At 40.9% G+C, this 138679-nt stretch overlaps 4 protein-coding genes and 2 pseudogenes across 4 annotated transcripts; 4 read left to right on the forward strand and 2 right to left on the reverse strand.

Moving 5' to 3' along the window:
- Positions 1–7386: 7386 nt before the first annotated feature.
- LOC139445902 (Fanconi anemia group A protein homolog) lies at positions 7387–72269 on the reverse strand. The gene is made up of 39 exons (XM_071227161.1): positions 72161–72269; positions 69778–69890; positions 67429–67504; positions 66527–66672; positions 64786–64881; positions 63554–63627; positions 60794–60912; positions 59833–59900; positions 59519–59552; positions 56656–56802; positions 56463–56539; positions 54345–54486; positions 51710–51843; positions 51023–51133; positions 50602–50697; positions 48999–49076; positions 47913–47998; positions 46635–46695; positions 45727–45853; positions 44609–44749; positions 43854–43990; positions 42871–43035; positions 39933–40126; positions 39251–39359; positions 38931–39056; positions 38631–38704; positions 37382–37498; positions 36057–36153; positions 34936–35060; positions 32943–33048; positions 30474–30533; positions 27608–27694; positions 26173–26273; positions 23219–23360; positions 16838–16912; positions 11894–12036; positions 11061–11187; positions 8425–8517; positions 7387–7467 (listed from the first exon to the last, which is right to left on the reverse strand). The coding sequence occupies exons 1-39, from the start codon at positions 72240–72242 to the stop codon at positions 7399–7401; spliced, it is 4155 nt and encodes a 1384-aa protein (XP_071083262.1). The 5' UTR covers positions 72243–72269; the 3' UTR covers positions 7387–7398.
- Positions 72270–74418: 2149 nt separating this feature from the next.
- Positions 74419–81763, forward strand: LOC139445911 (NADH dehydrogenase [ubiquinone] 1 beta subcomplex subunit 9-like). Its single transcript, XM_071227170.1, has 4 exons — positions 74419–74534; positions 80330–80472; positions 80910–80965; positions 81364–81763. Exons 1-4 carry the CDS (start codon positions 74437–74439, stop codon positions 81493–81495), a joined length of 429 nt encoding a protein of 142 aa, XP_071083271.1. The 5' UTR covers positions 74419–74436; the 3' UTR covers positions 81496–81763.
- Positions 81764–86100: 4337 nt separating this feature from the next.
- LOC139445921 (uncharacterized) lies at positions 86101–95788 on the forward strand (annotated as a pseudogene).
- Positions 95789–100746: 4958 nt separating this feature from the next.
- On the forward strand, positions 100747–103329 carry LOC139445933 (protein wech-like). Its single transcript, XM_071227186.1, has 2 exons — positions 100747–101038; positions 101596–103329. The coding sequence occupies exons 1-2, from the start codon at positions 100747–100749 to the stop codon at positions 103284–103286; spliced, it is 1983 nt and encodes a 660-aa protein (XP_071083287.1). The 3' UTR covers positions 103287–103329.
- Positions 103330–108773: 5444 nt separating this feature from the next.
- Positions 108774–118439, forward strand: LOC139454012 (uncharacterized). Its single transcript, XM_071235486.1, has 4 exons — positions 108774–109066; positions 109531–111097; positions 115743–116034; positions 116513–118439. The coding sequence occupies exons 1-4, from the start codon at positions 108774–108776 to the stop codon at positions 118153–118155; spliced, it is 3795 nt and encodes a 1264-aa protein (XP_071091587.1). The 3' UTR covers positions 118156–118439.
- An 8069-nt stretch (positions 118440–126508) lies between these two features.
- Positions 126509–138164, reverse strand: LOC139445942 (sodium- and chloride-dependent glycine transporter 2-like; annotated as a pseudogene).
- Between the last annotated feature and the right edge of the window lie 515 nt (positions 138165–138679).

Here is a 138679-nt window from a genome sequence, read left to right on the forward strand (position 1 = left end):
CAAAGCTGTCTGTATATATTAGCTTTATAATCCCAACTTGCTTGGCGTATGCAGTGCGGGGACAGGTGGCCCTTGTCACGTGCTGCGACAGTAAACTCTGCTATAGGAAAACCAGCTTGTTTTTTTGTTTCCCAGCAAAAATAATCAGTAATGTCAGAACACCCAATTAGGTGTACGTCCGGGCCTCTTTCTGAATGAATCATTACCCGAATTTAGACAAGATGTTATCGTTTCAGAGGAACACATGCCAGCTAACGGTCACTCATCAACATGGAGGTTTGTGTTAAAATGGTAGATGTCTCGCAGATAAGGGCTTTAATATGTATGTAAAAGCTCGAAATGTCACAAAATACTCCTGAAATGTAATTCTTAATGGGCAGGAGACAAAAGTTGTGCATGGTTTTTATACTGACTGAATCAAGTGACAATGCTGAACGAGTTACATCACATGACGGTCTTAAACTCGGATGCTCAAGGTCAGAATGTGTGTGAAAATCACGTATATAAGTACAATATGTATAATTTCAATAGACTTGTCATTAGCATTAAGTAGAATTTTATTTTGTCACTGTCAAAAGAATATTGTTCTTGAATGTGATTCAGTCCCACAATAATTTGGCTCATGGTACGGAGATATCAGGAAATGACCTTCATGTGTAGCTGTTAAAGTCAAGTGGAAAGATAAGTAATATATCTATAACATTTAGGCAGAAGTGAACTCCAAACGTGCGTGGAATTCCACACTCAGTCTGGGAGACAGGATAACACAGGGGTTGGAATTTGTTGTCATAAATCACTGAAAAAATAATGAATACTTTCATACAAATACTTGCACTTGTGGCAGACCCATGAAGGTCCGGAGGGAATAGATCTTCAGCAACCCATGCTTGCCGTAACAGGCGACTATGCTTGTCGTAGGAGGCGACTAACGGGATCGGGTGGTCAGGCTCGCTGACTTGGTTGATGCATGTCATCGATCCCAATTGCGTAGATCGATGCTCATGATATTAATCACTAGATTAGCAATATCACGGCGGGGGACACCAGACATTGGCGTCACACATTGTACCCATGTCGGGAATTGAACCCGGGTCTTCGGCGTGACGAGTGAACGCTTTAACCACTGGGCTACCCGACCGCCCCCATGAATACCTAACCCAGACACAGTATACTGACTCCGAACGACCAGTCTTTGTTTTAGCCCCTTAATCCTGAGGGCAACAAGTACCACCTTTTAACGTGTTTTGGATTGACACGGTCCGGGGATCAAACTACCGACCTTTCGCAAGCCGGGCAAACGCTCTATCCAATAGACCACGAAGGCAGTCTTATGTTAGGTGACTGTATAAAATGCACAATTATTTCATTAGCACATGACTTGCCTTATTTGGGATGTGTTAAAAGTTCAATACTTTACAATAAGTATTGCTCTAAAAAAAAAGACGCAATGTCAGCTAGAATAAATAACTGTCTTTCCGTCAGGGTTCTGCGTGCGTGAGGTCAGTGCGTCTATACGTGCGCACACTCATGTGTGCAGTGGTCTTCAAAGGAATCATCCGCTTGTTTGTTACTCGTGTATTAAAAAGCATCCAACAATCCATTTCCTCTACTGAAAAGTCGATTGCCTTAATTCGTACATGCGTTGTATATGTACATGGCATTTATCAATTATAAATCATATATATGTAGACATGATCATATGTTACGATCTTTTTCTCTCGTTCATACATATTGTAGGAAGAGATCGTGGTCATCAATAGCTGATGTATGTCTCGAGAAAGCAATGTTTTAAGTAAATCACAGTCGTCTTCAAACATTTTAAAATTAAGTGTTTCCATTCGTTCCAAATGCTGTTGTCTATTGGTACTTGTTAAGAATGCATCATCTATCTTACAAAATACATTCTGATGTAGCTGTGTAAAATCCCCCGCCTAAGCTATCCCACAGCACTGCTCTGCCCTTAGTCCTGCGCCACAACTGTGGAATTTATATACTAGTATATAAATATTTTTACTAAATGCCGAAGCAAATCTAGATCAAACTAAACCAAGTCTAGTTTCTCCATTCCACATGAAAACAGCAGAAGAGGAAAGGTTCTTTTGAAATACAATTATTTTAAAGAAATGTTTTCATAGACTAAGTGTTAGTCTACTCCTGTCCATTAGACAGCAGGTCAACATCTAGTCTCTGAAATGAAACTAGTTTACAGAAAGAAACAGTTGTTATATTGTGTGAAGGTCAGCAGTGGATGAGGAGCCCTGGAATGGCTGCTGACCACACGTGACTGACCCGCTGACAGTCTTATTACAAAACAACATCCTTCCAGATAGGGCACTTTTCTGCTGATTGCAGTGGACTGTGTCACTTTAAGTGACGGGTAACCATGCGGGAGGCAGATGGACCGTAAGTCCCCATGCTGCCTAGTATGGTGGCCTAACTATGGTCGCTGGTGATCTATAGCCCATTTTAATAATGTATCGTTATGAAGTCAAATTGTTACGGTTACGTACTATGTTTGTTTGTTTGTGTTTTTTTAACGCCGCACTCAGCAATATTCCAGCTATAAGACGGCGGTCTGTAAATAATCGAGTCCGGACCAGATAATCCAGTGACTGACGTCATGAGCATCGACCTACTCAACTGGGATACGATGACATGCATCAACCAAGTCAGCGAGCATGACCAACCGATCCCGTTAGTCGCCTCTTACGGCAAGCATGGGTTGCTGAAGACCTATTCTACCCCGGATCTCCATGAAGAGGTAACATACTGTTTTAAGATTTATGTGTGATAATTTAGTGCTTTAACTGCCCTTTTTCGAAAGGTTTTATTATCTATTTCATGTATTATTACTGTACAACTTGATTTGGTGACGGTATGGCTGAAATAATGCCGATGTGACTCTAAATCGTGACTCAACCACTCAGTGACGCTGCCCACATTTAGAGATCTGATTATGTATTTTCATAATGTAGTTTCCATCGTAACATATAATGTAGTTGTACTATACTTGACATACGCGTGGTTGGTTGTTGCCTCGCGCTGCACCGCAATGGTCTGTGGTGGAATATTCACCTGTCAAACTAGTGGTTGATAGCACGATCAACGCCGGGTGCTGGTGACAGTGAGGTCACACATTGTAACCATTTGAGCCCAATGAGCTCTTTAGTGGGCACTGTCCCAAGAACTGGGGACATTGGTACCCTGATCCCCCAGCTCATCTTCCTGAGGCAAGGGAGTTAACAGACTATAAAAGTCCAGTTTCCACCCTTGCCGAACTAGGCTGCAATTATGGAGTGACCTTTTGGCTGGACTAACGAGTCTATGCGTAGATCAATCAGAATCGTTGAACAAGCAAGACATCCGGTTCCTAAACAACATAGATTTCAAGGGAAGATTTCGGTCGACTGCAGGATTTTCATGTTTTTAATCAAGTCGCTCACTTTTATAACAATACAGATCTTGATTATTGAGTTGAGCGTCTTGACTGGGCGCCGTCATATCGTTTGAAGCAAATGCAAGTGATATGAGAGATGGAATCTGATAGGTCAATAGGAGGAACATAAAAGGGACATAACTCGTAATAGCCACTGGTGGGGCTACGATCGAGCCTGGAAATTTCAGCCGAGTTCGGCAAGGGTGGAAAGTGGAGACTTTCATAGTCAGTTAAAGCCCTTGCCTCAGGAAGATGCCAACCCAATGGCTCTACAAAACACACTTTCCCCGCCGTGAAGATTCCGGGTTAAAACAGTTCCCGATAAGCTCGGCTATACTGAATATAAAGACCATATAGTAAGTCTATCCTTGTGAAAGGCAAGTCTAGAAAAAAACGGACAGAAAGGTCTAACGACGCCAATCGATTCTATGGACAACTTATTCTTATTATTTATATAATCTAGAAATTATTATTTAAACTAATAATGATTACCATAAAGACTTGAGCTAATGTACCCTTTTAGCCAACGCTGGTCGGACGAGGCGACCACAAGGATCGGGTGATCAGGGTCACTGACGTGTGTCACCGTCACCCGACGGCGTGGATATCATTGCACAGGTTAATCACTGTGTTGTCTGATCCAGGCTCGATTATTTATACGCTGCTAACAAAATGGTATATTGATGAATGTGGCGTTAAACAACAAACGAAAAAATAAGTTTAATGTTACAGTACGACTCCAACTGACGTTGTCATCAGTAAAAACATACGAGATCTCCAATAAGACGACCGACTTGTGCTATTCCAGTTTCGCCGTCCTTATAAAACACATACTCGGTTTACCCGAGTGCTAAGTAGGGTTACGGCTTGTCTTTCAAACAAGTCTTGCATTCCAATTCTTTATCTGGCAGAAGCAAACCTCCGTCCCAGGTTGTCCCGACTCCCCAGTCAAACCATGACGCACCACCGCTCCACGCATTAATGACCAATTAGATGCATTTCCAGAACCCGTTAATCCTCCTTGCTCTCCTAGATCCCCTTTCCGGCAGAAATATGCTCCAATACACATGTGGCATGAGATAGGCTTAGCTGGGTCTCCATGGTATTTGTACACAGATTAGGACTTCTTGTGGAATAAGCTCTCTTAAAGACAGAATCCTTGACGATGAACGACCACAGGTCAAACCTGCTTTAACATTGCGTTATCTCCCTGTGGTATTAAACGACCTGCTTGTAAACATATATAACCCATTTTACATTATCTGGAGTTATATTGATGTTCGTAGCACCAATGAAGTTACAGCCTATACATGTTGTCAACACCCTGTAAGGCATGCTTATCATTAGGAAAGATACGCAAAGCATCCCCATCACAAAGATGTTGCTGATGTAGAGAATCTATATAGGTCTTATGTAACTCCCTGGTGAATGTAAACTGTGCGTGGATTGTAAGCATGTCAGAACTGCATCTGGGGCGAGAAATGTGCTGCTTGTGAATCATAGTAACTGTCACACATTCATCCCGTTGGAGGTAATAACATGGACTGATGGGAGAGCTCTTGACAGTTCTTGACAGTGCTTGACAATTCCTATCCATATCAGAGAAAATGCGGATCTTGAGGGGATGAAGTCTGCAGTCCCTCTTCTTTATCACATGAAGAACCCAGTTGGTGATATATCTTTAACATGACACGATAACAGACGAGCTGCCAAAGAAAAAAATGCACTCTTCCTTTTCCAAAGAGTTGCAATCCCCATTGTCGAGTCACACATGCACATTATGTAACCTGTGGCCAGTTGAGTGAGTGAATGAGAGCGCATGGGTATGAATATACACCTCTATTAGCAATGTTCCTGCCATATCAGGGATCAACACATTGTACCCAGGAGGGACAAGCGAACACTTTAACCATGGTGCTACCAAACCGTCCAAAGAAACAAAAATAGAGCTGAACATGGGTTACTTTTGTTCATTTGATCTGCCAACACAAACACATAACAATCCGCAAAAGTAAAAATATTTATTCATAACATGTACAAAATATAACAGTAACAGTTTAAACAAATCATCATTTCATTATGAAATGAATAGCTTCAACAATTAATCTCCGATACCCAATAAAGTAAAGAGTGCGTGAGTATGGTTTTACAAGGCTTTTAGCAATATTCCAGCAATATCACGGCAGGGGACACCAGAAATGGGCTTCACACATTGCACCCATGTCCGTAATCGAACCCGGGTCTTTGGCGTGCCGAGGGAACGCTTTAACCACTAGGCTACCTGACGGCCCCAATATTAAAGAAAAGAAAGAATATACAAATTTGTCTCGGTTTTTGTTTAACACTGCACTCAGCAATATTACAGCTATATGATGGCAAACTGTAGATAATTGAGTCTTGACCAGACAATTCAGAGATCAATACTGTGAGCAACGATCAACATCTTGGAGTACAAGGAAACACTATCAACCAAGTCACAGAGTCAGACCACCTCATTTATTAATCGCTTCTTATGACCAGCATAGATTCCTGTTGACCTACTAGCATAGGTTGCTGCCAATCTACTCTAATCTGAATCCCCACACTGACAGAGAAATATAAGGGAAAAACAAATTAAGGATGACTTCAATGAGGTAAAGTTTAAGATCTCATCAACAATATCTCAACCATAGTGATTTGATGAGGAGCATTTGACTGCACACAGCAGTAAAGTCAATCTTTGTTCCGTTCCCTTTCTTATTTCCATCAGTATATTTGAAGTGACAGCAATACACTCTGCTCCAGAAGCAGCCAGCTGTTTACACAGAATATACACTCATGACATCTGATTCAATAACAACCCTCGCAGGATGAGATAGCATGAAGTATTCCTGATGATAATGATACTACACCTGGGGCAGTGACTGGGTGTAAGTGGGTGGCCTCACCTTTAACATCTGTCAAGAGTTTCGCTCTTTTTTAGCCCTAAATAAAAGGTCAGTAAGGGAGGTCTGTTGATGTAGAGAGTGACAGATTCAGCCTTCAACTTTGGAGATAAAATGGAGATATAACATTGAGATAGGATTTATCAAATCTTTTCTTTGAAACCATGCTATTAGAAGATTACAATTGGAGCTTCTATGTTGATATCAATGCATTACTCCATTCCCATTGTTTGTTAACTGGGAACTTTATCTCCTAAGTGTTGAGCCCTGATTAAGCAGGGATTCAGGTATTACATTCACGTACAAACAGCATTACCAACCAGATCATAAGTCAACATGTTGAAATCAGGAAGTCCTCTTTCTTATTTTAACAACCAGTATTTGCAAGATTGAACAGGATTAATCTTGTGTTTGCAGAAGAGTATAATTGTGTTTAATGAATATTTTGATTAAAATAAACGGACACTTCTCTTCATAAGGTTCTTGACTTACCGTTCACACAAGATGAACAAACTCATGACCTGTACAGATCGGCTGTTGTATACTGATGGACACTTTGCATGGTGTGATCTATTCATTACCTGCCTGTCATCAGTCAGGACAAGGCAAGATGGTGGAAGTCAGACCTAGATCTCCAGATACCGATGGACACTTCCCTGCATGGTGTGATCTATTCACTACCTGCCTGTCATCAGTCAGGACAAGACAAGATGGTGGAAGTCAGACCTAGATCTCCAGATACCGATGGACACTTCCCTGCATGGTGTGATCTATTCACTACCTGCCTGTCATCGGTCAGGACAAGACAAGATGGTGGAAGTCAGACCTAGATCTCCAGATACCGATGGACACTTCCCTGCATGGTGTGATCTATTCACTACCTGCCTGTCATCGGTCAGGACAAGACAAGATGGTGGAAGTCAGACCTAGTTCTCCAGATACTGATGGACACTTCCATTGGGACAAGACAAGACCATGAAAGTCAGACCTAGTTCTCTGGATGCCAATGGCAACTCCTTGCATGGTGTTTTCTATTCATTACCTCCCTGCCGCCAGTCGAGACAAGACAAGATGCTGGAAGTCGGGGCCAGCAGATGACAATTCATTCTGAAAACAAGAGTAGGATTACTGTACATTAATAAACAATTACATCACCTCAGAATGGTTATTATTGTGTGTGTGTGCATAAACAAATTTTCACAAAATCAGATTTTTCAGATTAAAACTGTTTCAGTGCTATTCCATTTTCTATTCAGTAGTGCAGCTGTAGAGTCACTTCAGAGTGAGTGAGTGAGTGAGTGAGTTGGGTTTAAAGCTGCTTTGAACAGTATTTCAGTTATATCACAGTGTGTAAACTTAACGTGGGAGGAAACCCATGAGCACGGCCGCGGGTATGGTGCTGACAAACCTAGAAACAAAATCAAGGCGAACCGGGATTCAAACTCACAATCACAAGTTTCTGGCATGCCCAAGGGACGCGGAATTGCAACACCTGAGACAACTGTGCCCCCATCAACTTCAGAACAACCAGTAACATTTAACATGGTCAAGACTTAGTGCTGGTGCTCTGACTAAACTCAGTTTGAAAACATGTTTCAGGCTAAATTTCAGTGGTTACTCTGCCGTTTCTCATGCAGCAGTGCCGCCGCCTCACTGGTCAAGTGGATCCACTTATCTTGTCTACCGGTGAAGATCCGGGTTAGAATAGGTCCTTGGCAACCCAGGCTTGCTGTAAAAGATGACTATGCTTGTTGTAAGAGGCGACTAATGGGATCAAGTGGTCAGGCTCGCTGACTTGTTTGATGCATGTCATTGTATCCCAGTTGCGTGGATCAGTGCTCATGATATCAATCACTAGATTGTCTGGTCCAGACTTGGTTATTTACAGACCTCCTCATAGTGCTGGAACATTGCTGAGTGCAGCGTTAAGTAACAAACAAAATTTATCTTGTCACTGGATACAACTACAGTCGACCCTTCCCGTGTTAGCCCTAACAAACACTGATCACACCTTTCTCAGTTCCTGTTTGATGGCACCTGTTGTTACAAAGTCAATCTAACTACCTGATCAACTGACTGTAGACTCTCCAGACTGACGCTGTTGAGCACATTCTTCAGAAACTGTGCACACTTTGACAGCTGGAGCAGAGAAATGCTCTGAAATAAAAACACAGCCAACACTTCACACAACATTAATAACAGGAGAAACCAAAGGGCAAATTAACAAGAGTGATGATGATAATATTCACCATCATAATTATTACTTATATTTGTGTGACGTGAATTGAAATGGGGTTTTATGTCATGTCAAAGATTATTGCAAATATATAGCATTCATGTGTGTTTGTGTGGCTGCTTGTACTCGTCTGGACTGATGCCAATTTTATAGTGCTAGCCCACAGATATACCATCCAGCAGTTTAACATGAATACCCCACTCAGACACAGTATACAGACTCCGAGCTGACCAGTCCCCTGAATGCCGAGTGCCGGGCAGGGTAACAACAGGTACCACCAACAGAGGTGGTCACTTATATTTGAGACAATGTGAAGAAAATAATGTGATGAACTAATACAATACAGTTACTCATATGACGGCCAATGTAAGGTTTGAGATTTTAATCCCTGCTTGCCTAACCTTGGCTGAAGAAAGCGATTTAGTCCTTTATCCTCATGATGATTCATAATCAAATTTGAGTACCCAGTACTACTTTGGCCACTTTCTACGTGACCACTTATGTAAGTTTGCTTTGTCTCAGTGCAGAATAATCCCATCCCCTATCATCCATCTTCTCGAGGCAAGGGAGTTAACTGACTGTAAAAGTCCAGTTTCCACCCTTGAGGAACTAAGCTGGAAATTCTGGGCTCAATCTTAGTGCCACCAGTGGCTATTATGAGTTATGTCCCTTCCACTGACCAATCATATGCCACCTCAGATATCACTTACATCTGCTTCAAATAATATGGCGGCGCCCAGTGAAGTGGATCTGATCGATAATCAAGATCTACATTGTAATTAACATCACAAAGTGCTTCAAATCACTTGAGCGCCTTGATATAAAACATGAAAAGGTTTTGAAAATGTCAGTTGACAGTAAGTTGTCGGTACACATCAGAGACCATCTATTACAGTGATCGCTCGCTATTGCGCTCTTCGATAAAGCGCTACTTCGGTTACTACGCGCGTTAACGCATGGCTCCCAAAATTTATGTACACTTTTATTACTGATAGTTTTACACAGACATAATTGTATTGTTGTTCGTTGTTCATTTGCACATAACGCTTCTCATTGCATAATCAACCGTTTATCGCTGAATGGAGTTCTAATAATCTGTTTGAAAACATCCGCGGCAAGTCCCGGAAATACGATTGTTCAACTAGTTAACTTTTCACACTATCGACCTTTGATCTTAGAAGCGCATGCATGCAATAAAAGAGAACCACAAGCGAAGTTTATATTCTTAATTAGTGAGGCAATCAAATTTGAGGCGACACTGTCACACACATGTAGTTGCTGTCACAACACGGCGGTCATTCATTTCGTAATCGCGCTTTCGTAACATCGCCTGGTTTTTTTCGTAGTTATAACAAGCGATTTCATTGGATTAAAATTTGTTTCTAATGACGCTTTCTTGCCGAAATCTACTACAAGTTTCGTGATTGGTCAATTTTGAGCATGTGACCTCAGGCAGCCAATCAAATTATAGCTGTGATACCACGCTCGTGTTTGATAAATTTCAGAAGTTGGCAAAATATTTTTTGTTAAATCGTGTTAATCTGAACGTTTTAAGCAGGAAATCACGATATATATTAAAAATATGGAACTTCGCGAATGTATCGTGCTAGGTTACGAGCTGTGACAAAGATTTTTCATGCATATATTTTTGCATTAAACATTGTGTCCGAGCCGAGAATTCAAGGCGACGAAAGCCGAGATGTCATTTGACTTACATTACACGCGATCGCACGAAACGATGGAAATAATAACTTAGATGTAAGTTTGATTACTTTTAGATATATTTTTGTTGATTTTATTTATCACTTTGTATAATATATTTAAAGATTTGTTTAAAACGTCTTTATTTTGCTCTTTGATGTGGACCCGTTGTCGAAATGTGTGTCAGAGAATTTTATTTTCAATAACATCGCGGGAAATAGTGAATAATTTTTTAATTTATCGATTAAAAATGATAAATTGAAATGGAATACGTATTTCAGACATTGTGAAATGTGACAGATTTAATAAATGAATGATATTACAGGTAGATCTAGGTCCATAAAAATATATACTATTTTGATGTGACGTGAGATAAACACATATTGATGATTTGAGATTTTCCGAGCGCGCGCCTCGGCCTCGGTTAAACGGCTCATCGTCTATAACGCCCACCAATTATTTGGACCCCATTGGTAGCGTTATAGCGAGCGATCACTGTATATGGTCTCTGGTACACATGCTTTGCAAATCCTGCAATTGATGGCAGATGTTGATTTCATCATGCGATTTTGATTGGACTACGCATAAACTCATTAGTCCAGCCAAAATAGAACTCCATATTTCCAGCCTGGTTTGGCAAGGGTATAAACTGGACTTCTATGGTGAGTTAACTCCCTTGCCTAGGGAAGATGCTATTATCAAATAGTTGGTCCTGATGCTGTAACCTTTCCATCAGACCTCATCCAGGTGCCTGTCATGTTACCTGATTCCTGACAGTATCCTCAAACTGCCGACACACCTGGCTGTAGGTGTGCATCACACTGGTCAGAGTTGAGGGAGACGCACCGAACGTATGACACGCATCACTAAGCTTCATCTCAGCTACACATCTAAATATAGAGGGAACAAACTAAGCCACCCATACAACTCTTTGTTGGATTTGTAAAAAACAAATATTAGTGAAGGATTGGAGTTTTAAACTGCAGTCAGTGGTAAAACAGTTACATGACCCTGCCTGCACAGGGTAAATGAATGGCCTGACAAACCAGTGGTCGATAGGGTGAGCAACAATTCACACATACCTGGCTAGGCCACAGGTGACAGTTTGTCTTTCTTGATGGCTACCCATCTATGGACAGGTCACTGGGCAACAATTCACACATACCTGGCTAGGCCACAGGTGACAGTTTGTCTTTCTTGATGGTTACCCATCTATGGACAGGTCACTGGGCAACAATTCACACATACCTGGCTAGGCCACAGGTGACAGTTTGTCTTTCTTGATGGTTACCCATCTATGGACAGGTCACTGGGCAACAATTCACACATACCTGGCTAGGCCACAGGTGACAGTTTGTCTTTCTTGATGGCTACCCATCTATGGACAGGGCAGTTGCCTGTCCATTGTAACCTCCCAAGTTCCATTTTGGGTGTTCCAATACATATATATTCTTCCAGGTATGCTCAAGGAATTTACATCTATGAAAATCATGACACAAGTGGGGCTCATCCCTGACACAAATCATGAATTCATTGCAAACAAATACGTAAAATGACAATATGTCTCCATAAAAAGAACACATGTTTTGGACTTACTGTACTAAAGCAGTCTTCCTGAATGTCCTTGCACTATGGGAGGCAACTCTTGTTTCCAGCAGATCCTTGTCAGCAAGAGCAACCAGGACATGATGGTGTGTGGCGATGATGCTTGTCAGTGACATCCGGGCATCAGTGAGGTACTGACAGGCAGAAGTAACACAATCAAACCACAAGCATTGCACAGTTACAAACAGCATGGTATAAAGTTTAAAGTTTATACTATAAACATTGGGGAACAGCAATGTTTTCAATGTAAAGTAAACATCATATCCTGCTTTCCCACATCTTCCCGAAGCAAGGGAGTTAACTGACTGTAATAGTTCAGTGTCCACCCTTGCTGAAGTAGGCTGTAATTTCTGGGCTCGACCATAGCGCCACCAGTGGCTATTACAAGTTATGTCCCTTCTATGTCCCTCATATTGACCATTCAGATTCCACCTCTCATATCACTTGCAACTGCTTCAAATAAAATGGCGGCACCCAGTAAAGACAATCTGATCTATAATAAAGATCTTTATTGTAATAAAACGGGTCTAGCAAGTCCAAAGCACGAATAAATACAGAAGCATTGTTTCTAATCATTTAGACTCTTGAACTTAGCATTTTAGCATACATTGGTATAAATCCAAGAGTTTGACTGAACACCCGTTCAAGAATATCCTTGCTACAACCCTTCCTATTGAATAAATCAAAGAAATGCACACCCAAACTACTGACGCAATACATATGTCTGGTGACAAGTGACAGTCCACAGCAATCTAGAAATTATTTGAGTGAACATTGTTGGAAGGTCCTACGTTCATACTGTTTGGCCCTCACTCCATGAATGGTCATACTCCAATGAACTCACACAAAGTGAAAGTCAAGTCTTAATTGTAAAACCACATACATGTATAAACTTTCCTTGCCTGACAAGTGTCCAACATCAAAATAATTGCAATTCCACATTAAAAACTTGCATCAGATACGGTCAGCTGTACATACATCAATCAACATTTACTGAGAAAAACATCTTTGACAAAATATGACTCTTTTGATCCTTAGCAAGTATATATTGAACAAACAACTGTGCTTTGGTTTACAAATCAAGGTCAGACAATAGATCTGGTATGAGTGTAGTTTGTCCGACCTGGTCTCCGCGAGTGACAGTTGTCCTATCTCGGCATCACAACAGGGGACATTGTAGCCAAGTTTGACTTAGTGACCAGGAAGGGTGTCAGAGTTCTTCCAGTCAACTGTCTGGTAGTCTATCATTCATTGTTTTGGGAGGTGTCTGAATAATCTCATGATCTTTATTGCATGGTTCAAAATACGCTCATTGAAGGAATGAACTCAAGTCATCTCTGATGTTCTTTTTCATAATACCGGTGACCTGTAGGGGCTGGTCATTTGTTATTTACAACAATGACAAGGAGATAGAGGGGGGTCGGCAAAATTTAACAACCATTACTTAGGGACTGGTAACTAATATAGGGGTGTGGTGCATGGGTGCGTGCGTGCGTGCATGCGTGCGTGCCTGCGTGCGTGCCTGCGTTCGTGCGTGCGTGTGTGTGTGCGTGTGTGTGTGTGCCATGAAATGGGTTTTACATAAAATGGGCAGGGGGTGTCACCCTAGTACTCATGTCCAGTCACTAACTCTGCTGAAGCAGATGCTTATAAAACTCTTAATTACCTGATCACTTCAGAGACTGTGTCCATAGAACATGTACCAACGTATGTCATTCTCTTAATGGCCCCTAATCTGAATGACCATTTCATTCTTCCAGGTTAAGCTGTTGCTGTGATATTATTAATGAAATATTTCGTTTCTGATAACATTGTGAACCAGTAATTTTACCTCTGGTATTGACAATGTTTTCCCCTGAATGTCCTGAAGAAATAGGACTCTTGTCTGAGAAATCAATTATATGTCTTGAATCAGTCACCAACTAATAATATAGAATAGAACGAGTGCAGGTTCAACAAGATTGGCGTGGAATCCTTGTGTTACTTGAGTACAAACATCACGGCAGATACATTAGGAATACATCAAGCTTCATACTGCTGTCAGTGTAACAGAGAACAAGTTCCTCCTGTGAACTAGCCCTTCTGTTTTGTCTGCCTGTGATCAGTAACAACCCCTTCCCCAGTGTCTCCGTGTAGGAAACCATTCACTGGTGGCAGATTTGCTCCCCTCACACTTCTCCTGTCGACACAATGCTAATATCCCGAAACCCAACACTCACCTTAGATCGGAGATATTTGGTACAAGGGCTAATATTTCTCCCAAGGGACATCTTCTCTCAATTTTTACAAATCTTATAAACCTCTTCAGGATCTAATTGGCTTCGTACACCACACTGCTGGCATTTGTTTTTGCCACATTATTTTTTCAGTCATGCTTTAAAAACAAGCAATTTTTTATCCTGTCAGGTTGAAAAGATATAGTTATCTTTTTCCCGAAAAAAACCAAATCATGTATCAAGACATTAACTGGACAGTTTATTTTTAAGGCATGCGTGAAGCAAGATTATTTCGTTCCGGCAATTCATTGGCAGGATTATATTTTTCATAACCGATCCTTACAGGAGATTTGACTGTCCCTAATCTGTGTGGTTGTGGCTGTGGCTGTGGCTGTGGCTGTGGTTGTGGTTGTGGGTGTGGGTGTGGGTGTGGGTGTGGGTGTGGTTGTGTTGTGGTTGTGGTTGTGGCTGTGGCTGTGGTTGTGGTTGTGGTTGTGGTTGTGTTGGGGTTGGTATAACGTCGAGTTAAAGTATATTTCACTTCAATAGCAATGTGTACGCTTGGCTGTTTGTACTAGTCCAGACTATATAGTGCAAGCCCACTCAGATACCAAGCTGCAGTTAAACAGGGTCATTACCTCACAAAGACAGATTAAACTCGGAGCCAGTCATTCCATATTTACCCCCTTAAAACCGAGCCCCAGTCTAACAATAGACTCCATCTTTTAATGTCTTTTGATATGGCGCGGTTGGGGATTAAACCACCAAACTTCCGTTCTCCAGGCATATCTTCTATCCTATTACAACACAGAGCTGCAACCCATCCTAAATGAACCACCATAGGTGGATTACAAAAGAGAAAATATTTATAAACCGGACTGAATGGAACTCTGTAAATGGTGTATTACTACAATGTCATCCAATTAAGAGCGACACAGGGTCCTATTCTAATCTGGGTTGACACAGGGACCTATTCTAACCTGGGTCCACAAAGGGACCCATTCTAACCTGGGTCCACACAGGGACCTATTCTTACCTGGGTGAACACAGGAACCTATTCTAGCCTGGGTACACACAGGGACCTATTCTAACCTGGGTTGACACAGGGACCTATTCTAACCTGGGTACACACAGGGACCCATTCTAACCTGGGTACACACAGGGACCTATTCTAACCTGGGTACACACAGGGACCTATTCTAACCTGGGTACACACAGGGACCTATTCTAACCTGGGTACACACAGGGACCTATTCTAACCTGGGTACACACAGGGACCTATTCTAACCTGGGTACACACAGGGACCTATTCTAGCCTGAGTCCACACAGGAACCTATTCTAGCCTGGGTACACACAGGGACCTATTCTAGCCTGGGTACACACAGGGACCTATTCTAACCTGGGTACACACAGGAACCTATTCTAGCCTGGGTACACACAGGGACCTATTCTAACCTGGGTACACACAGGGACCTATTCTAGCCTGGGTACACACAGGGACCTATTCTAACCTGGGTACACACAGGAACCTATTCTAGCCTGGGTCCACACAGGGACCTATTCTAACCTGGGTACACACAGGAACCTATTCTAGCCTGGGTACACACAGGGACCTATTCTAACCTGGGTACACACAGGGACCTATTCTAACCTGGATACACACTGGGACCTATTCTAACCTGGGTACACACAGGAACCTATTCTAGCCTGGGTCCACACAGGGACCTATTCTAACCTGGGTACACACAGGAACCTATTCTAGCCTGGGTACACACAGGGACCTATTCTAACCTGGGTACACACAGGGACCTATTCTAACCTGAGTCCACACAGGAACCTATTCTAGCCTGGGTACATGCCAGTAAGAATTCTGTTTGATCTCAGACTTGATGAATCATAATTGGTGCTTATTATATGGATTAAACTACCTATTAAGGGGCTAAAACAAGAACTGGTCGGCTCGGAGTCAGTATACCATGTTTGAGTTCCCCAGGGTACACACAGGAACCTATTCTAGCCTGGGTACACACAGGGACCTATTCTAACCTGGGTACACACAGGGACCTATTCTAACCTGGGTACACACTGGGACCTATTCTAACCTGGGTACACACAGGAACCTATTCTAGCCTGGGTCCACACAGGGACCTATTCTAACCTGGGTACACACAGGAACCTATTCTAGCCTGGGTACACACAGGGACCTATTCTAACCAGGGTACACACAGGGACCTATTCTAACCTGAGTCCACACAGGAACCTATTCTAGCCTGGGTACATGCCAGTAAGAATTCTGTTTGATCTCAGACTTGATGAATCATAATTGGTGCTTATTATATGGATTAAACTACCTATTAAGGGGATAAAACAAGAACTGGTCGGCTCGGAGTCAGTATACCATGTTTGAGTTGTGTGTCCATGTTAAACCTCAGCATGGTATGTCAGTGGGATAGCATCCGTCCAGACCAGTACAAGCAGCCACACACACATGTGCATGCAAATCGCAATAAAGCGAAAAACATGAATTAAAGTGTGGATGGATGGATGGATGGATGGACAAATGGACTGATGGATGGACGAACAGATGTGTGGTTGAATGGATGGACAGATGGATGGACTTATGACTGGATGGATGGACTTGTGACTGGGTAGATAGATGATGGATGGATGGATGATGGACAGATGGATGGATGATGGACAGATGGATGGACAGAGCACCTGTTTCTCCAGCTCAGTGTGTGTATATGCGGCAGCCAGGGACAGCAGACTCAGTTCACAGTAGGCAGCCAGCATCTGGGGAGAAGAAAGCACAGCTCAACAAATGGCCTGTTCAGTGTTCCTGTCGATTGTAAGCTGTCGTCCAAAGCCCCACTTCCAACAACAAGCAGATGGTACTGTGTGCTTTCGAAACAAAGGAGTGAATGTTGTTTTATGCCAATTCAACAGTGGCCTTGTCAGAGAAGAGTGAGTGAGTGAGTGAGTGAGTGAGTGAGTGAGTGAGTGAGTGAGTGAGTGGGTGGATGGGTGAGTGAGTGAGTGAGTGAGAGAGTGAGTGAGTGAGTAAGCAAGCAAGCATTTAACGCCACTTTTAGCAATATTCCAGCCATATGAGGGTAGGGGGCACCAGAAATGGATGACAACACAAGCAATGTTTAGAAAAGACAAAACAAACACAAATCACTCATGGTTATTCCTGATCCCTATTCTACCCAGCCCTTATGACAAGCATGGGATACTCCATACATGTCCTGTTATTTGAGAACCCCCTCACTGTACTAACACCATTGATCCACACCACTTGGCCATGACCAACATGCCTTACCAAAATGGCAGAAGGTGACCGGTATACTACATTCCTACCCCCACATTGTAGCCGGCGGATCTTCATTAGTCGGCTCCAAGGGTTCCCTGGGGGCATTAACATCGAAAACAACAGCATCCCTTCTACCAGTGTTAATGCAGCAGAGATGCCAACCCTAAATTGTGGCAATTAGGTGTATTTGGGATTAATTAGGCTCTTAAATAAGAAATTACAAATATATTTAGCAATCACCATTAGCATGGGATGTTTAGTACAACTGAAAACTGCATCAGAAAGCTTTGCAAATTGAAACCAGTTTCTGAGACTAGTTTTAAAATCCCTTGTCATTTCTTAGATGAGAGAGTCACTAACTTGATTTAGAAATCTTTACTTAGTAACGACGGTCAAAGGCAAACAATACTTAGAATTATTCAGCAATAATAGCTATGTCAAAATCAAGTCAAAATTACTTGTGTTTGACAAATTTTGCAACATTATTAGAAGTTGGTGCATACTATGATGTCTTTGGTGCAAAATATACCATATTAAAATGATTCCATTGAAATAGTAATGTAGACATTTCTATGTATGAATTAATTGTCCTAGACCGTATTATGGTGAGTTGATGCTATGATGCAAGATCCTGTTGAGGTTAGTAAGCACAAGCCCTGATGCCTTGTCCTTCCTGACCAGCTGTCTTCCTGTACACCCTCATTAGCTGGCCCCCCTCTCCATCTCTCCATCCCAGCAGGACGTCCCCCCCCTCTCCATCTCTCCATCCCAGCAGGACGTCCCCCCCCCTCACAAAGGGAGCAGTGCCACTTCATCAGCTACATGATGTTCTACACACAGCACAATTCACGTCGCTTTTTCTCAATCACACGGATTTCTAAAAAACATCATTTTCCTCGCAGTGACGTCTGTGTGACAGGGATGGTTGTATCCTGCGTCTGGTGTCTCAGTTAAAGTAGTGTGTTCACATATATTCCTTTTAATCAATCTAACCTTGTTAAGCCCTATATTTCTCATGATAACATTAAACACCAAGGTGAGTCATCCACATTATTTAATGAGTGAATTACTGTTTCAATTTAGATAAAAAGTCATTTGGATCTTTCAAGGACAGTTCCTGGATTTCTGGAAAAAGAATGCGGTGGAGGTGATCTTGAACTTTTGGGAAAAGTCTAATGAAATTAATTTATAGATATCGGTATGTAAATTTACTTCAGCATTTCAATTGTTCAACATTTAAATATTGCTGTCAGCATTATAAATTGGATATCAGTTGAAATTTTGGAACCAACTTTAAAATATAAATGCTTTGATGAAAAAGGTTGATTTATTTGGGATGGGTTTCATTTATTCAAAACATTTAAAATTTAGTGAAAACTTTCAAATTCTGAATGTTTACTCAGAAAGATGAATCTTTACAGAAGGCATCCAAGAATTGTTTCATGTAAAAATGCCAGAATATCCACTTTACAGGATCCAACACCAACAACATGTGGTGACAATCAGCCATCTTTCTCCCACCGTGCTTGATACACTTTAAAACCAACATATTCAAAGTTACATTTGTTTACAAAATAAATTGAATAATGTTTGCCAGTTTGTAGAAAATGTTTGTGATAATTAGGGGAACAGTTCCATCCTGCTGTAACCAGTACCACATGGGAGCTAGGGCAAGTCCGCTCCGCACAACACACCCATCTCCCCCCAGACCTACATCAAAGGAAATACACACCTACAGGAAATATGTTGTATTTTTCAATATCTACATAAGGCCACACTGAGTTTAGTTTTTGATTTTTGATCTTTCTGGTCAAAACCTTTACATCAAAACAATAATTCAAATAATGGAGTATAATTAAGCATTCATTCAATATCTTCAACACAGCCGGCATGTTTTCTTGAGAGGATAACCAGATCATATTTAAACATAATGAGTTTCAAAACAACCAGATCGTATTTAAACATAATGGAAATTTGGTTTTCAAAACACTTGTATGTTTTTACTACAGAGACACCTATCCCGGGTTAAACGTAACAAATTTGCACTATGTTTTTCGCTGGTTTGTATTTTTTGTAACAATTACCCTCTTGTGCCATTATAGACATCCCACATCATACATTTCAGTCAACACACTGGAAGGCTGCAAATCATATGATATGACTTTATCTGGTCTAATGACACAGTTCTGCCTTATTTAAATAAACATGTTTGAAAATATTGATCCTTATACATGACTAAATGACAATATGTTCATAAATGTCGGACGCTCCGAGGAGGGAAAGAATCCGAAAATATATATTACGTTTAATCCCTGATTGGTTGTTCTCCCGAAAATCCAACTGCATTTTGAAACCCGTAAATCGCTACATTTCAATACAAATTGGCCATGGAAAGGATATACATTTTACAAATTTTGAATTAAAGATTAATCAATTACAAAACTTACAGGCAGGTTTAGCCATAAAACAAAAAACTAGTTTTGCTTGAAAAAAAAACTGCATGATCCTCGGACATCTGTGAAATATTTTTCTAACATTGTCCACTCAAAACTAAGTTCTTACACACCATTTTATTACCATTTAACCAAATTTAATCCACATGTTCCAAACTTCAATCCTAATGTTTTATTAATATGAGAAACTCAGGTAGTATTTGCTTCACTGGTAACACGTGAAAAATAGAAAATAACAAAAAGAGATGATCTTCACTACCGATGTTTCTATCATCTTAACAGGACTTGATTACTGATGGTGTAGCTCCTGCAGAGATGCTAGAACTTAGTGGCTAACATATATCACATCTCATTAAGCTTATACTTCCTGAAAATAAAACTTGTGAGTTAATGAGCAGGTTCGTTCGAAATGTAGATGTTCAATGTTGATTAGCAGTTTACTTCAGTAAACTCTGAAAGGTCGTAAGTTGTCACTGCGGTAACATAAACTGGCTTTGCTTGATGTATTCAAGGGAGGAATGGAGCTGTTTGATCACGCACTGTTTCACCTCAACTGTGCAGAAGATGAGCAGAAAAATAAAGCTGGTGATGTAAAGACTAAACCCTATTAACCTTCCCCGAGTCTGAGAGCGCTTGCATATATGTACAAATCTTCTGTCTGTGTATTGTGGAAACATACAAGAAGAAAATACAACATTGACAAAAAAAGATACAATGTCCAAACAGTGTCTCAATTCTTGTAGCAGAGGAGAGTTTGAGTGAGTGAGTGAGTGGAGTCCGCTGTGCTGCTGTGAGCATTATTACAGTTGTATCTGAGTGAGTGAGTGAGTGAGTGGAGTCCGCTGTGCTGCTGTGAGCATTATTACAGTTGTATCTGAGTGAGTGAGTGAGTGGAGTTCACTGTGCTGCTGTGAGCATTATTACAGTTGTATCTGAGTGAGTGAGTGAGTGGAGTTCACTGTGCTGCTGTGAGCATTATTACAGTCGTATCTGAGTGAGTGAGTGAGTGGAGTTCACTGTGCTGCTGTGAGCATTATTACAGTTGTATCTGAGTGAGTGAGTGAGTGGAGTTCACTGTGCTGCTGTGAGCATTATTACAGTTGTATCTGAGTGAGTGAGTGAGTGGAGTTCACTGTGCTGCTGTGAGCATTATTACAGTTGTATCTGAGTGAGTGAGTGAGTGGAGTTCACTGTGCTGCTGTGAGCATTATTACAGTTGTATCTGAGTGAGTGAGTGAGTGGAGTTCACTGTGCTGTTGTAAGCATTATTACAGTTGTATCTGAGTGAGTGAGTGAGTGGAGTTCACTGTGCTGTTGTAAGCATTATTACAGTTGTATCTGAGTGAGTGAGTGGAGTTCACTGTGCTGCTGTGAGCATTATTACAGCTGTATCTGAGTGAGTGAGTGAGTGGAGTTCACTGTGCTGCTGTGAGCATTATTACAGTTGTATCTGAGTGAGTGAGTGGAGTTCACTGTGCTGTTGTGAGCATTATTACAGTTGTATCTGAGAGTGTGAGTGAGTGGAGTTCACTGTGCTGCTGTGAGCATTATTACAGTTGTATCTGAGAGTGTGAGTGGAGTTCACTGTGCTGTTGTGAGCATTATTACAGTTGTATCTGAGTGAGTGAGTGGAGGTGAGAAGGGGAGGTGAGGTGAGAGGGAGGGATAGTCTGGTGGTTAAAGCATCACCTGTCGGCTGAATGTGAGGGTTTGGGAAGCCTCGAGAGGGAGCAGTCAACAATACAGCCACCACATCAACAACACAGCCTCCACATCAACAACACAGCCTCCACATCAACAACACAGCCTCCACATCAACAACACAGCCTCCACATCAACAACACAGCCTCCACATCAACAACACAGCCTCCACATCAACAACACAGTCTCCACATCAACAACACAGCCACATCAACAACACAGCCACATCAACAACACAGCCACCACATCAACAACACAGTCTCCACATCAACAACACAGCCTCCACATCAACAACACAGCCTCCACATCAACAACACAGCCACCACATCAACAACACAGCCACCACATCAACAACACAGCCTCCACATCAACAACACAGCCTCCACATCAACAACACAGCCACCACATCAACAACACAGCCTCCACATCAACAACACAGCCTCCACATCAACAACACAGCCACCACATCAACAACACAGCCTCCACATCAACAACACAGCCTCCACATCAACAACACAGCCTCCACATCAACAACACAGTCTCCACATCAACAACACAGCCACATCAACAACACAGCCACCACATCAACAACACAGTCACATCATCAACAACACAGCCACCACATCAACAACTCAGCCACCACATCAACAACACAGTCACCACATCAACAACACAGCCACCACATCAACAACACAGCCTCCACATCAACAACACAGCCACATCAACAACACAGTCACCACATCAACAACACAGCCTCCACATCAACAACTCAGCCACCACATCATCAACACAGCCACCACATCAACAACACAGTCACCACATCAACAACACAGCCACCACATCAACAACACAGCCACCACATCAACAACACAGTCACCACATCAACAACACAGTCTCCACATCAACAACACAGTCACCACATCAACAACACAGTCACCACATCAACAACACAGCCACCACATCAACAACACAGCCTCCACATCAACAACACAGCCACCACATCAACAACACAGTCTCCACATCAACAACACAGCCACATCAACAACACAGTCACCACATCAACAACACAGCCACCACATCAACAACACAGCCTCCACATCAACAACACAGCCACATCAACAACACAGCCACCACATCAACAACACAGCCTCCACATCAACAACACAGTCACCACATCAACAACACAGCCACATCAACAACACAGCCACCACATCAACAACACAGCCTCCACATCAACAACACAGCCTCCACATCAACAACACAGCCACATCAACAACACAGCCTCCACATCAACAACACAGTCTCCACATCAACAACACAGCCACATCAACAACACAGTCTCCACATCAACAATACAGCCACCACATCAACAACACAGCCACATCAACAACACAGCCTCCACATCAACAACACAGCCTCCACATCAACAACACAGCCACATCAACAACACAGCCACATCAACAACACAGCCACCACATCAACAATACAGCCACCACATCAACAACACAGCCACATCAACAACACAGCCTCCACATCAACAACACAGTCTCCACATCAACAACACAGCCACATCAACAACACAGCCACATCAACAACACAGCCACCACATCAACAATACAGCCACACTCTCACCTCTTGGTCCACACAGGACTTGGACAGCAGGCCAGTCACAGCGTGCATGTTACCATGATGACGCAGCCCCAGTGAGAAGAGAGCAGCCCCACACAGCCAGGGTGGAGGGACACAGGGGCAGAAGGTCTGCGTCTCAATACATCTGAAAGTAAAAACGGGCTTTTGATACCAGATATAAATTTGGAGGTTAATTATATGAGTAATGTTTATTTCTTCTACTTGTTTGTAATGAGCGGTGGGTTAGCTAAGATGTTAATGATGTAAACTTGTCTCACCGAAGGCTTGGGTTCGATTCCCCACAAGAGCACTATGTGTGAAACCTATTTCTGGTGTCCCCCGCTGTGATATTGCTGGAATATTGCTAAAAACAGCCAAAACCCTATCTCACTCATGCACTCTTATTTTTTAACTTAACCCTGAAACACAGGAGAGGTGAGGTGGAATGGGGTTTAACGTCGTTTCCAAGATTATTGCACTTATATAGCAACGTGCATGCATGTGTGTGTGTGGGTGATTTTACTAGTCCGGACTGTTGACGATTGATAGTGTTACCCCACTGAGATACCATGCCACAGTTTAACATGAATACCCCATTCAGACACAGTATACTGACTCCGAGCCGACCAGTCCTTGTTTTAGCCCCTTAATGCCGAGCGCCAGACAGGGTAACAACAAGTACCATCTTTCAACGTCTTTTGGTATGACGCGGCTGGGGATCGAACCTCGAGCCTTCCGCTCTCCGGGCGGACGCTCTACCACTGGACCACGGAGGCGGTCCCTGAAACACAGGCTCTTAAGATCCACAAACCAACTTATGGCCACATATTTATTAAATGCTGCCCATAAAAACGAAACAAAATCCCAGTATAATTGAAAGAAAACATTTTTTTAAATACACTTCCTAGCATTGTTCCATGAGCATTCATTCTCAGCAACCTTCTTCAAAGGAAACAAAAGCTTCTAATTAATGGCTACTTTCATAATAACACACTGAATTAAAGCCAATTAACTTTTGTTTGGAAAAGACCTCTAATAAGTTCTGATAACATTGTTTCACCCTTAAAATATTTTGTCTCACAAAATCAGAAAAACAAGACCTGGAAAGTGCCGTCATTGTGTTCTCCATAGACTGGAGAAGGGGAACATGGAATACATATTATACAGTCTTTGTCAGATGACATTGAAAACACCCAGATGACACAGCCATTGCACACTCAGCTGACATTTGATTCAATCTATGTGAACTTTTCCTCTTGAAAACACTTCCAAACATCAAAACGTATTAAAATACTGATGAGGTTGTACAAATTTTACCAAACATGTTCATCTGAGTTTATTCGGTGATAACAAACTCCGGTCACTTGAAGCAATAAATAAAGGTACTTGGTGTACACTATCACAAACTTCTTGAAAATCTTTAAGTGGAAATGGCTAATTCAAGTTTCCGTTTCTCTCCTTTCAAAGCGCAGCAAGTGTCGGACCACTTTAAAAAGTCCAGGGTGAAAACATACACACATCTTACAATTTCTCATGGATTAGCCTAATTAGAAGCAGTAAACACAAGTTGGTAAACACAAGTACACACACTTCAAAAGATGGGGGATGCAGGAACTGGTTGATCTTTCACTAACTCGCTGTTCTTGTGCAGTTCATTCACACCTAATAGCAGTATGTAGATGTTAGAGGCATGTCAGTGAGTGAGTGAGTGAGTGAGTATGGTTTTACACTGCTTTTAGCAATATTCCAGCAATATCATGCCAGGGGAAACCAGAAATGGGCTTCACACTTCATACCAATGTCGGGAATTGAACCCGGGTCTTCGGCGTGACGAGCGAACGCTTTAACCACTAGGCTACCCGACCGCCCTAGAGGAATGTCACACACAGAAGTATTTAACACACTGAAATTCACTGGACTATGAGCTATTAATGTTTTATAATGATTTCAGCTCCAAGTCTTAAGGAACAACTCACGAGTCATGATTATCAGAGATTTATTCACATGACAGTAGGTGGCTGACCTGGCAAAGGGATGTAACTCTGCATAGCAGGTTGTGGCACCTTAAGACCACTGGGCCACTGTGCTTCTCTTGAGTTCAGAAGGGCAGATTCAGATACAGGGATTGACATGACCACTGGTGATATATTGTTAGGAGAAGAGAGTGAGTTGAGCGTGAGCTTAATAATGTTTTGAACAGTTATTTAGCAATCTCATTAAAATCAGATCTTAGCTCTCGCTATCAGTTAGGACATCCCATTACGGGTCACGTCAGAACGACCTTTTATCCAACCAATCAGAGCGTCGCTTACCAGGTCACGAAAGTGACAGTCGGAATGTGTTTTCTAATCATGCAACCTCGAAATATTTAACAGAGGGTATTCTAAACGACAGTTACGGGTTTCATAATTATACCCATACAATCTAGGCCATCTATAAGCCATCCAAGAATGTTCTTTTTATCCGTTTTAAAAACTTTAATCGAGAATATGTCAAAATATGTTTCCAAGCATAGTTGCCAGTTTGAAACTAGTGTCATAGAGCGCGAGAAAGCTGCCTTATGATTGGCTAATGTTGATTTCTTGTCAGTCATTTCATTGGTCAATCAAAGTTTGTGAAAGGTCGTTCTGACGTGACCCATAATGGGATGTCCTCAGATCTTTGTTTAGCGGTAGTCTAAGATCCGATTTTAATGAGATTGAGTTTTTTAGTTATGTCATATAACAGTTCAGGGTGGGAATAGAGACATCCCTGGAAGAACATTTTTGCCAAAATTCAGTCATGTTACATAAAATACTGCTCGGTGATGAACTGTAGGACCGAACCCATGTGTCCTTCCTCCACAACTGAGAAATACCACAGAAGAATGTCAACATTCTGCATTCTCAACTCAGATGTGGCATGAGGGCTTTGAGAGATCTTCACCTCAGATGTGATTATTACATTAAGGTACTCACTTTTCTGCCCAGGCCATGGTGTTGAAGTAGGTAGCAAAGAGAAAGTTGTCTCCCTTCGCTCCGCTCGCATGAAGCACAGACGTGATGGTTGTCCAGTGGACCTGGAGGGCAGAGGGAGGAGGGGGCTGATGAGTGAGTGGGTTCATGGTTGAGGGGATTGATGGAGTCAGTGGGTTGATGAGTGAGTGTGTGAGGGGGTATCTGGTCTGTGATTGAGTGAGTGGGTTGGATCTTAAGTGTATGAGTGGGTGATTTTTGAGTGACTGAGTGAGTGAGTGAGTGAGTGAGTGAGTGAGTGAGTGAGTGAGTGTGTTTGTAGATCTGTGAGTGAGTGAGTGTGTTTGTGGATCTGTGAGTGAGTGAGTGAGTGTGTTTGTGGATCTGTGAGTGAGTGAGTGAGTGAGTGTGTTTGTGGATCTGTGAGTGAGTGAGTGTTTGTGGATCTGTGAGTGAGTGAGTGAGTGAGTGAGTGAGTGTGTTTGTGGATCTGTGAGTGAGTGAGTGAGTGTGTTTGTGGATCTGTGAGTGAGTGAGTGAGTGAGTGTGTTTGTGGATCTGTGAGTGAGTGAATAAGTGAGTGTTTGTGGATCTGTGAGTGAGTGAGTGAGTGTGTTTGTGGATCTGTGAGAGAGTGAGTGAGTGTTTGTGGATCTGTGAGTGAGTGAGTAAGTGAGTGTTTGTGGATCTGTGAGTGAGTGAGTGAGTGAGTGAGTGAGTGAGTGAGTGTGTTTGTGGATCTGTGAGTGAGTGAGTGTGTTTGTGGATCTGTGAGTGAGTGAGTGAGTGTGTTTGTGGATCTGTGAGTAAGTGAGTGTTTGTGGATCTGTGAGTGAGTGAGTGAGTGAGTGTGTTTGTGGATCTGTGAGTGAGTGAGTGAGTGTGTTTGTGGATCTGTGAGTGAGTGAGTGAGTGAGTGTGTTTGTGGATCTGTGAGTGAGTGAGTGTGTTTGTGGATCTGTGAGTGAGTGAGTGAGTGTGTTTGTGGATCTGTGAGTAAGTGAGTGTTTGTGGATCTGTGAGTGAGTGAGTGAGTGTGTTTGTGGATCTGTGAGTGAGTGAGTGAGTGTGTTTGTGGATCTGTGAGTGAGTGAGTGAGTGAGTGTGTTTGTGGATCTGTGAGTGAGTGAATAAGTGAGTGTTTGTGGATCTGTGAGTGAGTGAGTGAGTGTGTTTGTGGATCTGTGAGAGAGTGAGTGAGTGTTTGTGGATCTGTGAGTGAGTGAGTGAGTGTGTTTGTGGATCTGTGAGTGAGTGAGTGAGTGTTTGGGGATCTGTGAGTGAGTGAGTGAGTGTATTTGGGGATCTGTGAGAGTGAGTGTACGAGTGAGAATGTGTGCATGTGAATAAGTGGGTTATTGAGTGAGTGGGAATGTGAATCTGTGATTAAGTGATGGTATGAGTGAGTGAGTGAGTGGGTATATCACAAGATAACTACCAGTACTGAGACAGCAAGTAGAGGATGTAGGATGAGGTTGTGGAGAAGTCCATCTTCAGCACCACAGGACTTCAGGGTGAGGACACACTGGAAACACAGAACCCATCATACAACATGCTACTGATGCAGGCGTCTTGTGTTCTAGAATAGTACTGTGCCCAATCATTGTATGAATGTCTCAATCTTAGATTTGTAGCTTTCACATGTTATCAATCATCAAATGATTTCAAGATATGGAAACACAATATGGTGCATAACGAGGTTGCTAAGGTTCTTGCCTAAGCAAAATATGTTGGCACCAAATACAAAAATATTAATTTTTGGTTACATTGCCAATTGGGCAGAAATAATTTGCAGAACAAGCAATCAGTTTAGTGTGGCTCTGTGAAGATTTGCATGGAAGCTTGTTCTGCCACACTGGTGTCAAGTGACATTGTGTGAAGCCCATTTCTGGCGTCCCATGCCGCGATATTGCAAGAATATTGTTAAAAGTGCCATAAAACACTCACTCATTCACTCACTCACTCACTCACTCACAGCTTCACTCACTCATGCTTCACCAGTTGACCTGTAAGTAGGGTTATTCCAATTTTACAATTGCAGTTCCATGGAGACCTAATACAAATATCAATGTGAGCAATACCGGATGCTGTAGTGACCGCACACTGAGATAAGGTGAAGTGTTGTGCTGTTCATGGTGCAGATTGTCAACACGGTGTGTCAGGGCCTATATTTAGTAGCTCCTTCTGTTGAACATGAAGCAATGCGGATATCTGCACACATCAAGTGGGAGATGTCTGCACTGATCTGAGACACCAGCACTGCACCGAGTTGCCCTCGCTGCCTGTACTCCAGCAGCATGGGACACTGTACACAGGTGTACAAGCGCCCATCTTATTACATGGGTGTCTATAGGCCCATTTATTCTTTTTACATGGGTATTAAAGAGCCCTATCATTCTTTATACATGGGTGTCCAAGAGCCCAATCATTCTTATTACATGGTTGTCCAAGGGCCCAATTATTCTTATTACATGGTTGTCCAAGGGCCCAATTATTCTTATTACATGGGTGTCCAAGGACCCAATCATTCTTATTACAACAGTGTCCAAGGACCCAATCATTCTTATTACATGGGTGTCCAAGGGCCCAATCATTCTTATTACATAGGTGTCCAAGGGACCAAACATTCTTATTGCAACGGTGTCCAGGGGCTCAAACATTCTAAATTACATAGTGTCCAAGGGACCAATCATTCTTATTACATGGGTGTCCAAGGGCCCAAACATTCTTATTACAATGGTGTCCAAGGGCCCAATCGTTTTTATTACATAGGTGTCCAAGGGCCAAATCATTCTTATTACATAGGTGTCCCAAGGGACCAAACATTCTTATTACATGGGTGTCCAAGGGCCCAATCATTCTGATTACATGGGTGTCCAAGGGCCCAATCATTCTTATTACATTGGTGTCCAAGGCCCCAATCATTTTTATTACATGGGTGTCCAAGGGCCCAATCTTTTATTACATGGGTGTCCATGGGCCCAATCATTCTTATTACATGGGTGTCCAAGGGCCCAATCATTTTTATTACATGGGTGTCCAGGGGACCAATCATTTTTATTACATGGGTGTCCAAGGGACCAATAATCTTAACAGAGCCTTCACAGGTCCAATGACTATTCAACAGGCATCCAATCGTTCATTCCTGTATTACAGGATGTCTGAGGGGCTGAATCATTCTTATTACTTGGGCATCAACACATATTTATTACATGGGTGTCCAAGGGCCCAATCATTCTTATTACATGGGTGTCCAAGGGCCCAATCATTCTGATTACATGGGTGTCCAAGGGCCAAAACATTCTTATTACATTGGTGTCCAAGGCCCCAATCATTTTTATTACATGGGTGTCCAAGGGCCCAATCTTTTATTACATGGGTGTCCATGGGCCCAATCATTCTTATTACATGGGTGTCTAAGGGCCCAATCATTTTTATTACATGGGTGTCCAAGGGACCAATCATTTTTATTACATGGATGTCCAAGGGACCAATAATTCTTAACAGAGCCTCCACAGGTCCAATGACTATTCAACAGGCATCCAATCGTTCATTCCTGTATTACAGGATGTCTGAGGGCTGAATCATTCTTATTACTTGGGCTTCAACACATATTTATTACATTGGTGTCCAAGGGTCCAATCATTTTTTTTTACATGGGTGTCCAAGGGCCCAATCATTTTTATTACATGGGTGTCCAAGGGCCCTATCATTCTTATTACATTGGTGTCCAAGGGCCCAATCATTTTTATTACATGGGTGTCCAAGGGCCCAATCATTTTTATTACAACAGTGTCCAAGGGCCCAATCATTCTTATTACATGGGTGTCCAAGGGCCCAATCATTTTTATTACATGGGTGTCCAAGGGCCCAATCATTTTTATTACATTGGTGCCCAAGGGACCAATGATTCTTAACAGGGCCTCCACAGGTCCAATGACTATTCAACTGGCATCCAATCGTTCATTCCTGTATTACAGGACGTCTGAGGGCTGAATCATTATTACTTGGGCATCCACACATTCTGATCATATGGGCATCAAAGGGCCCTATACATTCTGACTACACTGAGTATCATGATACATATTGTACATGACACAAATATCACAATATGTATGGATAGGTGAAGTAAGGATATCATGACACCCCTAGAAGACATCCCACAGATGTACTATTCTACAGTCTGAAGAACCTATCATGGTACAGGGCCTACAACAAACACTGTCCAACAATCCACACAGTCATGTGACAACTCCATAATGCAATAGTGTACACATAGCTATAAGAACAACAAACATACTTACTTGAGTGATGTGAAGTGTAAGCGGGCAGGGGAGGTAACTGCTCTCACTAACATACAGGGCCTGAAGGGAAAATACAGAGATTATTGTCAGAGCTTGTGTGTCATACTAATTTTACAAAACGAGTGTCAGAATTCTTGTATTTCCTGAGCGAGAGCGAGGGTAATACATGAATTCTTACACAAGTCTCGTTAAATCAGTATGAAACACATGCGAGTGTGATAATTTCTTTCTTACCCACTATTTCTTAATCCTTTTGAGCTCCCCTTTAGAAAAATGCACTGATCACCACAGCTTTCCTAGAACACTACAATTTGTCAAATAACGTCAACAATCTTCAGCTTTGACCTTACGTCACAATAAGATTCGAATGACATCGTCCGGATGACGGAAACAAAACAGGAGTGATATTCGGACGAGTGCACATAGGATTTTCATGAACTGGGTTATTTCTAACCCTATGGTTATGAAGTAGAGTAATCACAGAGTTCCATGTAGCCGATGTGTTAACAGAGACCGGACATAAACACTTACAGCTGGCTTGATACATTTGTTTATCTGTTTATTGTTTATGCCCCACTCTTCAAGCAATGTTAAAGCGACCTGTAAACACTTCCATCTGAACCAGACAATCTAGTGATTGATATTATGAGCAATGCCCAATGCTGTCCGGGAACAATGACATGCATTCAACCAAACCAAAGGTCTGACCACCTGATCCATTTTGCTGCCTCTTTCAACAAGCATCCCTTACTAGGGACCAATTCTAACCCAGAATCCTCATGGGGTCATGATAAGGTAAGATACTTGAGATGTGGATTGGTCAAGAAAGGTCAAGGCCAAATATCAACTCTTTTAAAAATTCAAGACTGTCGAAGACGGATCTCAAAATCTATGTGTGACTGCTTATATTAGCAGCGTTCCAAGGAGCAGGCTAAATACCCATTCGGTGCCACAATTAGGATATAAATATGTGTTTCAAAATTTTGTTTGGAACCATGCGGTACTCAGTGTCATCCACTAATCTGAAAAAATCTGTGTATTGATATTGTTAAATACAAAAGTTATGAATCATTTTCTGAAAGCACTGTCTCATGCCGCAGTGATAACTGAACACGCTTGGTCAGCAAATTATAAAGAGCATCAAATAAATCAAAATTAATATTTGATTAACGCAGTATCCGTTACACCAAGCTGAATGGCACATTTTTCAAATTAGAGATTGAGAAAAAAATATGTCACACCCAGTGAATTCTGAACATTTCCGGGATCTAATCCCATTTGAATAATGTTTTTCAACGAAACAGATTGCAGCACACCATTCATGTTACAAAGTGTGAGTTGGCTGATTGTGTGTGTGTGGGGACAAACGGTACTGTTCATGCCATCAACCACTGGTTTGTCTGTCTTGATTATTTACAGGTCACTGTGGGTCATATACCTGTAACACTGTGGCAAAAAGCAAGAATCGCTCACCCACACATAATTTCTGAACTGTTGTGTCCTTTTTGTTTATAGTTATATAATTCCTGAGTGCAACGTCATACAAAAACTTGTCTCACAGTTTGATACTTGTGAAAAAACTAAGACAGGTGGTTTTCTATCCAAATCAGTTATATTTCTCATAATGTTATTGCAAATGAGGTGTGGACTTTTTTTAATTGCACTATGTCATGGAACTGATCATTTATAATCAGTCTTGGGGGCACGGGTGGCGATTTGCCTTGAAGTGTTGCGTCCCTTGGGCACGCCAGAAACCTATGATTGTGGGTTCGAATCCGGGTTCACCCCAATTATGTTTCTAGGTTTGTCAGCACCATACCCGTGCTCGTGGGTTTCACCGAAGTGGTAAACATCTGACACCTGCATCACTTCGGGCTTTCCTCCCACATTAAGCTGACACGCCACGATATAACTGAAATACTATTAAAAGCGGCGTTAAACCCAACTCACTCACTCACAGTATAATCAGTCATAGCCACTACTGTAAAGCCCAAGACTTGTAAAATTCTGTTCAAGTAATTATTACCCACAAAATAACATTAAAGTCAACTGAAAATATTGTCAAGAGCCAAGTTTGGAGTCGCAGCTTTTGGCACAAGTATAATACATGCAAATTTCAATCAATACAAAAGTTTTCGGTCTAAGTTATTACAGCTTTTGCTGCCACTGGTTGATCCTGGTATTACTGCTGTCTCCAGGCATGTCTCCATCAGGCAGAGCTACGTACTGCTTACAAATTATATCCGATAAACACTCAAGATTATTTTTTATCTCAAACCAAGGTCAATGGCCTCTTGAATGTCTACTGTTTGAGGCAAGTCAACACTACCTTACATCTTCCTCTACCCAGCCCTCACACTTCCTGCTTAGTGTACACATGTATCGAGTTTATCACAATTTCTTTCATCCCTGAACGTATTACATGCATTTCTTCCAATTTCATTGACATATCCGGTGTACTAGCCATACCAGGCTTTGCTCCAGGGTGTTGACGAATGCTGCGACATGTTGGGAGGTGGGTGTGTCCGTGAGAGTGTTCACCACCCACAGGTAGGCTGGCAGCTGACCCACCAACCTGAAACACACCAACCCCAGGTACTGACTGTACAATAACATAGATTATAGCTAAAATGGACAGAATTATCATTAAACCACCCGCATGTTATCAGAAATGAGCGGGCCACTGTAACTTGATAATGCCCTCATATTGCTTGACGACGGGCCATTATCACACCCATTGTTAGGGGACGTCACGTTCAATAGTGACGTCATCTGGTTTGTTCTCGGACGTTTCAATATTTGTAAAAGTGGGCAGTGACATTCGTGTTGATTGCAGTAAATGTTTCCAAACCGATGTTGTTGTTTCTTTTTATCTGATAACAAATTCCATCCATTTTCTAGCTATAATAAAGGTAATGCTATTTTTCAGGGCATTATCATTAGCGGAAGCCCTTGGTCTTTTCAACCGCCCTCCTTCGTCGGGCAGTTATTGGAAGACCTTGGGCTTCTGCAAATGATAATGCCCTGAAAAATAGTGTCACCCTTATACTAGAGTTATTCAGGCCTACCAGTGGAAACAAGCAGAGAGCAACCAAACTATTTGTTTGTTGTTTAATGTTAGTTTGTGTTTTTCTAACGCCGCACTCAGCAATATTATAGCTATATGACGGCGGTCGGAAAACAAAGTCTAGACCTGACAATCCAGTGATTGATATCATGAGCATCGATCTACGCAATTGGGATACGATAACATGCATCAACCATTGCATCAAGTTAGAAAGCCTGACCACCCGATCCCGTCAGTCGCTTCTTACGACAAGCATAATCACCTTTTACGACAAGTATGGGTTGCTGAAGGCCTATTCTAACCCGGATATTCACGGGTCCAACTAAACTATGGAACAAGTACACACTTAAAACAGAAACAGCCACACAAATTCCTCCTTAAGTTTGCATCATAATGATCACAGCCCGGCACATTTTCAGTGGAACCGTGCACAGTAAATCATGCAGACCACAACAAACTGAGCGCACACATATTTGGTTTGTTGCGGTTTCCATTGAAAATGTGACGGGCTTTAATCATAACGATGCACACCATAGGTGTCTTGTTTGTAATTTTGTTGGCTATTTCTATTTAAAGGTACATGCCCTAAGTTTGGTTGCTCTCTGCTGGTTTTATTTGGTTGGCCTGTTATTGGGAATTGAATGTTGTTCATCAGAAATAAGCGAAATGTCTCATGAATATAAAGAAACAATGGTAATAAAAAGGTATGATATAACGCAAAATAAAATTAATCTGAAATAAGGCAAGCTGCAAAACAGGCATGGAATTACATCCCTGATTCCAAACTGATTTCCCTTGGCAGGCATTTTGGAGTTTTCCCCTGATATTTTGTTTAAACTGGTTAGAAGCAGCTTCTAAAAAGCCATAACATACAGTATTACAGTAAACTACGGTTATAACGAACACACATATAACGAACTGACCGATGTAACAAACATATTTTTCAGTCCCGACCATTTGTTGTATAAATGCTGTATATATGCTTATAACGAACTACGGTTATTACAAACTAAAATTAGTGGTCCCTTCGAGTTCGTTATAACCGTAGTTTACTGTACTATATAACATGAATTCAACAATTTGCAATTCCAATTTGGGAATTTTAACTGCCATTTGCTGCAGACTTGGGGATGAATATCAGCCTCTGATCAGGTCTAGATAAACCCCTGCATATACAGTGAAATCCAAAAAACTATCTTGTACAGAGCAGAAAACCTGGCTCACAGTAACTTAACAGATCTTATTGAACCAAAGTGAAATTTATTTACACTTTTACCCCAACGAGCATTATTTTCTCCCACACAATGTCATGCCAGTAAACTAAAAAATATAGTCATAATGTTGGAACAGTTTGATTCAACAACGGTTTGATTGGATCCATCACGGTGCCCTCACCTGGTAAAAGAAATGACTGCTGTTTGACATGAAACCTTCCCAGCATCCTCTCCACTTCCTGTGACTGAATCAAGATGGCTGACCAGCCAGGGCTGTGAGCATGGAGGGAGGTGTTGTACCAGCATCTGGAAACATGAGATGCAGGGAGTACAAACATAATCACCTTTGTTGGGTCATGGCTCTTACCTTAACAACCAAATCTAAGGCTTTTTCAAGGCAATGAGGAGTGGTCAGGTAGCCTTGTGGTTAAAGCATTCGCTCGTCATGCCGAAGACCCGGGTTCGATTCCAGACATTGGTACAAAGTGTGAAGCCCATTTTTGGTGTCCCCAGCTGTGATATTGCTTGAATAGAATATTGCTAAAAGCAATGTAAAACCATACTCACTCACTCAAGGCAATGATCACACTTTTCAAGGCTAAACATAAGACCCCATGGAGAATTTCAGTCACATTTCATAAAGACATTGTTACCTTATTTCATTGTCAGAATACACATCCATTTACACTATTACCATAATCACAAGCCAGGGTCCAATTCCACAAAGCGATTCCAAATGCTAACTTTAACATATGCTTGCGAATATTGTTACGCTAAGATCACTTTGTGGAACAGGGGTCAGTTTTATTAATATTATTCACAGACGTATCTTTTTCTACATGGTCTCATCACACATTATTAGAGAATAAGAAATTCATAAAAAAGCTAATAATGTTTGCCAAATTAATGGCAATATTATAAAATTTAAAACCTATTTCAAGGCAGATTCAAAATTAAGTCTTTTTCAAGGCTGGAACTTGACAAGTCCTGGGCCCCGTTCCACAAAGCGATCTTACTGCTACGATCATGGTAAGCCTATGTTGAAGTATGGGAGTTACGATCATCTTAGCGCTAATATCGCTTTGTGGAACGGGGCCCTGAAATCCTTGTGGATTAGTCCTATATCTCAAATAGATACATCTATAGCCAGACATCATTACCACTTCCTGATAATATTTTGGTACATTTCACATTTCTTATTGGTACTGGCATGTTTTTAAGTATTTATAAATTCACTCGTCCAGTAGACAACAATACGTGTTATGAATCCTACTGGCAGTGGTTTATTGATAGAGCAAGTACCTGGAGAAGTGAGAGGATCTCTGGTGAGCTATCCCTGCTGGAGTTGTCTCCCCCTGTGCATCGCCCACACTGTGGCTTGTCCAGCATGCACACAGCCCTGACACAAAGTGAAATGTTTTCATATCCGTTAATTCTAGCCTCAGTAATACACAAGCTGAAGAAAAGAGTTTTGTTAAGTTTTGAAATATATTGTGCTCATCAACATCATAGATGATTATCAACCACACAGGCTCAACGGGAGCATTATTTACAAATATAAATCTACAAAATAAAAACTATATAATACAAATGTAGCCCAGAAAAATCTGTAATTTCAGTGAGAGCTGAGGCAATCTAGACTTGCCAAATCATTCTAGGCTTACATTGGTACTCCTTTTTTATTTGATTCTCTAGGGTCTGGGAGACAGTCTATGGAGTTCTGTGTACAAAAGACTAGCATGTTATTAGCTGCCATTAAATCTAACCTCATCTCATTGCTTTATCTTATCTATTAATTCTCTGATAACTGAAGCCAAATTGTAAAATGTAACAGGCTTGTATACACTACGTCCCTGTATCACACTTACATACAATTTCCCCTGTAGTGTTGCCACATGTCCCTATTTTATCAGCTAATGAAACGAGGCCATGCAAATGTCCCAGAAGTCAAATGAGCCCACTTCCTAAATGACAATTCAGCAAATCATTGTCTGACAATTATGGTCACAAGGCTGTGGCAAATACTGTCAAGCTATGCTATGTCTATGCTATGTGTTTTGAATATTCGTTGTTCAGATCACTTGCTTGCATCACTGGAAGCAGGCCATGGCTTGATTGGTCAGTTAAGAGTGTGGCCAAATGTATTCATGTAATCACAGAAATGTGAACCCAGTAGACCAGTATGCACAAATGCATAGAATGGACGCAGAAAAAGAATATATTGCTTCTCGAGGGGTTTAACAATAATATTCATTGTCATACCTCCATATCAGAATGGTGAGATCTGATTTCTACTTGTGATCTTGGTCAATAACCACTGAAGTTTGTAAAAGTTACGATCTAGAGTTCAAGACCACTATATTCACTGCCATTTGACCTCTGCTCTTGTTATTGATGTGGATGATTATCTGAGATATAGCACTGTCTAAAAATATGGTCAAAATCCATCAACTTTTGTAAACTCAATCATAATCATTTAGAAACAAGTCAAAAAGTCTATGATCAGTTAAGCATTATATTAGCCAGCAACATTTGAGAAACTACATGCTTTTTGTTAAAGTGAATTCTTTTCAAAGACAAAATATGAATGAGATAAATATGTTGATTATGAAACTATCTTCTCTCACTGTTTGTGTTTGTTGACGAGAGCGTCAAGCAGGACCGAGCAGACAGTTGCCACATCTGTGTGTCTGTCCGTGGAAGCCAGAAAATGTCCGTACACCGCCCAGCTGAAGTAGTCCTGTCTGGCGACAGTGGAGAAGTGGGGTAAATTGAGGTTTAAACATTATTGCACTTTCATATCATACATGCCTGCATATGTGTGGGTGGATGATTGTACAAGACTGAACTAATGCTGATGTTATAGTGCTGGCCCACTGAGATACCATGCCGCAGTTTAACATGGACACCCCACTCAGACACAGTACACTGACTCCGAGCCGACCAATCCTTGTCTTATCTTCCTTATGTCAGGCACCAGGCAGGGTAACAACAAGTACCATAATTGAATCTGGGCCAGATAATCCAGTGATTGCTATTATGAGCAATGATCCATGCTGTCGGGGTACATTGAAAGGCCATCACTAAGTCACCGAGTCTGACCACCTGATCCATGTAGTCGCCTCTTTCAACCAGCATCGGTTGCTGGGGATCTTTAACCCGGAATCCCCATGGGTTCCCAACCTTGGAGACCATTGAAGTACATCTGATATATTTGTAAACACTTTGGTGGGGGTTGTTACCAAGGTAAGTAACTATAGATTAGGGCTGGGACAGGTAACTCGGGTACTCAGGTCGGGTGGGTACTGATTAGGACCTTGGTAGGACCCATGGTTAGTCACGTGACATATTGTTTCATGACAAAATTTCACTATATAACTACATGGTTACACGACAATTTTAAGTCTCCAATGTTCACATTTCTTCATGACTATGAACACTTTCCTTCTGACTTATATATGTTTGAACAAAGCTAAAACTTCAGTCAACTTCAGTGTATGCATGACCACATCGTTTTAAACGTGTATCTAAATACAATCTGCCAGGGCTACTGTCAAACTTCAGACATTTTGTACCTATCTCTTGACACCAACAGCGGGTATCCGGGTAGGGTCGGGTAATAGGGGTGTGGGTACCCAGGTAGTAAATGTGGACTCGTCCCAGCATCCTTTTACCAAAAGGAGTAGTTTCAAGAGCTCAGGGCATATTCCATTCATTCAATTTGGATAGATAATCCAAAATCGTTTGTAATTCTCTTTTATGGTACAAGCCGAAAATCTTAAAGATGACAAGACACGTCATAGTTGGCGTAATGGTGAGCCACAACCTTCAAATACCGTTACATGGTACTGAACAACACTGGGCTGTCCTGATTACCTCAGACAGTAGGGGAGACAATCCTGGTCTGGATTCACATCCAGTTCCCTTCTGACCCAGTCCTCAAATGACACCTGGAAAAATACACCAGCTTCAGAAACATCCTCACAAATTGTGGATAAAGTTTATCTTTGTTTGTTTGTTTGTTTGTTGTTTAATGCCACACTTGGCAATATTATAGCTATATGATGGCAGTCTGTAAATAATCAAGTTGAAATGAGAACACATGGGAGTTAATCTGTAATTCCTCATAGTTTGTTGGTTATAATCTGAATACTCACTGCGGTCGCACGTGCGTACCTGTGACTGGCCCAGCAGCTGTTGGTACTTGTCCGAGCTGAACACTGTGTATGCAGATGCATGCTGGGAATCCAAGGTCACCATGGTCCGTGTGGATGGCAGGAGGCGCCAACACAGGAGGCAGAACTGACAACAGAGAACACACTGTAGCACAAGAAAACAGCTGTATGTTATCATAATGTAGAGTAAGTTAAAACACACATTCACTGGCCACACATAGCCTCAGCCTCTTGTAGAGTAAGGCAATGTTGTTTTACGCAACAGTCAGCAATATTTTACAACATGTAAATAATTGAACTCAAGTGAAAAATAATACTTACCATTTTAACAAGTTCACTTGGAATCACAGCTGTAGGCTCTTCTTCGGATGACTTGGTGTCAGATTTTTTAAACCCGAGAAATGAGTACTCCAGATAGTTGGTGCAGAACCTGCGTGAAACATTACACAGCTGATGGTGATTTACTGATGTGGCTAGACGTACCACCAAAACACAGAAAACATTTATCCTGTGAATCTTTTAATATGTGATTTTAACATTTGTATCATCTGTGCTGAAATATGTTTGAGAAGCTTCATCACATGTTGGGATATGTTTGACAAGCATCATGATGTGTTGAAATACAGTGTTTTCAGTTTAGGGCATTTGTAATGGTGTAATCGTATTATCATACTTGATGCTGGACATTTATAGTCAGTTAACTCACTTGCCTCGGGAAGATGAGTAAGTCCTTGATTGTTGCAGAGAATTAATATGGGTGTAGTTCCTATTGCTGTCTTGTACTGACATAAACACCATGGCCTGATACCATGTCAAATACAGTCAGGAAGTTACGAAGATAATGCCCCCACAATACTATAACAAAAGAGCTACAGCTATTGTAAGGTACCACAAAGCTTCTGAAATGAACCCAACAGTCACCTCTATGTCATCACCAAATGTATACATTATACGTGGTTTGTTTGTGTCTGTATCTCCATCAAACGACGGGGCATCAACTCACTGCAGTGTTGAGAGAAGTTGGTCCCCAGTTCTCAGTGGGAAATGATGGACGAGGACATCGACAAGCCTGCCAGAGTTATCTCCCTGTTGGTGACAGTTATGGGCGGTGACTGGACCAAACAGGTGCTGCAGACTGGAGAGGTGACACACAAGGGCAGACAACCCTGTCATGTGCTGATGGTTGAGGGTTGAACCCTGTGGATTATCAATCAAGATGACATTTGTTATTCATGACATGCATATTTCACCGCACCTACCGGGTAACCACACCACACCTACCGGGTAACCACACCACACCTACCGGGTAACCACACCACACCCACCGGGTAACCACACCACACCTACCGGGTAACCACACCACACCTACCGGCTAACCACACCACACCTACTGGGTAACCACACCATACCTACCGGGTAACCACACCACACCTACCGGGTAACCACACCACACCTACCGGGTAACCACACCACACCTACCAGGTAACCACATCACACCTACCGGGTAACCACACCACAACAAACCAGTAACCACACCACATCTACCGGCTAACCACACCACACCTACCAGGTAACCACACCACACCTACCGGGTAACCACACCACATCTACCGGCTAACCACACCACACCTACCGGCTAACCACACCACACCTACACACAGCAGAGCACACCACATCCACCCAACACCACATCCACACACCACACTACACCCACCACACCAACCTACACACAGCAGAGCACACCAACCCACACCACACCTACACACAGCACAGCACACCAACCCACACACAGCACAGCACACCAACCCACACCACACCCACACACAGCACAGCACACCAACCCACACCACACCTACACACAGCACAGCACACCAACCCACACCACACCCACACACAGCACAGCACACCAACCCACACCACACCTACCGTATATCGCTGTGTATAAGGCGAGTTTTTCGTACCTAAAATGAGGGGGCTAAGAAGGGGGGTCGTCTTATACACGGAGTCGAAGATCTCACATTTTTTTCCACTGGCGATGTCAACCGGCGTCCGATAGCCAGCCCAGCATTTGACAATAAAACTTCGCATTTTGTCCTAAATAACTGTTCAAATAACTATTTCCATACATAAACATGATTTGTATCTCTTTTCCTTGAATAAAGTTTAATAATTTCTGCAAATAAAGTTGAAATGACCCTCTCCTCGATGCAGATTGTCAAACCAGCTGACACGGTAAAACAATCAACATCCGTGAGTAGAGAGCCGGAAGTACCGGTAATCATTTGCATATTGCACATGTGACCTAACATGTGATAACCGGTGAAGCTGAAATCAATTCCCGCTGTTTTTACAGTTGTATTAACAAGTGTTGGAGACGGTGTGTACAAGTGATTGTGGAATAAAAACGCTGAATGTGAAGCAAACATAAGCCTAGTTAGTTACAACATAGTTAATTGGCGATTAAATTACTCACCATTGTCTCTTATATGTTATTACTTCATAAATGAATTTTATTTTACGGGCACCAATTTGGTGTCGTACCGTGTAAACACAAAATGGCGACGTGTGCCGGAGTTACACACGCGACCTATCATTGTAGAAAAAAAAACAACGCAAGATAAACATATTTTTATTGCATATATAAGGTTTGTGTGCGCACTTGTGATGTGTGTGAAATACGCATCAGTCGGAAAGCGCACATTCAATCTCCAAAGTAACTAACTAACTAATTTGTGATGTCCGTGTGCGAAATACGCTACAGTCGGCAAGAGCGCGTTAAATCTTCTACCGGTATATCAGTCAGACTTGTGATGTGTTTCATTCCAGGTCGCCTTATACACGGAGTATAGGATTTTGGGTTGATTTTTAAGGCGTGTACAGGGGGGTCGTCTTATACGTGGGGTCGCCTTATACACAGCGATATACGGTACACACAGCACAGCACACCAACCCACACCACACCTACACACAGCACACCAACCCACACCACACCCACACACAGCACAGCACACCAACCCACACCACACCTACACACAGCACAGCACACCAACCCACACACAGCACAGCACACCAACCCACACCACACCTACACACAGCACAGCACACCAACCCACACCACACCTACACACAGCACAGCACACCAACCCACACACAGCACAGCACACCAACCCACACCACACCTACACACAGCACAGCACACCAACCTACACACAGCACAGCACACCAACCCACACCACACCTACACACAGCACAACACACCAACCCACACCACACCCACACACAGCCCACCACACCAACTACACCAACCCACACACACAAAACACACCAACCCATACACCCACACACCCACAGCACACCACACCAACCCACACACACAAAGCACACTAACCCACACACCAATCCACACACACACACCATACCAACCCATACACCCACACACACACAGCAAACCACACCAACCCACACACACCACACCAACTCATACACAACACCCGACCCATACACCCACACACACCACATCCAAACACAGCACACCACACCAACTCATGCACCCACACATACACACCAAACCACACCACACACCCACATACCCATCACACCACACACCCACATACCCACCCCACACCATACACACATAGCACACCACACCCAAACATAGCACACCACACCACACACCACACCACACCACACCACACCACACCACACCACACCACACCACACCACACCACACCACACCACACCACACCACACCACACCACACCACACCACACCACACCACACCACACCACACCACACCACACCAACCCACACACTCACCACACCATAATATCTTCATACCCATATCTTTATATTATTCTTCATATCTAAGATTCACAAACTACAGAATATCACCATGTCTGACACCACTGCATGGAAGATGTTACAGTGCTGGAACATCCTACCTCCTTCAGCAGCAGCAAGGCCACCCGCTGTATGACCGGTGCATGTAAGGTACTGTGCTGGGAGGCCATCTTGACCAGCTCAAGCAGCCATGTCATCACTGGGCATCGAGAACCCAGGTCAGCCGTCACAGTACGACAAATAGCGTTCAGTAAACAATCCACAATCTGAAAACACAAATGTTAAGGACAAAGTCTCAAGAAATCATGAATAACCCAAACTAACAAGGAATTGCATATAGTAAATGGCAGCTAGAAATGACAATACATACCTATTTTCCGAAATGTTTGAAGGGAGGCAAGGCAAAAAGACAAAACAACACTGCTTTGAACAGTATCTCACTCATGTCACAGCATGTCATTCTGATGGGCGAGGAAAGCTCGAGGTGATGCAGGTCTAAGGTATTTACCACTTCAGTAAAAATCCATGAGCATGGTTCCATAATTAGAACGAACTAGGATTCAAAATAAGTTTCCAGCAAGCCCAAGGGACACGACTCTGCACAGCGAATTGCTGCCCCTCACACAAGGGGGCCACCGATTGCACTCCAGAGGAACCTTGTATATGATGATGACTTTGCTGCTCACAAAATATGTACAATACACACTCAGTAGACATTGTGACCAAAGTGACCCAACGATAGTGCATGGGTAAGTGAGTTTGGATCTTCACCAGCATAAGCAATATTTCACCAATATCAGAGCGGAAGACACAAGAAGGGCTTTCTAACATAATACCCTGGTAACCCATGTAGGGTATCGAACCTGGTTGTGACTGGGCTATATCCCCTCCCCAACTTAGGTCCACCAACTGGGGGTACCAGGGGCCATTAGACTCCCGGGGCACTGACCTGAAGGTGGAGAGGGGCAATGTCTGGCTTGTCGGGGTTGATGGTCACACTGGGTGTGACTGGGCTATATCCCCTCCCCAACTTAGGTCCACTAACTGTGGGTACCAGGGGCCATTAGACTCCCGGGGCACTGACCTGGAGGTGGAGAGGGGCAATGTCTGGCTTGTCGGGGTTGATGGTCACACCAGCTGGGGCCTCGTCCGTCCTCATATTCCCCCCTGTCTTCAACAAGGCCTCAAGCTTGTCACTGATCACAGATATCACCTCAGACACTGATGCATAAGACACATGCTATGAGTGCAAGGTGTGAGAAAGTTGGGACTAAAACTGCTTTGAACATTATGTGATGGAAACAGAGGTTTACTCCCCAGGTAACACCAACGAGTGCTGACAGATCAGTAGCATAGCATAATAGAGCTGAAGCTTGCATTTGAACCAACAGCAAGATTATATTACAATAAATACATTTCAACTGATTCCATGGCATTTGATCAGCTAACCAAGCAACTGTTTTTGTGTTTTTGTTCCTATATTCCGAATATGTTTTAGCCACACCCATTAGCAGATTACTTTTTTCTGATTGGCTGACAACAGGGTGGGCGGGGCTTGTGTTGCATTATCACCCTGAAAAATTCCTGTTTTTGTATTTATGTCTACAGACTTTATGTTAATGATCAAATAAGCAGTTTGTGAAGTTATTCATGATTAACATACTTATTTATAGCAATTGACTTCAATATGTTTTTTGTGCTTATGGAGGTATCATGCAAAATGTTTTGAACTCAATTATTAAATAAACCTGAAAACTCTCATTCTTTAAGATGGTTTAAGTGACAATCACAGGGAACTACTTCACACGCATTAGGCAGAGACCTCCAACAATTCCTCACCTCTCTGTCCAGTCGGTTTGTTTTGTACCTCCGTGCTGACCACTGCATTGTGGAGTTGCTGCAGGCGGAAGCGGAGCTGCTCCAATGGCGCCAACATGGCATCTTGCATGACATCGTCCTGACTGTCGGCATCAAACACACCTTCAACAAAACAAAGTACCTTTAACAATCATGAACAAATTAGGCAATGGGACATGAATAAGTGTCATTTAAACATCCAACATGCTGATCAATATTTTAGCTGCTTCATTATTCGGCCCCTGTATAGGGATTCCAGGGCAGAATAGATCCCCAGTACCTCATTGAAATGAGAGACTGTAAGAATGGGTATTGACTAAATGATTATAATGTGTTATTTTGTGTTTTGAGGCACTGACTGAAAACATCTTTCCAAAACCAAATTTCCAGGACATGAACCCTCATTGAAGTCTTCTCCTCTTGTATTTGAATCTAAGGACCCCTAAATCCCCTTTTATCATCCAAAACTGGCTCCCACAGGAGATATCGCTTGGATGAGATCAAGCGATATCTACACTGTAGATATCGCTGCAATGAAATTACATCACAATGCTTTGCAGACCATTGTGATGTCACTGGTTACCATGACATCACAATCAAATGACATCACTAATGGCTCTGCTACTGAAGCTGTAAGCAGTACTCTTTACACTGAAGACACTGCTTATAACTGTCTACAAACTGAAAAAGTTGGAAGAATGATGTTGGATGATAAATAAAATCTCACCCTCGTGTCTTTTGACATCAAATATATCCACACTCGTTGATAAAAGTGGCAAAAATCCTCGGCAAGCCTCGGAATTTTTCCACTTTAATCAACTCGTGTTGATATATTTGATATCAAAAGACACTCGGGTGAGATTCTCTATTTATCATTAGGGCTATTACAAGGACTCATCGACTTTCATGATTAATTTCGAACACCAATATTAACTCTTTTCAAAAGAATCCCTGGCGCTGGATATTCAACAGTGTTTCCATTGCTCTTCCTGGTATTGGGCAATGGCCACTGACAGAAGGGTACGCATCTAGTCATGAAGGAGGCGCAACAAGTGGTGAAATCAATCTGGCCTCAAATTAGATTCATGGGTTTCTGTTACCTTCCAGCAGTTGCCTTGACTCTGTGCGGCAGGCTTCCTGGTACTTGGTGTACATGGAGGCCGGTATCTTGTCAGCCTTCCTCAGTGATGCGATCATCTTCATCCGGATGTCTGGTCTGTCCGGCAGCTGAAGCAGACGGCAGTTGCAGATATAACCATGACAGCCTGCCGTACATCATCATCAGTGCATCACAGGATTGTATAAACAATTACCATGAATACATATGTGTTTGTGGTGCAGTCACTATTTTCAACCAAGGAATCAAGACATGGCCTGGTTTCAGCGAGAAGGAAGACAGAAAGTATGTGAGACAAATGAACGAATTACATTGCACAAATGGCAATATTTCTCATGCAACATGTGCCATAGCCTAGCAACCATCTGCTCTACATTGCAATGGTTCATGAAAAGAGAAGGGATCCCTTGGCTACTGTGAATCATAAACAGGATCATTTCAGTAGTTGGCTTATAATTGACACGACACATGGTGGCACCTGGTCCTGTGTACAGCACACAGGTCACATCAGGAGAAGTTAGTGGAGAGTAGTTAGATGGGTGACCGCTATCAGCAGCTTGTTTCCTGAGTCTAGCACATGTAGCACATGTAGCGTCTCCTTAGGCACGTGACTTTGTGCAAAATATACCTCTAGTCACCCAGCAGAGAATTAGTACCTGTGACTATTAACCTTCTAGCGCCTCAGAGGTCACTTGGGTGGAATACTCCCCAGGGAGTTGAAAATCGAGTGCACACTGATCCATTGACCATTCGCATCTACTAAGTTGATGTGACTCAAACATCACCTCCCTACTAAAACCTCCATGGCTGAGACATCACAAGTGGACATACAGAGATAGGTGACAGATGCTAGGGACATGACAACGTTGTCTTCCATACGTATCATCTTACATGTCTGGGTTTCAGCAATGATCGCAGATACCTTCCAACAAAGTAGGGCTTCCTGAAGATGCTGTAACATATGAAGATAATTCAGTGTCAGAAAGTGAATACATGAGAATCTGATAACATAGGTAAAGAGTCTCGACACTACCTGACAGTGTGTATTTCTCATCAGCATGGAAGACTGACCTTGACACAAGGAATCACGACATTTCCTCATCATCTGTTGATAGACTGACTTATGCAATCTGTGCTGAAAACTCATCTACTGGCAACACTCGAACTGGTCCAGTGGCAACAAACTTAAAAGCTTGAATGTGAAGGTATGGGCTTTATGAGCTAAGCTTACAAAGAACAGTTACTTTACTAAGGCTATTGGCTAGTGGGTGCAATTGGAGACTGGGCATAGAGCCTTGAGGTCCTCTCCAACACTGATATACAGACAATGGTGAGTGAGGCCTGCACTGTCAATGTCTCGTAGTGAATGTGTCACCCAGCTGTAAATGGGTAGCTGGAAGGAATTGATTGTATGCAACTGTATCATGGTGACCTGTAAACAATTGAGTGGGAACGAGGTAAAGCAGTGGTTGATGTTTATGTGCCAAACCGTCAGGGTACGTTACATGAAATCAGCCACCTGAGCACCCAACCTGACCATCCAATCTATTCACATGTTAACAGTGAAGATCTTGGTTAGAATAGGTCTTCACCCACCCATGCTTGCTGTAAAAGGCGACTATGCTTGTCAGAAGAGGGCCCTAATGGGATCGGGTGGTCAGGCTCGCTGACTTGGTTGATACATGTCATCATATCCCAATACTCAGGATCGTTGGTTGGTTGGTTGGTTGGTTTGTTGTTTAACGCCACACTCATCAATATTCCAGCTATCTGATGGCGGTCTGTAAATAATCGAGTCTGGACCAGACAATCCAGTGATTGATATCATGAGCATCGATCCACGCAATTGGGATCAATGACATGTATCAACCAAGTCAGCGAGCCTGACCACCCGATCCCATTAGTCGCCTTTTACGACAAGCATAGTTGCCTTTTACAGCAAGCATGGGCTGCTGAAGACCTATTCTATCCCGGAATCTTCACGGGTCTACTCAGGATCGATGCTCATGATATCAATAACTGGATTGTCTGGTCCAGACTCGATTAGGAATATTGCTGAGTGCAGCATTAAACAACAAACAAACAAACAAACAACCATTGCTGAGTGTCATCCCTGCTGGCTCCTGTATGCCACATGGTGAATGTATTCCCCTCCTAAGTCTGCCTCACCTTGCTTCCATGACAGTGGTTGGTACTTTGCCAGTGGCCTGGAAGGCGGTGAGGGATCTCTCGATGTCAGCCTCCACAGGATCTACCTGCAACAGGAGTTGATTGAAGTATCACTTTAATGTTCAACCGTGAGTTCTTCAACAAATGAGTATATATCATTAAATAACTGTACATGTATTTGATTCAGTAAGGTTCTGTTGAACACGGTTTGTTCTTAATATTCAACAGGTCGTCAACAATGTAATAATTAGTTGTCATGTAATAATAAAGAACAGGAAGATAATAGAATCTTCTTGATTAATACAATTATACAAGTTAAAGTATTTCTTGTCACTGGTTTGTCATAAACCTGTGGCAGATCCTGAGAGCTAAGGGACACAACTCTGCACATCAAGTTTCTGACATGATGACACACATACCAGATAGCTAAGGGACACAACTCTGCACATCAAGTTTCTGACATGATGACATACATACCAGATAGCTAAGGGACACAACTCTGCACATCAAGTTTCTGACATGATGACACACATACCAGATAGCTAAGGGACACAACTCTGCACATAAATCTCTGACATGATGACATACATACCAGATAGCTAAGGGACACAACTCTGCACATAAAGTTTCTGACATGATGACATACATACCAGATAGCTAAGGGACACAACTCTGCACATCAAGTTTCTGACATGATGACATGTATACCAGATAGCTAAGGGACACAACTCTGCACATGACATTTCTGACATGATGACACACAAACCAGATATCTAAGGAACACGACCCGTGAAGATTCCGGGGTAGAATAGGTCTTCAGAACCCATGCTTGCCGTAAAATGTGACTATGCTTGTCGTAAAAGGCGACTAACGGGATCAGGTGGTCAGGCTTGCTGACTTGGTTGATGCATGTCATCGATCCTAATTGCAAGGTCAATCACTGGATTGTCTGGTCCAGACTCGATTGTTTACAGACCGCCGTCATATAGCTGGAATACTGCTGAGTGCAGCGTTAAACAAACCAACCAATCAAATCTAAGGGACAGAACTCTGGACATCAAGTTTCTGACATGATGATACACATACCTCCTTGCTGCTGCTGTTGCTGGTGGTGGTGATGCCGATACTGTTGTCATATATTCCTCCACTGATCTCACATGATTCCTGCAGAGGGGAAAACCTTGCTGGTACACACGTCTAATACAAGCCATATTGTCATGTCTTCATCGTCGTTAAATATTACACGTGGGAATCATGACCCATTGCAAAACATATGTGTTACAATCTGGCTGATTTGAAATTCTATCATGAAAATGATCAAAAAGTGATTTCAAATCACAATAACAACCTCTGATTGAAACAGCTGTATTTGATGCGTGTATCACAACTAAAGCTAAGAAGTAAAAAAAAACTTCTTTCTCAATCATTGTCAGTAGGCATTTTGAATTATATGTTACAAAAGGCAGTGTTGCCATGACAACAATATTAAAAGCATGTGTGACAATACATTTGGGGCTGACAACATAGTACAAATCGTGTGTGTGTGTGTGAAAGTGTGAATTACAAATTATAGGGACAACTATGTAAATGTGTGTGTGTGTGTGTGTGTGTGTGTGTGTGTGTGTGTGTGTGTGTGTGTGTGTGTGTGTGTGTGTGTGTGTGTGTGTGTGTGTGTGTTTCAAATTATAGGGACAACTGAGAGTTTCCAATTTTGGCACTTTTCTCTGGCAACATTGTGGGGCGGTCGGGTAGCCTAGTGGTTAAAGTGTTTGCTCATCACTCCAAAGATCCGGGTTCGAATCCCGACATGTGTACAATGTGTGAAGCCCATTTCTGGTGTCCCCCGCCGTGATATTGCTGGAATATTGCTAAAAGCGGCATAACTCGCTCACTCGCTCACTGGCAACAGTGACAACATATCTTTTGCATCACAATGACCATTGTGAGATACCAATAGTGACATGCAGTGTTGAATTAAATCTTGTGAGGATTGTTTAATTTCTGTTGGTGTGCCCACTTCATGCTGGTTTGTGAAGTAGCTGTGCAACACAATTTCAATGCCTGTCAAATATCTGAGTAAAGTAGTGATATGAAAAAACATATGAGCAAAGATGTCAAAATATGTTTAGAGCTGTTGTCGGTGTTTCCTTGATAAATTAAAAACAAACTCAAAACCCATGTCACTTCACTCAATAGCTCAGCTGACACCAACGATTTGGTTTTTGTGATGGTAGAATTGAGATAGGTATACTGTGTTTCAGTGTACAGCTTGGTCATCTGTAGACTTAACCCTCCAAAACTGAATTCAGAACTTAACACAAAGTATTTCAAAAGTTAAATTCAGTGCAGTTTAATCTAAAGACACACCATGTTTATCTCCTAAATATCCCATTTTTTCAATCAAGGTGTGAGATTTGAGGTAAGAAAAGCTTTCAAAATGACATATATATAGAAACTTTAATTAATTTATTCAACATTGGGAGCTTTTTTCTCTCTAACTTCTACCTGACATAATTTACTCTTCATGGCTCAAAAGTAGCCATTTTCACAATGTTTCCACATTGGACAGTGGTTCCAACTCTAGCTCTCACATATTTTACTGGCCTGTGCATACAAAATCTGTATTTCCCAACTAAAATAGCCACAAGTGTTTGTCAAGAAGGTATCCTGGCATCAACACACAACACACCTTCAGGTCTGTCAGCCTCGTCTTGGCAAGCGTGATGTACTCAGCTAGGAATGGCCGACATTTCGGGGGCACGTGTGGTGGCCTGAGAATATGGACCTAGTTGGCAAAAACACAGACAATCAAAATCACAAAACACAGGGTTAGAAATTAAAAACAGAAGTCAAGGGGTCCTTGTCATAAACCTTGATTTAGGGAACACCAGATTCAAACTGCTAAACCTCGAGGTCCCTTATAATTTCCGGACACTGTAACAGATCGTAGTTGATTAACAGGGGGAAAATAGGCCAAGATAAAATAACAGCAGACACAAGTCTCATGCATAAATATTGAATCATATTAAGATTGGAATATGTTACTAAGAAAAATAATTGTCTTGAAATGTGAGATTGCTCAGTGATCACTGACAGCTGTGTTCTCTGACCTTGAGGTGCGGAGCAGACTCGTAGGGGACAATATTTGTCAGGAACTTCATAAAGAAACTGAAGGATTTCTTGGAGGAAGCTGGGCTTCTGTTTGCATCACCAAATGTTTGCTGAAAAGATAAAAAGATATAAACCAAATCAGACGTGTGAACTAGAAAACGTCAGTGTATGAATGTTGTGTAACTAATTGATTATTAATTGTGACCTCCATACATGTAACTGTTGAGACAACCTTTTGAAAGCAATGAGCCAATCCTGGAACTCGGGCGGATAGAGGTTGACATGCATGTAACTATGGTAACGACCCAGCAAGCCTACTTGGAACCATTCCTGGTGGTATAGGAAGACATGTAACTATGGCAACGGCCCTGCAAGCCTACCTGGAACCAGTCCTGGTAGTGTGGGAAGACATGTAACCATGGCAATGACAAGGCAACCTACCAGGAACCAGTCCTGTTAGTGTGGGAAGACATGTAACCATGGCAAAGGCCCAGCAAGCCTACCTGGAACCAGTCCTAGTGGTGTAGGAAGACATGTTACCATGGCAACAACAAGGCAACCTACCTGGAACCAGTCCTGGTAGTGTGGCAAGACATGTCACCATGGCAACGACAAGGCAACCTACCTGGAACCAGTCCTGGTAGTGTGGGAAGACATGTAACCATGGCAATGACAAGGCAACCTACCTGGAACCAGTCCTGGTAGTGTGGGAAGACGTGGAGGCCCTCCAGACAGCTCTGTCTGGCCAGCAGGAAGGCGATGATCGTGCTCTCCATGTCCGCATTCTCCAACCCGTCCGAGAGCAGGCTGTGGATATGACCTGCAAGTGCAGTAAAAACACAATGACACATGGAACCCACCAGGAGAAATAGGTCCCTATGTCATAAGACATCTGACTGAACTTACTTCAGTGAAGATCGCCGTGTGTAAGGAATTTTTAAAAAATGTCTTATTTTTCTCTTGTTAGTTTGTAATTTAATAAAAACATTATTTCAAAAACTTTCAGCATGCATGTCTACTTTCATCAGACATTATGTATAAAATTACATAAACAGTTATAAGTTATAAATTGCAAGAAATTACAAATGTTGGATGTCATGAGTGTCTGTAATAAATATGATTTGAAGCTTGTGAATTGTATTTTCTACTTCCTAAAATACTGTAGTTAAAAAATATAATGAAAAGTCAAAATGTGACATTTCACCCATAAGGTCCCTTATCCCATGACTGGTCACATATGTCAGTAACATGTGTCAGACTACACGGAGTCACAATGTGATGACATTGATCCATGCTGTCAGGGTATGTTGGCATTCTTCGTCATGTTAAAGTATGGAGGTCACTGTAGCAGGAGGGTAGGGTTGCGACCGGGTACGAAAACTGAACTCGAGTACCCGGCAGACAATACCCGAACCGGTACCCGTACCCGTTGTTCAATGTTGTCCCACTTGTTTGTAATGCCTTTGCGAATAAAAGGTCATCAAACATCTATTGATCTATTCTAAGGTATTACGTTTTTTATTAAATGCCTGCATGGCTTGCCTAAAACCACAAGTGACGCAGAATATCAAAGTAAATGCTCTTGTGTTTAAAACTTAGATGCTTTTTCATGGAACTCGTCGGACTACCTGCGTCGCTGATACATATGCCACAGAGACGGCATTTGGTCTTTTGCTTTGTGTCATCAAGGTCAAAATACGCCCACACATTTGAACGTTTGTCCGCTTTGTCGTCCATTTTGAAGTGACCTACGAGTTACGAAAGGCGATTAGAGTTATCTCCCCTGAACGGGTACTTGAGTCCTGAAAATTGGACTCGAGTCCTAGGCTACCCGACACGTTATCGGGTACTCGAGTACCCGTCGCAACCCTACAGGAGGGCTAGCTCCCTCTGTGGCCACTCATCCTCAGGAAACACTCCAGTGACCAGATTAATCTGCCATGACTGTACACTGAATTCAAGCCTCGATTCATTTTAGGCGCACAGGGCACTCTCAAAAATTAGAAATAGGGGCTCTTATTAGAATATTATTTTGGTGAAAAAAAACAGAGTTGAAAGATAAATTTCGTGGTTTATGCTGACAGCCTGAAATGTTTATATACGAGAGATACATTTTTCCAGAATTTAATTGCCCATAATTAAGTGTGCATATAACATGAGTGCGTATTTTACAAGAATATATAACTGTTGTGTACATTGATCAATATTATATATTAGCAAATATCGCCATGGGCGCTTATTAGAGCGGGGTGCTTATTACGTCGAATACGGTATGTATAACAATCCCAATACACGAAAATTAGGTCTATCCTTAGAGAACATTTATGTCTGTAAACACTTGACTGGCCCCATGACCATGTCGTGTTAATTTCATAGTGATAATCCCTTGTTGAGTGAGACGAGTTGATCTCCTGCCTCCTTGTTATGGTCACATGTTTTAAGCCCCTCCTTCACACACAAGTTCAGGGGGAACAGGTGGCCCAGGCGTCTAAGGCGCCGCGATTTGCTATGCAGAGTTGCGTCCCTTGGACATGCCAGAAACCTATGATTGTGGGTTCGAATCCCGGTTCGTCCCGATTATGTTTCTAGGTTTGTCAGCACCATACCTGCGCTCGTGGGTTTCACCGAAGTGGTAAACGTCTGAGACCTTCATCACTTCGGGCTTTCCTCCCACATTAAGCTGACACGCCGCGATATAACTGGAATACTGTTAAAAGCGGTGTTAAACCCAACTCACTCAATCACTCACTCAAGTTCAAAACAGATGCACAACATGATCAGTCACATGACATTACAAGCAGCATGATTACAAACAGCCAGAGATATATCAACGGTGCATACAATTGTTATGGTGCAAAATTACCATCAAATCAAGTTTGATTAAAATGTGCATCAGTGAAAAAAGTACGTTTTGAGGTATGTTTGAATATTTGAATAGCTTACCTCGTGTACATAGTGTAGTATAATTTGCACAATAACTTCAGTGGCAGGACTTTAATGTCTTCAGTGGGCTTGAACTGTCTACCTTGATTCCTTCATTAAGCGTGAGGTCATGAATTGTTTGGGGCTCAAAAACATGAGACAAAGGGATATACCATATCTATACCATAGTCCCCTATTTCAAATTTTGAGAGTGCCCTGGGTGCTTATTAGGCGGAATACAGTAATGATATTTTCTTAGCCTAAAGTACTTGTATGTCATGTGTTGCATCTAATGTAGCTTAGTGATACACAAATGCATGCATGTTGCTTCTAGTATCTGTCTGACAATAGCCTAATAACATCATCATATCACCGCGTCAGCTACAAATAAGTTCCTACCCTGCAAGAGTTTGGGTGCGTCAGGGAAGCACACGAGGAAGGTTGCGATGAAGGACAGCACGGTCTGCCAGTTGACTTCTTGTCTCTCCAAGATCCGCTGCAAGACCTCCATGATCTCCCTCGACTCAAATGGCAGGAACAGCTTACAGGTCATACAGTGAACAGGTCAAACAATCTACTGGTCATACCCACATTACAGGTCATACAGTGTACAGGTCAAACAATTTACAGGGCATACAGTGTACAGGTCATACAGCATACAGATCATACAGCTTACAGATCATACAGCTTACAGGTCATACAATGTACAGATCATACAGTGTACAGGTCATACAGTGTACAGGTCATATAGCATACAGGTCATACAACATACATGTCATACAGTGTACAGGTCATACAGCTTAACGGTCATACAGTGTACAGGTCATACAACATACATGTCATACAGTGTACAGGTCATACAACATACATGTCATACAGTGTACAGGTCATACAGTGTACAGGTCATACAGTGTACAGGTCATACAGTGTACAGGTCATACAGTGTAAAGGTCATACAATGTACAGGTCATACAATGAACAGGTCATACAGCATACAGGCCATACAGGTCATATAATGTATAGGTCATACAGTGTACAGGTCATACAATGTACAGGTCATACAATGAACAGGTCATACAGCATACAGGCCATACAGGTCATATAATGTATAGGTCATACAGTGTACAGGTCATATAGTGTACAGGTCATACAGCATACAGGTCATACAGTGTACAGGTCATACAGCTTACAGGCCATACAGATCATATAGTGTATAGGTCATACAGTGTACAGGTCATATAGTGTACAGGTCATACAGTGTACAGGTCATACAGCATACAGGTCATACAGTGTACAGGTCAAACAGTGTAAAGGTCATACAATGTACAGGTCATACAATGAACAGTTCCTACAGCATACAGGGCCATACAGGTCATATAATGTATAGGTCATACAGTGTACAGGTCATATAGTGTACAGGTCATACAGCATACAGGTCATACAGTTTACAGGCCATACAGGTCATATAGTGTACAGGTCATACAGTGTACAGGTCATATAGTGCACAGGTCATACAGTGTACAGGTCATATAGGGTACAGTGTACAGGTCATATAGGGTACAGGTCATACAGTGTACATGTCATACAGCATACAGGCCATATCATGTACAGGGCATACAATGTACAGGTCATACAGCATACAGGTCATACAATGTACAGGTCATACAATGTACAGGTCATACAGTATACAGGTCATATAGTATACAGGTCATACAGCATACACGTAATACAGCATTCAGGTCATAAGGCTTATAGGTCATACAGCATACAGGTCATACAGCGTACAGGTCATACAATGTACAGGTCATACAGCATACAGGCCATACAGGTCATATAGTGTACAGGTCATACAGTGTACAGGTCATACAGTGTACAGGTCATACAGTGTACAGGTCATACAGTGTACAGGTCATACAGCATACAGGTCATACAATGTACAGGTCATACAATGTACAGGTCATACAGCATACAGGTCATATAGCATACAGGTCATACAGCATACAGGTAATACAGCATTCAGGTCATACGGCTTATAGGTCATACAGTGTACAGGTCATACAGCCTACAGGTCATGCAGCATACAGGTCATACAGCATACAGGTCATACAATGTACAGGTCATACAGAGTACAGGTCATACAGCCTACAGGTCATGCAGCATACAGGTCATACAGCGTACAGGTCAGACAATGTACAGGTCATACAGCATACAGGCCATACAGGTCATATCGTGTACAGGTCATACAATGTTCAGGTCATACAGCATTCAGGTCATACAGCATACAGGTCATACAGCATACACATCATACAGTGTGACCAAGTGAGCAAGTCTGACCACTTGGTCACCCCTTCGACCAGTTTATATAGCTCAGGTCATACTCATACAATGTACAGGTGATACACCATAACTCTGTTTTCACTAGTTTTAGTAAACATTATAACATAAGAAGATCCTCAGCTTTAAACCACACCAAAACCAATTAGAGCAAGAGGAGTAGAAGCAAATAGGACACAGTACCTGTTTGTAAAGATCTGAAATCTTTTCTGACACTTTTGCAGATTTCCACTGTGTCTGTTGTTTAAATGCTTGAGAAACTGAAACAGCAAAACACAATGTTCAGTTGATCATGATCAGTCCAAGGCTTGATTCCACAACAATTTTTGACAAGTTAACAAAGATGCCTGAAGGACTTACAGCAAATGTGTCTCACCTTTCAAACTGGGCCTGTGGCTCATGAGGAGAGAGAGTGAGTGGGTACAGAACTTCTTGAAGCTGACTTGGTTCAGTGAGTCTTCGATGTAGGTCAGCCCAACAAAGGCCACAAGCTGCTGCTCCTCTCCATCCCTATCTACCAGGCCTGAAATGCCATGTCACATACGATGTGAGGTCCATGCTCTCCATCCCTATCTACCAGGCCTGAAATGTCATGTCACATACGATGAGAGGTCCATGCTCTCCATCCCTATCTACCAGGCCTGAAATGTCATGTCACATACGATGAGAGGTCCATGCTCTCCATCCCTATCTACCAGGCCTGAAATGTCATGTCACATACGATGAGAGGTCCATGCTCTCCATCCCTATCTACCAGGCCTGAAATGTCATGTCACATACGATGAGAGGTCCATGCTCTCCATCCCTATCTACCAGGCCTGAAATGTCATGTCACATATGATGTAAGGTCCATGCTCTCCATCCCTATCTACCAGGCCTGAAATGTCATGTCACATATGATGAGAGGTCCATGCTCTCCATCCCTGTCTACCAGGCCTGAAATGTCATGTCACAGACAATGTGAAGTCCATGCTCTCCATCCCTATCTACCAGGCCTGAAATGTTGTGTCACAGACAATGTAAAGTCCATGCTCTCCATCCCTATCTACCAGGCCTGAAATGTTGTGCCACAGACAATTTAAAGTCCATGCTCTCCATCTCTATCTACCAGGCCTGAAATGTCATGTCACAGACAACGTGAAGTCCATGCTCTCAATCCCTATCTACCAGGCCTGAAATGTCATGTCACATACGATGTGAGGTCCATGCTCTCCATCCCTGTCTACCAGGCCTGAAATGTCATGTCACATATGATGTGAGGTCCATGCTCTCCATCCCTATCTACCAGGCCTGAAATGTCATGTCACATATGATGAGAGGTCCATGCTCTCCATCCCTATCTACCAGGCCTGAAATGTCATGTCACATATGATGTGAGGTCCATGCTCTCCATCCCTATCTACCAGGCCTGAAATGTCATGTCACATACGATGAGAGGTCCATGCTCCCCATCCCTATCTACCAGGCCTGAAATGTCATGTCACATACGATGTGAGGTCCATGCTCTCCATCCCTGTCTACCAGGCCTGAAATGTCATGTCACATACGATGTGAGGTCCATGCTCTCCATCCCTGTCTACCAGGCCTGAAATGTCATGTCACATACGATGTGAGGTCAATTCTCCCCATCCCTTTCTACCAGGCCTGAAATGTCATGTTACAGACAACGTGAAGTCCATGCTCTCCATCACAGGCAATTTCATTTCCCATACTGTGGGCTTTTGACTGAATTAAACATAAACATTTAAGCTTCAAAAATTTAAAGAACTGGTTCTCAGGCGATAGCTTTTGAAAATAATAGAACTAGTATGTAACCAAATAAACAATTGTGTACCATCAACCTGGGAAAGGGCCTCCCCCAAAAAAACAAGCAGCATACAAACTCCTATTGCTGCCATGACCATGCACTAGATGCACAATAAAGCAGTGCGCATGTAGAGCGAAGTACCTGCGTGCCATACTGGATCGCATTGTTTTTAATAATTAGAATTATTGAAATTTTTTGGAAAATGGAATACAAATGAAATGTGTGGCAGACTTTATGATGATGTGGGTGGTGCCTGAGAACCAAGACTATTATTTTTTTTAGCCTTATATGGATATTTTCTTAATTGCCTGTATGAGGATAGGTATAAGAAAGTAACTGTGTTTTATGTTTACAATGCTGATGTAAACTATAACCAACAAGCCATGTTCAGGGGTACTCACGAGGTTGGAAGTAGCATATTATGATGATAACATAGAAAGCATGAAATCAAACGTTTGCAAATCCAGCATAATCAAGGTTCATCTCTTCAAAAATTTCATTATGTCACAGCAGAAAATAGAATCAGCACGCAGTATTTAGTTTATCTTGTCACAAACACACACGCCTTCACTGATGTCACAGGCCGGTTCAGTTAATGCTGTTTGTGAGTCTATCTTCATTAGACCCCTAGAGGCCTGTTCAGAGGTAAAGGATTTGGGTGCCAATAATTTCTAAAATATTGATCATATTGTATGACGTCAACAATGTATTGTATCAAATGCCATGCTTTATCTGTATATATTGCTGGAATGAATACAAAAAGTGAAAAAAAAACTTCTAAAATGCATAAGGAAGAGTATTTATGGATGTCAACTTCTTTATCATGAGGAACACAACGTTTTGGAGTATGAACTTACTCCTTTGTCAAGTGATCAAGGATGAAGGAGGAAGTATTAACTCCGAAATGTTGTGTTCATAAAGAAGTTGGACCTGTGAAGATTCGGGGTAGAATAGGTCTTCAGCAACCCATGCTTACCATAAAAGGCAACTATGCTTGTCGTAAGAGGCGACAAACAGGATCGGGTGGTCAGGCTCGCTGACTTGGTTGATGCATGTCATCGATCCCAAATGCGTGGATTGATGCTCATGATATCAATCACTGGATTGTCTGGTCCAGACCGCCATCATATAGCTGGAATATTGCTGAGTATGGCGTAAAACAACAAACAAAGAAACATATAGAAGTTGACATCCATAACTTCTCTTCCTTATGTGTATCACTTCTAAATGTTTTTCAAAGACTTCTAAAATGCGGCACAAAAATTCAAAAAAACATCTTGGGGTCAAGGGCAGTGTGAAGTATACATGTTTTTTAATGCCCTGTCTGTTACTTGTCACATCAGACAGCAGACACTTAAGTCACTGACCGAAGCACTTTTTGAGGAGCCTCCACACCGTATTATAGTTTTACGTTAGAAATGATCTTACTCACCTCTCATGACATCATCCAGAACAGCTGCGGAAACCTGCAACAGGTGGTAACCATGGTAACAGAAGAAACTACTCTTATGGCGATTACATAGGCCTGTTTTGCAGATGAGAATACCGACTTGCCATGAGAAGCTCCCCGGGTGCTTTATAAAGGGACAGAGAGAGGGAGGGGGAGCATACTTATTAAAACCGGCATAGTGCAGAAAGACCAAGAATTTAAATCCTGCAAATCTGGACATAACTCAAGAGCAGCAGATCCTGAAAGTTATGAGGGACATAACTCACTGACAAGAATATGAAGTGGGGTGTACTTACTTTCCTGAACACAACTTCCTTGTCCTTCTTTTCTGGAAACCCCGAGTTGATCAGGAAGCTCAATATACCTGGGGAATACATTGATCAATATACTTTGGGATTACATAGGTCAGTATACCTGGGGAATACATTGATCAATATACCTTGGGATTACATAGGTCAGTATACCTTGGGAATACATTGATCAATATACCTGGGGAATACAGAGATCAGTATGCCTGGGTAATACAGAGTGAGTGAGTGAGTGAGTGAGTGAGTGAGTGAGTGAGTGAGTGAGTGAGTGAGTGAGTGAGTGAGTGAGTGAGTGAGTGAGTGAGTGAGTGAGTGAGTGGGGTGAGTGGGGTGAGTGAGTGAGTGAGTGGGCGGGCGGGCAGACAGGCGGGCGATCGGGCGGGCGGGCGAGCGAGTTTCAGCAATATAGAGGTAGGGATGCCGGAAATGTATTGAAACAGTGTCTGTCCTGAAACATTAATTAAGTAATAACAATATTATACTTGATATTTTTATAAGCTTTTGAAACAATATATCAGAGCTACAAAGACAATACTTAGAGGGGAATGTCTGAGTAACCCTCCATTCCTTAAAAATAATGGAGCCGCGGCCCATTATGTTTAACGAATGGAGAGTTACGAGGATATTCCCCTACTTAAAACACATCTCTACTCTTACATTTTGACAAAACATTCTACAGATCCATAAAAGATCAGCTCATGATGGGGCACGTGCAACAGCGACAGAGAACACAATCAAGTCACCATTCTTTAAAAATAATGGAATGCTCACACAATAGAATGACGTCACAGATGTGTTTTAAAAAGGTATATTGCTGACCTCAGGGGGTCATGAGCTGAGATCGGCAAGAAAGACTTTTCTTTGGGCATATTGAAACAATCATTAGTAACTCTCTCATAAAGACTTTACGACAAGTTGCGTTATTGTCAATATGGACATATCTACCTACCAGAAATTGCTGCTTGTCTTCGTTTGGGGTCAGATTTGGTGTTCTCTGAGTTTTTGTGTTCACACAGTTCATACAGTTTTGAACTGAACTTTTTAACAAACTGGGGTTCAGTCATTTTGCTGCAAGAATAGAATTTTAACACTTAAACAAGAAAACAATACACACATATTCTGTGCAATTTCTCTCTTTTTAAAAACATTCACACAAGCAACCTGGACAAAGACATAGAAATGATGAACATTTAAGTGAGTGAGTACGGTTTTACGCTGCTTTTTTTTAAAGCAAAATTTCCCGCGATATCACGGCGGGAAACACCAGAAATGGGCTTCACACATTGTACCCATGTCGGGAATCGAACCCAGGTCTTTGGCGTGACGAGCGAACGCTTTAACCATTAGGCTACCCGACCGCCCCGATGAACATATGAACATGCTTAATGAACATTATTATGGATAGCCTTTTTCTTGTTTCATTGAACATGTTGAAAGTATTCTGGTTGGTACACATACCGTATTCGACGTAATAGGCGCCCTGCTCTAATAAGCGTCCACAGTGATATTTGCTGATATATTGGCTAGTGAACAATCCGAATTAGCACCCCTTTCGATTGATCAATGTACACAAGACTTATTTATTCGTGTATAATACTCACTTGTGTGTTATATGGACTCTTAATTATGGGTAATTAAGTTCTGGAAAAATATATCTGTCATATATAACATTTCAGGCTGTCAGCATAAACCACAAAATTTATGATCTTCAACTCAAAATCTTTTTTCACCAAAATAATATTCTTATAAGAGCCCCCTATTTCTAATTTTGAGAGAGCCCTGGGCGCTTATTACGTCAAATACGGTATTTCCCAAAGGGCACGCCTGAACCTCCATAGAAGTGCCCTGTGGCATTTGTTAAAACAAATACAGGAACAGTCTATCCCTGCATTAGCCAGACGACACATTATAACCAGACCCATGAAGATTCCGGGGTAGAATAGGTCTTCAGCAACCCATGCTTGCTGTAAAAGATGACTATGCTTGTCGTAAAAGGCGACTAACGGGATCGGGTGGTCAGGCTCGCTGACTTGGTTGATGCATGTCATTGATCCCACTTGCGTGGATCGATGCTCATGATATTAATAACTGGATTGTCTGGTCCAGACTCGATTATTTTACAGACCACCGTCATATAGCTGGAATAATGCTGAGTGCGGCGTAAAACAACAAACCAACAACAACATTATAACCAGACAAGCATGCTGGGGACCTTTTCTATCTGTTTATCCCCATAGGAGCAACGTCACTGTCATTCCATGTAACGATTAAGCGATTGATTGAATCGTTCATGACCCAAATGGCAATATATACTGATGACAGGTTCAAATTTCAACATGGACATCATGCTACATTATCCATAGCCTTATATAAGATAGCTATGCAATAAATAGCAAAAAACAGTGAAGAACGAAGAGTGGTTTATTTCATGAAAAAACATTGTAATGACGTCATTTCTGGAGATTCGGACATACAATCACAACTTGATGACGTCTTATATTACACGGCATTATTTTTTGGAGGGGAGTGAGTGAGTTGTTCCCCATAGATGAAGCTGGGCAATGCAGATAAACGCGATGGCCAAACAATCGCATCTACAAGCTGGAGAAATATGACAATCAGACCAGGGAAAAAAGATACAGGTAATCGACATGAGGATTGTGGGAATATCCGAAAAGTTTGGAGTCTTTTGAGGGAGTCATCATTATTTAAATCCTTAAAGAGGCTGTACATGATGTACATATCTCACATAAGAAACAAACAACTTAAGGTTTTCGTTTATCTTAGAATAAAACACTGCAGGAAGAATAAACAACTTGCGGCTGCGCCCCTCATGGTCTATTCTCCCTACAGTGTTTTATTGTATGATAAACAACTCCCACTCGTCATTTATTTCTCAAGTGAAAAAATACTGTTTATAATTATCTCTTCCAATAATTTCAAATACACCTCATTCAAAGAGAGATTAGTATTCATCCCAAAACAAGTTATTCATACCAAACAATAATCAGAGTTATCTTCCTTAACTCCCCAAACACTTCTGCCGAATGATGTGGGAAGGAAAAGGAGTGAGTGAGTGAGTGAGTGAGTGAGTTTAGTTTAACGCCGCTTTTAACAGTATTCCAGTTATATCGTGGCTTGTCAGCTTAATATGGGAGGAAAGCCCGAAGTGATGGAGGTCTCAGACGTTTACCACTTCAGTGAAACCCACGAGCACAGGTATGGTGCTGACAAACCTAGAAACATAATCGGGGCGAACCGGGATTCGAACCCACAATCATAGGTTTCTGGCGTTCCCAAGGGACGCAACTCTGCACAGTGAATCACAGCGCCTTAGACGACTGGGCCATCCGTACCCCCGGACGGAAAGGAACACGAAATCCTTTGCAATACTATTATAACAGTATCACAATACTGTTCTTAAGTTTTGAAATAGTGAAAAGCCCTTGACAATCACTCATCTTGTTTTTGTTTGTTTGTTTGTTTTTTAATGCCACACTCCGCAATACTCCAACTATATGACAACGGCATGTAAATAATTGAGTCTGGACCAGAGAATCCAGTGATTGATATCATGAGCATGGATACACTCAACTGGGATACAATGACATGCATCAACCAAGTCAGTGAGTCTGACCACTCGATCTCAAAAGCCACCTAGCTGAAGAACTATTCTAACCCATATTGTCAAGTACCAGATATTACCAACCTGGAGACATAAGTAGCAAGTCCCATGATGTCTTCACAATGAAGGCACCACAGTAGTTCTGGTGGAAGAACATCCTGAAAGAAATTCAAACATTTTTTGAAGATTTACCTAGATTTACATCCCCAAATCAAAATCATTTTATTTGCAGCACTTACTGAACCTAATTACAGTCAAGTCCCGTATATCCGACATTGTTGGTTGCATATGATTATGTCGGATTAAAGAGTATGTCGGATAAACGAAATTAAGTAGTATCAACGTTCATGATCGAAAATCGGACAACTACACGATATATAATGATACAAACACGTAATAAAAAAAATATAAATGAAATATTCATATTGTTATGTTACATTGTTAATGGAATATGTCTTCTAATCATGCAACTTCTTAAGCTCAACACAAAACAACTGTTACGGACTGTATGACTTGTTCAAAATACTTTTAAAAGCATAGTCTGGAAAGGAAGTCGCAAGTTTGAAACTGGTACCACAAAGCTAAGAAAGCTGCTTTCTAAGTGGCTATAGGTCATAGTTTGTGAAAGGTTGTTCTGACGTGACCACCTGCATTGGGATGTCCTTGGCGATAGCGAGAACTTGTATCTGATTTTAATGATATTGAGGTAATCTAAGCACATGATTAATCCTGTTTTCTTTTTTTAAAGCATTAATTGTTTATTGATAAGCAAGTTTATCTCTGCAGCCATTGTTATATGCAGCTACCAGCCGACTCGTCTTGCATCATAACTAGGGCTGTGTACTCGCAGGCAGATGACCACAGAGTACGCTAATCACTGTGTCGGATTAACGAGACTGATTAATGAGTGATTTCGGTAATTCGTTGCAAAATAGGTGTGTCGGAGTCAAAGTGCAAGACTGTTGGATTAACGGGTCTAAATAGCACTCATTTAATCGGTTCCCATCATTAGTGTCGGATAAAGCCGATTGTCTGATTAACGAGTGTCGGATTAATGAGACTTGACTGAAGTTTGCTGGCTAGTTGTTATAATATGCTGAAAACAAGTCTGACTTAATTGTTTAAATCCAGTCAGAATAGTATCGTATACAGGGATAAACTTGGATTCCAAACTTAGTCCCCTTTGCAAGCAAAAAAAAAAGAGGGGGGGGGAGCTTGAAAGAAATTGGTATTGTTCGAGAAAGCATTTAACAGCAAGAAATGAATGAAAGATAATGCTTCAATAATAACAGGTATGAAGGTGAGGGGGGACTGACCTCCTTGATGAGGAGGCTGGTCAAGTGGCGGGGCTGGAGTCGGTCATCTCTCAGAAGCTGCTGGATCGTCTGTACACAGGTGGGCAGGTTGTCATTCTGACCAGACAGACAGGTGGAACATGTCACACACTATCACTAGTTATAAACATATAGCGGTTTGTTGTTTAACTCCACACTCAGCAATATTCCAGCTATATAAGGGCTGCATGGAAATATTCGAGTCTAGACCAGACAATCCAGTGATTGATATATGAGCAACATTTATTTGTTTGTTTGTTGTTTAACACTACACTCAGCAATATTCCAGCTATATGACGGCGGTGTGTTAATAATCAAGTCTGGACCAGACAATCCAGTAATTGACACCATGAACATCAATCCACACAGTAGGGATTTGATGACATGCATCAACCAAGTCAGCGAGCCTGACCACCCAATCCCCTTAGTTGCCTCTTACAACGAGCCTAGTTGGCTTTTACGGCAAGCATGGGTTGCTGAAGACTTATTCTACCCCGGATCATCATGGGTCGATATATCAGCAACAATCCACGTCGTCAGGATACAAGGACACGCAATCAACAAAGTCACCAAGTCTCACTACTCGATCCATTTGGTCGCCTCTTACAACCAGCCTAGGTTGCTGGGGACCAAATCTAGTTCCACTTGAAGATCTGTAATAGAATAGGTCTTCAGCAACCCATGCTTGTTGTAAGAGGTGACTATGCTTGTTGTAAGAGACAACTAAAAGGATCAAGTGGTCAGGATCACTGACTTGGTTGATGCAAGTCTTCATATCGCAATTGTGCAGATCAATGCTCATAATATCAATCACTGGATTTTCTATGCACTCAATTATTTACAGACTGCTGTCATAGCTGAAATACTGCTGAGTGCAGCATTAAACAACAAACAAAATCTAATCTATCAACAACATTTCAGTTATACCATTGAGCCTGTAGAAAACATTCCAGTTATACCATAGAGTCCGTAAAAAACATTCCAGTTATACCATAGAGCCTGTAAAAAATATTCCAGTTATACCATAGAGCCTGTGAAAAACATTCCAGTTATACCAGAGAACTTGTAAAAAACATTCCAGATATACCATAGAGCCTGTAAAAAAAATCCAGTTATACCACAGAACTTGTAAAAAACATTCCAGATATACCATAGAGCCTGTAAAAAACATTCCAGTTATACCATAGAGCCTGTAAAAAATATTCCAGTTATACCATAGAGCCTGTGAAAAAACATTCCACTTATACCATAGAACTTGTAAAACACATTCCAGATATACCATAGAGCCTGTAAAAAATAATCCAGTTATACCATAGAGCCTGTGAAAAACATTCCAGTTATACCATAGAACTTGTAAAAAACATTCCAGATATACCATAGATCCTGTAAAAAAAATCCAGTTATACCACAGAACTTGTAAAAAACATTCCAGATATACCATAGAGCCTGTAAAAAACATTCAAGTTATACCATAGAACTTGTAAAATACATTCCAGTTATACCATAGAACTTGTAAAAAACATTCCAGTTATACCATAGAGCCTGTAAAAAACATTCCAGTTTTACCATAGAGCCAGTAAAATACAACTGAAAACATAAGCATCAATCTATGCTTTTGGGACCAGGAACACAATAAGCCAAGTCACAAAGTCTCATGTACAGTGGGGTGCTGAGGATCCATTCTAACATAGGTCAAGCGGGGTCATCAGAAGGGAACCATTACCTTGTCTTGTACAGTCCTGGACGGATCCCCCTTGGAGTCTCCCACTTGACCGGTACAGTGGAGGAGGCGCTGGACACACTTCTCACTCATCAGGAGAGGTACAGACTGGTCAGCTGGACTCTCCAGCTGCCCCAGACTCTTCAACACTGAACAGTGGGGACAATATACAAGTTAACACACAAGCTTTACTCAACATTAAACCATGTACAGGGAAACCTTGTCAAAGTGGGCATATACTTCCCAGGTTCAATGACTGGACTAACAAAACATGATTCATAGTGAGTATGATTTTATGCCTCTTTTAGCAATATTCCACCAATATCACAGTGGGGGAGGCCAGAAATGTGCTTCACACATTACACCCATGCGGAATCAAATGTGGGGAATCGAACGCTTTAACTACAAGGCTACCCCACCGTCCCTCATGATTCATAAACTAAAACTGTGAATTCAGAAAAGAAAAAGAGATCTATCTTTACAAAACAGAATGGAACAATTTTCTAAATTCAAAAGCTTGTAATCAAATTAATGTTGAAGTTTCATTCCCTGAGTTAAACATGTTTAGCAATGGATAAAGAGTATTCTTCATGTTGACACATTTAATTAAGTGCACATCTTTGTGAGTGCCCTGTGTCACAATTTAAAACAAAATACATCCCGGAGTTAGTATATCATGGTGCTCCAAAGAATCATGTCAGACTTGTGAAACGTGTAGAATCGTGTGTGGATCATTATCTCAGGACCTATCTGGGGCGGTCGGGTAGCCTAGTGGTTAAAGCGTTCACTCATCACGCCGAAGATCCGGGTTCGAATCCCGACATGGGTACAATGTGTGTCCCCCGCCGTGATATTGCTGGAATATTGCTAAAAGCGGCGTAAAACCAAACTCACTCAGGACCTACCTGCAGGAAGCACCACGTTGTCCTCTCCTCCCTGCCTGACTTCTGCACTGACGGTGCCGTGGGGCCTATCTAGCGCCTGGTGAACATAATACACAGCATCCGCCATTACAGCCTCCTGTCATAAATACCCTGGGTCCTCTCTTGTATCACAGCTTGGTTCAACAAAGCTAAACACAGCTGTCTAATCAAATTACCAGGGTTTACACGACGTAGCATTGTGCATCCAGTACACAGTGTATGAATGGACGCACAAGAGAACTTCACAAGGGATGCACAATAATATTCCTTATATCAAAGTCTTGACAAGAATTATAAAGGTCCTGTTATTAAGGTACTGAAGTATTTGTCAAATCTTACTATTCAGTACACTACACGATTTCATTACTTTACAGGACCCTCATACCTTCTGTAAAGATATTTGTTATTGGTCTCACCTGGACCCAAGCTTTTAGTTCAAGGTAAAACCCTGAATTACCCAGAATTCTACCATGAATTTGGAATTTACTCGATTCTGATTGGTCAATCAGAGGCTATTAAATCACAATAAACCCCCTCTGATTGAAACAGCTGGTTTGACGGCCGCATCACCGCGGAAGCTAATATTCATAGAATAGTACTATTTTCAGTCATTGTCGGTAGGCATATTTAAAAAATTATATCTACAATTACAGGTTACAAAATGCACAGATGCGGTTACTACAATATTCAAAGGATGTGTGGCAATACATTTCATGCAGAAAAACACGACAGAAATCAACAAAGGGAATGTATTTACGTTTTGGAGACAACAGAGAGCTTGGAATTTTGGCGCTTTTCTCTATACGACTGTGACGTCATATTTTCTGCGTCACAATGAGCGATATGACGTCATAATGGTGACGCACGATGTAGAGCGAAAGCCTTGCAAAGCTTGCTTTGTTTTCTTTAGAGATGCCCATCTCATGTTAGCTTACCAAGTTGCCGTGCTTGCATGCCTTCAATGCCTGTCATATGTTCGAGTGAAGTATTACGGTGTAAACAAACTGCTTTAGTATATACAGCACCATATTTTGTTCGGTGATTCCGTAATTCAGATTGATAACCCACTCAAAACACTGAACTCAACCCATGCCGCTTCACTCAGTATATTTGCTAACACAAAAGAGTTCGCGTTTTATTTAGTCATGGTAGAATGGAGATAAACATACTGTGTTTTCAATGTAGAGCTAGGTTACCTGTAGATTTAACCGCGCTAAATTTAACATTTGAAACCTCACGCTGCACGTTCGGTTCCAAATTCAATTTAGCGGGGTTAAATCTACAGGTAACATAGCTCTACATTGAAAACGCAGTATGTTTATCTCCTAAATATATACCGTAGGAACATCTAAATTGTGCATTGAATAGACGGAAAAAACAATCAGCTTTTTAGGCAGTAGGTGTTTTACCTCATATATTGCATTGCAAAGATCATTTATTTAAGTTCTCACTGCTGCTAAATAAAGATCTTAGGACCTTTCGCGAACTTTGACCTACCACCGAAATGAGTAACAAGAACTTGATATCAGCCAATTAGAAAGCAGCTTTCTCTAGCTTTACGGCACTCGTTTCAACCTGGCGACTTCCTATGCTTGAAAAATATGTTGACACAGTTCTCGACATAAAATTTGGAAACTGAACAAACGAACATTCCAGAAGGTCTAATATATGGTTGAGAGTGTATGGCAGTGCTTCCATCATACTGTGTTTCTCCTATGGAAGCAAGAGATAGACGATGATTTTGACGGAATCAGTCGTACGGACCCTAACTGTCATTCGGAATACCCCTTGTTAACGTTTTCGAGGTTGCATGATTCGAAAACACAGACCAACTGTCACTTTGATGATCTGGTAAGTGATGCTTTGATTGGTAGCATGAAAGGTCGTTCTGACATGACCAATAATGTGATGTCCTAAGATCTTTGTTTACCAATAGCGACAACTAAGATCTGATTTTTATCAGTACGATTGCTTTACACCAGGCCCTCTCCTTGGTTTCATTACGAGTGAGTATTTTCCTGTATGAATGTGCAGTAGTTCATTACTAAACTTACCCTTCAAGATCCGGGGTAGAATAGGTCTTTAGCAACCCATGTTTGCTGTAAAAGGCAACTATGCTTGTCGTAAAAGGCGACTAATGGGATCGAATGGTCAGTCTCGCTGACTTGGTTGATGCATGTCATCGTATCCCAATTGTGTAGAGCGATGCTCATGAGGTCAATCACTGGATTGTCTGGTCCAGACTCGATTATTTACAGACTGCCGTCATATAGCTGGAATATTGCTGAGTGCAACGTTAAACAACAAACCAACCAACCAATCATTACTCACCTCGCTGATAACAGCCTGGGTGTCTTGGTTGAGACTGACCAGCTGGAATACAGCTTGATGAAGAACTTCTCGGCTATCCCCTGACAGGCACCTGTCACCATGGTTACGAGACCCTGCAGATCAGGGGTACACACCAAGAGTTATATTCAACTGGGTAGTTTTCAGATCAAATATGACTAATAAACCTCAGTAGACTTATTGCTAACACTGTGATTGCCATATAACTGTGGATTAACCTTGATTTGGGATTCTTGGTTTGCAGCACCATACACTTGCTCTCTTGCTAAACCCAGGGCTTTCCAAGCTGCCATCTTAAGCTGACATGCTGTGCTACAAATGAAATACTGTTCAAAGTAGTTCTAAACTTGTCTACAACAAATGTATTCAAAATTCAAATAATATCATCATTGAATGATAAAGGTCTGTTAAGAACTAACTCAGTAAGTCTGTCACAATGACAGTGCGTCATAATACATTTACATCAAGAACAAGACGTCAATATGGCTGACACTGTAAATGTGATTGGAGTGAATTCCGAAATTGTTAATGAACCTGTGGCGTTTACATGGTTTGGTCATCATTAATCAATAGGCTGATCATTGAAAGGTGATCATAAAGATGTGTCAATAGATACTTATGTAAATTCATAGATTGCTGTAGACTGTCACTGTCATTCTAGACACAGATTGAGTCAATACTATGATACCTTGTAAGTGCACTTCTACATTTTGTTCACTAGGATATGGGTCGTAGCGAGGATATTCATAAAACGATCATGCAGTCAAACTCTCTGAGGTTTCTCAATGTATGCTAAAATGCCAAGTTCAAGATTAAAGGGTCAAACAATGCTTCTGTATGTATTCCGAGTTGTGTAAGTAGTGTGTCAGTGTTACAACATTTTAAGAATACAGTCTCATAAAAAATATATGAACGTCAAATTGTGTCATTCACACACTTATGAATGTCAATTTCACAGTCATGTGACCGACCTATCGTCCAATGGAAACTCATAGCCTGCAACCTCGGGGTATCGCAGAACTGTTATGTATGCTAAACGGAACCAAATGCACTCACTAACCTTTATGATTATTCGTGTTCTCTATATCAGATGTCTTTATTTTATCTAACCACCCAGTATGCATATTTTACTGATAAAAATTCATTATTTACATTAGTAGCTCTGAGTAAAAGCCAGGCCTCACACTCAGTTTGACAAGGGAGAGAACACCACCGTATCGCGGTACAGGGAAAAGTTGTGTACGGAGGTCCTAATTGGACAAAAACAGGACATAATTCTGCCAACCACTTAGTATGATGATGCCAGACTTCAGTGATTATTCCAGACAAGTGCAAAGCCAGCACAAACAAAATTCTGAATGTGTTATCAGTAATAGGTATTCAATGCATATAATTTACGGAAAAGTAAGAAAAAAATATTTTTAAAAATCAACAAAATATCACAAATGATATTTTAAGATTTTTGTTTAAAAAATTGGATGACAATAATTTGTCAAAACATTGGATAAATGTTAAAGGTTTACAATAAATATATAAAAAAGCACCCCTAGTATGCCAAAAGTATTCATTTATCATTTGGCTACTAGTGAAGAACGTATTTCTAAGTATGGCATTATGGCCCTTATGATCTCGTAATAGATTCCAGCCATAGAGTGGGAAACAATGTGTGTACTACATGTATGTAACTTCCATTAACTTATTAGATGCCATGAAAATGCAGATGATCTTATTCAGGTCGATAGAGAAAGTGTACTTGGGAAACTGCAGGTTATATCATTGTCCATTGATAGATGGGGATCAGGCAATATTAAAAAAGATGCCAGAAGTAGGTATCAATGCATTAATAACTACTTACTTACTGCAGACGGAACATTCCGAGGAAATTGAAATTGTTTACGAAGCAAGCATTTCCTGGTTACTGATTTGCAATAATAGACCGCCGCTAAGAGGCGAGTCCTGCTTGAACTACCAGAAATCACAAATACGATGAATGCTGCAGTACCACGTGGTTCGAGTATATATCGTTTAAACGATGTTTGAAAATTATTTCAAGACAAATACGTGTGAAATTACGTCACGAACTCAGGATACTCGACCATCAGCTGACCATATACCCTCTATATATCTCATAGTCATATCCCAAACAGCGACTGACAAAATCTAATTCAATTTTCTTATTTTCACAGTCTGACAACTGAGCGTCTGACTCTTGGTATGGCTGACTAATGGGAATTCCCTTTTCTGGGCTTGGACATTAGTTACATGACGCTTACTTAAGAAATCGTTCTAGATTTTTCAAGTTGAATACTGACATGACGACACGACATTGACTGAACCTATCGTATCACTATTTCAGTTTTCTCACTTATGAGATCTTTGAAAGATCTTTTCGAACGTGAAGAATCTTCTTCTGCAAAACGTTTTCTCTTAGAATGGTATGATGTCATTTTGAAGCAGTTGTGTAAACAGCTAACTGCTTGATGGTGGACACGCGATGTTTGTTTATATTTTCTATTTCTTATTCCCCGCGACTAGCTCCGCACACACGACTGGAACTCGGAACAGAGTATACCTCTATTAGAGAAATATAAAACCGAGTCCTTACCCCAGTGAATGGGAACAGCGGTGCTGGACGCGTTGGTGAGAATGTTCTACTAATTGTAAACACCAAGTAGATCTAGTTGATGGTAAATATCACAGTTGAGAAAAAAAATCATGAAAAGATGTTACTCAAAATGAGGAGATCGACAAAATATGATGCAGTCCTAAGTCCAATCTCATTCATTCATTTGTACATTTCAAACATTACTTCGTTTTACACTTCAAACATCCATTCATTAGTTTCACTCATTAGTTGGTAAATGAAATATATAAAAAATAAAAGTGCTTTCGTAAAAAAGCGCTTGCTATAAAATGCGCCGCCGCAGGCTATATCTAGTAAACAAATATTCAAAACTCTCCACACTGTTTATCGTATTCAATGGCATTTCATGTAGAGAGGATAGATCGCTGGGAGGAGCTTATGCACACTCGATGACCTCTGACGTCACAGGGCATTGTTTCCCCGCATTCGTCACCACTCGTCCCTTTCCGTAACCGGAATAACACGAGTTGGTCACGAATGTGTTTCCCCGGTGTGACTGCCAACAAAATACTACAAATTACGTCATAGGGTATTGTCACGTGTTTGAAAAGTTTGTGGTACTGTATTCTAAAGGTAGGCCGAACTATCAACCTCAACTGACCGTGGTGGCATATTGTTGTTTTAGTATTTAAACTAATAAGTTCTTGGAAGTTGGCCGGTGTACCAAAAAGTTTACACAGTCGGTGATCGGCCCACTCGTGTTATGTTATGAGATGATTTTGTTGTTGTTTGTTTGTTTGTTTGTTGTTTTTAGCCGCACTCAGCAATATTCCAACTATATGACGGCGGTGTGTTAATAATCGAGTCTGGACCAGACAATCCAGTGATTGACATCATAAGCATCGATATACGCAATTGGGATACGATGGCATGCATCAACCACGTTAGCGTGTCTGACCAGTGACCACCCAATCCCGTTAGTCGCCTTTTACGGCAAGCATAGTTGCCTTTTACGGCAAGCATGGTTTGCTGAAGACCTATTCTACCCCGCATCTTAGGCTACAGGTAAGAATACAAACGATGTGTCAGATCATATATATGTTCTTTGGGTGCGGATTCGCATTTTTTTTAGGTTAGAGTCACCCAGTTGATTAGGTACGAGTGTGTATGAGTTATCCAACATTAGGGTACCAGTCGCCAAAAACGTTTGGGTACCGATCTCCGTGGGTACGAATTATCCAGTTCCCTTATGGACAATGGACGATAACAAGATATGTATGTCCTTATTTCTCATTTGTCTCGGCCTTAGCACGAAGGTAACGATTGAATTTAATGTTGTTTATTCCGTAATGAGGCCACCGGCCCATTATACAAGTATATACACACTCACATATATATCTGACAGAGCGCCAAAAGGTTTGCCTCATTATGTACAATAGTGGACAGTTATACTACTTAGGATAATTAATGACATGTTCAAAATATCTTTAGCGTTTTTTAAGTGCTAAGAAAATATATTTCCCTAGACTGTTAAGTAAAGGCGGATCGAGCTTGAGAATAGCATTTTAAGTTTTTGCTGGTTTGGATGGACAGAATAATACTTTGGTAAAATGCTGTCTCTTAAATCTGAATAGAATGGACATGGGAGGCAGAAATGGTATTCTGTTTCTACTATTAACACTATGCAAAATAGTCAAAATCTTAAATTTCTGTTAATATTGTACTGTCGACCTATTTCTATCATTAAAGTATGACTAGAACATCTGTCATCAATGACTTTGTAATATGTTACGGGAAAAGACCCTTGACTACATGACAGATATAAGAACATGTTTTCAAACTAAACGATTGCGACTCCAAAACGTACCCGTGTGAACGCGCCATGAAATGAATTCAAGTAATAATTCGACCCGTCACACACTGAATAATTTTTGCTATATTATTATTGATATGTGACAATATCGGCTCTTGGATATAAGTACTAATAATTACTACCATTTATGTAATTGCTTTTTTTCAAGCCCGGACCTACTGAGACAGGAAGTACCTTTCTCAAGATGTCGTACATGCAGACGAATGTCTTGTCGCACGCGCAACGCGTGCGGCGTTTGTACAAGGAAGGATGTCGACAGCTGCAATCTTTCTATCAACAAAGGTAAACAGAATGTCTATTTAGTAGAATTATCATGAAATTTTCAGATGATGAGATATATTTTGACGGCGATCGAGCCAAACATTTCCAAGGGCAAGAGGACATTTTAGGAACATTTTTATTCAAAACTTATCATTGAATTGTTATACGGAAGCATGATTCGAAAATAAGCTACGTTTTTGTGTGGTTAATCATGTTAGATGTAACGTGCGGCCCCTAACGTGCTATTCTCGGTCTGTGCAAACTGTTTGCATTTCGCTAATGATGAAGCTGTCAGGCTGAAGAAAAGTGCAATAAACGAACCAAGTTGCGAATGATGGGGTCGTTTTCTACCTGTGTATCACTGTTTTGTACCCAGGGTACATTTCGATGTATGGGTAATTATTTGCTAATATGACACAAAACGTTTTTTTCAAAATACCATGTCATCATAAATACCATATCATCATAAATTTTTAAATATATGCAAATATAACCATCTAATAAATTGTCAGTTTTGTTACAATAAGAGGAAATGCGACAAATAGGAAAGCATTTGTGAGCATTTTTCTGGACATGATGCAAGAGGAACAGAATTGCTCGTAAATTCCTACAAAAAACATGTTTGAGTAATTATTCTGACGGACATTCAGGTTTCTGCAATAAATATCACATTTCATATGCTTAACCATCAGGAGTTGAAATTAGTATGCAAAGATGCAAATTGACACAATGTGAATACTGTGTGTTTCAGTCAGTGGCCTATCAGCAACTCTATGGATATACTTCTTTCCAGTGTAGTACTTCACCAATGGACTTTATTCAATTGTATATATGCTTATGTTAAAAATATTTAATAATGAACCAACACTGTCGAATTTATTGTGACAGATGTTTGTAAAGAAAAACGGACATGATGCATTTCATAAATGGGCATGATGCGTCATGTCTATGCAACATCTTAAATTGCCATTCTTGAAATGTATTGTCAGATATATAGAGTTTGAGAATACTGCATTTACTAAAGTGTACCAATCTGCATATGACAACAATGCCTAATTGCACATGATTCAAGATAACGTCTTGTAAGGACATGATGCAAGGCTTTCATTTGTCTACAATTATGTGTGCAGTCTTCATCGCAGACAATATAGATTTAAGTTTTATGTTACGTTACTCTCTATTGTCCTTTGAACAATTATTTTGAGTGAATTTCAAAATTTCAATCACTAGGTAGCACACAGATGAAACTAGATAAAGGATATGACTGCAGATAACATGTCTGTAACCAAAGAAAGAACGCTAAAACATCAGTGCAGCTTTAGCACTATTTATACATGTTGTATAGCCACTTTACCACTTATCATTTGGATGCCATTTTACACGCTACACTACACTAACATAAATCATTATTTTGATAGAACAGTTTCACATTTGGACATGATCAAATTAATGGACATGATGGTGCTCAATATGTTTGACAGAACGCATTCTTTCCTTTCGCTCAACTCAGTTTTGTTTCCAACACAATGTTGACATAGAGTGATGTTTTGTCATTGATGTGTTGTCGACAATTCCAGTGTTACAAGCATGATTCTTGACGTGAAAAAGGACATGTAAAAAACACCCTTCTTTGATGTATTTTATTATGTTGATAGGAAACATCTAATGGTTTAGCAGTGCTTTTTGTCAGAAGACGGAATGAGTCATGTCCGTTATGTAATTTTATTTTTCTCAAAAGTGTACAAAATATTTTTAAAATTTAAACAGTAATGAAATTCTGAATCAAAACAGGATGCAATGATTTTAGCCCATTTCGTTTATGAAAAATGGGTCAGTCATGTCACAAATTTAAAAACAAGAGCACTTTTCTACATTATATTTTCTTGTAACTAAAAACAGTAAGGTATTATCATGATTATTCCTTGTTTAATTTTCTTGAAGATTGGTTTATTATATAGCAGATCAGCTTTATCAAATAATACAACTTTGCTGGTTGAAGGTTGGAACAAAAAGTTTCTATTGACTCAGTGAGCACATGGTGAGCCAAAACTCCACCCTCTAGCTGCCAAATTTGCAGTAAAAATCAATTAACAGGAAATGCGCACATACAAATTTTGGTACATCTAGTCCTTAAAATATATTATAAGGAGTAGTGGATTAAAAATATTAGATTCTATCGCTGATCACCATGTACATGATGTATCCAGATTTGTATGTGCACAGTTGTTGTGCCCAGCACGTAATATTATACCAAGTTTACAAGCAGCTACGTTGAAATAGTCCTGAGTAGCATTGATGAGGTTGAAGTTTGATGTGATAAAATTGCAAATGTACCTGTCCATGCTGTTGTATTATCCTTTTGTTATGGGTTTTCGGGCGTTTAAGGAACATTTACAGTTTTCTAATTAATGACATGAACAACTGTAACTCTTACTCACTTATAAATGACAAATTTATTATAAAACCAAGCCATTATCCGAGTATTTACAATTTTGTTATAGCAAGAGTAATGGCGATAACATGGCCACCTGAAAACGTATGATGTCTGAAAACTTATTTCATACATTCTCTTTTCAGCATGTTCATGTTGTAATGGTAACTAGACCGGTATAACTCAAAACATGCAAAATGCTCAGCTTTGTCTATATTTTTACCACCATATTTGGAACACATGAATACATAAGTTTACCCTGATTTGTAGCTAGGTATGATTTGAGATAGGGTCCACATTTAAACTCAACAATTCAAGAACTGATTTGCAACATATGGACCATCTTCCCGAGGCAAGAGAGTTAACTGACTTAAAAAGTCCAGTTTCCACCCTTGCCGAACTAGACTGGAATTCATGGGCTCGATTGTAGCGCCACCAGTGGCTATTACGAGTTATGTCCTTTCTATGCCTCTCCTATTGACCAATCAGATTCAACCTCTTGTATCACTTGCATTTGCTTCAAACAAAACGGTGGCGCCCAGTCAAGACAATCTGATTGATAATCAAGATCTATATTGTGATAAAACAAGTCTTACATCGCGAAGTGCATCAAATCACGCGAGCACCTTGATTAAAAGCATGAAAAGATTTAGAAAATATCTGTTGACAACGAGTTAACGGTGCACATGCTTTGCAAATCCTGCAGTCGACCGAAATCTGCATGACACTTTACGAACCTGATTTCGATTTCAGTGCGCGATTTTGATTGGACTATGCATAGACTCGTTAGTCCAGCCAAAATGTAACTCCATTATCCCAGCCTAGTTCGGCAAGGGTGGTAACTGGACTTTTATAGTCTGTTAACTCACTTGCCTCGGGAAGATGCATATGGACAGGTTGATTATGCTAAACAGGAAAGCCTGAAAGTTTCAGACGACTTTGTTTATCATGTTTATTGTACATGTATATTGTACATATGTTCTATTGTACATGTTTATTTGTTTTTTAAGTTGGGACCAAATCAGACACTTGCGTCCAAGCCTGTTAGTGGTACGAAACGATCCAAGGAGCGTGTTAGTGTGGCTCTGTGTGCGAATGCAGACGGTTCTGTGAAAGTTAAGCAATTTGTGATAAGAAAAGCTCGACGACCTTGATGTTTCAGTGTATAGATACCTTGATTACATATTACGAGAACACAGGCGATCTGGACAATTTGGAATTATTGTTTAAAATTCAAACCTCAAAATGTGGTAAAGTTCAAACTTCCGTGACAGATTTTTTTAAACGTGTATGTCATGAATAAAGATTGAGTGGATGTATCTGTTTGCTCTGTCATCTGTCATGTCTCTTCCAGTAAGAAGCTGGTTTCAGTTATACGGAAATTCGTTTATACAGACGAATTGTGAAATGACGCAAGTGTCCGTATAAATGAGGCACGACTGTATAAGTTTGATGTGATTTTGTGTCAGAATAATTAGAAGGCAATGTCTGTACTATGTATGTACCCGTTGCAGTTCATTGTTTAGATCCGGGGTAGGATAGGTCTTCAGCAACCCATGTTTGCTGTAAAAGGCGACTATGCTTGTCATAAAAGGCAACTAATGGGATCGGGTGGTCAGACTCGCCGACTTGGTTGATGCATGTCAATCGATCCCAATTGCGTAGATCGATGCTCATGATGAAAATCACTGGATTGTCTGGTCCAGACTCGATTATTTACAGACTGCCGTCATATAGCTGGAATATTGCTGAGTGCGGCGTTAAACAACAAACCAAAAACCAAAAACATTGTTCTGTTTATTTACTGTCATGAAATGATATGAGATGTGTGTTTACATCGCAGCGGCTTGCTAATGTCATAGTATGTAAAGCACCAGTGTGCTTGTTGATGGTAGATTAGTGGTTATACAGTATAAACATGGCCTTTATATAAGCAGGAATATTTTGCATGAAAACTGCATCAAATACACAGGATGTTAAACAATCACGTGAGCGCGAGAATTTCATGTTGACATAGAATCGTCAAACAAAAACATATATGACTTTTAACGAGTCAAAGTATGTCATTTATGATATATGTATCCATTCTCTGTCAACTAAAGTTCGTTTCAAGGCGTCAATAGCGGTATTCTGACCGTGGTTGCTGTTAATAACGGTGAGTTGTGCGATCTTCCGATCGCTTCACACATGATTTCTCAGAAATTAATAAAAACAATATTATAAGGAATTTTGAATAAAATTAATGTAGTAAGTTACAAACATAAGTCCAGAAATACAAAGAACACTTTTTATAGACAGACAGTGTAATTACATAAATATTTTGCGTACTTCAGTATGGATTTGTTGACATGGTATTTCCGGTGTTTCGTGCTCACGGTAATGTCTTTCCATGGGGAAAAAAACACCCAAACTCATAATTCGTGTATAATGCGCACCCCCTTCTACACAGCTGTGTTTTTTCGAAAAAAAGTGCGCACTATACTCAAGAAAATACGGTAAGTTGGGAATAAAGCAAGGATACCCACAATACCAAGCATTGACACCCCTCAATTGTGATACTTCAGATTATGGCTGGCTATCGATATAGATCATACAGATTGATAATCGCTGACTAAATATTGATCAATTATCAATAAATATCGGAGAAGAATCTTTTAGCAAATTATGCAAGTAAGTCCCAAAAGAAATAAACATATTTCACGCCACTTGTGAGCAGAGACACATTTAACATGTTTAAAGATGGTTTACCTTGTGGACATTTGAAATGTCTAACAAAAACTGTTGCTTTCTGTCTTCGACAATTGACATTATTGACAATGACCAGTCTGTTAAATCAGTAAATGTAAACTTTATTTCATAACAATAGTTTATGTGAGTTATCAATGACAACAGTTTCATATCGATATTTGTTAATATTTCTTCCCATTGACGATAATTTTTATTATTGATCTTTTAGCCAGTCCTACATCAGATCTGGTACACTGTAGCTCAGGTATACACTCATTAAAGTATTGTTACCTAGTATGATGAGAATGTTAGTATGCAATATTTCATTTGAAAAACATATCAAAATTACCTAATTAGCATGAATAGTCTAAATTCTCTGCTTTGAGCTTACAATACGTTATAGAAAGTGTATGCCCTCAAATAAATAACACATGACAGTACAACACTTACAACATAAGTGTTGTTTTTTCGTTTGCCAAGTATGCTGGTTATTGTTTTGTAATTTTGTGCCTGTCAGCAATATTGCTGCGATGTCACACTGACCTGAAACAGTTGGGTCTGCTCCTGAACATTATTAGTTATATCGGAACAGTTGTCAGATTGTAACATTCAATTACTCCAAACACTGAATTAAGGCCTATTTGAATTCTTGTTACAGACACATCTTTCGTTACCAAGCTGTTTTGCTCCGAGCACGTTTCGATGAAAACAAGAGTGAAGTGGATGTGAGGAAAGCCAAGAAATTGCTTCTTGATGGGGAAAGAGAACTCTTCTTGAAGCAACACCCTCAACCCTTTAAATGTGAGTGTCACCTTGGTAACAAGGAAGAAAGACAATATTTCATGTGTCAATTTATTGTGAACTTCAGGTCAACTGTATGAACAAAAACATCCTGAATTTTGATCATGAAATTTGTTGTGGCCTTCTTTCTTTATTGTAAGGTGTGTCAACAGATATTAATTCTAGTTTGAGAATGTTCTAACAGACCCTCTAAGAGGTTAGAATAGGTCTTCAGCAACACATGCTTGCCGTAAGAGGCGACTAATGGGATAGGGTGGTCAGGCTCGCTGACTCGGTTGATGCGGGTCATTGTATCCCAGTTGTGTAGATCATTGCTCATGATGTCAATCACTGGATTGCCTGGTCAGACTCGATTATTTACAGACTGCCGTCATATAGCTGGAATATATTTCTGAATGCAGTTTTTAAAAACTAACAGTCATGTATTGTGTTTTCAGTTCCACACCAGCCGGGAGGTGTTGCCTTTGGAAGAGTTCAGCATGTACCTGACTGGGTAAGTCACATTGATCCTGTACATGCTATGAGACCAATGTCAGATATTCAGTAAATAGACTTATCATTTAACAGGCCCCAATGAAGGTCCAGATTAGAATTGGTCATCAAAGCTTGTCGTAAGTGATCGGAGGGTCAGGTTCACTGACAGTTGATTGCATGTCATCGTATCTTAAGTTGCCTGGATCAATGGTCATGTCAACAACTGGATTGTCTGGTCAGGCTTCAACTATTTAACTGACCGTTGTCATTTAGTTGGAATATTCCTGAGAGTGACATTAAACAACAAATTAAAAGCATAGTTTATTGTCACTGTGGTATGTATGCACAAATGTATAAAATGGACAAAGGAAAACTCTGTAGTGTATTGAACAGAGCCCTGCTTTGTTGTGTTGACAGCTTCTGGACACGTGGCATCCATTAGAGAAGGCACAGTACCCAGAATACTTTGCCAAGAGGGAAATACGCAAGAAGGAATTTATTGAACGATGGGAGAAGAAATATGGAAAAATGGAAGAAAGTGCACATTGATGTGACGAGATTTGCACGCTAATGTGACCTACACTGTACATAAGGACATATTTCAATTTTGCTGTCAGTTTTCTAGTGTTGATGGCCATGCAGTGGTATTAGATAGCCCACATCATGGATCTGCTCTGAACATTGGATGAGGACAACTCTCGAAGGTGTGATACTGTAAAGCGTGGCTGTCTTGTCCAGACCGATTGAATATTCAAAGTCAGATGCAATGAGACCATGTACAGTATTGTAATAAATTATGTCACTCTTTCAACACTCATTTTGTTGACTTTGTCTTTATCTTTTAATATGGTTCCTGACATTATCTGATTCCACATTTTATGAATGTTTGTTTTGTTTGTTATTTTATGCCACACTCAGCAATAATCCAGCCATATGATGGCAGTCTGTAATCGAATCTGAACCAGCTAAACCAGTGGTTGACATCATGATCAACTATCCACGCTGTCAGGGTACAACACAATCTAGCAAGTCACTGGGACTGTCCACCGATCCATTGAGGCGCCTCTGACGACAAACATTGAGGATCCATTCTGACCCCAGAATCCCATTGTTTATTTTGTGAATGTCATCTGAACATGTATATGATAGCTATGAGTGCTAAACATTTTCTATTGGATAGACTCCCTACTCTCACTTCAATCAAAAGTGCTTAAATTTACTATTCTCGTATGAAGTGCTGGAAGTGTATTGTCAGAACACTCTTTGCTCAAGAGTTAGTGAGATGGGTTTAACGCCGCTTTTAACAGCATTCCAGTTTTATCATGGCGTGTCAGCTTAATGTGGGAGGAAAGCTCAAAGTCATGCAGATCTCAGATGTTTACCACTTCGGTGAAATCCACGAGCACAGGTATGGTGCTGACAATCCTAGAAACATAATCGGGTCAAACCGGGATTCGAACCAACAATCATAGTTTTCTGGTGTGCCTAAGGAACGCAACTCTGCACAGCGAATCACGGCGCCTCAGACGACTGGGCAACCTGAGCCCCCGTCTGCTCAAGAGATACACAGAAACTATAATTGATATTCTTTTGCGACTTTGTTCGCCTTAAGATCTGTCTGTGTATGAGACTGAACTCCATTACACTGGGGTCCTGTCTAACCAGATGTCATTTGTTTGTCATTGAGAGTAGCATCATAAGTAATAAATATATCACACTACAGCCTCACATGAGAACTGGGATCCTGAAGTTATCATTTCGTTGTTATTGCAAGTACCATATACGTATATTGACATCATCTCTTGAGCCTTATGCTTATTTTCACCAATGCCTAAATGTCTGGAATGCATGGTCTCCGTGACCAGGCCAGTTTGTCTTCAAGACATTTTGCATACTATAGTTGGGAAATGTGTTATAGCAGCTCATGGTATGACCTAAATGATTATATCAGCAAACTGTTTCAAAACGTGTAGTAAGCATATTCTGATGACTTCATTGACCTGTTAACAATTCTTTATCTAAATAAGAGAGACAAAACCCTTTCCATATTCAAAACAAATCTCTGCTAAAAGCAGAGTCAATTGTACGATTCAAACTATATAATGAGCATATGTTTATGAATCACTGTGAGACAGTGATGATACGAGGTGTTCTCGAAAAGGTAAGTGTATCCTATACCACTAGTGGCATTTATCACAAACACATGCAAAGACAAGTCAGTTGATCACCTGCAAAATCACAGGACCATATGGTACAACTTCTTTGATAGGCATTTAGAAGTTGGATAACTAAGTAAGGATAAGAATTTATGGATGAACAACTTCTAAATTAAGATTAAGAGCGACGTTTCTTTGTAAGTTCTAACACCGTTATCAAGCAAGATAACACTTGCTTAAAACCCTTGTGTTAGGACCTACACCGAAACGACGCTCTTAATTGTAGCAAAGAAGTTGTTCATCCATAAATTCTTATTCTTACCCATATGGTACAAGTCAAAATAAGGAATTGCTTTGGACATAATTTTTGTCACTGAAGCCTCTAATTTAGAAATGTCCTCCACATATCTTCCAAAAACTGTTGGTAAGTATTCCTGAGGCCTTGTATGTTGAAATCTGAATCAAACAATTTCTGAATAAGTCATATTACGCACTTTGAAATCTTGGTAGGAAGAGCTGCTTGATTGTACTTCAAAAGTTGTGGAATGTGTTTACCGATGCCTGGAGCAGGTGGAATATTGCTCGACATATTTTAAAAGAGAAAGTTCACTATTCGAAAGTTGAAGCCCTCCCACTCATCATACAGCCTGGTGGAGAATGTTTGAATGTTAAACAGATGAGGTGGTCTCACGAATGATATTGGACCATTCTCAGCCAGATAACTCTGTTTTATAAGTTTTATAGTGAGTTTGGTTTTACGCTGCTTTTAGCAATATTGGGGACATCAGTAATGGGCTTCACACATTGCACCCATATCGGGAATGGAACCCGGGTCTTTGGCATGATGAGCTAACACTTTATCCACTAGCCTACACGACTGACCCTTATAAGTTTTATAAGTGAGAGGAGCAGGGCAGTACAACATATTGACCCGGGACGTGTTACTGACCTGTTAACATGATGATACAAGTGAGAGGAGCAGGGCAGTACAACATATTGACCCGGGACGTGTTATTGACCTGTTTACATGATGATACAAGTGAGAGGAGCAGGGCAGTACAACATATTGACCCGGGACGTGTTACTGACCTGTTAACATGATGATACAAGTGAGAGTACAGGTCAGTACAGCATATTGCCCGGGACGTGTTATTGACCTGTTAACATGATGATACAAGTGAGAGGAGCAGGGCAGTACAACATATTGACCCGGGACGTGTTACTGACCTGTTAACATGATGATACAAGTGAGAGTACAGGTCAGTACAGCATATTGCCCGGGACGTGTTATTGACCTGTTAACATGATGATACAAGTGAGAGGAGCAGGGCAGTACAACATATTGCCCGGGACGTGTTATTGACCTGTTAACATGATGATACAAGTGAGAGGGCCAGGGCAGTACAACAGACTGTGCAGGGGATGGGTCATTGAATTGTCAACATCATAATACAAGTGAAAGGGGCAGAGACAAACAAAGATTGCCTCATAACTAAACGGCATCTCAGGAAAATGTCACCGGGCGAAAACGTCACTGTTTGGCGAAAACATCACCTCGCCTAAAGCGAAAACGGCACCTTATTATTTTTTTATCTTATAAAAGGATTAATAATCTGTGAATACCTGGAAGACAAGACAATGGCAATGCGAATACATGAATAATAACATAGCATAATGAAACTTGTAAATAAAGCATATATACTACAAGATCTACATAAGTCGTTCGTGCCGTTTTCGCCCAAGAAATCGGTACCGTTTTCGCCTGCACCCTATATGTCCCTCCTCTTCAACCCTCACTTTGAATTAGAATAAAATTCCACAGGGACTTGTAACGTAAAAAAACTAGCAGCCACAAGATATATGGTCACCACAGACACCCCGCGTGCATGCATTCAGAGTGACTAGAAGACACAGTCGTCAACTCCCCTGGATCTATCACATCCGGTGCTCAATTTCCCCCGACACCGGCCGCCAAGCTCAGGTAAGGGTGTTGTCACAAGGCCTGTGTCTGCTTCAGTTAGAACGCTACACACCTGTCCTACTGTGTACTGGTAACACCACAAGGGTTCATCTAACTAAACAGTCACCTCCAGGCAGATTCCATGCACTATTTTATGGTCTCTGCGGGCACCTACCATGTAATTAAATTTTATTAAAGCAAAACAGAATATTTCAAAGATCAACTTTCATTAGGGGAGACCGGGGTGCATTGGGACAAAATTTGTATTATCCAGTCCATATTCCACTTGAAATGGATTCATAAAGAAATAGACACATCTTCTAATCAACACTTTAATCATGAATCACTGAATAAAAAATTATTTCACAAACATGAAACTAACTGAAACACAGTGATTTAAAAAAGAAAAGAAATTCGTCTCAATGCGCCCCAGGCTGGAGACCAGTCATTGAACCTACTAGAAAAGTTTCTTTCATTGATATTTCATCAAAGTTCAAGAAACAAATCCAAAGCAAATGTCAAAGTAATTTGTACATTTTGAATTCATAATCATGATTATATGCTGGTCATTTAGAATCACATGTTTTTAATGGCTGCATCTGCATGACATAATCATGTGACAAAATGAAAATTCATCTCTTGGCAGAATACTTTTAATATATCACTGTTTTGAATAAAACTCATACTCATCAACTGAAAGGTGGAACACTTTGGCATATAAAGCTTCAACAATAGGGGTCTGAATTTTACAATGAAGTGCAAAAAATACATTTAACTTCTGTCAGCGGGTGCTGCTTCCACCCCTGCTTCAAAAAGTGCCACAGTGTATGATGTCAATTCATTTAGTGTAAATGATCATGTGATTGTACACCTTTGAATAGCAGTTTTGGGGTGTGTCCCAATGCACCCTGTGTCCAAAAGCACCCCGGTCTCCCCTATTTACTCCGCTCGGTCACTTGACTTCGATACTGAGACCGATCCTGATGTATGTGTTTGTATATGTCACGTGTGCAGTTACAAATACAGAGTATCCAAGGGCTGGTTTTGTCTTTTTGTAGGTAAGATGGCGACCTCCCAGAAGTTAACAGAACACTTCCTGACATGCACGATATGTACAGAGGTGTTTGAAAAGCCCTGTACACTTGTATGTAATCACACCTTCTGTCGGAAATGTGTCATCAACTACGCCAAAACCAGACCAGAAGCCATCAGTGCCAAGTCTCTCGTGTGTCCATTCTGCAGGAAGATGACGAAAGTATCTGCCCCTGAGAGACCAGTGGAGGAATGGGCAGATGACGTCAAGCCTATCTTTGTCATCCAGGGACTCTTGGACTCGTTTGGTCCCGGATCTAAAGGTGAGCGTTTGTGGTTTGTATTAGGGCTGGAACAAGTCCAAATTTACTACCCGGGTACCCATTAGCCTATTACCCGACCCTACCCGGATACCCGCTGTAGATATCTGTCCGATTTGGAAAAGTTTGACCGTAGCCCTTTCAAAATGTATTTAGATACACCTGTAAAGATCTGGTCATGCATAAACTAAAGATTACTGCATGAAGTTTTACCTTAATTCAAATATATAATAGTCAGGAATGGGTGCATAGTCAGAAAGAAATGGGAATATCAGTAACTTGTAGTGTAACCATAGAGTTTTAGATAATTTTTGTCATTAAACAATATATTACGTGACTAACCATGGGTCCGGGTAGTCTTGTGGGTACCCGGAACCTACTCAGGACCCACTCGACTTGAGTACCCGAGTTACCCAGCCCTAGTTTGTATGAATATAAATGTTATTTCTAAGCAGAAAACTCAACACTTGATTTGATAGGAACGTGTGTTGAGTGACATGGTGAGAAGACTTTTTGTATGGTTTCTGTGCTATATCGAAAGTCATTTATAAAGTTGTTTGTAGGTTTTATGTAGAATATGAAATCCTATTGTGTACACATCAATCCTCCAGACATGATTCTAAAGGTGACATGATCTACGGTTTATCTCAGAATTAAACGTGTGATCTATATGGCGAATTCTATCAGTGAGACAAATCCAGTGTTATTTACATAATATTTCACATTAAGATGTGTTGGGATGTTATTGATGCATTGGTAATATCTCTACATGATTACATTCGTATTTCAGATATAACCTACAGTAGTTATTGCAAGGAGGAAGGGGAGACAACTCCTGCTTCATCTTGGTGCTCTGTTTGTGACGAAGTACTTTGTGAACGATGTATACGGATGCACAAACGAATCCCGTCTTCGCGTAAACCATGACGTAGTTGACCTGTCGGGAGAGAGAAAGGTTAGGGTCAAGAGAAAGGTCATCTGTAAAGTTCTCAAAGATGAATATATCAAATATATTTGTAAAGATTGTAAAACAGCTGTTTGTCAAACATGCTGCACTATCCATCACAGGAAATGTGACTTGGTTGTTGAAATTGAGTCAGAGATTCCTGCAATGAAAACCGAGCTGAGAAGGAATAAAGAGGATTTGTTGAAGAAACAGGATGAGATGAAAACACATGTTGGAAAACAAACCCCCAAAGTCGATGAAGCATTAACTCATTACTTACAAATAGAATCGAATATCAAGTCTGCAAGTCTCAAAGCGATAGAGGTGATCAAAATCAAGGAACGGAAACTTTTGGCTGAACTGAAAGAAATGTCTGACAGACACATTGGAGAACTGAAGGCAGACATAAAGTCAGGTGAGATGTCAGTACAGATGTACCAACAACAGGCTGAGCTGATAGACCAGACTCTACAATCTGAGTGTGACATGGGTGTGTATGAGATGTACCAGGGATGTGAGGCCGGTGATGTGGAGGCTTTCGGAGTCACAGACGTGACGGAGAAGGGAAGAATAGTCAGGATCATGTTCATACAGGACACGGACAAGCTTAGTAGAGCACTGGACGATCTACAGCTGGGTGAGATAGACGTCCTGTATGAGGGTGTGCTGGACCTGAAGGCTACTCCTGTGTTACAAGACACCATTAACGTGCTGGACCTGAAGGCTACTCCTGTGTTACAAGACACCATTAACGTGCTGGACCTGAAGGCTACTCCTGTGTTACAGGACACCATTAACGTCAGAGTAGCAGGAGATACATACCCCTATGACGTGACGGTGTTACTGGTGAATGGTACAGACACAGTGGTAGTCACAGACTATAGCAACCACAGTTTGAAGTCCTTCTACACCAGGAACAAGCAGCCATGTCACAGCAGGCTCAGTCTGGGTGGTCCTCCGTGGGGTACATGTATAACAATGTTAAAGGACAACCAGGTGGCTGTCACTGTGCAAGGTACCAGACAGATTGTAACAGTACAAGTCAACCCTGACCTGGTGCTGCTGTCAGCCATCACAACCAGCAAACAGTACTTGGGTATCACGTCTCTGACACCATCAACACTAGCAGCAGGTTCCAGCTCCCCTCCCTGTGTTGATATCCTTGATATGGCGGGACACGTGCTGAAGTCAGTTTGTCCAGGCCAACCTATTAGATGCATCTTGAAGAATCCCCTCTACCTCTGTACCACGAGGACAGGAAACATCCTGGTGTGTGACAGTGGATCCAGGTGTGTCGTGTGTCTGACTCCCGAGGGAGATGTGGTGTTCACCTACAGCCCTACAGGAGACACATCACTGATGTTTCCACTTGGTATCACCAGCACCAGCACAGGCGACATTCTGGTGACAGACTACCATCGACACAGAGTCCACCATCTGACTGAGTCAGGACAGTTTGTTAGAAACATGCTGACATCACAGGATGGTGTCCAGAATTCACGTGGAGTGTGTGTTGGTGGGCGTGGCCGCATGTACGTGTGTAGACCAGATGTAGTGAAGGTATTTACATGTAAGTGAGTGAACATGTCACAAGTCTCCTTTCAATAAACTATAGTCACGTCTTTGTTGGGGGATTTATGTGCAGTGATATGTGTCATTGTGTATTTAACTGTAAGCACATTTCACTGTATTTGGTAAAATCACATTCTACATTTGCGTTGAATGAATTGTGAATGAAGATTTAACTTGTGTAAACATTTTATGTGTTATCTGAGTAGCAAGACATGGCTCTTCGTGAACTGCTCGTATCACTAAAATCTATTCTGAGCATTGTCTAATTTAATGTATTATGAACTTCGAATAAAAGTGGATTCATTATTTCTGAATACCAGATCGTCCGTATGATGTGTTTTTCATGTTTGTAATCATAACGCGAGTGTAACACGGAGCTAAACCTTCTGTGTTATAACTATAGGTGGTGTGAGCTATGGCGGTGTAGGATGGATATTTACATGACAGTAATCCTTGCTTGCTATGCTGAGGACAATAAGCAGAAGATGGGACGGATATACGTGAAATATGAGTATCAGTGTTCAACACAATCACATGATATAGATGTTTATAGATATATACATTAAATGTACTAATTGTTTTGGTAGCTTTACTGAACTGTTTCGCGTTATGAAACACAACCGATTGCTCTCCCGTTCCTGCAGTGAGGACGTGTTACATTCACTTGGCCGTTGATCGGTCTAAGGGAGATAAATCGTGATGCAATATCTTTGAAGCGCTATAAAATGCAGTGAAAACGCACTTGATGCCATGGACATTTTATCACAAAGTGTGCCGTTTATGTGTGTTACAAATAAATGAATCCACTGTAATTCTATGTTGGTCAACGCTGCAATATTCAAGCTACATATATATGACGGTAAATAATCGAGTATGGACGCAAGAAACCAGTGATTGACATCACGAGCAACATCCAAAGTCGTTTGGTCACGATGACACTGAATCAACCAAGTGGTGGAGCCAGGACATCAATCAATAGGCTGCTTGTAGTTTTCCGCCGCACTCCGCAATATTCCAGCTATGACCAGACAAACCTGTGATTGATAGTAAGAACAGCGTCCCACGTTTATTAAGGATGTTTTTGGAAACTAGTTTGAAGTATTTTGGGTATTGAAACAAGAACATGGACATTTGCCCCATTGTTCAACGCCTTATACAGCTCTGCCAAGACTGGGTTTACCTGAACAAGCTGGAAGTCTATCAACATATTCCGTGGGGATTCCAGGTCACTAATCTTTCCGGGCCAGACACGGTCACGTGGATGAACCTTTCTACATTTTTAGGGTGCCAACCCCATTCTCTTCTGAGTCCCGAATAACGTTTACAGTCTCCTTTTCTTATTCCTGAAACCAGAATACTACTCGTCACAAATCTCAAAAGCATAGGGGAAAGGGTGCGATTTCTAGTATAATTACTGAAAAATAAAAAAAAAGAAATATATGAAGAAAATATTTGCGTACACCAATGTTTTGGAATAAATGTTGAACCTACATACCAAATACGATCTTCTATGAGTCCACATCGCTGAGTACCGAATACTCTCTAAATAGACCCCTAAATACCGCTTACCAAAATGCGGCCTGGCAGCCTCGTTTTTGGGACGTCCTTAATAAACCGGACTGAATGTTGAGAATCTTTTGTATGCACAGTATCTGTGAGCCCTGATATTAATTGAGTCCACAGTTTAAGAAAAGAATCTACATTTTTTGCTATGGTTTATGAAACGTTTGTCGTTTGATATTGTAAACTGGTGGTTCAACGCGGATAAAGTTTTAAAACGAGAGTCCTACAGATACGTATTTGATACGAGAGGTTAGAACTGAGATATGTTTAGATATTTGGAATTGTGTCCATAAGTACATCCTACGTTCTGCTGGATTGCACTGATGTAATAATTTAAGACTGAATTCATACTTTAAGATAAGTACTAAGTATTAAATAGTTTTTGACTTGCTTTTCTTAAGAACTGAACACCTTTCCATCAACTGCACCAAACTTTTGACCACTCGTTTTTGCCTCATGGTTTATTCTCCCTGCAGTTTTTTATTGTACGATAAACAACTCCCACTTATTTCTTAAGTATTTAATCTCTCATTCCAAGCCTTACTATTTGAATGATATGAATAGATATCCAGTTGGACAAGGTGTATAATCGTTTGCACAGTTTATATTTAATCTAAATAGCCAGATACAGCTGTTCACATACTGCTTTTATGAATCTAACATGAACATATGCACAGTAGAATACATCTGAATTTTACATGGAATTTTGATAGAATTTTAAATATTGATCGTACTCATTTTGAACGTATGTGGATTCTATAAATTATATATTTATATTATATGGAATTATATAAATCCATGTGACATGTTTGTAATCATAATTTCAGTTTGTTATGCAGCTATTTCTACTCTGTATCCTGGTGATGTTGTGAGATATGTTTGTGTAAGATGAATATTTTTACAAGACAGTAATCCTTGCTCGTCAGCTGGAAAACACAAATGAGCAACACTGTTTTGTTACAGCTTTAAAGACGTTATTCCGATGACACTGATGCGGATGGGAGTTCCACTGTTCTGCCACGTGTCCTGCCGGGGATTCAGGCCCAGGAGAGTCAAGTCAGAGTTAGATAGGCGGATGATATGACGTGGAACACGAAAACAGCCAAACGACTCTAGAATGTTACTTAAATTCGTCACCGGATTTCTGTACGTCATAGAAGGTGACTAAATTGGTGATCAGTTGGTCCCAATGGCTGCTAAGCATTAGTTACAGTAATTGTTTTGCTAAATTTACTAAACTGTGGCGTGTTGTGAAGCACAGAACCAATAGCTCCCTCGTTGTTGGGAGGAATTGCCAAATTCACTCTGGAACTGAGCGGTTCGATGGTAATAAATCGTGATGCGATGTTTTGTGATTTGCGTGTGATAACACGGAAATGTAATCACTGTTGTGATATCGATGCTTGATGCAAAGTACAGAAACAAACAGCATTTACAACTTTGTGCTTATTGTACATTACACCCACCAAGTGAGCTTGAAAGAATTAGTTTGCGAGCAGTTTACAGAGATATTAGCCACTGTATGTTGGTAAATAATTATGTTAAACAGGTGAAGGAAACCCGGAAGAAGTGAGTATCGTAACATATTCTCGAGCAAATAATTGTAGTTTTCCTGTCATCAATATTACAGCTGTCAGTCTGTAAGTTTGTTTGTTGTTTACGCGGCACTCAGGATTATTCCAGCTCCATGAAAGCGGCCTTTAAATAATCGAATCTAGACCCAGAGTGTTTAGAACAAATACAAAACGCCCATTCGCCTCCATTCGCCCCTATTTCTGTGACCTGCAAGCAGCTTGTCCTACAATGAAACGAGTTGGTAACGAAACTCACGGAAGCTCAATTTCCCTCCACAGCGGTTATCTGCTTGTCTCAGGTAAGTGTGTGTTGTCACAAGGCCTGTGTCTACTTCAGTTTTAACGCTACACACCTGTCCTACTGTGTACTGGTAACACCACAAGGGTTCATCTAACTATACAGTCATCTCCAGGCAGATTCTCATAATCGGGCACCTAATTAAATGTAACATGTAGGCTAACCGGAATAATTCAAAGATCCACTGTCATTAAATACTCGGCCACTTGACTTCAATACTGAGACTGATCCCGATGTATGTGTATGTATATATTACGTGTGTCTGTTACAGTTGTTACTGACATGATCCCAGACAAATGCTTCAGTAAACCATACGGGAAAATACTTCCACATAACTATATTATTTCACATCTGATACGGTAGTATGTGAACTGTAAAGCCAGCCTGTGACTGATTTCACAAGCACCACCCACGAGCTGCCATTGTGAGGCCACTGTTTCTGGGTTCTCGGTGTCACCATGACATGCATTGCATAACAAACGCGTACTGTCAGGCCATCAATATTTTACTTATTTGCCAACTTCAACAAGCGGACTAAAACCAACCAAACAACCAAACAAAACTACTTAGGTACCACCTCATGTGTTCAAAACTGGTTATGAATATCGAGAAGTACATGTACGGATGAACTGACGACATTGTTAATGTGTTATATGAGTAGTTCAATGTTTCCTGTATCCATGCTAGAGTCGGGAAAGGCGGTACAGTGCGCAAAACTGAGACTCGTCTAAAAATGTCTGCGATGATGTTTTTATTAAACGGGATATTGGGTTATGTTTTCAAGATCTGGATGATTCCAGTTTGGGGAATAGGTGAATACACATTCGGTTTTTTACATTTTTGATCGGGAGAGTAAATTATCACAACTGAAGTCGGCCTTAGTGTTTAAGAGTGATAAGCTCGGGCTGTGGATTAGACGTGCATGTTTTGTACACAGGCAATACTCCACTGGTTTGTCTTTTTCTAGGTAAGATGGCGACCTCACAGAAGTTAACAGAACACTTCCTGACATGCACGATATGTACAGAGGTGTTTGACAAGCCCTGTACACTTGTATGTAATCACACCTTCTGTCGGAAATGTGTGGCCAGCTACACCAAAACCAGACCAGAAGCCATCAGTGCCAAGTCTCTCCTGTGTCCATTCTGCAGAAAGATGACGAAAGTGTCTGCCCCTGAGAGACCAGTGGAGGAGTGGGCGGATGACGTCAAGCCCAGCTTTGTCATCCAGGGACTTTTGGACTCGTTTGGTCCCGGATCTAAAGGTGAGAGTTTGTGGTTTGTATGAATATGAATGTTATTTCTAAGCAGGTAACTCCACACCTGACTGGATTATAGGAATGTGTGTTGAGTGAGAAGATATTTTGTATTTTTCAAAATATATCGAAAGTCATTTATTAAGTTGTTTGTAGGCTGTATGTAGACCATGAAATCGTTTCGTGTACACTGTTTTAACAAGTAACAACGATTATCCAGACATGATTCGAAAGGGAGATGGTCTAAGGTCTATCTCAGACACAATCGCTGTTTTTTCTGAGATCTATATCTATATGGCGATTTCTATCAGTGAGACAAATCCAACATTATTTACATAATATTTCACTTTCCTACGTATTGGAATGTTACTGATGCATGTTGTCTTACCCGTGTGAGTGGTATGTCACATTAAGTTCTGTAATAGATAGTGATATAGAACTGTTAATCTCCCTACATGAATAGATTCCTATTTCAGATACGACTCACTGCAGTTATTGCAAGGAGGAAGGGGAGACAACTCCAGCTACATCTTGGTGCTCTGTTTGTGACGACGCACTCTGTGAACGATGTATACGAGTACACAAACGAATTCCATCTTCCCGTCACCATGACGTAGTTGACCTGTCTGGTGAGACAAAGGTTAGGGTCAATAGAAAGGTCATGTGTAAAATTCACAAAGATGAAAATATCAAATATATTTGTAAAGATTGTAAAACAGCTGTTTGTCAAACATGCTGCATTATTCATCACAGGAAATGTGACTTGGTTGTTGAAATTGAGTCTGAGATTCCTTCCATGAAAACCGAGCTGAGAAAGAATAAAGAGGATTTGTTGAAGAAACACAACGAGATGAAAACACATGTAAGAACACAAACCTCCAAAGTCGATGACGCATTAACGCTTTACTTACAAATAGAATCCAATATCAAGTCTGCAAGTCTCAAAGCAATAGAGGCGATCAAAGTCAAGGAACGGAAACTTTTGGCTGAACTGAAAGAAATGTCTGACAAACACATTGGAGAACTGAAGGCAGACATAAAGTCAGGTGAGATGTCAGTACAGATGTACCAACAACAGGCTGAGCTGATAGACCAGACTCTACAATCTGAGTGTGACATGGGTGTGTATGAGATGTACCAGGGATGTGAGGCCGGTGATGTGGAGGCTGTCGGAGTCACAGACGTGGAGGAAAAGAAAGGAATAGCCAGGATCATGCTCAGACAGGACACGGACAAGCTGAGTAGAGCACTGGACGATCTACAGCTGGGTGAGATAGACGTCCTGTATGAGGGTGTGCTGGACCTGAAGGCTGCTCCTGTGTTACAGGACACCATTAACGTCAGAGTAGCAGGAGATACATCAGGGGCATGCCCCAATGACGTGAAGGTGTTTGTGGTGAATGGTACAGACACAGTGGTAGTCACAGACTACAGCAACAACAGTGTGAAGTCCTTCTACACCAGGAACAAGCAGCCATGTCACAGCAGGCTCTGTCTGGGTGGTGCTCCGTGGGGTTTAACAATGTTGAAGGACAACCAGGTGGCTGTCACTGTGAAAGATACCAGACAGATTGTAACAGTGCAAGTTAACCCTGACCTAGTGCTGCTGTCAGCCATCACAACCAGCAAACAGTACTGGGGTATAACGTCTCTGACACCATCAACACTAGCAGCAAGTTCCATCTCCCCTCCCTGTGTTGATATCCTGGGTATGACGGGACACGTGCTGAGGTCAATTTGTCCAGGCCAACCTAGTAGATACATCTTGAAGAATCCCTACTTCCTCTGTACCACGAGGACAGGAAACATCCTGGTGTGTGACTGTGCATCCAGGTGTGTCGTGTGTCTGACCCCCGAGGGAGACGTTGTGTTCAACTACAACCCTACAGGAGACACAGCACTGAAGTATCCACTGGGTATCACCAGCACCAGCACAGGCGACATCCTGGTGACAGACTACTATCCACACAGAGTCCTCCATCTGGCTGAGTCAGGACAGTTTGTTAGAAACATGCTGACATCACAGGATGGTGTCCAGAAACCACGTGGAGTGTGTGTTGGTGGGCGTGGCCGCATGTACGTGTGTAGACCAGATAGCGTGAACGTATTTACATGTAAGTGAGTGAACATGTGACAAGTCTCCTTTCAATAAACTATAATCACGTCTTTGTTGGGGGATTTATGTGCAGTGATATGTGTCATTTGTATTTAACTGTAAGCACATTTCACTGTATTTGGTAAAATCACATTCTACATTTGCGTTGAATGAATTGTGAATGAAGATTTAACTTGTGTAAACATTTTATGTGTTATCTGAGTAGCAAGACATGGCTCTTCGTGTACTGCTCGTATCACTAAAATCTATTCTGAGCATTGTCTAATTTAATGCATTATGAACTTCGAATAAAAGTGGATTCATTATTTCTGAATACCAGATCGTCCGTATGATGTGTTTTTCATGTTTGTAATCATAACGCGAGTGTAACACGGAGCTAAACCTTCTGTGTTATAACTATAGGTGGTGTGAGCTATGGCGGTGTAGGATGGATATTTACATGACAGTAATCCTTGCTTGCTATGCTGAGGACAATAAGCAGAAGATGGGACGGATATTCGTGAAATATGAGTATCAGTGTTCAACACAATCACATGATATAGATGTATATAGATATATACATTAAATGTACTAATTGTTTTGGTAGCTTTACTGAACTGTTTCGCGTTATGAAACAGAACCGATTGCTCTCTCGTTCCTGCAGTGAGGACGTGTTACATTCACTTGGCCGTTGATCGGTCTAAGGGAGATAAATCGTGATGCAATGTTTTTTGAAGCGCCATATAATGCAGTGAACGAATGCACTTGAAGCCATGGACATTTTATCACAGAGTGTGCCGTTTATGTGTGTTACAAATAAATGAATCCAATGTAATTCTATGTTGGTCAACGCTGCAATATTCAAGCTACATATATATGACGGTAAATAATCGAGTATGGACGCAAGAAACAAGTGATTGACATCACGAGCAACATCCAAAGTCGTTTGGTCACGATGACACTGAATCAACAAAGTGACGGGGTCTGACCATCCCATCCACTTGGTCGCCTCGAACGACAAGTATAGCGTGCTGAAGACCTATACTAACCTGGAATCACCACGGGGAGACCTTCAATAGGCTGCTTGTAGTTTTCCGCCGCACTCCGCAATATTCGAGCTATGACCAGACAAACCTATGATTGATAGTAAGAACAGCGTCCCACGTTTATTAAGGATGTTTTTAGAAACTAGTTTGAAGTATTTGGGGTATTGAAACAAGAACATGGACATTTGCCTCTTTGTTCAACGCCTAATACAGCTCTGCCAAGACTGGGTTTACCTGAACAAGCTGGAAGTATATCAACATATTCCGTGGGGATTCCAGGTCACTAATCTTTCCGGGCCAGACATGGTCACGTGGATGAACCTTTCTACATTTTTAGGGTGCCAACCCCATCCTCTTCTGAGTTCCGAATAACGTTTACAGTCTCATTTTCTTATTCCTGAAACCAGAATACTACTCGTCACAAATCTAGGAAGCATAGGGAAAAGGGTGCGATTTCAAGTAAAATTACTGAAAAATAAAATAAAATAAATATATGAAGAAAATATTTGCATACACCAATGTTTAGGAATAAATGTTGAACCTGCATACCAAATACGATCTTCTATGAGTCCACATCGCTGAGTACCGAATACTCTCTAAATAGACCCCTAAATCCCACTTACCAAAATGGGGGTTGGCAGCCTCGTTTTTGGGACGTCCTTAATAAACCGGACTTAAAATTGAGAATCTTTTGTATGCACAGTATCTGTGAGCCCTGAAATTAATTGAGTCCACAGTTTAAGAAAAGAATCTACATTTTTGCTAAGATTCATGAAACGTTTGTCGTTTGATATTGTAGACTGATGGTTCAACGTGGATGAAGTTTTAAAACGAGAGTCCTACAGATACGCATTTGATACGAGAGGTTAGAACTGAGATATGTTTAGATATTTGGAATTGTGTCCATAAGTACATCCTACGTTCTGCTGGATTGCACTGATGTAATAATTTAAGACTGAATTCATACTTTAAGATAAGTACTAAGTATTAAATAGTTAATGACTTGCTTTCTTAAGAACTGAACACCTTTCCATCAACTGCACCAAACTTTTGACCACTCGTTTTTGCCTCATGGTTTATTCTCCCTGCAGTTTTTTATTGTACGATAAACAACTCCCACTTATTTCTTAAGTATTTAATCTCTCATTCCAAGCCTTACTATTTGAATGATATGAATAGATATCCAGTTGGACAAGGTGTGTAATTGTTTGCACAATTTATATTTAATCTAAATAGCCAGATACAGCTGTTCACATACTGCTTCTATGAATCTAACTTGAACATATCGCACAGTAGAACACATCTGAATTTTATATGGAATTGTGATGGAACTTTAAATATTGACCGTACTTATTTTGAACGTATGTGGATTCTATCAATTATATATTTATATTATATGAAATTATATCTGAAAATAAATCCCTGTGACATGTTTGTTATCATAATTTCAGTTTGTTATGGAGCTATTTCTACTCTATATCCTGGAGATGTTGTGAGATGTATGTGTAAGATGAATTTTTTTACGAGACGGTAATCCTTGCTCGTCACGCTGGAAAACACAAATGAGCAACACTGTTTTGTTACAGGTGATCAGTTTGTCACAACGGCTCCTCAACATTAGTTACAGTAATTGTTTTCCTAAATTTACTAAACTGTGGCATGTTGTGAAGCACAGAACCAATAGCTCTCTTGTTGTTGGGAGGAACTGCCACATTCACTCTGGAACTGAGCGGTGTGATGGCAATAAATCGTGATGCGATGTTTTTTGAAGCAGTGTAAAATACATGCTTCAAGGATGAATGTTGTATGTGAAAACATGGATATCACTGTTCATGCTGTCGATATATGTTGCACATAGTGAGTGAGTGAATGAGTGTGGTTTTACGCCGCTTTTAGCAATATTCCAGCAATATCACGGCGGGGGACACCAGAAATGGGCTTCACACATTGCACCCATGTCGGGAATCGAACCCGGGTCTTCGGCGTGACGAGCGAACGCTTTAACGACTAGGCTACCCGACCGCCCCTGTTGCACATTAAGTAATCCAATGTACATATACGTTTGCGTGTGATAACACGGAAATGTAATCACTGTTGTGCTATCGATGCTTGATGCAAAGTACAGAAACATACAGCATTTACGACTTTTTGCTTATTGTACATTGCACCCACTAAGTGAGCTTGAAAGAATTAGTTTGCGAGCAGCTTACAGAGATATTAACCACTGTATGTTGGTAAATAATTATGTTAAACAGGTGAAGGAAACCCGCAAGAAGAGAGTGTCGTAACTTATTCTCGAGTAAATAATTGTAGTTTTCCAGTCATCAATATTACAGCTGTCTCATGTCAGTCTGTGAGTTTGTTTGTTGTTTATGCGGCACTCAGGATTATTCCAGCTCCATGAAAGTAGCCTTCAAATAATCGAATCTAGACCCAGTGTGTTTAGAACAAGTACAAGACGTCTATTCGCCTCCACTCACCCCTATTTCTGCTAGCAGCTTGTCCTACTATGACACGAGTTGGTAACGAACGAATCACGCCCACACCCCTCTAGGATAGATCTCACCGGTTGCTCAATTTCCCTCGACACCGGTAACCTGCTTGTCTCGGGTAAGGGTGTTGTCACAAGGCCTGCGTCTACTTCAGTTATAACGCTACACACCTGTCCTACTGTGTACTGGTGGCACTACAAGGGTTCATCTAACTATACAGTCATCTCCAGGCAGATTCTCATGACCGGGCATCTAATTAAATATAACATGTAGGCTAACCGGGATAATTTAAAGATCCACAGTCATTAAATACTCTGATCGGCCACTTGACTTCAATAGTGAGCCCGATCCCGATGTATGTGTATGTATATCACGTGTGTCTGTTACAGTTGTTACTGACATGATCCCTGACAAATGCTACAGTAAACCATACGGGAAAATAATTCCACATAACTGTATTATTTTACATCTGATATGGTAGTATGTGAACTGTAAAAATGTCTCCTACTTTCGATATGGTAAAAAGTTCGTGTCACCCCATAACTATGTCACGTGATCGATACACTGCACAAGGTTCACAAGTGCACACACTTCATGTTGTAAAGCCAGCCTGTGACTGATTTGACAAGCACCACCCACGAGCTGCCTTCGAGAGGCCACTGTTTCTGAGTTCTCGGTGTCACCATGACATACATTGCATAACAAACGCATACTGCCAGGCCATCAATATTTTACTTATTTTCGAACTTCAACAAGTGGACTAAAACCAACCAAACAACCAAACAAAACTACTTAGGTACCACCTCATGTGTTCAAAACTGGTTATGAATTTCGAGAAGTACATGTCCTGATGAACTGACGACATTATTAATGTGTTATATGGGTAGTTCAAAGGTTCCTGTATCCAGGCTAAAGTCGGGAAAGGCGGGGGGCTTACAAGATGTGTAGAATCGAAACTACAGTCATATCTTTTCTTCGAATATCCTGCAGAAAAAAATATCGGGAAGATTGGTTTTAATGAAACGGAAAATAAGTTAATGTATTTCCATAATGAGATGATATATATATACAGACTGGTGAACACACACACACACACACACACACACACACACACACACACACACACACACACACACACACACACACACACACACACACACACACACACACACACACACACACACACACACACACACACACTCACTCACTCACTCACTCACTCACTCACTCACTCACTCACTCACTCACACACACATACACACACACACACACAAACAAACAACAAAAACAAACCACACACACAGGTACAGTAAGCAAAAGTTAGACTCATCTAAAAATGTCTGCGATGATTTTTAATTTTTGATCGGGAGAGTAAATTATCACAACTGAAGTCGGCCTTAGTGTTTAAGAGTGTTAAGCTCGGGCTGTGGATAAGACGTGCATGTTTTGTACACAGGCAATACACGACTGGTTTGTCTTTTTCTAGGTATGATGGTGACCTCCCAGAAGTTAACAGAACACTTCCTGACATGCACGATATGTACAGAGGTGTTTGACAAGCCCTGTACACTTGTATGTAATCACACCTTCTGTCGGAAATGTGTCGTCAACTACACCAAAACCAGACCAGAAGCCATCAGTGCCAAGTCTCTCCTGTGTCCATTCTGCAGCAAGATGACGAAAGTGTCTGCCCCTGAGAGACCAGTGGAGGAGTGGGCAGATGACGTCAAGCCTATCTTTGTCATCCAAGGACTTTTGGACTCGTTTGGCCCCGGATCAAAAGGTGAGAGTTTGTGGTTTGTATGAATATAAATGTTATTTCTAAGCAGGTAACTCCACACCTGACTGGATTATAGGAATGTGTGTTGAGTGAGAAGATATTTTGTATTTTTCAAAATATATCGAAAGTCATTTATTAAGTTGTTTGTATGCTGTATGTAGACTATGAAATCGTATCATGTACACTGTTTAACAAGTAACAACTATTTTCCGGAATTGATTCGAAAGGGAGATGGTATAATATCTCTACATGATTACATTCGTATTTCAGGTACGACTCACTGTAGTTATTGCAAGGAGGAAGGGGAGACAACTCCGGCTACATCTTGGTGCTTTGTTTGTGACGACGCACTCTGTGAACTATGTATTCGAGTACACAGACACAATTTCCATCAGTGAGACAAATCCAACGTTATTTACATAATATTTCACATTACGTCGTATTGGAATGTTATTGATGCATGTTGTCTCACCCACGTGAGTGGTATGCCACATGAAGTTCTGTAATAGATTGTGATATAGAACTGTTAATATCTCTACATGAATAGATTCCTATTTCAGATACGACTCACTGCAGTTATTGCAAGGAGGAAGGGGAGACAACTCCAGCTACATCTTGGTGCTCTGTTTGTGACGACGCACTCTGTGAACGATGTATTCGAGTACACAGACGAATCCCATCTACCCGTCACCATGACGTAGTTGACCTGTCTGGAGAGACAAAGGTTAGGGTCAAGAGAAAGGTCATGTGTAAAATTCACAAAGATGAAAATATCAAATATATTTGTAAAGATTGTAAAACAGCAGTTTGTCAAACATGCTGCACTATCCATCACAGGAAATGTGACTTGGTTGTTGAAATTGAGTCAGAGATTCCTCCCATGAAAACCGAGTTAAGAAGGAATAAAGAGGATTTGTTGAAGAAACAGGACGAGATGAAAACACATGTTGGTAAACAAAACTCCAAAGTCAATGAAGCATTAACACTTTACTTACAAATAGAATCGAATATCAAGTCTGCAAGTCTCAAAGCGATAGAGATGATCAAAGTCAAGGAACGGAAACTTTTGGCTGAACTGAAAGAAATGTCTGACAGACACATTGGAGAACTGAAGGCAGACATAAAGTCAGGTGAGATGTCAGTACAGATGTACCAACAACAGGCTGAGCTGATAGACCAGACTCTACAATCTGAGTGTGACATGGGTGTATATGAGATGTATCAGGGATGTGAGGCCGGTGTTGTGGAGGCTGTCGGAGTCACAGACGTGAAGGAGAAGGGAAGAATAGTCAGGATCATGTTCAGACAGGACACGGACAAGCTGAGTAGAGCACTGGACGATCTACAGCTGGGTGAGATAGACGTCCTGTATGAGGATGTGCTGGACCTGAAGGCTACTCCTGTGTTACAGGACACCATTAACGTGCTGGACCTGAAGGCGACTCCTGTGTTACAGGACACCATTAACGTCAGAGTAGCAGAAGATACACATGGGGCATGCCCCAATGGCGTGAAGGTGTTTGTGGTGAATGGTACAGACATAGTGGTAGTCACAGACTATAGCAACAACAGTGTGAAGTCCTTCTACACCAGGAACAAGCAGCCAAGTCACAGCAGGCTCAGTCTGGGTGGTCCTCCGTGGGGTATAACAATGTTGAAGGACAACCAGGTGGCTGTCACTGTGCCGGGTTCCAGACAGATTGTAACAGTACAAGTCAACCCTGACCTAGTGCTGCTGTCAGCCATCAAAACCAGGAAACAGTACTGGGGTATAACGTCTCTGACACCATCAACACTAGCAGCAAGTTCCATCTCCCCTCCCTGTGTTGATATCCTGGATATGGCGGGACACGTGCTGAGGTCAATTTGTCCAGACCAACCTAGTAGATACATCTTGAAGAATCCCAACTTCCTCTGTACCACGAGGACAGGAAACATGCTGGTGTGTGACAGTGGATCCACGTGTGTCGTGTGTCTGACTCCCGAGGGAGATGTGGTGTTCACCTACAACCCTACAAGAGACACATCACTGAAGTATCCACTTGGTATCACCAGCACCAGCACAGGCAACATCCTGGTGACAGACTACTTTCTACACAGAGTCCTCCATCTGACTGAGTCAGGACAGTTTGTTAGAAACATGCTGACATCACAGGATGGTGTCCAGAAACCACGTGGAGTGTGTGTTGGTGGGCGTGGCCGCATGTACGTGTGTAGACCAGATAGCGTGAAAGTATTTACATGTAAGTGAGTGAACATGTCACAAGTCTCCTTTCAATAAACTATAGTCACGTCTTTGTTGGGGGATTTATGTGCAGTGATATGTGTCGTGTATTTAACTGTAAGCACATTTCACTGTATTTGGTAAAATCACATTCTACATTTGCGTTGAATGAATTGTGAATGAAGATTTAACTTGTGTAAACATTTTATGTGTTATCTGAGTAGCAAGACATGGCTCTTCGTGTACTGCTCGTATCACTAAAATCTATTCTGAGAATTGTCTAATTTAATGTATTATGAACTTCGAATAAAAGTGGATTCATTATTTCTGAATACCAGATCGTCCGTATGATGTGTTTTTCATGTTTGTAATCATAACGCGAGTGTAACACGGAGCTAATCCTTCTGTGTTATAACTATAGGTGGTGTGAGCTATGGCGGTGTAGGATGGATATTTACATGACAGTAATCCTTGCTTGCTATGCTGAGGACAATAAGCAGAAGATGGGACGGATATACGTGAAATATGAGTATCAGTGTTCAACACAATCACATGATATAGATGTATATAGATATATACATTAAATGTACTAATTGTTTTGGTAGCTTTACTGAACTGTTTCGCGTTATGAAACACAGAACCGATTGCTCTCTCGTTCCTGCAGTGAGGACGTGTTACATTCACTTGGCCGTTGATCGGTCTCAGGGAGATAAATCTTGATGCAATATCTTTGAAGCGCCATAAAATGCAGTGAACGAATGCACTTGAAGCCATGGACATTTTATCACAGAGTGTGCCGTTTATGTGTGTTACAAATAAATGAATCCAATGTAATTCTATGTTGGTCAATATTCAAGCTACATATATATGACGGTAAATAATCGAGTATGGACGCAAGAAACAAGTGATTGACATCACGAGCAACATCCAAAGTCGTTTGGTCACGATGACATTGAATCAACAAAGTGACGGGGTCTGACCATCCCATCCACTTGGTCGCCTCGAACGACAAGTATAGCGTGCTGAAGACCTATACTAACCTGGAATCACCACGGGGAGACCTTCAATAGGCTGCTTGTAGTTTTCCGCCGCACTCCGCAATATTCGAGCTATGACCAGACAAACCTATGATTGATAGTAAGAACAGCGTCCCACGTTTATTAAGGATGTTTTTAGAAACTAGTTTGAAGTATTTGGGGTATTGAAACAAGAACATGGACATTTGCCTCTTTGGTCCACGCCTAATACAGCTCTGCCAAGACTGGGTTTACCTGAACACCCTAGAAGTATATCAACATATTCCGTGGGGATTCCAGGTCACTAATCTTTCCGGGCCAGACACGGTTACGTGGATGAACCTTTCTACATTTTTAGGGTGCCAACCCCATCCTCTTCTGAGTCCAGAATAACGTTTACAGTCTCATTTTCTTATTCCTGAAACCAGAATACTACTCGTCACAAATCTCAAAAGCATAGGGAAAAGGGTGCGATTTCAAGTAAAATTACTGAAAAATAAAATAAAAGAAATATATGAAGAAAATATTTGCATACACCAATGTTTAGGAATAAATGTTGAACCTGCATACCAAATACGATCTTCTATGAGTCCACATCGCTGAGTACCGAATACTCTCTAAATAGACCCCTAAATCCCGCTTGCCAAAATGGGGGTTGGCAGCCTCGTTTTTGGGACGTCCTTAATAAACCGGACTTAAAGTTGAGAATCTTTTGTATGCACAGTATCTGTGAGCCCTGAAATTAATTGAGTCCACAGTTAAAGAAAAGAATCTACATTTTTTGCTAAGGTTTATTAAACGTTTGTCGTTTGAAATTGTAGACTGATGGTTGAACGTGGATAAAGTTTTAAAACGAGAGTCCTACAGATACGCATTTGATACGAGAGGTTAGAACTGAGATATGTTTAGATATTTTGAATTTGGTCCATAAGTACATCCGACGTTCTGCTGGATTGCACTGATGTAATAATTTAAGACTGAATTCATACTTTAAGATAAGTACTAAGTATTAAATAGTTAATGACTTGCTTTTCTAAAGAACTGGACACCTGTCCATCAACTGCACCAAACTTTTGACCACTCGTTTTGGCCTCATGGTTTATTCTCCCTACAGTGTTTTATTTGACGATAAACAACTCCCACTTATTTCTTAAGTATTTAATCTCTCACCCAAGCCTTCCTATTTGAATGATATGAATAGATATCCGGTTGGACAAGGTGTGTAATTGTTTGCACAATTTATATTTAATCTAAATAGCCAGATACAGCTGTTCACATACTGCTTGTATGGATCTAACATGAACATATCGCACAGTAGAACACATCTGAATTTTACATGGAATTGTGATGGAATTTTAGATAGTGACCGTACTTATTTTGAACGTAGGTGGATTCTATAAATTATATATTTATATTATATGAAATTATATATGAAAATGAATCCATGTGACATGTTTGTAATCATAATTTCAGTTGTTATGGAGCTATTTCCACCCTGTATCCTGGTGATGTTGTGAGATATGTATGTGTAAGATGAATATTTTTACAAGACAGTAATCTTTGCTCGTCACGCTGGAAAACACAAATGAGCAACACTGTTTTGTTACAGCTTTAAAGACGTTATTCCGACGACACTGATGTGGATGGGAGTTCCACTGTTCTGCCACGTGTCCTGCCGGGGATTCAGGCCCAGGAGAGTCAAGTCAGAGTTAGATAGGCGGATCACATGACGTGAAACACGAAAAAAAACAAACGAGTCTAGAATGTTACTTAAATTCGTCGCCTGATATCTGCACGTCATAGAAGGTGACTAAATTTGTGATCAGTTGGTCACAAAGGCTCCTCAACATTAGTTACAGTAATTGTTTTGCTAAATTTACTAAACTTTGACGTGTTGTGAAGCACAGAACCAATAGCTCTCTCGTTGTTGGGAGGAACTGCCACATTCACTCTGGAACTGAGCGGTGTGATGGCAATAAATCGTGATGCTATGTTTTGTGATTTGCGTGTGATAACTAGAAATGCATATACATTTAAATTGTCAAATTGTCCTGACATGATGAGTATATTTCTGATAGATCCTTCTGTATTGAATGTCGCGCTATGGCTGAAAGCCTTTGCGACGTAAAACTTCATATTTCCATTCCATTCCTTTTGTATTCCTTTTGTATTTTTTACTACTACTGCTGCCACTGTGGTTATTACCAATGTTATTACAATACCTTTATTATATGTCAAGCATCATATTAGTTATCAAATAATTATAAAATGCGCTGTACAGCTGTAAATAATATTGTTTATCTGTATGTGTATATGGGCCAATGGCCTTTCATACAATAAAGATTGATTGATGATGATGATGCGATGTTTTTTGAAGCAGTGTAAAATACATGCTTCAAGGATGAATGTTGTATGTGAAAACATGGATATCACTGTTCGTGCTGTCGATATATGTTACACATAGTGAGTGAGTGAATGTGGTTTTACGCCGCTTTTAGCAATATTTCAGCAATATCACAGTAGGGGACACCGGAAATGGGCTTCACACATTGCACCCATGTCGGGAATCGAACCCGGGTCTTCGGCGTGACGAGCCAACGCTTTAACGACTAGGCTACCCGACCGCCCCTGTTGCACATTAAGTAATCCAATATACATATACGTTTGCGTGTGATAACACGGAAATGTAATCACTGTTGTGCTATCGATGCTTGATGCAAAGTACAGAAACCTACAGCATTTACGACTTTTTGCTTATTGTACATTGCACCCACCAAGTGAGCTTGAAAAAATTAGTTTGTGAGCAGCTTACAGAGATATTAGCCACTGTATGTTGGTAAATAATTATGTTAAACAGGTGAAGGAAACCCGCAAGAAGGGAGTATCATAACTTATTCTCAAGTAAATAATTGTAGTTTTCCTGTTTGTTTGTTGTTGTCGCGGCACTCAGGATTATTCCAGCTCCATGAAAGCGGCCTTTAAATAATCGAATCTAGACCCAGTGTGTTTAGAACAAGTACAAGACGTCTATTCGCCTCCACTCACCCCTATTTCTGCTAGCAGCTTGTCCTACTATGACACGAGTTGGTAACGAACGAATCACGCCCACACCCCTCTAGGATAGATCTCACCGGTTGCTCAATTTCCCTCGACACCGGTAACCTGCTTGTCTCGGGTAAGGGTGTTGTCACAAGGCCTGCGTCTACTTCAGTTATAACGCTACACACCTGTCCTACTGTGTACTGGTGGCACTACAAGGGTTCATCTAACTATACAGTCATCTCCAGGCAGATTCTCATGACCGGGCATCTAATTAAATATAACATGTAGGCTAACCGGGATAATTTAAAGATCCACAGTCATTAAATACTCTGATCGGCCACTTGACTTCAATACTGAGCCTGATCCCGATGTACGTGTATGTATATATCACGTGTGTCTGTTACAGTTGTTACTGACATGATCCCTGACAAATGCCTCAGTAAACCATACAGGAAAATAATTCCACATAACTGTATTATTTTACATCTGATATGCTAGTATGTGAACTGTAAAAATGTCTCCTACTTTCGATATGGTAAAAAGTTCGTGTCACCCCATAACTATGTCACGTGATCGATACACTGCACACGGTTCACAAGTGCACACACTTCATGTTGTAAAGCCAGCCTGTGACTGATTTGACAAGCACCACCCACGAGCTGCCTTCGTGAGGCCACTGTTTCTGGGTTCTGGGTGTCACCATGACATACATTGCATAACAAACGCGTAATGCCAGGCCATCAATATTTTACTTATTTTCCAACCTCAGCAAGCGGACTAAAACCAACCAAACAAAACTACTAAGGTACCACCTCATGTGTTCAAAACTGGTTATGAATTTCGAGAAGTACATGACGACATTGTTAATGTGTTATATGGGTAGTTCAATGTTTCCTGTATCCATGCTAAAGTCGGGAAAGGCGGGGGGGGGGGGGGGGGGGGGGGGGCTTACAAGATGTGTAGAATCGAAACTAAAGACGTGTCTTTTCTTCGAATATCCTGCAGATAAAATATCGGGAAGATTGGTTTTAATGAAACGGAAAATATGTTAATTTATTTCCATAGTGAGATGAGATCTATATATATATACACAGACTGGCGAACGGGTGGCTATAGAGATGAGAAACGCGCGCGCGCGCGCACACACACACACACAAACGACAAAAACAAACCACACACACACAGGTACAGTAAGCAAAAGTGAGACTCGTCTTAAAATGTCTGCGATGATGTTTTTATTAAACGGGATATTGGGTTATGTTTTCAAGATCAGGTTGATTCCAGTTTGGGGAATAGGTGAATACACAATCGATATTTTTTAATTTTTGAACGGGAGAGTAAATTATCACAACTGAAGTCGGCCTAAGTGTTGAGAGTGTTAAGCTCGGGTTGTGGATGAGACGTGCATGTTTTGTACACAGGCAATACACGACTGGTTTGTCTTTTTCTAGGTAAGATGGCGACCTCCCAGAAGCTAACAGAACACTTCCTGACATGCACGATATGTACAGAGGTGTTTGACAAGCCCTGTACACTTGTATGTAATCACACCTTCTGTCGGAAATGTGTCGTCAACTACACCAAAACCAGACCAGAAGCCATCAGTGCCAAGTCTCTCCTGTGTCCATTCTGCAGAAAGATGACGAAAGTGTCTGCCCCTGAGAGACCAGTGGAGGAGTGGGCAGATGACGTCAAGCCTAGCTTTGTCATCCAGGGACTCTTGGACTCGTTTGGCCCCGGGTCTAAAGGTGAGAGTTTGTGGTTTGTATGAATATAAATGTTATTTCTAAACAGGTAACTCCACCCCTGACTGGATTATAGGAATGTGTGTTGAGTGAGAAGATATTTTGTATGGTTTCAAAAGATATCGAAAGTAATTTATTAAGGTGTTTGTGGGCTGTATGGAGGCTATGAAATCGTATCGTGTACACTGTTTTAACAAGTAACAACGATTATCCGGACATGATTCGAAAGGGAGATGGTCTAAGGTCTGTCTCAGACACAATCGCTGCTTTTTTTCTGAGATCAAAATGGCGATTTCTATCTGTGAGAAAAATCCAATGTTATTTACATAATATTTCACATTAAGACGTATTGGGATGTTATTGATGCATGTTGTCTCACCCGTGTGAGTGATATGCCACATTAAGTTCTGTAATATATAGTGATATAGAACTGTTACTATCTCTACATGATTACATTCGTATTTCATTTACGACTCACTGCAGTTATTGCAAGGAGGAAGGGGAGACAACTCCAGCTACATATTGGTGCTCTGTTTGTGACGACGCACTCTGTGAACGATGTATTCGAGTACACAGACGAATTCCATCTTCCAGTCACCATGGCGTAGTTGACCTGTCTGTAGAGGCAAAGGTTAGGGTCAAGAGAAAGGTCATGTGTAAAATTCACAAAGATGAAAATATCAAATATATTTGTAAAGATTGTAAAACAGCTGTTTGTCAAACATGCTGCATTATCCATCACAGGAAATGTGACTTGGTTGTTGAAATTGAGTCAGAGATTCCTGCAATGAAAACCGAGTTGAGAAGGAATAAAGAGGATTTGTTGAAGAAATACGACGAGATGAAAACACATATTGGTAAACAAAACTCCAAAGTCAATGAAGCATTAACGCTTTACTCACAATTAGAATCGAATATCAAGTCTGCAAGTCTCAAAGCAATAGAGGTTATCAAAGTCAAGGAACGGAAACTTTTGGCTGAACTGAAAGAAATGTCTGACAAACACATTGGAGAACTGAAGGCAGACATAAAGTCAGGTGAGATGTCAGTACAGATGTACCAACAACAGGCTGAGCTGATAGACCAGACTCTACAATCTGAGTGTGACATGGGTGTGTATGAGATGTACCAGGGATGTGAGGCCGGTGATGTGGTGGCTGTCGGAGTCGCAGACGTGAAGGAGGAGGGAAGAATAGCCAGGATCATGTTCAGACAGGACACGGACAAGCTGAGTAGAGCACTGGACGATCTACATCTGGGTGAGATAGACGTCCTGTATGAGGATGTGCTGGACCTGAAGTCTACTCCTGTGTTACAAGACACCATTAACATCAGAGTAGCTGGAGATGGAGCACACTCCACTGACGTGACGGTGTTAGTGGTGAATGGTACAGACACAGTGGTAGTCACAGACTGCAACTACAACTGTGTGAAGTCCTTCTTCACCAGGAACAAGCAGCCAAGTCACAGCAGGCTCAGCCTGGGTCGTAGTCCGTATGGTATAACAAAGTTGAAGGACAACCAGGTGGCTGTCACTGTGATCGGTGTCAGACAGATTGTAACTGTACAAGTCAACCCTGACCTGGTGCTGCTGTCAACCATCACAACCAGCAAAGAGTACTGGGGTATAACGTCTCTGACACCATCAACACTAGCAGCAGGTTCCAACTCCCCTCCTTGTGTTGATATCCTGGATATGGCGGGACACGTGCTGAGGTCAATTTGTCCAGGCCAACCTAGTAGATACATCTTGAAGCATCCCCTCTACCTCTGTACCACGAGGACAGGAAACATCCTGGTGTGTGACAGTGGATCCAAGTGTGTCGTGTGTCTGACTCCCGAGGGAGGTGTGGTGTTCAACTACAGCCCTACAGGAGACACAGCTCTGCAGTATCCACTTGGTATCACAAGTACCAGCACAGGCGACATCCTGGTGACAGGCCAAACACTACACAGAATCCTCCATCTGACTGAGTCAGGGCAGTTTGTTAGAAACATACTGACATCACAGGATGGTGTCCAGTTTCCAAGTGGAGTGTGTGTTGGTGGGCGTGGTCGTATGTACGTGTGTATGCCATATGAAGTGAAGGTATTTACATGTGAGTGAACATGTCACAATTCTCCTTTCAATGAACTATAGTCACGTCTTTGTTGGGGGATTTAAGTGTAGTGATATGTGTCATTTTGTATTTACCTGTAAGCAACTGTCACTGTATTTGGTAAAATCACATTCTACATTTGTGTTGAAGCTCTCATCTTAGCCTTACTATTTGAATGTGATGAATGAAGATTTAACTTGTGTATACATTTTATGTGTTATCTGAGTAGCAAGACATGGCTCTTCGTCTACTGATCTATTCGTATTGAGATCTATTCTGATCTTTGTCTAATTTAATATATTATGAACTTCGAATAAAAGTGGTTTCATTATTTCCGAATACCAGATCGTCCGTATGATGTGTTTTTCATGTCTGTAATCATAACGCAAGTGTAACACCGAGTTAATCCTTCTGTGTTATAACTTGAGGTAGTTTGAGCTATGGCGGTGGAGGATGGATATTTACATGACAGTAATCCTTGCTTGCTATGCTGAGGAAAATAAGCAGAAGATGGGACGAATATAAGTAAAATATGAGCCTCAGTGTTCAACAGAATCACCTCAAATTTTTATTGTACATAAATACATTAAATGTACTTATTGTTAAGGTAGCTTTAGTTAACTGTTTCGCGTTATGAAACACAGAACTGATTGTTCTCCTGTTCCTGCATTGAGGACGTGTTACATTCACTTGGCCGTTGATCGGTCTAAGGGAGATATATCGTGATGCAATGTTTTTTGAAGCGCCATAAAATGCAGTGAACGAATGCACTTGAAGCCGTGAACATCCTACCACAGAGTGTGCCGTTTATGCGTGTTACAAATAAATGTATCCACTGTAATTCTACGTTGGTCAAGTTGCGATATTCAAGATACATGTACATGACGGTAGATAATCGAGTATGGACGCGAGAAACAAGTGATTGACATCCCGAGATACATCCAAAGTCGTTGGGTCACGATGACACTGAATCAACCAAGTGGTGGAGCCTGAACATATCCATTTGGTCGCCTCGACTATACTAATACCTATACTAATCCGGAATCACCACGGGAAGACCTTCAATAGGCTGCTTCTTGTTTTCCGCAATATTCCAGCTATGACCAGACAAACCTATGATTGATAGTAAGAACAGCGTCCCACATTTATTAAGGATGTTTTTAGAAACTAGTTTGAAGTATTTTGGGTATTGAAACAAGAACATTTGCCTCTTTGTTCAACGCCTAATACAGCTCTGCCAAGACTGGGTTTACATGAACACGCTAGAAGTATATCAACATATTCCGTGGGGATTCCAGGTCACTAATCTTTCTGGGCCAGACACCGTTACCTGGATGAATCTTTCTACAGTTTTAGGGTGCCAACCCCACCCTCTTCTTAGTCCCGAATACCGTTTACAGTCTCATTTTCGTATTCGTGAAACCAGAATGCTACTCATCACAAATCTCAAAGCATTGGGAAAAGGGTGCGATTTCAAGTAAAATTACAGAAAAAAAGAAATATATGAAGAAAACCTTTGCGTACACCAATTTTTGGGAATAAATGTTGAACCTGCATACCAAATACGATCTTATATGAGTACACATCGATGAGTACCGAATACACTCTAAATAGACCCCTAAATCCCATTCACCAAAATGGGGGTTGGCAGCCTCGTATTTGGGACGTTCTTAATAAACCGGAGTTAAAGTATCTGTAAGTCCACCGTTTAAGAAAAGAATATACATTTTTTGCTAACGTTTATTAAACGTGTGTCGTTTGATATTGTAGACTGATGGTTCAACGCACATCTCTCACCCAAGCCTTACTATTTGAATGATATGAATAGATATCCATTTGGACAAGGTGTGTAATTTTTTGCACAATTTATATTTAATCTAAATAGCCAGCTACAGCTGTTCACATACTGCTTGTATGAATCTAACATGAACATATCGCACAGTAGAACACATCTGAATTTTATATGGAATTGTGATGGAATTTTAAATAATGACCATACCTATTTTGAACGTATGTGGATTCTATAAATTATATATTTATATCATATGGAATTATATCTGAAAATAAATCCATGTGACATGTTTGTTATCATAATGTCAGTTTGTTATGGAGCTATTCCTACTCTGTATCCTGGAGATCTTGTGAGATATGTCTGTGTAAGATGAATATTTTTACGAGACGGTAATCCTTGCTCGTCACGCTGGAAAACACGAATGAGAAACACTGTTGTGTCACAGCTTTAAAGACGTTATTCCGACGACACTGATGCGGATTGAAGTTCCATTGTTCTGCCACGTGTCCTGCCGGGGATTCAGGCCCAGGAGAGTCAAGTCAGAGTTAGATAGGCGGATCATATGACGTGGAACACGAAAACAGCCAAACGAGTCTAGAATGTTACTTAATTTCCGTCAGCTGATTTCTGTACGTCATAGAAGGTGACTAAATTGGTGATCAGTTGGTCCCAACGGCTGCTAAGCATTAGTTACAGTAATTGTTTTGCTAAATTTACTAAACTGTGGCGTGTTGTGAAGCATAGAACCAATAGCTCTCTCGTTGTTGGGAGGAATTGCCACATTCACTCTGGAACTGAGCGGTTCAATGGTAATAAATCGTGATGCGATGTTTTGTGATTTGCGTGTGATAACACGGAAATGTAATCACTGTTGTGCTATCGATGCTTGATGCAAAGTACAGAAACATACAGCATTTACGACTTTTTGTTTATTGTACATTGCACCCACCAAGTGAGCTTGAAAGAATTAGTTTGCGAGCAGCTTACAGAGATATTAGCCACTGTATGTTGGTAAATAATTATGTTAAACAGGTGAAGGAAACCCGCAAGAGGAGAGTATCGTAACATATTCTCGAGTAAATAATTGTAGTTTTCTTGTCATCAATATTACAGCTGTCAGTCTGTAAGTTTGTTTGTTGTTGTCGCGGCACTCAGGATTATTCCAGCTCCATGAAAGTGGCCTTTAAATAATCGAATCTAGACCCAGTGTGTTTAGAACAAGTACAAAACACCTATTCGCCTCCATTCGCCCCTATTTCTGTGACCTGCAAGCAGCTTGTCCCACAATGACTCGATTTGGTAACGAACGAATCACGCCCACACCCCTCTAGGATAGATCTCACCGGCTGCTCAATTTCCCTGGACACCGGTAACCTGCTTGTCTCGGGTAAGTGTGTTGTCACAAGGCTTGTGTCTGCTTCACTTATAACGCTACAAACCTGTCCTGCTTTGTACTGGTAACACCACAAGGGTTCATCTAACTATACAGTCATCTCCTGCCAGATTCTCATGACCGGGCATCTAATTAAATATAACATGTAGGCTAACCGGGATAATTTAAAGATCCACAGTCATTAAATACTCTGATCGGCCACTTGTCTTCAATACTGAGACCGATCCCGAAGTATATGAATGTATATATCACGTGTGTCTGTTACAGTTATTGTTACTGACATAATCTCTGACAAATGCCTCAGTAAACCATACGGGAAAATACCTCCACATAACTGTATTATTTCACATCTGATATGGTTCTATAGTATGTGAACTGTAATAATGTCTGCTACTTTCGATATGGTAATGAGTTGGTGTCACCCCATAACTATGTCACGTGATCGATACACTGCACACGGTTCACAAGTGCACACACTTCATGTTGTAAAGCCCGCGTGTGACAATGATTTGACAAGCACAACCCCCGAGCTGCCTTCGAGAGGCCACTGTTTCTGAGTTCTCGGTGTCACCATGACATGCATTGCATAACAAACGCGTACTGTCAGGCCATCAATATTTTACTTATTTTCCAACTTCAGCAAGCGGACTAAAACCAACCAAACAACCAAACAAAACTACTAAGGTACCACCTCATGTGTTCAAAACTGGTTATGAATCTCGAGACGTACATGTCCTGATGAACTGACGACATTGTTAATGTGTTATATGGGTAGTTCAATGGTTCCTGTATCCAGGCTAAAGTCGGGAAAGGCGGGGGGCTTACAAGATGTGTAACTACAGTCATATATTGTCTTCGAATATCTTGCAGATAAAATATCGGGAAGATTGGTTTTAACGAAACGGAAAATATTTAATTTATTTCCATAGTGAGATGATATATATATATATATATATATATATATATATATATATATATATATACAGACTGGTGAACGGGTGGCTATAAAGATGAGAAACACACACGCGCACGCGCACGCGCACGCGCACGCGCGCACACGCACACATACACACACACACACACACACACACATACACACATAACAAAAACAAACCACACACGCAGGTACAGTAAGCAAAAGTTGGACTCATCTATAAATGTGTGCGATGACGTTTTTATTAAACGGGATATTGGTTTATGTTTTCAAGATCTGGAAGATTCCAGTTTGGGGAATAGGTTAATACACAATCGTTTTTTTACATTTTTGATCGGGAGAGTAAATTATCACAACCGAAGTCGGCCTTAGTGTTTAAGAGTGTTAAGCTCGGGCTGTGGATTAGACGTGCATGTTTTGTACACAGCCAATACACGACTGGTTTGTCTTTTTCTAGGTAAGATGGCGACCTCACAGAAGTTAACAGAACACTTTCTGACATGCACGATATGTACAGAGGTGTTTGACAAGCCCTGTACACTTGTATGTAATCACACCTTCTGTCGGAAATGTGTCGTCAACTACACCAAAACCAGACCAGAAGCCATCAGTGCCAAGTCTCTCCTGTGTCCATTCTGCAGCAAGATGACGAAAGTGTCTGCCCCTGAGAGACCAGTGGAGGAGTGGGCAGATGACGTCAAGCCTATCTTTGTCATCCAGGGACTCTTGGACTCGTTTGGCCCCGGATCTAAAGGTGAGCGTTTGTGGTTTGTATGAATATAAATGTTATTTCTAAACAGGTAACTCCACACCTGACTGGATTATAGGAATGTGTGTTGAGCGAGGAAAATATTTTGTATGGTTTCAAAATATATCGAAAGTCATTTATTAAGTTCTTTGTAGGCTGTATGTAGACTATGAATTCGTATCATGTACACTGTTTTAACAAGTAACAACGATTATCCTGACGTGATTCGAAAGGGAGATGGTCTTAGGTCTATCTCAGACACAATTGCTGTTTTCTTCTGAAATCTATATCTATATGGCGATTTCTATCAGTGAGACAAATCCAATGTTATTTACATACTTTTTTACATTACGTCGTATTGGGATGTTATTGATGCATGTTGTCTCACCCACGTGAGTGATGTACATGATATGCCACATAAGTTCTGTAATAGATTGTGATCTAGAACTGTTACTATCTCTACATGATTACATTCCTATTTCAGATACGACTCACTGCAGTTATTGCAAGGAGGAAGGGGAGACAACTCCAGCTACATCTTGGTGCTCTGTTTGTGACGACGCACTCTGTGAACTATGTATTCGAGTACACAGACGAATTCCATCTTCCCGTCACCATGACGTAGTTGATATGTCTAGAGAGACAAAGGTTAGGGTCAAGAAAAAGGTCATGTGTAAAGTTCACAAAGATGAAAATATCAAATATATTTGTAAAGATTGTAAAGCAGCAGTTTGTCAGATATGCTGCACAATCCATCACAAGAAATGTGACCTGGTTGTTGAAATTGAATCAGAGATTCCTGCAATGAAAACCGAGTTAAGAAGGAATAAAGAGGATTTGTTGAAGAAACAGGACGAGATGAAAACACATATTGGTAAACAAAACTCCAAAGTCAATGAAGCATTAACACTTTTCTTACAAATAGAATCGAATATCAAGTCTGCAAGTCTCGAAGCAATAGAGATGATCAAAGTCAAGGAATGGAAACTTTTGGCTGAACTGAAAGAAATGTCTGACAAACACATTGGAGAACTGAAGGCAGACATAAAGTCAGGTGAGATGTCAGTACAGGTGTACCAACAACAGGCAGAGCTGATAGACCAGACTCTACAATCTGAGTGTGACATGGGTGTGTATGAGATGTACCAGGGATGTGAGGCCGGTGATGTGGAGGCTGTCGGAGTCGCAGACGTGAAGGAGAAGGGAAGAATAGCCAGGATCATGTTCAGACAGGACACGGACAAGCTGAGTAGAGCACTGGACGATCTACAGCTGGGTGAGATAGACGTCCTGTATGGGTGTGTGCTGGACCTGAAGGCTACTCCTGTGTTACAGGACACCATTAACATCAGAGTAGCAGGAGATACATCTGGGGCATACTCCAATGACGTGACGGTGTTAGCGGTGACTGGTACAGACACAGTGGTAGTCACAGACTACTTGAACAACAGTGTGAAGTCCTTCTACAACAGGAACAAGCAGCCATGTCACAGCAGGCTCAGTGTGGGTTGTCGTCCGTGGGCTATAACAAAGTTAAAGGACAACCAGGTGGTTGTCACTCTGCCAGATAACAGACGGATTGTAACAGTACAAGTCAATCCTGACCTGGTACTGCTGTCAACCATCACAACCAGCAAAGAGTACTGGGGTATAACGTCTCTGACACCATCAACACTAGCAGCAGGTTCCAACTCCCCTCCCTGTGTTGATATCCTGGATATGGCGGGACACGTGCTGAGGTCAATTTGTCCAGGCAAACCTAGTAGATACATCTTGAAGTATCCCTACTTCCTCTGTACCACGAGGACAGGAAACATCCTGGTGTGTGACAGTGGATCCAAGTGTGTCGTGTGTCTGACTCCCGAGGGAGATGAGGAGTTCACCTACCGCCCTACAGGAGACGCATACCCGTATCCACATGGTATCACAAGTACCAGCACAGGCGACATCCTGGTGACAGACTACCATCTGCACAGAGTCATCCATCTGACTGAGTCAGGACAGTTTGTTAGAAACATACTGACAATACTGGATGGTGTCCAGAATCCACATGGAGTGTGTGTTTGTGGGCGTGGGCGTGTGTACGCGTGTACACTAGATTCGGTGAAGGTATTTACATGTGAGTGAACATGTCACAATTCTCCTTTCAATAAACTATAGTCACGTTTTTGTTGGGTGATTTAAGTGTAGTGATATGTGTCATTGTGTATTTACCTGTAAGCACATTTCACTGTATTTGGTAAAATCACATTCTACATTTGTGTTGAAGCTCTCATCTTAGCCTTACTATTTGAATGTGATGAATGAAGATTTAACTTGTGTACACATTCTCCGTGTACTGCTCGTATTGAGATCTATTCTGAGCATTGTCTAATATAATATATTATGAACTTCGAATTAAAGTGGATCAATTATTTCCGAATACCAGATCGTCCGTATGATGTGTTTTTTCTGTTTGTAATCATAACGCGAGTGCAACATCGAGTTAATCCTTCGGCGTTATAACTAGAGGTGGTGTGAGCTATGGTGGTGTAGGATTGATATTTACATGACACTTATCCTTGCTTGCTATGCTGAGAACAATAAGCAGAAGATGGGACGAATGTAAGTAAAATATGAGCCTCAGTGTTCAACAGAATCACCTGAAACTACTATTGTACATACATACATTAAATGTACTAATTGTTTTGGTAGCTTTACTGAACTGTTTCGCGTTATGAAACAGAACCGATTGCTCTCTCGTTCTTGCAGTGAGGACGTGTTACAGGTTAGAACTGAGATCTGTTTAGGTATTTTGAATTCGGTCCATAAGTACATCCTACGTTCTGCTGCATTACACTGATGTAATAATTTAAGACTTAATTCATACTTTAAGATAAGTACTAAGTATTAAATAGTTAATGGCTTGCTTTTCTTAAGAACTGAACACCTTTCCATCAACTGCACCAAACTGTTGACCACTCGTTATCCCAACCCTGTCCTGTTATAAATAAAAAAATATATAATTACATATTAAAAGATTTAAAATGACAACACTAACATTCTTGTACACCAAATTGTTTCATTTGAAAACATGAATCTATTATGTATCTTACATATATGAGCTTGAGAAATTTGATTTATCCAATATGGCGGACAAAATGGCCTCCCAATATGGCCGCCAATACAGGAAAATGATAATATTTCGTCTTCACGTCATTATGTGTGAAAACTTTAAATGTCAAAATTTAGGTTTCGACCAGGAATTCCATCTATCGTGTTATTGCCATATATAAGATAACTGTCGCCGATGTTATATACTATAATTGCTGATGATATTCACTTACTTTGAAGTGTCCATGTCGAGCACTTATTTGCAATTGCTTCAATCTTGTCCGTAACTCATTACATCAACAAATATTTTCCAATACAATAATCTAGTCACTGCCACTGCCACTGCCACTGCCACTTATGCCTTCAGATTCATCATCATGTGTTCATTCTGGCAACCAGAGCAGGTGCAGTGTTCAGTACGTGGCAGTCCAGGCATGATGCAAGGACACTTTCTGGAGACGACGTATGATCTGTCACTGGGTATACTATGAGTGATGTATCTGCAGCCAAATTGTCGTCTGAAACATGGCTCTCAACATGTGTTGCTTGAAAGCATATTCTGTAGGTGGGAACATTGTAGCTGCCAGTGTTGGAACCCTGGACATAGACTAGGTCATCCAGGGTGTTCAAAAGTAAATGTATAGAAGGAGGACGAATGCTCTACCAGAATTTAGAGACACTTCTAGGAGTTTCAATCCAAACTGACAATTTCTGCAAGATTTCAACATGTGTCAACTGTTGAGGAAGCTGTTTTCTTTGAAATTATAACCAGACATTACCATGAGAATATCACGTTTCACAATGTTCTTCTAGATTACAATTACCAGTATCCAACTGCCTGCCCGTTTCACTTACAAACAAATAACAGAGAATACCCAGTCTCTATTGGTTCAGCTCAGTACAATTACGCTATTGAAGCTTCAGACCCAAGCAGTATGTCGTTAAGTGATACAAGAATGAGGTCACATAATTTTCATAAGATCTTATCATTACCTCATCTAACATTTAGTCATCTAATATGATATCTGTCTTCATATTAGTCGTGGGCTCTCTCCACCAACCCACCCATCCTTCTCGTTAACCCTCTAAACCGTTTAAACAGTTTTCGTACCGGGTGTACCTTGCTCTGCGATGCTTACACTACTACATCAACACCAAGCAAGAGCTTGAACATGTCTGATCAATTATGTACATTTCTACAACCCTTGCGAGACTCTTGCTTGTTCGCTGTATTTATCAAAGCACAGTGATGAAATATTCAGATAATCAAATATTTAATGTCTAAATGTGTTTCGATTGAACCTCACACAATGGTTGACATTTCTCTTCTGACTCTTCTAGACTCTTAATATGACGAGTGTTACGACAGTAGATATAATTAGTAAACGTACCTCGTGTTGGCTCGCGAGTGGGAGAGGGTAACTAATGAATGACACCAATACCCTATTCAACATTTTTCGTGAACATGTTATGTTCAGAAGATGTTGTTATTTTGGAATATTGAGATCCTGACATGTGTTACATGCATTAACGTGTTGAGCAAAAACACACAAAGACTTGTTCCTTTTAGGTAAATCCAAAGCACGCTTAGAGGTAAGAATGTCTTAAACCTGTTTTATGCCACATTTTTACAGTCTATAAATGTGATGACATCTTATAGACACGACCCTTACAATTCAGTATTGCAGCAGAACAAAATATTTGATAAGAAGTTATAAAACGTCAACACCATAGAGAACAACCAGTCTCGATTGTCTGCCAATAGAGATTCTCCATTGCGATTAACAACGAAATATCGGTGAAAATTATATGAATAGATCACTGAAAATCAGAGAAAGAGGTAAGCATGTCCTGTCAACCGGAAACACCTGCAAGTCACACAAAGAGTAAGTGTTTTTATGTTGTCTTCCATGCGACGGTTGTCTTAAACAAACCAGTGAAGTAATCAAGCAATGGATAAGATGGAAAATCCAGTGACACGATACCTCATTTAATGTTTTTGTGGAAACTAAAAACCGATAAGTTAATTTTGAATTACTGCTGCTGTGTACAAGTGCAGACGTGTGTTTTGGACGCAGCATGGCCAAGATATTTCTCAGTTATATCTCGGTCATATTCATTTGTTGTTTAGTCATACCGAACTGTCCGCGTTTTGTGGTTTTAAGTAACCTTTTTATGTATGTAATTAGAAATATAATCATAATAGTGCACTCCTCGGGTATCGAGAGCAAAAGTTGTATTCATGGATATTCTGATTTAGATGTCAGATTCTGAGGTTAACATACCTTGATGTATTTTTGAAAGACATTTAGAAGTGATACACATAAGGAAGATAATTTATGGATGCCAACTTCATTATTATGAGGAACACAACGTTTCGGAGTATATACTTACTCCTACATCGGGTGAAGTAATGTTGTGAAACAGAGAATATATATATATATGTACCTGTAAGAACAACAAAAGTAATAGTATAACAAAGATGGAAACTTAACAAAGGAAGCCAACAGTTAATTGTATACTCTGAAACGTTGTGATCCTCATAATAAAGAAGTTGACATCCATAACTTCGCTTCCTTATACATTAATGTGTCTTGAGTTTGATTCCACATTATCATCTGCTTGTCCATTTGTTAGAGAGAGTTGTTATTTAGATTTTGATGTGCACATATTTTGTTTGTTTCTTCGTATATTTTATTGGGATTACAAAGCATACCCATAACCAGTAATGATAGTTGTATGTGCATTTGTAGCATTGTTTATACTGTTTGTGTATTACTTAAGAACTTGACCTTCAAAATGACATTGACCTTCAAATTTACCGATTCGGTGGTTTAAAAAAATCATTGATTTTAAGCAAACCTTTTATAATATCCTATATAGAAAAGGCATTTACAAACGGTGATATGTATGTGTTGTATTAAGCTATTATTCATGAAATTAACAAAGATAATATAAAAAAATGCACATTTTGACCAAATTTGGGTTTGGATATCACATTACCATTTTTTTTAAATCATAAAAGTTATGTGGAATATGAACACTGCCATCTCACCATAAGACTTGCTGGCTCATTTTGAGATATTAAGGCATAGCAATTCATGTTCCAATCATTAGAAAATGAAAACAGAGCAAATCTACCATTTGGGGCTTATTTTTACTAATAACTCAATTTGCGGGAGGCTATAATTTAAAAAAATGATATTAAGACTCAATGCTTACACTAACATTTTAAGGGACTTTACTTGATTTTCTCTAATTTTACAACAGACATGTGCATTTTGACGCAAAAACAGTATCTGCCACCACAACATTTGACCACAACCATAATTTTCTAGTCTGGATACGACATCTTCCTGAGGCAAGAGAGTTAACTGACTTTAAAAGTCCAGTTTCCACCCTTGCCGAACTTGGCTGGAATTCCTGGGCTCGATCGTAGCGCCACCAGTGGCTATTACGAGTTATGACCTTTCTATGCCTGTCCTATTGACCAATCAGATTCAACCTCTCGTACCACTTGCATTTGTTTCAAACAAAACGGTGGCGCCCAGTCAAGACGATCTGATCGATAATCAAATTCTATATTGTGATAAAACGAGTCTTACATCGCGAAATACATCAAATCACATGAGTCCCTTGATTAAAAACATGAAAAGATTTGGAAAATAAAGACGAATTAGCGGCGCACATGCTTTGCAAATCCTGCAGTCGACCGAAATCTGCATGGCACTCTACGAACCGGATTTCGATTTCGGAGCGCGATTTTGATTGGACTATGCATAGACTCGTTAGTCCAGCCGAAATCTAACTCCATAATACCAGTCTAGTTCGGTAAGGGTGGAAACTGGACTTTATAGTCAGTTAACTCTCTTGCCTCGTGAAGATGGGATACGAAGGCATAAAGAAAATAAAAGTTTGCTTTGTTCTACTATGGGGAGGGGTATGTCGGCAGTTTGAGGGTCGGGCCACTACTCGCACTTAGTAATGTCCCAGCTATATAACGGCAATCTGAAAATAATCGCGTATATACCATATAAACCGGTGATTGACACACACACACATCAACGTTCTATTGGGGTACGATGTCTTAAAATGCACATCGGCCCATGGTGTTGAAACAGTTAATTCAGAGCTATAAAGCTCATCACTATTCAACCTCTCTTTGGTTTGTTCCTTCGACTGTTAGAGTTAATGAAGTACAAAACTGTGAATAACATACATAATATGGCCCTATGCAGTACCGGGAGGCTGACTGATCTCCATGGCTATACAATCTGTGTGGTGTCATACATAATACTCAACATCTCCCCGAGGCAAGGGAGTTAATTGACTTTAAAAGTCCGGTTTCCACCCTTGCCGAACTAGGCTCGTATTATGGAGTTAGATTTTGGCTGGACTAACGAGTCTATGCATAGTCCAATCAAAATCGTGCAACGAAATCGAAATCCGGTTCATGAACTGTCATGCAGATTTCGGTCGATTGCAGGATTTGCAAAGCATGTGCACCGCCAACTCGTTGTCAACGTATATTTTCCAAACCTATAATCAAGGTGCTCGCGTGATTTGATGCACTCCGCGATGTTTGATCCGTTTTATCACAATATAGATCTTGATTATCAATCAGTTCGTCTTGACCGGGCGCCGTCATTTTGTTTGAAACAAATGGAAGTGATGGAATCTGATTGGTCCATAGGAGAATCTCAGAAGGGACGCAACTCGTATTAACCACTGGTGGCGCTACGATCGAGCCCAGGAATTCCAGCCAAGTTCGGCAAGGGTGGAAACTGGACTTTTAAAGTCAGTTAACTCTCTTGCCTCGGGAAGATGAATACTCCATGGATCTCCAGACTCTTACTTGTCGGACAATATATCGAATACACTTGTATGCTCTTATACTCGTTTGGTATGCCATTAAGACGTGTAAAACAATCATCAAACAATTTATGAAATGATGTTACCTTTTCGAAACAAGCAAACAAAGAAGAACAAATAATCTGTGGACCTAACTTTCCTTTTAGCAATATTCCAGCAATATCACGGCGGGGGAACACCAGAAATGGGCTTTTCACATTGTACCCATGTCGGGAATCGAACCCGGGTCTTCGGCGTGACGAGCGAACGCTTTAACCACCAGGCTACCCGACCGCCCCAGCAGCAGGCGAGGCAGCGGTGGCACACTGAAGATAATTGAAAACAGCCTGGAGGATGTTGTTGCAAATGTCAACCAAAGATTGGTCCAACTGAGCTGGCGTCACCGGATGGATCTGGTTCAGTCGTAGGAATCGTTCCATCTCCTCCAGACATGTTCTTTGGGGGAAATTGCAAATGCCATTAATAATGCTGGGAGGTGCTTTCCCGTGAGTTGTGATGCCACCCAATACCATTACACCCCCAAGCGTTGAAAAAAACGTTAAACGTTCTTCTGGACGTCTGTAGACCTTTGCACGACAATCAAGGCTGTCCAGATCAAACTTGGATCTGTGAACAGCATACTGTCCCAGCCTACACCAAGCTAGGCGTGCCTGACAGTGACGTGGAAACAAAATTGTGCGTAACGCTGGGTTAACTGGTTGCGTACCGTTCTGCAACTAATTGGACAAAAGCCGGGAATTGTCCGAGCTGTTAATGTAACTCTTTGGTATCGGTTCCGTAGATGCATCCACCGTATACAGTTGTCTTGTTGACGTGAGGTAACTGGTGGACCTCCGGCCCGTGGCACGTCATGAGTGTTGCCCTGCTGTAGAAAACGTCTCCAGAAACATGATATTGTGTTTCGATGAACATTAGAATTTTGGGCCGTTCCTATTCGAAGTAACCCACGGCGCATAGGCGTTTATTCTCAGAAAACCGTGGCATTGCGTAACCGTTATGTATAGTTAAACAAAAGTGTTTTTTTAGCACATGATAGCTAAACAATCATTGTGTGCTGTTCACATTAAACACCAGCTACACGTTTTTAAGTGGATCATATCTCAAAATGAAGTCATTGTGGTTTGGTTCTATATGGCATCATGGTATCCAAATGTGACCACCATAGTCCAGGACCGTTTCATCGGTTTCGTCACGCACGACACGGACCCACCAGAGCATCCGCCATACCAAGTTTGTGTTGACTTCAACCCAAACGGTGAACCGCCTGCGGGAGGCAGGTCGGACGGCCTGTTCTACGTGTCATCAATTGCAGTGTCGCAGGAACAACCAAAGTCGTGTGCTTAATGATGTGTATTTTTTATTATCTCGACACACCTGTTGAAATACAACAAATTGAATGCCATACGGGTATTTCTCCGAACTGGTGTGTGCTAGGTCCCATGCACATGTAGTGTGTATAGAGGACTTGACCTGCCTCTTCAGCAATTGCAGGGATTGCAGTGCCAGCGCCCAGGGTGTTCCACCAGACCACAGGTGAGGTGGAATGTGCAAACCAACATAAGATAACTTGCTAGGTAAGTATGGGGAAAAGTTATTGACATATATCATAATTAATATAAACAAATTTAGCTTGCGAGAGCAGGTTATTCATGGTTCGCGTCAACTGCACAAAGGTACCATGTGAAATTCTGCAGCCAGACGTCGCTCCCACTTTACAGAAGGCCAATGCCTCCAGAAAGACCGCACACATCAAGACTCACAATGGCACAAGTACAAAACAACAACATTATTGGTCCTGCCCTGTCGAAAGCCAGATTTGAACGTCATGGAACATTTATAGGATGAATTGGAAAGGCAGGTGAGACAGCGTTAACGACAACCGCAGACACTGCGACAGCGTTCACTGCCCCCATAGGCCGATTGGGCAATCGTTCCCGCTGGTCTCATTCATACCCTCATTGCTTCCATGGACAGACTATGTGTGGCAGTCAAAATCCATAGGTGGGCACCCACCATACTGACTGCAGATGACCTTGACCTTTGATATTTCATGTCTACACCAGCAATAGGGGTCAAATGTGGTAGCGTGTATCATATCTTAATATACGGCTGCTCTCTGATGACCAATTAAATGCACCCTTCAAATATCACAAGAATGCGGGGTTTTTTTAAGTTTATATAACGTAAATTGAGTCCTCATTTTTAGAAAAGAATATACACAACGTTTTGCTAACGTTTATAAAACGTATGTCGTTTGATATTGTAGACTGATGGTTCAACGTGGATACAGTTTTAAAACGAGAGGCCTGCAGACTCCGACTACAAAGTTATGCGAAATACAGATAGTGATGTGAGCACATGCATCATACATGTCATAAGGAACGTGGCATTTGATGCGAGAGGTTAGAACTGAGATATGTTTATGAGAGTTTATACACTGTTTTACTCAGCGAAATGGTGCCCTGTGTTGAAATGGAACATCAACGTGTATCCATACATATGGTTGTCTACTGTGTTATTTTTTTAGTCCGATAATAAACAGGAAGTTGTCCTTCATCGACACCCTCGTCTTCCTCCTCCCACGGTGCACTCTGGTGCCTGGCCAAGTAGAGCTTGGCTTCATGGCTGATTTCACACGCTGAAACACATTTGCAGCAGGTCAGAGATAATGAAACATTGAAGGATGAAATGGGAATATAGTGCATTATATGAATTTGAGAAACATAAGGAAAAGTGACTACCCTACGCATGTATTTATGAAACACTTTAAACTTGTGATGATATCAGATGTTCGTGAAAAGGTGACCCGAGCGTATCCAGCCTGACCGGCGGCTTGTAATGTAATTTCCATATGCTTCCTTGGCTCTGAAGTGAGTGAGTGAGTATGGTTTTACGCCGCTTTTGGCAATATTCCAGTAACATAACGGCGGGGGACACCAAAAATGAAATCTTCGGTGTGACGAGCGAACGCTTTAACCAATAGGCTACCCGACCGCCCGATATGTAAGAAGATAACATTCATCATAATGACAATCTGTCAGTCCAAGAGCGGTTTATATTTTACATATTTCTTTATGTACCCATTGATATTCAAATTACTGAAATGACAAAACTTATACTCAAGCGACCAAGCCTAATTTTTTTAAGTGAGACGTTTGAAAAAAGCAAATTCATGATGTTAGTGAAAATTCTTTAAAACAAAAATTTGTCCTGTGACTGAACCATACAAAATTAATCCGTCACTGGTCATGCTGGATGCTTTGAAAAACAATGAGTTGTGGGATCCCAAGCTGGTTTGGCTTTCCTTTCCAGGGATAAAACCCCGATTTCTGTGGTCCATGTCAACCTGATACCATAGTCTGTCTTGAACAAACATCCTTTTTTATACCATACATCTTTTTGTTGTTTAACTCCGCAATATCCACAGCAACATGCCGGTGGTCTGTAAATAATCGAGTCTGGACCAGACACTATAATGATTGATATCATGAGCATCGATCTAGGCAATTGGGGTACGATGACATTTATCGTCTTCGCCAAGACTACCCGATCCCGTTAGTCGCTTTTAACCAATACTAACCCGGTTGCCCACCCGGTTGCCCCAGCTAAATTATCAAATTGTTGGCCTCTTGGGGTGATCCCTAAGAGATCATCAATGCGAATCTAATATGACTGTTTGCATTGAGTACGAAGAATTTGACTCCAGAGGTAGAATTAATCAACTGAGCAAATCACGAAATACCCACAGTTTGCTGGTTTAAACTTTGTGACAATTTTCAATTTTCATACTTCCAAGTGTGTCAAGGGTTGACACATACCTGACCCAGGGATCCTTCCTTCTTGAGTACTTGTATCACCATGGTAACTGGGATAGGAACGATGGTCACCAGAGCAATAAACCAGCCGACGACAACAGCGGCCTTGGGGTAGTCGTACTCGCCATATGTTGGCGGCTTGTAGGAAGCCAGAGTCGAAACCAAAGCAGCCTGAAAGGATGTTTTGTTTGTATATTGATTAAAGCCGCACTCAGCAATATTCCAGCTATATGACGTCGGTCTGTGAAAAATCGAGTCTGGACCAGACGATCCAGTGATTGACATCATGAGCATCGATCCACGCAATTGGGATACGATGACATGCATCAACCAAGTCAGCGAGCCTGACCACTCGATCCCTTTAGTCGCCTCTTACGACAAGCAAAGTCGCCTTTTATGGCAAGCATGGGTTGCTGAAGACCTATTTTACCCCGGATCTTCACGGGTCCTTGAAGGATGTGGTCAGTTCATGATGAAATTTTCACACAGATAAATCAACACAACATGTGTCTGCAAGTACTGTCGAATACAGGAGCAGCCCCTTCGCCACCACCTCCATTCAACATCTAAACAAACCTGCAAATAAGAGCTACAAAACCCTTTCCATATTCATCACAAATATCTGAAACAAATGTCCTCCACATGTCTACCATAAAACGTTTTGAAGCCGTTACTGTGGCCTTGAATGTTGTAACCTTGATCAGACAACTTCCATGCAAGAAAAAACAAATCTAAGGATTGTACCAGTAAATGTGCAAAAGTAACTGGCAATACATGATACAGTTTTAATATTATTTTCTTCAGTGAGTGGCCAAGACCTTGACTTTCTTATGTCTCGAAGTGCTGAAAGAAATAACCCTAGTTCATAAAAAACATAAAGGTTCCTCAATGTCAAAAACCTTTGCATATTAGACATGAGCCAAATTCGCTCAAAACCTTTAGTTTATTCTGATTCAGTATATTTGTGTGACTAGATGACAAATGCAACCTTTGGAAGAGGAGTGTGTACATTCGTTGCCTACAGTTGTTTTTGAGATATTAATGTCCCTCAACACCTACAGTTAACACAACTGGGAGGATGGTGAAACACACTATCTTGTAGACTACAGGCAGGCGTTTCCCGATCATGGCTTCCACGTCAGATGAGAAACGTTCAGCACCTGTCAACATGCACAGGGATAAAGCGTCAACAACATATGATAATAATAATACAGAAACTATGAGAAATATATCTGTGTTCATTTATCATGCTTTGAAACTAAGAAAATTTATGAATTTGTAACACGCTCCAGACGATGTACACTCAGGACATAGCAATACACGTGCCAGTACCATACCACTACTACTACTACTATTAATAATAATAATACTGCTACTACTACTGCTGCTGCTACTACTACTACTACTACTACCATTACTACTACCACTACTACTACTACTGTTACTACTACCACTACTCCTATTAAACAGGAGGCACGAGTGGCCCGGTCGTCTAAGACGCCGCGATTCGCTGTGCAGTGTTGTGTCCCTTGGGCACGCCAGAAACCTATGATTGTGGGTTCGAATCCCGGTTCGCCCCGATTATGTTTCTAGGTTTGTCAGCACCATATCCGTGCTCGTGGGTTTCACCGAAGTGGTAAACATATGAGACCTGCATGACTTCGGGCATTCCTCTCACATTAAGCTGACACGCAACTTCCTTGAAACCGACTGATGCATTTTGAGGTGCCAGCGTCACAGTGGCAGCAGATCATATATTGCACTAAACAGCTTAACACCGAGCTTGACGAGTGAACATACAGGACAAAGGTTGTGTAAATAATTTGATTTTAAAATACCGTAACACCAGCCAACAATCACACATTCAAGAATGGCCATGACGAAACAGGCCACTGTTCCCATGTACCAGTCGACCAGCTGGAACACGTAGACTCCACCCTGGAATATGTGCAAAGTCATCTAAACTTCCCTGTATTTTTGTGTGACAGTATTATTAAATACATACACATATCATCACGCCAAAGTTTTCCAAAAATCATGCATTTATATATAACCCGAATTTTCTGAAAGCTACCAGATGGAATATTGGACAATACGGTTTTGCTTATGGGCAATTTCAGGAACTGTTATAAAAAACTCACCTGTTTCCATTATAGAAACATAAATATGAATATGAATATTTCGTTTCAAGATATTTAATGTAAATTTAGCCATTTATGTCCAGAACAAAGCGGACGTTTTGTCTATATAAATGCCCAATGTATACACTGGTACTGTTTGATAAGAGAAAGCTCACGTTGGTGGTAAAAACAAGGCCAGCAAGGAACACGGTCCCCATGAAGACAGCAGCGATGACAGGTCGGATGTGATACCGCCGTGGCAGAATGTCTTCTATGCAATCAATAGCTGTTTCGACGTTTCCAGCCTGTTGAAAGACACATCTCCTTTCGGTTCAGTGCAAGCAATAATAACGCATTGGGGAGTTCAAATGAACTGTATTCAACTTAGCAATGGAACGTGTGCTTATTTAGTTTAAAACAAAACATATCCTTGTTTGTTTACAAAGAGATAAATATGTGAGTGAATTGTGAATAATGTTAACGCAAATCTCAGCGATATTCAAGCTACAACAGCAACATCATGTAAATAATCGAACCCAGTTAACCAGTGACTGGGGTCATAACTATCGACCCGCATCACCAGGGCACGAGAGCAACCACATAGCCTGACCACTCACTTAGTCGGTTCCTACGACATGCCCGAGGTAGTGGGGACCAATGAAGCTAAAGATGGAAATCAGAGTTAGCCTATCATGCATTACTGTGGTTTGTTACCACTGAGTCGACGGACATCATCAGCATTGTAGTGAAGAACAGGACAGACCACAGCTGGGGTAGTGGCAGCAGTGCAACTGCTTCTGGGTAGATGATGAAGGCAATGCCAGGACCTGCATGAACAGCATACGTAATGAAAGAGGCATGTAAGCGGTATACTGGACATTCAAACTACAACACAAACCGCGAATAAACACAACAGGGAAACCTTCACGAACGTGTCTCTAAACATAATTATGATTAAATCCACTTATGACATTTTGATCCTGATGGAATGTATTCATTAACCAGGTTTGTTGAGCTGGTGCTTGTTGGAACAGTTCCTTCAAGGCATCAGTAAGATATTGTATTCAACCCTAAATGTGATTGGTAGTCTTCACATTCATGTCTCTAACTATCCTCATGGTAAGGAAACGTTGTGTTCCTCATAATCTCTTCCTTATCTGAAGCACTTCTAAATGCCTTTCAAAGAGCTGATACCCTCATGATGAATCAATGTCATGACTTGTTTCATACCCTGTGAGTAACATTATTCAAACCTATTATTCAGAGTATTACGATTTTGTCAATATGCCAGGTTTATTCACCTGGAGTGATGACGTCAGCTACAGGTAGTTGTAGATCATGAGCAAGGAACCCAATGTCGCGAAGACCACACAGCCAGCAAATACACTCGTCAATTCGCCAATCACCGTCACGATGATAGGGTCCCTGTATTTTAAAAACTTTCTTAATTTCGTTGCATGTTTTATCAGGACATGCATTACAGCTATAATGGTGGTGAAGGGAACATTTGATGATCTTGAGTGACCAAAGTTAGGATTCCATAGCAGCAAAGGTCGGCAATACCCCATGGCTGTAACTAAAAGTGGCAAAGAACGGTTTGATGGTTTAACTGTGTGACCTGGCTGAATGTATGGCATCATACTTTGAAGGACGATCGTTGTTCATGGTGACAACCAAATATTTTATCAACATTTATAAAAGATGTGTTGGCAAATTGTGGCTGATGACAAAACAATGATCAATGAATCTTCATCTTTGTGAAAAAAGGAAAGGCCACTTTTTTAGTTTTTTTTACATCGTACTATGAACTGAAAATTTGTGATGTGTAACAGTGTGATTATATGAGGACCTTCTTAAATGCCATGATCCTTTGTCAAACTATTGATTATTCAAATATATTCCCCTTCACTGAAATCTGGAGCATGGGTGGCCTTATCGTCAGAAGTGGAGCAATTTATTGTGCGGGCTTGCGTCCTTTAACCATGACATGATCCAATGACATGAGGTCCAAATTCCAGATTTGTTCAACAACTTTGCTCATGTGTTTCACTTCGTTGGTAACTATGTGCGTGTACGTTTCATCTTACATGGTCCTGCATCATACAAAGTGCGAAGGAAATTTACCCGATAACATTTGCATGAAAACAGTTGTGTCCTGCCATGGCAATAATGACACCCCAGGTTGTACCAACTGAGAAGAACACTTGAACCAGAGCTTCAAGCCACACCTGAAGAAACAGAAAGAAAGCAAAATAAGAATTGACGAATACATCGGATGCTTTGTCCACATTCTACTTCCAAGTATCTGTGATTGCCTGTTAATAGTGAATGTTTTCAAACATTTCCACAAACAGATTATATTTAAAATGCCTCAACGACAATAAACAGTGGTTAAGCATTAATTTATGCCAGGAACTTTCACATGACTACTGACCTCATTCGATGTTATTTACTTTACTTTAGCATGCACTTTTTGTATATCTGTCAGCAAAATAGTAACACAAATTCTTTGAAATATGTAAAATGAAACATTGATCTAACATTTCATGAAACAAATAAAAGCATGCATCGTAAAATCGTGCGTGGAATCGCACACCTGAGGATGCTGAAGGAGGCTGAAGTCTGGAGTGAGATAGAAGAGAATCCCATCCACAGCACCCGGCATCGTGCACGACCTCACCAGCAACACCAGCAGTAGGACGTACGGCATCAACGCTGTTACATACAACACCTGTTAGCAGTGACAAATAAAGACATATCATGCTGAATGTTTGATCGAACAAATGACTGATAAGCTGCATACCTGAACTACAAAGATTTAGACAGTGACATTGGTAAAGATGGTTGATCAAAAATTAACATACATGAGTGATGCAAGGAAAGACACAGTCGATTCTACATTTCACTAAACATATTAGTCACATTTACTTAACGAAAAAGATAGGGGGCATCAGTATTTGGAGGAATACTTTTTTAAAACGAAGTGCACAAAATTTCATTACAAAAATGTCCCAAAACATATTTATGATCCCTAATTTTTGTTGTTCAGAATGTCCAAATAGACAGTAAATCCAAATCAAACTAAAACTTCAAGCTGTCACCATGTGCTGTCATCATGATTAATGTTAAGCAGATATACACTGTGCCCACATACCAGATAATTGTTCTTCAAAGATGGGAGGCTAATGATCACAAATTGGCAGACTGATCATGTTCAACGGTTAAAATGTAACATACAAGGTAAAGGGACATATCTGTTGAGCCTCGTATAACACATTTCACTTGAATAAAATATCTGCCTTATTCGAGCAAATTGTTTACCCAATACAACAGACATGGTCCTATTCATGGTTGGATCGTCATCACTGCTGAAAAAGGACTGAATTTCTAGAATATTTATGCATTTAGAAAGCAGACGTTTACAAAGATGCTGCTGACAATCTGGTAACAAGGAAGACCAGTTAAAACATTTGTTTCCAAATTAATTGGATTTTGTTTTGAAAAATAATAGTCAATGTGTATGACACAAAAGACAATCACAAACTGTACAACATGTGTTGTTACCTTCCCGAACGATTTGATTCCCTTAACGATACAAAGGAATATGGCAACACACGTGATGAACCAGCAGATGACGAGATGAGCTTGCATGGAGCCGAGGTCTTCTATTCCTGACGAAACACCTAGAGCTTTATACCTGGAGAGTAACGACACATAAATCAGTGTCTGGATAACTGTGCTCTTGAAATGCTTTATCGTTGAATATTCAAACGTCAAATTGGAAAGGAATTACAACAATATGAATGACGTATAACAGAATGATACTAATTCAGAAGAACAAACACAACAAAAAAAGAATATCAAGAATACACAAGATGTGCTGCATAAATAATTCCACCTCCACACATACATAAAAGGAAAAGGTGATGACACAAGTTGTTTCCCACAATTACAGGCTGATTCTGCCGACCCAAAATTAAACAAAAGCTGAACAAAGCATTTCACAACAACCATAGAGTCTGTCAAACTCTATTAATGCAGATTCGTGGATGCACTTGGTCACAATAAATCTAATGAATGCATTACTGTACTGTAAGTTAAAACTTAAAAGTTGCACAGCTGTAGATGTTACCAGTTTTGACAACCACGAGCACAGATATGGGGGATAAGGTGTATTCGTATACAGGATTTAGTGAGATCAGCCGGTGGACTTAAAACACGTCGCCTTAGACAACTGTGCTGTCCAGTCCTGATTTGAGTGATGTCGACGCCTTTATTGTGAAAACGCATCACCCCCAGGGTATGTTCTTATTCATTCAGAGTAAAGGTCGAAGACTTTCAACTGATGAAGGATTAAGTGCATTCCCAGAAAGATGTGTTCATATTGGTCTACTGCATGCCAGTCTAAATGATCCTGTTTGCATTCTGGTCGCATTCATGATGATGTAAATGCTACCTACTGAGAATCGGTTGGTAACAAAGTGTTTCAAGCCAGATTGTATATTATTGTATCCCGACTGCATGGATACATGCTCATGCAGTCATCATATTTTGTAACCTGGGCCCTCTTGCACAAAGCGATCTTAGCGCTAACTCCCATACTTTATCATAGGCTTACGATAGTCCTAGCGCTAAGATTGCTTTGTGCAAGTGGGCCCTGGTCCAGACTCGATACCTTATGTGATATAGCTGTAATATTTCTGAGCGCGGCATTAAACAAACATTATTTCACTCACTCGTTTCTTAATGCTTTAACCATTCCGGTATAAAAAGGAATATTTGCGCTCCGTTGTATTCAGACTAAATCATAAGCATGAGTTGATGAATCACTAACTGAAAACATTGTCAGTATTTAGTGAGTATTAGCTCCTTTTCTGCCTGAATGTGTTATATAATATAGGGCAAGCATTGCATGAACATGTCCCATGCCCTGCCCGAATGTATATAATATTGTAAATATACTCACTGAAAAAACTGTTCAGTTGAGGTATGATCGAACGCATTTGATACCCTTTCGGTTGTGTTACTATTCTTAAAACCAATTCCGTCATGTGGATATTCTGTAGTGTTGATGGCTTGAACAGGTTTTAACTGTGCATACACGGAGCTGTTTCGTCGTTTGTCTCCTATAGCAATACATCGCGGTGTGTTCCATGAGTTGCCACAGGTTGTCCAGGGCAGGACGGCGGAGAAGGAGTTGTAGATGTAGTAGAGGGTCCAGGCAAACACCACTCCGTAGCAGGGGATGACCATACACGAAATTGATAGGATGCAGGCGCCAATACCTAGAAATGTGGAATGTGGAACTGTAACGTAAAATATCACAGACAGATTGTTGAGTTGATCAGTGATATACTGTCCCATGATACATGACACTTCTTATGGATAACAACTTTGTTACGACGTTTCAGTGCTACTTCTTGCCCCTCCATCAGGAAATAACCATTAAACATCATTACAAGGAATACAAGAAGATATTATCCACAAAAGGTGTCGTGTATTCATGTTCTTCCAACTTCTAACTTCCAACTACCTATCAAAGACTTCTTTGTCCATTGATACCTCGGTTCAGAAATTGCCCAGGTGAATTCCCTTAAAAATGCACTTTTTGAGAATATCAATAACTTATTCTTAACATATTACAAAAATTAGGCAACTCATGAAGTTAATGTTTCCGACCTTGACCTTCACGTTTACAATAAGAGCAACGTCGTTTCTTCTAGATGCTTTTCAACGTTTCATTTTGTCCTAGAATTATTGGCGCTTTATAAATAGGTTAAACATTGTCAAAGAAGTAGACAAATCGTCCAGACAGACTTTAAAGCGAACTGATACGTGACCCACGCTTACAACTTTCAGACTGACATTAGGGGCCGACTATTTGATAGTCTGCGAGGGGTTGGAGGATTTGTTCCAGTAAATGCCGGAAAGAAAACAACGTGTCTCCCCTCCGCCCCAGATTATTTAGTTGTGTTTTGAAGCATTAACTGAATCGAAATTTGCCCCAAACAAAACTCCAGCACCAGAATATTAATACCATATCACTTGTCACACTTGTTCTGTCAGATGACAGCAGATGGGGAGGGTAACGAAAAAAGCTGATTTGTAGAGAGAAACATGTGCATTTTGTTCACTCGTTTCTATGAATATTTATGAGAAGCAAACAATTGACGCGTATGTATTCATATGCTCTAGACTGTGATTTCATCAGTTTTCGACGTTTCCTTTGAATACATAGTTGCATCTCTGAGAATAATACATCAAATACATTACTCTTTTCATACCATTTAGTAGCTACATAAATTATGAATATTATGTATCGGAATCGCCTTTTCTCGTTCTCGTGTCAGAAAGGTTTCTAAATGTGTTTCGTGCGTGTGGTTATCGCTATATTCCATAAAGCATAACATTATAAAAATGAACAAATGAAACAGAAAGTGTAATACCGCCATATACCTAGGCCGTTTTGACATGAATGCACGGTTGCAGCAATTCAGTGTGAAGAGTTGCGTCCCTTAAATGCGCCAGAAACCTATAACCGTGGGTTCGAATCGCAGATTCACCCTAATTTTGTTTCTAGGTTTCTTAGCACCATGTTTATGGGTCATTAACAAGTTGTAATATATTTCCGTTCTGGGGCCAGATATTACATCAGTAGTCACAAAAGCCTTATCCGAGATGTGGGAGTGACATTACCTTTCATCAGTGGACATATTGCCCAAACCTTGATAGGGCCTTTGCCAGAAAACTGACCGATGGCAACCTCCAGGATGAAGAGAGGGATAGCTATCAGTGTAGTAGAGATGACATAAGGAATCAGGAACGCCCCTGTGTAGAAATAGGGATACAAAAGCTTACAACAATTTAATAGATTGCCATATTTAATTTGTAATTGAAGTGAGAGAAGCATCACGAACATATCCATCTAAACAGCAGTGATTCAACAGCTGGTCAAATATTAAGCGAGTCTCATGTTACGATAGCTTGCGTTCTACATATTACATTCAGATGGAATAGAAACATAGAATGCTTATGGTGTGGTTATCAAGATTTTTATGAGCCAGCGAGTAGGTTTTTTACGCCGTTTAGCGTGCCTCCAGCACTACGGCGAAGGGACAAAAGAAATCTGAACTAGTGGTAGCTTTATGATAAACTTATGTAGCGCACATGGGTAACTGCATATGACGCAGACATCACTTGAAAGGAACAATCCAAATGATGACCTGATACCTACCACCTCCATTCTTTTGACAAACATACGGGAACCTCAACAGGTTGCCAAGTCCCACTGAGAAGCCAAGAACAGCAATGATCGACTGGAATCTGTTTGACCATTGAGGTTTCGTCACATTCCCGTTTTCGAGATTTGGATTTGTGTTTTCTGCCTGTAAAGATATTGCATTGGGACATCTTACTGAAGTTTGTCAGAGTAAGTATGGTTTTAGCTGCTTTTAACAATATTTTAGCCACATCTCAACGGGGACACCTAAAATGTAGCTATTACCTTATGTAAGGAATCGAACTCGGGCTATCCTCATGACGAGCAAACGCTTGATCAGAGACGGGTCTGTGTGTACAGCTAGACTATTTCACATTGGAAAAGGTTTTTAATATCTTGTACCAAACGTGGTTTGTTGAACATGATGCTATACCTCGCAGTTGATTTTATCATATGTTTCATTTTCAACTGAAAATACCTTGAGTATTAAAACAATGAACTGTAGTGGCGCCTAGTCAGTACTCAACTATACTTTTCATCTTTCAAAATATAATTTGATTTAAAACTTTCAAAATTAATAAAGATAATAGTTTCGCTTAATACACAACTGCTGATGGGTATCCTAGATATCTTATCTTTAAACAGAACTAATGTTTGCTTATTTCAGCACAAATTTACATTTCAAACATGACAGAGGTCATGTGGTTTCAACTTCATTTCCTACTACAGTGATTCATTGGGCCAATTTATTTTTGCACAAAATTACCACAGATTACTTTTTACTTAATCAAATTTAACAACAGTTCTTTCAATTTCCAATAACATAAAAAACAAACTAGGCATATTCTCTTGTGCCCCTCAGTCTATATATCTATAGAACCACGAACGACTCACGTGACCGCGTTATACAAAGTATGCAACAATATCAATGATCTGCACTGCGGAAAGTTAGTAGCATCTTACTGTGTCACTGTAGACAACGGTGGACAAACTCGTCTCTTCCGTTTCAATGTCCATGCCTCTTGCGAAGGGGTTATCTACAGACAAAGACGCACATCATAATACTTAATACTTATCTCTGTAGGCAAAACATGGTTGGTGAAACATAAATTTGCTTTTGTTTATTGGCGTTTGTGAGTAATATGATAGCCTAAGTATAATATATAAATTATAATGTAATGTTCAGTATCTAAGCGAAGGTACTGAATAGAGGTCCTGAATCAATACATTACCTTTCAGTTAGCACTGTTCACAAGACGGAAGTAGGATGCACTATGTTTTTCCGTATCTCTATACACGCAAACCAACTGAGCTCAGCATAATTCATATGACTAGATACAGTCGTGACACCGACTATTTCAATATTATATGTACCTTGGGTAATCTACAGATGGCCGAGTTTATGCTACATGGATTCAAAGATTATTTATACAGTAAACTACGTTTATAACGAACATGCTATAACGGACTGACGGATATAACGAATTGTTTTTGGTCCCTTCCTTTTTCTGTATATATGCTGTCAATATGCT

This window comes from Haliotis cracherodii, unplaced genomic scaffold (genome assembly GCF_022045235.1).
Source record: "Haliotis cracherodii isolate W230 unplaced genomic scaffold, xgHalCrac1.p SCAF_10, whole genome shotgun sequence".
In the NCBI taxonomy this organism is placed as follows: domain Eukaryota; kingdom Metazoa; phylum Mollusca; class Gastropoda; order Lepetellida; family Haliotidae; genus Haliotis; species Haliotis cracherodii.

Excerpts from the sequence above, each read along its gene's own strand:
- LOC139445911 (XM_071227170.1), top strand. The coding sequence starts at position 74,437 with ATGTCGTACATGCAGACGAATGTCTTGTCGCACGCGCAACGCGTGCGG. Across the intron at positions 74,535-80,329 it reads CAATCTTTCTATCAACAAAG|ACACATCTTTCGTTACCAAG; the intron begins GTAAACAGAATG and ends TTCTTGTTACAG. Across the intron at positions 80,966-81,363 it reads TTCAGCATGTACCTGACTGG|CTTCTGGACACGTGGCATCC; the intron begins GTAAGTCACATT and ends TTGTGTTGACAG.
- LOC139445933 (XM_071227186.1), top strand. The coding sequence starts at position 100,747 with ATGGTGACCTCCCAGAAGTTAACAGAACACTTCCTGACATGCACGATA. Across the intron at positions 101,039-101,595 it reads GTTTGGCCCCGGATCAAAAG|ATACGACTCACTGCAGTTAT; the intron begins GTGAGAGTTTGT and ends TTCCTATTTCAG.
- LOC139445902 (XM_071227161.1), bottom strand. The coding sequence starts at position 72,242 with ATGACATCATACCATTCTAAGAGAAAACGTTTTGCAGAAGAAGATTCT. Across the intron at positions 45,854-46,634 it reads CATTGCTGAAACCCAGACAT|CTGCCGGACAGACCAGACAT; the intron begins GTAAGATGATAC and ends CGTCTGCTTCAG. Across the intron at positions 27,695-30,473 it reads TTACACTTCACATCACTCAA|TGTGTCCTCACCCTGAAGTC; the intron begins GTAAGTATGTTT and ends CTGTGTTTCCAG.
- LOC139454012 (XM_071235486.1), top strand. The coding sequence starts at position 108,774 with ATGGCGACCTCCCAGAAGCTAACAGAACACTTCCTGACATGCACGATA. Across the intron at positions 109,067-109,530 it reads TTTGGCCCCGGGTCTAAAGG|TACGACTCACTGCAGTTATT; the intron begins TGAGAGTTTGTG and ends TCGTATTTCATT. Across the intron at positions 111,098-115,742 it reads GTGTCCAGTTTCCAAGTGGA|ATGGCGACCTCACAGAAGTT; the intron begins GTGTGTGTTGGT and ends TTTCTAGGTAAG.